This window comes from Salvia hispanica, chromosome 5 (genome assembly GCF_029641045.1).
Source record: "Salvia hispanica isolate PSC_SH4W2 chromosome 5, Shi_PSC_v1, whole genome shotgun sequence".
NCBI lineage: Eukaryota > Viridiplantae > Streptophyta > Magnoliopsida > Lamiales > Lamiaceae > Salvia > Salvia hispanica.
In genome coordinates, this window is record NC_142696.1 from 42,168,852 (window position 1) to 42,275,961 (window position 107,110).

Here is a 107,110-nt window from a genome sequence, read left to right on the forward strand (position 1 = left end):
AAAACATTGCTACATACCTTATATGGGCTCCTTATGTGAGCATCACTCTCGTTTGACACACTTTTAGCGTTGTTCGTTTCGATTTATCTATTTAGTTTAATTCTAATACATTAAAAAATGTTATTGCAAGTTTTAATTTCACAAAATTCATAAAAATCAATGCTTGATTTAATATTTTATTCATTTATTTGAAATTATAGAGAAAACGAGCAAATCGAGTTTTGATTTTTATGAATTTTGTGAAATTAAAAATTGCAATAACATATTTTAATATATTAGAATTAAACTAAATAGATAAATCGAAACGAACAATGCTAAAAGTATGTCAAACGAGAGTGATGCTCACATAAAAAGCCCACATAAGATATGTAGCATGTCATTCCTCACGCAGAACGTATGAATCAGCATAAATAGTGAGTAGTTATAAACTTGTCGGTACACAAACACGAGATACACATAGGGACTTTCAATTTTTTTGATACTTCTAGATGCTCCATTTTATACCTAGGTGGAGTAGAATGTACGTTAATTGAATAAATGCATGCTCATTATTTGGCCAATATTTGGCTGTCAGCATAGCTGTTGAAAATTTTCGGCTTTTGCTTTCTCTGGATTTGCTTGAATTAATTCCTATCACGAAAAAGCTAACAAGAATTCAACTTATACATATACACATGTATGCATAGATTTATGTTAAAATGACAATCTCTTTTAAAGTGACATCGTGACACCACTTATATAGCAATATTATAAACGCCACACAACAATCTATAGATTGTTGTATAGCGTGTTAGATATTGCTGGCCAAGAAAAATTGTTGTATAGTGTACAACATATTGCCGACCGTCTTTTTCAGATTTTTTTTTTGCCACATAGCAGCTTATTATTCGTCCACATATACAAATGATTGACTAGGAATGGTGGTATTGTGTTATTTTAAGAGGTGGTGGCACCCTAATACTCTCCTGCATGCATATACAAATACTTAATTGTTTAAAATAAGATTTTACAAGATCTTCAGAATTTTTAACTAATTTCACTAGTACAAAGAAGCTACACACTTTGTACTTTCCTGATCATCGAATTAATGTACCTTTTCTTGTGCTAAATGGAGATTTCATCTTCTCTAACTAAGAAAAGTGAAAAGGAGGGGAAAAGGGTGAAGGAAATTAGAAAAAAAGTTAAATTCCATTAGTTCTCCCAAACTACCCACTTCAATAAAGTGGCTGAGTATTTGATCAGAAGTAGAATATTTTGATGTCAACTTTCCTAATTTTCAATGAAACTACCACCCACTTTTGTTAAATTATTTATAGACTTCGAATAGTAGTTATAATTGTCAATTGTCATTCAATATACGGTATCCAATAAGTATTACTCCTATATGCTAAAATTAAATAATCATACGTTTCTCACCCTATAGTTCTCAGGTTTGTTACATCCTTTTTGTAACAACTGAACTCACTTTGTGAACTTGATTTACTTTTCTACTTTTGAAGAGGAAAACTACTATTAAAAGTTAAAAGCTAAAAGCTACAAGTCAAAGTTCTTGCGAAGAGCTCAGGGTGTGTGTAGGAGAAATTTCTAACCAATACACCATTTGTTTACCATTTTGGTGTCACACTAAATATGGTTATACATGTTTTATATTTATAATAAGAGGCATTGTTCACTTCATCATGCTGTTATTAGGTGACACTTAAACCAAATAACTGTTAATTACAAGCAATTTAAGTGTGATTTTGTTATTTGGTTGTGTTATACTATTACTTAGTATGAAAATGAGCTTGAATGATTTTAATTGGTCATCATGGTCAACTCAGAAGTAAGGATTGATGGCGATAGACATACAAGTAAGGAGTAAATAGCAGCATCCGGCATGAAGAGGAATAGAAGGGGCGGTTCTATTGCCTTACTAATTTGTAATTAAACGGACGTGTCTAATTTTATTTCTTGTTTGATTGTCTATTTCTCAAAACTCATGCCCACGGCAATACCTGAGCCGGTCTTCACAAGGCTAAAATTACATTGTATCTCATGATTATTCATCTTACCTTCACTCCTATTACTAAGTTAATCTCAGGTAAATCCTTTTTGGCTTATCTCATACTCCCTCCGTCCCAAGGAAGGGATCAACACAGGATTTTATGCAGTTTTATTTTGTGTGTTAGGTAGAGAAAATAAAGTAAAAGAGAGAAAATAAAGTAGAGACGAAGGGGTTTCTATTTTTAGTAATGAGTCATCTTCGCTGAGATAGAGTGGGTAGTATTAATTGTATCTTACGATTATCTTGTCCAACAAATTGAACCCCGCCGAAGTGAACCGTGACATAGAGGGGGAATGTTAAAATTGTACTCTCTCTGTCCTATAATGGATATCACATTTTCCTATTTAGTTTGTCCCATAAAAGATGTTAGAGTTCCTTTTTTAGAAAAGTTCTCTCTCAAGTTTATATATATATATTATTTTCTCTCACCACTTAACACACAAAATAATACTCCCTCCGTCCTAATAAATATAAAACATTTGGTTTCCGGCCTAGGATATTGTACAGTTTTGTTTTGTGAGTTACTAAAGAGAGAGTAAAGTAAGAGAGGGGGAAAAGAAGAGATGATGTAGTTTTCTTTTTATGAAATATTTAATTTTTAATGGGGCAACACAAAAAGAAAAATGTTTCATTTTTAACGTGATAAAGAGAGTATCTCCTAAAATCACGTGTCAGTGTCCAAGTGTGCCATCTATATTATAAGACGGGGGGAGTAGTAGCTAAGTTCATAAGTTCAAATTCCAGAGAGTCTACATTAGTAAAATTTAGGAGTGAGGTTAATTTGCAAAAAGAACCAAGGATTAGCCGACTAGGTATGAGTGGAGTGAACATGTAACAATCCCCCGAATTCGAACGTTAAATCCAATCCTAACTACTCATGTATTATACTCTCTATCCTATTAAAAATGAAATGTTTTCATTTTTAGTTTGTCACATTAAAAGTGAAATATTTCTTAAAACAAAAAAATTTATATCCCTACTTTTTCATCTCTCTTACTTTACTCTCTCTTCATTAATTCACAAAAGAACACTACATAAAAATCTGTGCCGAAAATCAAATGTTGCATATTTATTGGGACGGAGGGAGTATTACACTTAGACCAATTTCCGACATGCTTATAGTGTTATTTAAAATTTAACTTAAATAAATCATTCTATTTTATGTAAGTAGGAAGAATCGAAAATAACTAAAATGCTGTTGTAATTACTTCTGTTTAATGATGGGGAAAAAGAAGTAGAAGAAAGAAGCCTATTATAATTCATGATTGATTGTATAGGGAGGGACCATGATGTCAATTTCAAGTTGAGTTTGATGGGACAATTAGATAAGCACGTGCTTTGATTTTATCATTTGCTCACGTTTCGGTTTCCTCAACAAGCCTATCTATTCTTATATACCCTCGTGCTTCATTATACACGAAATTTGTAATCTGAGATTTTTCTAATTCATTTTATTGAAATTCAATATGTTTGGATCTGAATTTTAATTCATCTTATAGTTTTGATTCTTAAAACAGTCTCACCCAAATCCCAATTGTTATTAAATACTTTATCTATCTCATCATAAACGAGTCACTTTCTCTTTTGAAATGTCTTAGTATAAGTAACCAAATCTCAATTGTTATTAAATACTTCATCTATCTCATCATAAATGAGTTCATTTTTTAACAAAAACCAATATATTACCTCTCTTTTACTTTATTCAACCACCTATATTATTCTCTTTTTCCTTTACTTTATTTTTCTCTTTATACTTCACTCTCTCGTCATAAATGAAGTACTCCTATTATATAATCCATTCGCCCACAAAAATAAGCATTCTTTTATTTTATAGTTCATCCTACAAGAATATACACTTCCTAAATTTAAAAATATATCTAGTTCGGACCCCCAATATTAAATTTCTAGAGCTTCGCTTGTGGAGGGAGGAAGAAGTTACCAATCCGAACTTCATGTGATCTCTCATCTCACTTGCCCTCCAATTTCATTAAATTGATTTTTGTTCGCTCATTATGTCATACACTCTCTTCGTCCACGAAAAATAATCTCATTTTTGCTATCTTGGGAGGTCTATAAAAAATACTCCGTAGTCTCATTTATTAAAACAAAAAAATTTCTTTCTCACACTATACTTACCTTTTTCTCTTCTTTTATACTTTACCCACTTTTTCTTCTTTATTTCTCTTCATCAATTTCTCATTAACTCTCATGCCATCCACAAATGGAACCAATTTTTTATGGTCATGAATCTCGTGATACAATAAAGAATTGGTTTGTATAAAGAAATCTAGATAGCTTATAAGAAGATGAGGCCAAAACAATTCGAATATAATCAAACATGCATGATAACACCAAAAAGACATAACGTAAAATAAAAATCAAAGTTTCATTTAATATAAGAGGTCTAAGAAATTAAAATATATTGTACTCCATTAAATGAAAGTTTTCCTCGTATGTGGAGTATTTTGAAAATATTAACGTTAGGAAACTGTTTTTTATACATATTTCTTCTAACTAGAGCGTTGAATGATGTACTACCACTTATTATAACACTACTATTATTTATTTACTGTTACAATTTTAGTGGGACAAAAGGTTTCCATCACCCCTCCAATCAAACAATGTCCCTCTCTTGCCAAACTAAAGTGTAATATGAAAAAGTAAAAAATAAATTACCCAAAATCTATTCGTCACACCTTACGTTACGTCCTTAGTTATACTATTATTTAATCAATCCAAGACTATTAAAAATTCGTGTCGCCAATTTATGTCATGTTTCAATTGGACATAAATGTAGGCGTTTTTTTTTGGTAAAAGTAAGATAGTGTACTACTTAGATTGTGTTATTCATCATTTATTATTTTGAGCTGCCAAATCACTATTGAAACGTGTTAATTTTCTTCGCTATGAATTAAAGTTTGTGGATATTAATAACGTCAGAGTATAAGCCTCGTGAGAATAATTTAGCATACAATTTAATTAATTTAATGAACTCAAGTAATGGACACACTTAAATCTCAAGCATGGTCCCACCGCTCCGACCAACAAATTAACATAAAACTATTATGCATGTTAAAGTAAATATGTATTGTGATAACTACACTACTAATAATTATCTCAATAATGAAAAGACAAAAGAAATCTATATAAAGATACCCTTTTTCCGATTCTAGGACTAAATCCAAAATCAGAAGTCTTTATACATTGCGATTTGCGACTGATATTTAAGGATGGACGGAGTGATGGATGAGTTAGTTTGAAGCACGCGCGTTCAAAACTTTACTAAGTTAAATAAACAAAAAAAAATATTTCAACATCACAGAGTGATAAACAATCATTTAAATATATAGAACCCCTTTGTTTTGTACTTTTGCACATATTTTATTTTTAATTCGGCGCCGTTTCGATAAATAGTTTGGTCCAGCTGCAAAATTGAGTTTCAAAAGTGAGAATTTCGATATCATAATTTGTATTTATATCATAGAGTCCCATAAAAGAGGCTATACTTTGTCGACATCTTCGCATATTTTAAAACATAAAGCCTAAGTCAATTCAAATAGATAATGAAGTGTGTATTTTATTGTTATATTGTGTTTGATATACTCCTTGAGTTTATCTTTTAGGACAATGGCGTATTGTGTGTTTTTTGGCCTCAAAACTTTTACGTGGCCATAATTTTGGCCAACTATTTTTGATCGATTTGGATTTTTCATTTGCAGTCACCGATTAAATCTTCTTCAACTCTACAATCTTTTCTTTGAAAGCTATTTATCATCTACAACTCTTGACTTTCACTACTAAATCAGACAAAATTAACTAGATAATGATGCTTTAGTTGGATACGATATACTAATCCTCCTTGATATTTGGTTATATAGGCATATTTTTTAGGGGTAAATAATAATAAAACCATCAATGCAAGACGAAGAGACTTTTAAAGGAATAAGATTTAAGCACACTATATTGATAACATTTTATCCATCGCGAAATCATTATATGATTGAATCACAAACATGTGGTGTTGGTTGAATGGAAGAGGAGAGAGAAGATGGACGACTCCAGAAGCTAGTTAGTGCCCAGTTCAATGTCAATTGTCAACGTAGATAATGTATAATTAACTTTTATTTTGAAGTGGCTCATGGATTTTTTTAATATTTGATATCTTATAAATGTGATAGATATTTGAACACGTTCTTCAGTAATCATTACAAAAACAAAGCATGTTTTGACCGCTTATTTGATTAGTAGTATTATGTTCTTCCAAACAAATCATGTATTTATATGTTTACAACAATTCAAACCCAAATTTTAACAATACCACTATGATTATGTGAGCATAAGAGGATAGAATCAATATATACTATTTATACAATCATTTATGACTTCTTTGAAATATGCATCAATTTAATACTATTTTCTCCGTACTATAAAAGTAGGTTTTTTTGTTTTTTTTTTATCTTACCATAACAAAAGTAGATATGGTGCTTTACTAATAATACTATAATCATTTTTTTTATCTTCCTCATGCCTTTTTAGATTAGTATTAAAACTCATGCTGTTCTCAAAATTTTATATTTATATGACAAAGGGAGTAGCTAAGTTATGAATCTTCCACACTATACAAAAGAAAATATTGGATTCAGTTGTCCTCTTGTGGATAAATTACCATGACATAATGTGCATGTATATATTCTTAAACTTTGTTCATCCACCTCTAAAATATTGTGTTTTTAGATATATTTTTAAAAAAATACTTATACTACTCCCTTTGTTTTAAATAAGAGTTCAATTTTTTCATTTTAGTCTATTCTATAAAATTTGTCTAATTTTATTTTTAGAAAAAATAATTCTCACGTAAAGTGGACAACATTTTCTATTAATAGTAAAAATATTTATTTTATTTCTTTCTTAATTCATTAATTTCGCACTAAAACTTATGCCGCTTCTAAAGTTTTTTTTCTGAAAATGGGAGGACGGAGTAAATGTGTCGTGCTGGCCTTTTTTCAATTACTCCATCTAAACTACCTCATTTTGCTGTCTAAGCTAAATGGTGATGTCAAATGGTAATAGATGCTATGGCAAGTATATTCATTAAGTGGACCAGACTAAACCGATTTCTGACTTAATCAACGGTATGCATATAAATTTCTTAATCACTATTAATTAAATACTATTATTTTATCGGCATTATTATGAAGTTGTTCAAATGTGACCCCGGTCGATTTGAGAGGAATGACTTTTGTCAATAGGGTGTCGCCACGTGTTTGGTAAATTGAGTTTAAAATTATATTTACATATATAGATTATTATTTGTTGAAGTTGTATTCGAGCACGATTTTGGCAATATGGCAGATAAGATATAAAATACTACGGAGTAGTAGTATAATTTTTCGTTTGATGTATCTGAAGTTGTGTGGGGTTAAAACGTTCCTCACAACTAAAGTAAACACAAATACTACTTCTTAACATATTTATATATTTGACTTTCACAAAATATTCCCTCTCGAAAAGATTGAAAAATATGTACTCCTACATTCATAAAATATTTCTTTATTTGTTCTTATATACACGGTCAACATTAAGAAGATGTGGTCACATGTTTGTCGGTTGACTAGACCAAAACTAAATTCATCACTATTGTGGTGAGCAATAATCGACATGTTTTCTCTTCAAAAATTTAGTCGACATATTTATCGTAAGCTAATGTACCCAAAACTATTAAATGAACCAATTGTCGACATGCCCAATGGACCAAATCGAAAACTTACATAGTCACTAGGACAATATATTGTCAAAGACCGACTAGTGTGACCAGTTTTGTTATGTCGGTCAAATAGTAATCAATCAATAAATCAAAAAATGTATATTAAAATATTATGGAAAAAAAAAATGTATATTCGGCAATTGAGTTAAAATTTTATGCAAGTGATCTAAAGGAACACCAATAATTCAGGCTTTGAATCTCTGCATTAAACATATTTTCTTGATTCAATAATAGCGTTTTCAAAATAGAACGTTTACATTAAGAAAGCATTTATTTGGGATAATACTCTCTCTGTCCCGTGTTACTCGCACTTTTAAATTTAGACCGTAAATTTGGAATTAATTTTTTATTGTAATTAAATTAGAATTTTAAGTGTAATGAAATATCACCTAATAAAAGAGCTCTTAAATTAATCTAACATGTTAATTAAATATATTAATTCTAACTTAAACTATAAATAGTGTAATTAGTTTGTGACGAGCCGAAATGGAAGAGTGCAAGTAACATGAGACGGAGTGAGTAGTAGCATATAATTATAACAAATACGACCAAATATTTGAACGATTGTCAGCTCTTTGACCAAAAACAAAAAAAAAACATGTGCCAGCTATAAAGCACCAAGCGGAGGCAAAACACAAACACAGACAAGAAAACCAATTTTCACTTAAGGGCATCCGCAATGGGGCGGATGATGGGTTAACCATCGTCCGCGCCCGATACATCGTCCGCGGACGAAGCGCGGACGATGCTCATCGTCCGTCGCATCGTCCGCCACTGTGGCATCGCGGACGATGCTCACGAGTTTTCTTTTGTTTTTTTTTGTTTTTTTCCAAAAATCTTTTTTATTTAAACACTACAATTCTCTACCATTTCACACACTCCAATTTCACATCTCTTTAGTTTCTCTTCAATTATTCTCTCTCAATCGTCTCAAAAATGAATCCCGACGACTACGATTTGAGTACATCGGATGCCTGCAGACGGGCCTTGACTCAAGCCTTTTTCGATGCCGTTAATGAAGCCGCGGCGGAATGCTTGGCACAAATGCAGCGGGAGCAGGCAGTGGCGGAGGAGGTGGCGGCGGCGGTGGCGCGGGTCCCTTGCTCGATACGACGTCGGACGTATGTCCCGCGCGAGCAGGATGTAGCGCACGAACGTCTGTTCGCAGATTATTTTTCCGAGAATTCAAGGTGGGGCCCGAATGTTTTTCGCCGACGTTTTAGAATGAGCCGAAATCTTTTTCTCCGCATTGTGCACACGTTGGAAGGACGTGATGAGTACTTCCAGTATCGGGAAGACGGGATCGGCAGACCCGGTCTTACGCCATTGCAGAAGTGCACGGTTGCGATCCGCCAGTTGGCCTACGGCACAACAGCGGATATGTTCTACGAGTACCTTCACGTCGGGGAGACAAACTGGCCGCGAATGTCTCAAGACTTTTTGTAAGTTAGTTGTGGAGGCTTTTGGCGACACATATTTGCGACGCCCGACTATTGATGATTGCTAGAGTCTGATGCGGATTCACGAGACAGTGCACGTTTTCCTTGGGATGCTAGGGAACATCGACTGTATGCACCGGCAGTGGAAGAACTGCCCGACGGCGTGGAGAGGCCAATTTACTAGTGGCTACAAGGGCAGCCCCTACGATGATCCAGGAAGCCGTCGCTGACCACCGCCTCTGGATCTGGCATGCCTACTTCGGTGTAGCCGGGTCGAACAACGACATCAACGTCCTCAACTCGTCCACCCTATTCGCCGATCAGTGCAGGGGTCGCGGCCCGGCCATCGCTTTCACTACCAACGGCCGCAGACATCATATGGGGTACTACTTGGCCGATGGCATATACCCAAGATGGCCTGTTTTTTTGAAGACGATCAGCTGCCCAATTGGTGAGATGAGAGTCTTGTTTGCGGCAAAGCAGGAGTCCCCGCGAAAGGATGTGGAGCGGGCTTTTGGGGTGCTCCAATCGCGGTGGGCAATCGTGAAAGGTCCGACGCGTATCTGGTACAAGGAAGTCATCGCCGACGTCATGTATGCGTGCATCATCATGCATAACATGACAGTCGAACAAGAAGTTGGACATGTCACCGATTAGGTGGATGATGAAGCCGGATCTAGCTCCAGCACAGCGACCTCGCCTGTCACTCAAGGATTACCAATGGACTTCGGTCAGGTTCTACAACGACAAGCCTCAATGCGCAACCAACAAGACCATAATCAGCTCATGACCGACATGATTGAAGAAGTTTGAAACCACAACCGCCGTTGAGAATTTGTAGTTTTTTCACATTCGTAGTATAATGTTTTAATTTTAATGAAATGAAGTTTTTTTTTCCAAATTTTGAAGTATTTAAATATTCAAATAATAGATAAAATGCTTAGGGCGGGCTATAGTCCGCCCCACTGCAGGTGGAATGGAAGGAGGATAAAATGATGACATGGCAGTGCATAGGGCGTCGCTTAGGGCATCCCACTGTGGATGCTCTAAGACCTATGTTCGAGATTGTTCTCATCACCCAGTGGTATAGAGAAGAGAAGAGCAGAGGATCCAAATCCACTTGGCTACCATTCATGAAAAATTAAAGAGACATGGAAGATTTTGAAGTTTGGAGAAGTCTACTTATAATCCAAAGCCCCATCTTAGGGAGACAAGTTTCCTAGAATCAAACCACAACAGTACAAATTGCAGTCCAGAAGATAAGACTTGATATCCGTTTCAAAAACACAATGATATTGATGCAGTTCAAAATATTTCTACAGAGTTGAAAAGTAATTAATCTCTCAACTTAACAATGCTAGAGCCTAGCCATTCGCACCTCTTAAGCGAGCAATCAACTCGTCCTGCAATTAAGATAGTGTAAAGCATAGATCCATGAATCAAATTGAAGATAGTGTAAAGGTTATCCAAGAAAGGAAGTTCATTGACATCAGAAAACTTGCCTTTCTCCCTGTCGCTGAAAGGCCTTTATCTCTAAGTAGAGCACGAAGTTTATCTACTGTCAAGCTCTGCAGTTCTGTATGATCATCCAAAAATATAGTTAGTTTCATCGAGAAAAAATGATACAGTATGTAAGAAGAAAAAGTCACAGTAGTTTCTTATTTACTACTGCATATGCACAGAAAACATATTAAGGCACATCCAGAAAGAGAGCTATATTGCTTTTTTACTCTCATTACGTAGCTACTGCACAAACACAAAGACTTCAGAGATGAAAAGATAACTTCCAAGAAATAAGTCAAAAGGAGAGGACTCCTAAAATGTTCGATAACAGAACAATACAGTGTTTCGTTTCCTGACAAGACAGCATCAGAAACACTAACCATTAGACACTAATATCTTAGTTCTGTTCTCAAGAACAACTTGAGAGATAAATGATCCAGTTAATAGGAAATTCAAAGTGATTTCTCTTTAATTTAACCATTCCTATATTCCCTTAGTTTCTCACATAAAAGTTTTCAGAAAAATCATGACTAGAGGTTGTTAATGAGTAAAGTGACTTTACTGCAAATGAGGCCAACACAACTCTTATACAGTTACAACGTTAACTTCATTTGATGAAATACATACAAGAAGACAACATCATGCCACATTGCCACAAACATACAGCTTGTAGATAGTCTTTCCAACCGTAGTATGTGAAATTACAGTTCGTATAGTTCTTCATTTGTTCAATGATATTGTAAAACAACTTAAGATACACTCACCTTGAGAAGAACCATGCTGAGTGCTAGACATTGCTTTTTTTCCAGCAGCTTTACCATCCAAAGATTTCTCAGCAGCCCTGGAAAGTTGCAGTTCAATGGAGTATGAAGCCAAATAATTAAGCAAATATCAATATAACTGTGGACCCATTACCTTTTCCTTGAGCCCTGGCTTGAACCAGCTCCTTTCCCATCTCTTGAACCCGAATCACCCTTTTGTTTCATAAGCATAAGAGATCTGATAAGTATATTCGTCTGGTTTGTTCTTATAACCTGGTTATCTGGTTAAAAAACAGATGAGATAAGCATGATTATAGTGACAATAAGCAAAATAGATTACGAAAGAAGAGACAACATATAAAACTGAACAACAAGAACCAAGTTATGCAAGCTTCCTATTTAATGTTAGAAAAGGAAAACGAAATGGAGCTTAATCTGATGTCTGTGTTCTTCACTTTCCATCATTTCATACACTCAATGAGGTGGTAAGATATTAATAGCATGAATATCATAGAAAAGAATGCTAAAAAATTGTCTGAAGAAGAATAAGGCTGAAGATTAGTGACACTGAAACATACTTACAAAAAAAAAAAAAAAATCTTTGCATCGTAGATGAATTAGGTGTTAAAGGCAAGATTACTATTGCTTTTAATGTGCATATCAAGGTAATAACCAATCGTAATCACATAGGACTTTTTTCTTGTTTAAAGTTTAAAGGCTAATAGAGGGAACAAAAGTACCTGGAGGTGATGTATCACGATGACAAATGTAAACACGAGCGCCTCCCTGCATGTATTGTAAACAACTAAGCATGTAAAACCATGAACACAGATGAAAACTGAAAAATATACCAACATCTTCTGAGGAGATAAAAGTGACTTTAAGAAGATAGACAACATTTGTGGTGTTATTACATCCAGCAGATCACAAATGTGAGATCCAGTTATTCATTAGCTTTAATTGATCCATGGTTCTCCCAGAGAATGCTTTGAATTGCGATTCGCATATAAATCGCATTTCCATGATTACTCAAGAAACCTATAAAACAACCTTTACAAAACCTCCAAATAAGCATTGGCATCCTAGAAAATGAAGTTACAGCGAAGCTACACACTGAACCTAGAAATAACCTTTTACGTTCAGCACTACATTTCGGTCATCCCCCCAAATCACGCACTAACCAACCTCAAGACCACATTTTCACATCAAATGGAATCTAACCAATCTACTTAGCAACATGTTGCCTTCACCACACGAGAATTCTAAGCATTAATCTTCGAATATGCCCTAAACACCTTGCAGTTGTATCAATCAGGAAGAAATGAAGAGTCCAGGCCAATTAAGATAGCAATGCAGGAACTCTAAATTATGGTACCAGGGCAAAGGTCTAGTTATGATTAAGTGACTTCATCTTTCTAATATTATCCCAGAAATGAAGCATGCTCTGCATCAATTCCTTTCATTTCACTCCTGGTGAATTCCGACTAAATCGAGAATGTTGCAAACAGCATATTTACTAGATCTTCATGCATGTACTATAATTCGTGGAAAAAATGGGGAAAAATCACAGCCGAAAAAATGCCTTGATCGAATTGGGAAAGAGAAGAACCCTAGAAAAATTATCTTAACAAAAGCTATCAATTTTAACATTGTATAAGGAAATAAAGAATTCACATTGAAGTAGCAACATATATGCGGTTGTGTTATTATATGATAAAACAGAAACAATTATAAGAAAAGGAATAATCCGAGGGCTTAGGGGAAGAGAAACTTGCCAAGCAAGAGGAGAGAACGGTCGAGGAGAAGTTGCCGCGAGAGGGGAGGTTGGCAAGGAACTTGGAAGCGCCGCCATCGCCGCCGCCTCCACCGGAGGTAGCCGAAGCATTGGCCAATTCAGAGGGCGAGGACGCGGAGCAGCCACCATCCATGATGCCCTTATTGTAAAATTTTCTTGCACTTACATTTGTTTTATTTATAGGGCAAATTGCCTGCAATTTAAGAGCTCAGCCGAAAAATTTTCAATATACCTTTGATAATATTTTTAGCAATTTTAATTTAATGCAACCATGTCTTCTATGTATAAAGAAAATGAAATTTTTTTATGAAAAATATCAATAATACTCCCTCCGTTTCCTTATAGTTGAGTCATTTTTCTATTTCAAGAAGTTCCCTCATAGTTAAGTCATTTCCATTTATAGTAAGTTTTTTCTCTTTCTTACTTTACTTTCTCTTACTTTATTCTCTCTACTTTATTCACTTTTTACTTTATTCTCTCTACCTTTTTCTCTTTCTTACTTTTTTATCTATTTATTTAACACACTCAACATTTCTTTCTTAAACTCCGTGCCGAAAAGTTTCGCCTCAACTATGAGAGAACGGAGGGAGTAATATATAGTACTATCTCCGTTCCACGTTAAGTGTTATATTTAGCGTGAGTACGGATTTTAAGAAATGTTAAAAAAAATGGATTGAATAAGTTAGTGGATTATGAGCCCACTTATATATATATATATATATATATATATATATATATAGGGTAGTGATAAAATGCAAACTTATATATTGTACAAACTCAAAACTCCTCAACACAGCTTCAACACAATTTTAATACAATATCAACACAGTGTAAAATTTCAAGATTTTAATGTCAACACAGTATCAACACAATATCAACACAACATCAATCATTGACTACCGTTGAAATTCTGTTAACATTTTCCTGTTGATGTTTTTTTTTGATCTATTGACATTTTTCAATGGTCCAGATCATAGTTTTGAGTTTGTATAATATTTAGAGTTTTTATTTGATCACATCCCTATATATATATATATATATAGTTAGTTAGTTTTATAATAAAATGTAATTAGAATTGATTGGTTGATTCACTTGGATTTTACATGACTTTAGAGGGTAGTTTTACTTGGTTTTGATCATATATTGTGTACTTTGAGACATGGTTATAGCTACTTCTCTATTATGTTGGTATTTTGACCATTTTGTGAAGAATGTGTAGAAAAATGTACAAAATATGTGGATGTGCAGCTACTCAATGTTCGAGACAGCTTATTTGGAGATTTTGAAGTCCGATTCGCATATAATGCATACCATTCTCTTTGTCTTCGAAATAGCTTCACGTGGATATCTTAAACGTCTCAATCGGAGTTCGGTAGAAGAAGTTATGGCCGTTTTACCAAGACAGCGCAGAGCAGTGACATAGCTGGCGACCCGCCAGGTTCGCATGCAAACGAACCTGGCGACCCGCCAGCAAAAGACGAGAAAAATGCCGTAAGCAGCTGGCGACTCCCCAGCTTCAACGCACACCCAACCTGGCGACCCGCCAGCTTCGTTCGACAGTTTGTTTTGGGCCCAAAGTCAACCCTAGGTATATATATGCCTAGAAAACGCCTCCAAACACAACTTACACGCCTCCTACCCCAAAAATACTACTTTTTCACCTAGGAAGAAGAGAAGGACGAGCAGAGGACGAGTATTCATCGCAAGGTTGAAGACGAGACTTCCAATCCGCCCAATCCAATTCTAGGAGTTTCTACTTTTAGTTTTATTCTTGTTCAAACAATGTTTTTGAATATTTCTTTGAATATTTCTTTGACTTTTGTGATGAACATGAGTAGCTAAATCCTTCGTAGAGTTCTACGAGGGAGATACAATGATTCTTATATTTAATTGATTTCCTTTTTCTATGTCTTGGCTCATGTGGTTATTTTGACTTCTCCTGTGCTTATACATTTATTTGATTGATCACCTTATAAATGCATGTGGATTTTACTACAATACCTGGGAAGTGAGTAGTTTAATTTGAAAGAAGAGAAGTTGACGTCTTTGCCAATATAATTGACAGATTTGAGCCTTTGAATGAAGCTAAGTATCTTAGGAGCTTTTAGGAGTTGTTATTTTAGTTCTAGGAAGGACACTTCGGTTCTAGGTAGCAATCTACAAATTATATGCTTTGAGAAAAGATATAGTTTTATCTTAGTGATAGCTTAATAACCCTTGAGACCCTTTGTTGGCATAGTTAGGAAGTTAGTTGAGCATAGGATAGTTGTTATCGATCCCGTAGGATTCTACCTTCTCATCCTTGATCTACATCCGTTTCCTTATTTGCTTTTAGTTCTCTAGTTGTTTTTAATTGTTTTTACCTTGATTTTAAATAGATTTAGAAAAACCAAAATTCTGATTCATCTAGATAGTAGTTGAGGTTGGTTCGTGGTAATTAGGTTGACACTCATTGTCTCTGTGGATACGATACTCTTTGCTTACTATTTGCTACATTAGCCCCGTACACTTGCGGGTATAATTGTGTTAAAATAAGTTGAGTCATTGGTGGAATGTGGAGCCTACTTAACATTTATTGTAAAAGTTAAATATTGTGGGACAGACCGAAATGGCAAAATGTGACACTTATTGTGGGATGAAGGTAGTACCATATATGCAACCCGATTATTTTAGGATGATATAACTACAAACAAATTTAAACTTATTGTTTTTAGTTAAACTATCTCAATTCGATCCAATCGAACAAATATAAGTAACGTCATTATTGGTGAGTTAAACTATATCTATGCTTAAAGAAAATAACGTTGTTTAATTGAGAAACGCCAGCAATATATACCATACATGTGACCAGATTATTTTGTGGTGAAATAACTACAATTAAATTCAAACTCGATAATTTAGTTATATTGTCATGGTTTGATCCAACGGAAAAAAATATACGTAACGTTAGTATTGGTGAGTTAACTATGTCGTCCAGCATAAAGAATATACTATAGCTATTCATAAAGTGGTAACAACCACTTTATATCGTTTGAGAATCTTAATAAAGAATATACTACAATTAAATTCAAACTCAATAATTAAGTTATATTGCCATGGTTTGATCCAACGGAAAAAAATATACGTAACGTTAGTACTGGTGAGTTAACTATGTCGTCCATGCATAAAGAAAATGGCATTGTTTTATTGAAAAACGTAAATAATAACATACACACATCCGGATTATTTTGTGGTGATTCGATCCAACCAAAAAATATATGTAACGTCATTGCTTATGAGCTAAACTCTGTCGTCTATGCATAAAGAAAGTGGCGTTATTGATTAAAAAACGTCAACAATATATCATACACGCGACCAGATTATTTTGTTGTGAAATAACTACTGACAAATTCAATATCAATAATTTTAGTTAAAATGTTAAACTGCCTAGGTTCAATCCAGAGAGAACTGCTTTCATAGCTGTTCTCTTGTAACTTGAGAGTAATTTTGGGGTGATTTTAACATGTTTGTGTGGATCAATGCTCATATTTCTTTGAAATTCGGATTACATCGAAATAATATCTCATGATTCTTTCGTGTTCATTTTATCATAATTATGCGTGTCTAACTCTTAGCCTACGTGAGGTATAAAAGATCCAATAATGATGAAACTTCACCTATGCGGAGTATAAATTTTTTGTCATTTGCTGTCAACTCTTTACTTACGTAGGTGGTGTTCGGTTTCCTAAATAAAATAATATCAAAATATAATCTAGGATTGAGTCGTGAGATTATTTTAGTCATAAAGGGTTAGCTATGACTAATTATCCCATGATTATCCATCTAGGATTTAGTTGAGGGACTAAATCTCATGAACCAAATACACTACTAATTTAATCTGGGATACAATCTTGCAAACTGAACAATCCCATAGAATATAATTTTATTTTATTATAGGGTTCATATTAATATAAAAAGTTTCATCATTGTTGTATCTTTTATACCTCAGGTAGGCAAAACATTGGCAAGGCTTAATTTAGGATGGATAAAGATCAACTAGGAATAACTGGTTGGAGGTTGAACCTCTTCTGCTGAGAACAGAGTAAAACTACAAATGTTCTTGTTGTGCATTTGATTGTCAGGCTTTCTTAATATGAAGTGGAGACCTTCCATCAATAAAATTGAAGTGAGCTGACCTTAGAAAAGTGATTGAAAATTTGGGTGAAAGCACTACAAAAAAGGAGGTCTTTCCCGAGCACCAAAGTGGTCGGCAAAGAGGGAAATATGCTCGGCATATCCAACTTTACCGAGCACTTTGCGAGCACTTAAGATGCTCGCCTTTCTCTTCGTCGGCATTTTAATCCGAGCACATCTTGGTGCTCGGCTAACTGGTCAACTAACAACATTGGCGAGCACCTACGAGTGCTCGCAATGCAGCGAGCACCTAGTGGTGCTCGGCACTTTCGAAAGGTTAACACAAAACCTGCGAGCACAGGTCTACTTCGAGCAGGTCTGCGAGCACTTATGAGTGCTCGGAATGCAGCAAGCACCTAGTGGTGCTCGGCACTTTCGAGAGGTTACACAACCAGCGAGCACCGGCTACTTCGAGCAGGTGTGCGAGCACATACATGTGCTCGCAATGCAGCAAGCACCTAGTGGTGCTCGGCACTTTCAAGTGAGAACTAGGTGCACCGAGCATGTTAGCGAGTACGGCCATGTGCTCGGAAAATTGATTATTATGATTTTTTAAAATATATATTCTACAATTAATTATTCAATAAATTATTAATAAATAAAATAATAAACTGAAATAACATTAAAAAGATAAATTGTTTAACAAAAATATATAAAGATAAAGATGGTATTACAACCACTGAACTACACATTTTTCAATTGTCCCAATTTTTCATTTAAAAGGCGCATCATTCGTTCTTCCATTTGTTGCTCCCTCGTAGCCGCTTCCTCTCGCATTTTAGCCGCTTCCTCTCGCATTTGTTGCTCCCTCGTAGCCGCTTCCTCACGCACTAGTGCAATTTTCCGATCTGAATCGGCTTGCACCATTTCAATTTGTAGCTTCATTTGATCACGATGTTCTTTAACGCGTTGCTCGACTATTTCATCGATCTGGCTAGCATTGACGCGGTTAGAACCCACGGATGAGTAAGTAGCCAATGGGAAGAATATGCTTGTGGCTTGCCCCGCGCCAGAGATTTGTTTTCTTTTCTTCACCTTCCCAAAAAGCTCCAAGAAGATGGCTTCATGATCCGGGTTCTCTATTCCTTCATCCCGTAGTTCTTCAACCCGTGCCATAACGTCATCCTTCCATTAAACAAACATGAGAAACATTCAAAATATGTAACAACAAAGAGAGAACCTCACAAGCAACATGCTCATCATATCAGACAATTTTGTACATTATAGCTTACAAGCTGGACACTATTAATTTTGTACATAAATTATATAGCAACAAGCTCAGCAAATTTTGTACAACAATTTTGTACATAAGCTGGACACTCATTCAGTGAAGTGAATGCATAAACTCATTCAGTGAAGTGAATGCATAAATCATAAATTACAAAAAAATCCAAACACAAGTAATTTCTGAATCAATTTTCTCAAAGCCATATTATGAAATTCAAAACCATATCATAATCATATTTCTATCAATTTCAGAATTCCACGAATTCATACACGATCTCAGAGAAGGGCATAAGACACTGTCAATCATCTGTAACATCATAAAATTTAGACAAAAATTTAACTGACCATGCATGAAACAGATTAAAAACCTTCCCCTTGGAAAAAAAATATAAACTATCCTTGTGAAAAGACTTACTACAATTTGTTGAGCACGTTGCGAACACAAGTTGCCTTGTGAATCACCGTTTTTTCCATTCCTTAGCTTGTGGGTCTGTAGAAAGAAATCCATAAATGGAGGAAGCTTTCCATTGTTCTCTTTAGCCTGAAAACAATTTTCAACATAAGAAAGTGTAGAAGTAACAAACAAATCAAACTAATGAATATTATAAGTTTTACCATTTTTGCTGCTGTCTCGGCAAATGATGTACATCCATTACAATGTGTGCCAAGCGCGGTCTCAAGCCCTTGTCTACGGTTTTCAGAGCACCTCTCAGAAGCTGCAATACTCTCGGGTAAATTCCAGCCTTTCTGGTAATTCGCCCATTGGGCATCCGTGTAAAAAGAAGGTTTCTTTGTCTTCTTTTTATAATAGCTAATAAAATCTCCGTATCTGAGTTTACACTTGCTAACAAAAGCCTTCTTACACTCGTCTTGATCATATGCCTCACAATTAGCAAATTTCTACAAATTAACACAAAATGACAATCAAATTTAAACTACAAAATAAGATATTAAAGATTGTAAGTACTAAAAGAGGGAGAAAGAGAGATAAAGATAGAGTTTACCTTAAATTCAGCCCAATACAAGTTAATGTATTCCTCGGTTAGAGTTTTTTGGCTGTATCCAACCGGGTCAACAATCTGCTTGAAATTGTAAGTGCATATGCTTGCCACGACGCCGGAAGGTTCCAAGCTACACGTCAATATATGGTCAGTTAACTCACAAAAATAATGATATAAGTGAAATTATCAAATCACTTACTATTTCCCCCTAAGATGTATGAATGGGCGGCCGCGTGCATCATGTGTAGGCTCTGTAGGCTCTTCTTCGGCTGACTCGTTCAGGGAGTTACTTGTTGTATCATGCCCTTCTATATGATGTGTTGCCGATTCTCCTTCCTCATTATCCAGTGGTGGATGATCACCGGAGAGTGAAGGATCATTGGAGAGTGAAGGATCATTGGAGCGTCCACTAGATGCTCCTTGAGCCATTTCTACACAATAGACAAAGCATTATGCTATCAAAATAAAAAAAATGGAACAAAAAAGTGCATATCAAAAGTGGTAATGAGAATTGCAGTTCAAATTCATAAATGAACACAAGTGGTGGATGATCACCTGAGAGTGGTGGATGATCACCCGAGAGTGGTGGATGATCACCCGAGAGTGGTGGATGATCCCCTGAGAGTGAAGAATCATTTAAGCGCCGTCTAATAGATGCTCCTCGGGGCATTTCTACATAATAGACAAAGCATTATCTATCAAAATCGAAAAATGGAACAAAAAAGTGCACAATAGACATTATACTACACAATAGACACAAGTGGTAATGTGCACTTTAGGGGGAGTTTTTAATTTAATATGACTGCTGTTGTGTGTGTGTAAGCAATCATAGAAAAATTGGAAATGAAAAAGATGATAAAAATATGTGGCCTTTGATGGGTCAGAGTCTATTTCTGTCTTCCAAAAAAAATTAGTATTTCATTTTAGCAAACGATACAAATTTTATAGAGAATGAGAATCAATAACCAGATTATGCCTTTACCATGCCTACAAATCCATTATAATCCTCCCGAGATATATGGACTAATAATCTTCAAAAGAAGCCTACAATATAATAGTACATTATTCTAGGAAATATCTAGTCCTCCAAACTCCTTCAAAATCTAAATTAGAAAAGTAAATCAGTTTAAAGATAGTAATAAAGAAACAAAACCTCAAATGAGTAAATGGGTAGAAATCCACCATTAAACATGATTTTAACAAACAGAGCTTGAGATGTATTATTTTGCAACTCAGCTATAACTAAGTCAAACTAAACATACTATAAATTCAGTTAACTGCTTACAGTTAATGCCACATATTTTTATCACCCTTTTCAGTTACTGATCTAAGAAAGCAGTTTCTTTTCATTGATCTACAGTAAGCAGTTTCTTTTTACAGTAAGGCAGTAGTGGCATCATAAAACAGCTGTTACTGATCTAAGAAACCTAATAAATCAAGAGCAGTTTCTTTTCAGTTAATGCCAGCAACATTATTCAGAATCCCCAAATTTATCAAGCACTTGTATTATATCTTCAAAGCTAAAAAAAATCATATTTCCAGAAACTAGATAAAGCATTAGGAAGAGAATTCAAAATGATATCATTAGACAGTCCGAGAGAGAAATAAATCAGAAGATCCATGTAAACAAAAAAGAAAGATAATTAATCAGAAGATTTACCTGACGAGAAATGGAGAAGAAGGCGTTCCGAAATGACAACAGAATTGGATAAAGCTGACATTTTTGGTGAGATTTCAGTAACAAAATGTGCGTAAATTAATCACAGATTGAGAGTGTTGTGTGTGAATTTATTTACTCGAAGTTTCAGCTCTTTGTTTCTGAATGTCGATGATATCAAAGACTAACAAAAGAAAGCACTACTTTGTGATTAATTTAAAATAGGCAAACATACACCATTTCAAACAGACAAATTTACCTTTGCGAATGGACAAAGTGGAAGAGCACAAATATCTCCCTCGCTTTCAACCTTCAAGCAAGGCAAACCGAATGCTGAAATCACAAATGAAGAATCAGATTACAATAGTGATACATAAACAAGTCATCAAAAACTATGTCATTGCTAAATTGACTGATTATAAAATCAGAGCTAATCATAATTTGGTAATTCACTGGCGAATATTTAAGCTCTTATGCAACGAAAGTTTAGAAATTTATGGACAATATTCCTCAATATATCAATGAACAACTTCTCTTGCTAGATTTAATCAAGAATCATATCAGGCCTCTTATTACATTATTATTTGCTAATGCATATCAAGAATTTATCAAAATCATATCAAAATCATTCAGAACTCTAGTCAGAATTAACAGAATATGCCATTATTATTTGCTAATGCATGAAACTGCCTCTTAATGAAAATTAATCAAATGCTTCCCAGAAATGAAAAAATTCTGGGCAACTAGCTCAGATTACAATAGAATGCCTAAATTCACTAACTAGCTCAATTACAATAGAATTCACTAACCAATCAATACATATCATATAGAGCAAAAAATAAATCAACTGACAGACTACTGAGATCAGATCAAACCTCATCAAACCTTAAGAAAGGAAGACAAATTGGGGCATTGTTCAAGCACTCAACGGCTAATTTAATCAACTTATAGTTGAAACAAAACAAAGAAATAGAAAATAATTGGAATCGGTGGACAGAAATAGAAATAACCTGAGGTTTATAGTCATTAAAGGATTTGTGATTGCTTTTACGCTGCTCAAAAACCACTACCCCAATTAATCGGTGGACAGAAATCGAATTGACCTGAGGTACCAGAAAATACAAACAAGTAAACGAAATGCTAATCGATTGACCTGAGGTACCAGAAATGCTAATCGATTGAAGCATGTGCTCAATCTGCCTCGAGCATCAACTACTACTGCATGTGCTCAATCTGCATTTTTCTCAAGTTTACAAGCTACAATAGAACAACGATTGTAAGAGTGAAAGAGACAGACCTGCAACGGTTGTGCTTTGCAGCCTCCGCTTCTTCTCCGACGATCTTCTCCAAATGCCTAATCTCCGATGAAGAATTAGAGAGAGAATTAGAGAGAGATGATTTAGGTTTTTTTTTAAAGAGGCGGTGACTCTTTGAGAGATTAGGGAATGAATTTTTGACATAAAGAGAATTAGACAAAAATTAGGGAATGAATTTTTGACATAAATAATTCTAATAATTTGCTCCAAAATTTGAGAGAAATAATTTGAAGATTTGCATTTTGAAAAATGCCCCATTTTGAAAAATACTAACGAATATCACGCCACTTTTTAGTTTATGTAATCACATATATATATTGATAAAACAATACTACTAGTATTAATAGAAATTAATCATTTTAGATGTAAACCTGAATTGCAAATTTTATTCCTCCTCACCCTCCTCGTCCTCGTCCTCGTCCTCGTCCTCGTCCTCGTCATCATCATCGTCATCATCATCATCCTCTTCATCATCGTAATCATCATCATCCTCTTCATCAGTTGCAATCTCCTTCAAAATTGGAATCATTTCACCACTAGGATCATAACGTGAAGGTTCTACGAATTCCATATCATCAGAAATTTCATGAACTTCAACTTCATCTTCTTGGAAAGCTGTGTCTTCATCTGCCTCTTTTGTAATGGCATAACTGGCATCAAATTTCTTTGCTCGAACTTTCAACACTGCCCGCCAGTTTACCTTGTCTTTTTTCTTGCTCGGAAAAGATACAAAATAAATTTGAGAGGCTTGTTGAGCTAAGACGAATGGATCATATTTTGGATATTCCTTCTGAATATTCACTTCCACGATTTTGTACTTTGGATGAACCAATGTACCACCACGTGGGGGCGGAGACGGATTATACCATGCACAGTTGAACAATACAACTTTCTTTATTGGCGATGCACGATATTCCACCTCCACAACTTCTTTCAAAATTCCATAAAAGTCATCCTCGGCATAGCTATAATTCGACCCTCTGATGCATACTCCACTGTTGGCCGTAGATTTACTTTTCCCATAAGAGTCAGTGTGGAACTTATATCCATTGACAAAACAAATATTGTAACTCATAACCCCATTTAATGGACCTTGTGACAAATGGTACAAATGACTATCACGATGCAAGTTTTTTTGACCCTGTATACAAAATTCAATTAGTAAATATAATACACAATTTCAACAAAAAAATTGGATAGAAAACTTACATATTCTTTAAACCATGATGCATAGTGATCGTCTAATTGTTGCTCTATCTGCGATGGTGTTATTTCCGGAAACCAACCACGCACTTGCTCGATGAACATACTGCTTTATATATAAAAAAATCAATGACTAAATAAATAATCTAATTATTTCAATAAAATTAAGGAAAACAAACTTACAGCTCAAATTCCTTCACTTCTGGAGTATTAACTAATATGCAAGTTTGTGCTGATTTGTACTCCATTTCTGACAAGAATCGTCTTCGTCCTTTCCCAGCACATCGGATATCGTATGTGAAAATTGAAAGCATATCTTCAGGGTGAATTGATCCACCTCCATCATCATTACGAGGAACATCTCTACCTCGGCAACGGACATGTGACTCAAAGTAATGAGTGCAAAAATGTGATGCTTCTTCAGTCAAATATGCATTACATATAGATGCTTCCACAGCGGCCTTGTTCTTTACATTTAATTTCAACTTACGCATGTACCGTTCAAAGGGATACATCCATCGGAAATGCACCGGTCCTGCAATCAATGCCTCATATGCTAAGTGGACCGGAAGATGCTCCATGGAATCAAAGAAAGATGGGGAAATATCATCTCAAGCTTGCACAAGGTAAGTGCAATCGACTCATTGTATTTTCTCATATCAACCTCCCTTATAACTGTAGCAGTAAGATCTCTGAAGAAGTTGCTCAACTCGGTTAGAGGTTCCCATACAACGCGTGGAAGTAACTCACGAAGTCCAATTGGTAACAATCGTTGAATAAACACATGGCAATCATGGCTTTTCATACCGTACAACTTGTGCTTTTTCATATCAATGCATCTTGATAGATTGGAAACATAACCATCCGGAAATTTCAAACTGTTGAGCCACTTGAGCAATAATTCCCTACTTTCTTTTTCAAGAGTGAAAGTAGCCTTATGATATTTCCCACCGCGTGGCCAAAGCTCGGGTCGAATACCAAGTACTTCCAAATCTCGACGTGCATTAGCATTGTCCTTCGTCTTTCCGTCGACATCCATAATGGTATTGAAGATGTTGTCAAACACATTCTTTTCTATATGCATGACATCCAAATTGTGGCGAATCAAATTTGTCTTCCAATATGGAAGATCCCAAAATATGCTTCGTTTTCTCCATCCCAAAATCTTGCTCAACTCAGAATTTGCTGATTCGACATCTTCATCAAACACTCTCTTGAATCCAAATTGGTCAAGGTGATCAAGTATTTGTTCCCCATTTAAGATTGGAGGAGGACCTGAATGCTCCATTCTGTTTTTTCGAAAGTTCTTTTTGTCTCTGCGAAACCGATGATTCATGTGGAGAAACCTCCTGTGGCAATCAAACCAAGTGGTTTTTCTTCCATGCTTCAGGGAGAAGGCTTGTGAGTCTTCCATACAATATGGACATGCACGATGCCCAGATGTGCTCCATCCCGACAGCATTGAATATGCAGGGAAGTCACTGATAGTCCACATCAACGCTGCACGCAGTTGAAAGTTTTGTTTTTTAGATATATCATATACCTGAATTCCTTCAGCCCATAGATCATTGAGCTCTGCAATCAAAGGTTGTAGAAACACATCAATGTTTTGTTTTGGATTCTTCGGACCAGGCACAATCACAGTGAGAAACATGTACGGATCTTTCATGCACATCCACGGTGGCAAATTGTATGGAGTTAGAATCACTGGCCACAATGAGTATTGTGAACCAGTCTGACCAAATGGTTGAAATCCATCTGTGCTAAGTGCCAACCTGACATTTCTTGATTCGGAAGCAAAGAAGGGATGTGTTTGGTCGAAGGTTTTCCAAGCTACAGAATCCGCCGGATGAGACATCTCTCCTGGAGTCTGAGTGTGCTCTGCATGCCATCGCATGGATTGAGCGGTAACTTCAGATGCATACAACCGCCTCAGTCTTGGACCCAGAGGAAAATAGTACATCTTCTTGAATGGACTTCTACCATTATCCTTGAATCGAGCTTGACCACAAACTTTGCATTCAGTTCTGCTCTCGTCTTCTCTCCAGTAGATCATGCACCCATTCCTACAACAATGTATCTTTAGATGGGGCATATCTAATGTCTGCATTTGTTTCTTACACTGATAGAAACTGTTAGGCATGCGATTCGGCCTCGGCAGACGCTCTTCCATAAATTGGCACAATTCGTCAACAGCTCGTTGAGACATTCGGTGTTCAGACTTCAGAGTCATCAGTCGAGCATTTGTTGACAATTCAGAGTAATCACAACCCGCCCACAAATCAGTTTGCGCCGCTTCTAATGCATTGTAAAACTGTTGCGACTCGTCAGTGGGAGGTTCTGGCATGTAGGCAGGCGGAACATATTGTGCAGAGTGTTGCGTTTGGAAATGATACGACTCGTCAGTGGGAGGTTCTGGCATGTAGGCAGGCGGAACATATTGTGCAGAGTGTTGCGTTTGGAAATGATAAGACTCATGACCGGTTGTCTGTCCCCATGCAGCATGCAACATATGTTGGTATGGATTTGATGGTGGAGAGAAATCCATGGATGCATCAGGTATTGAACTGGACGATGCTTCCACATCACAATGTAATCTCCAATCATAATAATGTTTAGTAAACCCTTTTTTTACAAGATGCTCCTTCACCTTATCCGCAGAAAGATATTTCATATTATCACAACGTGCACATGGACATCTAATTTTTGAACCATCCATTCTAGAGGGATATTGCATAGCAAAAGCTATAAAGTTATCTACTCCATTAATGAAATCAAGATTGTACTCTCCAGTAGCAAATTTTCTCTTATACATCCACTCTCTTCCTGGAATTATATCCATTTCACTACCCTAATACACCAAATAATATAAATTAAAAAGAACACAATCATCACATTTTCAATTAATAATATAGAAAAAATAAATAATAATTATAATTATACCTTTAGATAATTTAGAAGATGGCGAAATATGGCAACCACGAGCAAAATAACACTTCTACCACAAAAAGATAATATAAATTAAAATGAGCACAAGCATAACATTTCCTTTAATATATCTAATAAATTAAGAGAGAATAACTAATGATTATAGTGATACCTTTATATAATTTAGAAGATGGGGTGACTACAAGCCATGGGAACACTCCGATTTAAAGAAATTGTTGAAAAAATTATTGAAATGTGAGTGAAGAAGAGGAAAATTCGAAGAAGATGAAAAATTCGTAGGTGGATAGAATGAGAAGAATAAAGGAATGGTAGGTGTAAAAGATCTGAATAATTCCGAGCACTAGTACGATGTGCTCGGAATTTTCCGAGCACATTACAAAGGCGCTCGCTAAAAACAGTTCAGAATTTATTATAGCTGAACAATGTGCGAATTTATTTTTTTCTGAAATGCCGAGCACCAAAGCAGTGGTCGGCATTTACCGAGCACAAAGAAAATGCTCGGCAATTACATAAAATTATAGTACAAATAATAATTATTCAACAACAATAAAAATTTCAAACATGCCAATATTTTTTAATTGTATAAAAAAATATTATAGAAAATTTTCATGTGTGAAAATTTTTCGATCATTCATCAAAAATATTAAAATCTATTTTGAACATAAAATAGAATTATTTTAAACATTCCGAGCACTGTCCAAGTGCTTGGGATATTCCGAGCACCGTAGAAGTGCTCGGAATTATGTAAAAGCATTACTAATATTTTTTTCTGAAATGCCGAGCACCGACGCAGTGGTCGGCATTTACCGAGCACAAAGAAAATGCTCGGCAATTACATAAAATTATAGTACAAATAATAATTATTCAACAACAATAAAAATTTCAAACATGCCAATATTTTTTAATTGTATAAAAAAATATTATAGAAAATTTTCATGTGTGAAAATTTTTCGATCATTCATCAAAAATATTAAAATCTATTTTGAACATAAAATAGAATTATTTTAAACATTCCGAGCACTATCCAAGTGCTTGGGATATTCCGAGCACCGTAGACGTGCTCGGAAGTTTGTAAAAGCATTACTAATATTTTTTTCTGAAATGCCGAGCACCGACGAAGTGGTCGGCATTTACCGAGCACAAAGAAAATGCTCGGCAATTACATAAAATTATAGTACAAATAATAATTATTCAACAACAATAAAAATTTCAAACATGCCAATATTTTTTAATTGTATAAAAAAATATTATAGAAAATTTTCATGTGTGAAAATTTTTCGATCATTCATCAAAAATATTAAAATCTATTTTGAACATAAAATAGAATTATTTTAAACATTCCGAGCACTATCCAAGTGCTTGGGATATTCCGAGCACCGTAGACGTGCTCGGAAGTTTGTAAAAGCATTACTAATATTTTTTTCTGAAATGCCGAGCACCAAAGCAGTGGTCGGCATTTACCGAGCACAAAGAAAATGCTCGGCAATTACATAAAATTATAGTACAAATAATAATTATTCAACAACAATAAAAATTTCAAACATGCCAATATTTTTTAATTGTATAAAAAATATCTAGAAAAATTTTCATGTGTGAAAATTTTTCGATCATTCATCAAAAATATTAAAATCTATTTTGAACATAAAATAGAATTATTTTAAACATTCCGAGCACTATCCAAGTGCTTGGGATATTCCGAGCACCGTAGACGTGCTCGGAAGTTTGTAAAAGCATTACTAATATTTTTTTCTGAAATGCCGAGCACCGACGAAGTGGTCGGCATTTACCGAGCACAAAGAAAATGCTCGGCAATTACATAAAATTATAGTACAAATAATAATTATTCAACAACAATAAAAATTTCAAACATGCCAATATTTTTTAATTGTATAAAAAAATATTATAGAAAATTTTCATGTGTGAAAATTTTTCGATCATTCATCAAAAATATTAAAATCTATTTTGAACATAAAATAGAATTATTTTAAACATTCCGAGCACTGTCCAAGTGCTTGGGATATTCCGAGCACCGTAGAAGTGCTCGGAATTATGTAAAAGCATTACTAATATTTTTTTCTGAAATGCCGAGCACCAAAGCAGTGGTCGGCATTTACCGAGCACAAAGAAAATGCTCGGCAATTACATAAAATTATAGTACAAATAATAATTATTCAACAACAATAAAAATTTCAAACATGCCAATATTTTTTAATTGTATAAAAAATATCTAGAAAAATTTTCATGTGTGAAAATTTTTCGATCATTCATCAAAAATATTAAAATCTATTTTGAACATAAAATAGAATTATTTTAAACATTCCGAGCACTATCCAAGTGCTTGGGATATTCCGAGCACCGTAGACGTGCTCGGAAGTTTGTAAAAGCATTACTAATATTTTTTTCTGAAATGCCGAGCACCGACGAAGTGGTCGGCATTTACCGAGCACAAAGAAAATGCTCGGCAATTACATAAAATTATAGTACAAATAATAATTATTCAACAACAATAAAAATTTCAAACATGCCAATATTTTTTAATTGTATAAAAAAATATTATAGAAAATTTTCATGTGTGAAAATTTTTCGATCATTCATCAAAAATATTAAAATCTATTTTGAACATAAAATAGAATTATTTTAAACATTCCGAGCACTGTCCAAGTGCTTGGGCCGAGCACCGTAGAAGTGCTCGGAATTATGTAAAAGCATTACTAATATTTTTTTCTGAAATGCCGAGCACCAAAGCAGTGGTCGGCATTTACCGAGCACAAAGAAAATGCTCGGCAATTACATAAAATTATAGTACAAATAATAATTATTCAACAACAATAAAAATTTCAAACATGCCAATATTTTTTAATTGTATAAAAAATATCTAGAAAAATTTTCATGTGTGAAAATTTTTCGATCATTCATCAAAAATATTAAAATCTATTTTGAACATAAAATAGAATTATTTTAAACATTCCGAGCACTATCCAAGTGCTTGGGATATTCCGAGCACCTTAGACGTGCTCGGAATTATGTAAAAGCAATACTAATATTTTTTTCTGAAATGCCGAGCACCAAAGCAGTGGTCGGCTTTTACCGAGCACAACGCTTCCCGGACTTAAATTACTAAACCGATCACGTTGACCGCGCTCGGTATTGCTCGCAAGTTAACTCCCCCGTTCGTGATATTGCCGAGCACCTTCATTTGTGCTTGGAATGTTGCCGAGCATAGTTTGAAGTGCTCGCTATTTTCCGAGCACTCTTTGATGTGCTCGCTAGTGGTGCTCGGTAAACAGCGTTTTTTTTGTAGTGAAGCAATAAGATGGTGACCAAAGCATTGGCATGTGCAATTAGGCATAGATCTATATTTTCTATATTCAGTTGGTTTCTCTTTCTTTAACACTTCACTTATCGTGTGGAATGTAAGATGTAACACGATATATAGTGCATTGGCGACCGATTGTATAACGCACGCGTTTGTCACGTACGTATGCTCATGAACCAGTGTTTGATATTTGCATCACACGAGTTTTTTCTAGGCTTGCAAAAACATACATAGGCAGAGGTAAAAAAAAAAACTTGCTTTGTAGCCATTAATGCAAGGGAAGAACATGCTGAAGTCTTAGATCCACCAATTTTATTAAAAATATTCACTAGTTCCATCAAAATATGTGGTAGATTAGCCTATATTTTTTTCATCGGTCAAAGCTACAAGCCAGAGTTACATATGCAATAGCCTATGATATATGACTAATGAACACAGGCTCACTACTTAAGGAAGGTTCATAACATGTTAAGGCTGCCCATTCAAGTTTTCATGTGTCTTTGTTTGTTTTTGTTACTAGTACTTACTAATATTTTAAAACAAGAAGGTAGAACTCTATCAAATTGGTATAAGTTGTATTGGTGTCCTTTTCGTTTGACATGGATTGTGCTATGAGAAAGTAACCTAATTTCTCATTGTCAAATTCTGTGTTTGGAGAAAATACGGAATGTGATCTAATTTTGAAATATTAAATTCGTATATTTCATTAAATAATAAAAATAAGGAAAGTAATTTGTTTCCTAATAAGGAAATATACGTAGATTTTAACGATTCATTTTCCCCTTCTAAGCCTAGGTATTCTTTTCATTAATTTTCAAATCGGATTCTTTTTTTCTTCTCAACATCTCTAGTTTCTCCTCTCTTTCTATGCAACCGCTATGTTGTATGTTTTCCCTGTCCTTTTACCTCTTTTCCTTGGAAATGCTATAAGAGCATCATCTTTAAAAGAGAAGGTAAATAGAGATAAAGAGAAATAACTATCATATTTTTTTTTTCAAAGAGAAATTGATTAGAGAATGTATTATAATTCTTCAATTTAAAAGAGGTATCTAGATCTTTAAATCTTCTCCACATAAAAGGTAATTATAGTACTCCTAGTAATAGTTATTTTCATATACATTTTTCAATTTATCTTTTTCTATTGAAATTCATTACTTTTTTAATAAAAATTGTACATATCTTTTTAAAAAGTTAAATAAGAATTATACCTTCAAAATTTACCTCTTTCTGTAAAGAACTCTAAGTGCAGAATTTTTTATTATTATTACTATATAACTAAATATTTACACGAAAAAATCAATTATAATGTTAAAAGTTGCCTAAACATTAAAATTTTAGTTGATGCTTCTAAATAAATATTACTTATATAATTTGGCTCCGTTTTAAACGAATCAATAAAACGAGCAAATCGAGCTTTGATTTTTTTTTTTTATAATTTTGGAAAATTAAAACTTTCAATTACATTTTTTTTTATATTACATAAATCGAAACGAACAACACAAAATATATGTCAAATAAAAATGGTGCTCACATGAGGTATGGAGCATGTCATTCATCTCTCCTTCCAAACATAATAATTACATTTATATTTCTAACAATCATTTCCATATGAATTATAAAATCCTAGAAATCATAATCTTTGGAATCAAATTCATTAAAAACCTTTATTTCCTATATCAAACAAACGGGATTGGGTTTTGGCGAGAGGAGCCTTGATTATGCCTGTCTCAACTCTCAAGGGGTCGATTTGTTAGGTGCCTAAAATCAACCCTATCGCCTTGGCTCGATTAAATTCGACAAGAGATGAGAGTTATACACGTTTTATCAAACGTTGGCCCGATGGGGACTTGAGGGAGGTGGTAGCAACATCTCACATGAAGCCGGCCGGCAAGAACCAGACAAGAGTAGTAATAATAATTGAAGATTTGGAGTGAATAATGAAGCACTTTATTGTTTGGACTTTTATTTATGGGCAATGATAAAAGCAACCTATTGCAATACATATTATTTTCCAGTGCAAAGCCATTTCCAAATTGTCAGTGTTTGAGTCCCACAAAAAGATGAAACTTTCATACACACCTTCAAAAGTAATCTCTGCCACCATGCTTTCTGCACATTTTCTAAAATGGCTCAAATTTATGAATCACCCTCTCTCTATACTCTTATTACTGCCTCTTTTCTTTTTTTTATTTATTTAAAATTGTTTGGGGAAATTTACTGTGTATAAGGTCATGTACACTATTCCATGATCAGAGATTCAGAGGCAGTAAAAATAATACTATTAGGAATACATCCAATTATGTAATCATCTGAAATCTTTGTCACAAGTTGAATTCCCAAGGCACCTGTTTTCATTGGAAGGGTGTGACCTTTTGTCTTGAGTGTGTGTGCATAGTAGTATTGCTTAGTAATGCAGAAACAAATTAGCATCAAAAAAATATGTACTATTTGTAATTATTTGATTCAAGTTGGATACTTACTAGATCGTGCAAAGAAGGTCTAAGTTAATTGGGTATTTTGTGAATTTGTTGGTTGACAAATGTCATCGAGCTCCCCTGAACTGATCTTTGAATTTAATGTTAGTACTAAAATGTGAAATGGGAGTTTGTTGGTATATATTGTGATTGTTTGATTCACACCTAAGACCAAATGATTTTCACATCAGAGCTCACCATTTTACATTTTTTTTAAATATTTAATTTGTTCATTTAAGAAAAATAAGATAGATGATTTAGAATTATTTGTTCATTCAGGATGGATGATCCCAAATGACTAATCAGCTATGAATATATTGAATGGTGACAATTTGAAAAGACAAAAAATGTTAAGGATTTGTCATAATAACTACTCAAAGAAAAGGGTCCTACGCCCATCTTTTTTTGCTGTGTTTGCTTTGTCAAAATAAATTGACTGGAATTATAAAAGCTGTCACATTTGACACACAATTTCCAGATGCATTATTGTTCTTATATGTCTTGCTCCATTAGATCTCATTATTCATCACAAGCTAGCTAAGTCATGATGTTTTTGGTAAGAATATGATAATACTTTGTCCTATGTTTTACCATTACTTTGAAAGGATTTCATCGTAAAATTAGTTTATTACCATATTTTTTAGTAGATTGAGCAAAATAGACGAGGGGGAAAATATATGATGAACAAATGAGATTGATTTGACTGGATATGAGTTAGAAGAACAGACGACGCATGATGTGAAAATGCGAGAAACAGGAGAAAGATATGTGAAAATGATAGAGATGCATGAATCTATTTGTACTCCCATTTTGACATTTTAGTAAGTTTGATTATAGCAAAAGAACATATTTTTTTTTCTTATTTTTGTTTCTCTTATTTTATTCTCTTTTCATCTCTCTATCTTTTTCATTTCATATTTTATTCTTCATCTACTTAACTCGCACTTAACACAATTTTTTTTAAATTGCGTGTAGAAAATAAAGTTCTCCACTACTGTGGAACGGAGGAAATAGTATGAACGAACATAATAGATCTTTGTGATTAAATGGTTGAAAATGAGTTTCACTTCTCACCGATACTTACAATTATCACTAAACCTTCTCATATTAGTTAGGAACCATTTCAGCCATTGGATCACAAAATTAACGCATCTTCTTATCGAATTTCAATGTAGATATTGGGTTTAAATCCCAGAGGCAACAGCATATACTCTTTTGAATATAGTTAAATTAATGGTTAATGCGGTAACTATATACTCTTTAGAACATTGTCGATACGTCTGATTTTGAAGATTGAATGTTCTTAATTGGACGATTCTTGATTCTCAGTGCCCTTTAACTCGAATTATATAGATGTGATATTATATTCGATTATCCTAGCTACAAGTATATTCCCCTTGTATAAAAGTATTTATCTTTTTCAAATTTTGTAATATACGTTGCTCAAATTAATTCATTCACCAACTTCATCATTCTAGGCAAGTTGAGTTCGAATTTGTACTAATTATATTATTGGCAAAAGTTTTAGTACGCATACTGTGACAAAAACAAAAATAAAAACAAAAACGTGACAAAGGTCAAATTCTGGTTTGAGTTATTACCCAGTGAAGTACCTGCCCCAATAGATATGGTGAATAAAATTTGATAATTTTTATGTTAGCTTTATTCTGTTGCCAATGCCATACTCCCCAGCTGCAATCCGCAGAAGCACTGTAGCTGTAAGTCAATTACCCAAAAATAGAATATAAAATACTGTTGGTTTTGAAAGATCATAGGCCAAAATTTCCAATGGAATTGAGATTTTTGTGTTGGTTTCGAATAGAATGTTTCGAATAAAATTCCAATAGAATTGATCATAGGAGTAGTTCTTAAGTAAGTAGAACTCTTGATAGCATAAATTCAATTGTTCTCTCTGTAATTATTTACATTACATTTCAAAATTAAGATCACACATGTTTCAAAATTCTTGAAGAAATAACAACCATTAAAAAATTATAATTATTGGTAATTATTTACACAATCAACAGAGGCCGATGAAAATTGAAAGTACTCATTAATTAGTTTGTAACTACTGGCTAGGTAGGAATATAGGATATGTTAGTATATAGAGAGAGATGGAAAGAAAATGAGACAGATATATAGTTGATGGTTTTAGTAAAATTTATCATCATATCCAAAGATGTCGTCTTCTCATTCAGTGCAGGATCACAGACATGAATAGTGGGTGTTTGGTTTTTGGGTGATATAAAAGTTACAAAAAGCTGAATGCATAGCAATTGTGTACAGCTCTACGTTGTCTTTTTGTTAATTGAATTGGTATTTACTTTTTGTTTTGATTCATTTGCCTTTTTCTTATAATCTAACAAATTATGACCATGACCATAACCATAACCCATGTTGTTATCATTAATTTTAAGACCACATTAATTTGGATACTACGTTATTATATTCTCTAATTTGTTTAATTATTTCCATACTTTCAAACCACATTTGATTTGTAAGTATGAGTTTAATTTATAAAAGTAACGATGTTAATAATAATGGTGAAATATTAAAATAAAAACGTATATAGTAGGAGTGAAATATTAAAATAAGAATAATTATGATGAGAATAGTTACCGCTTCTATATGTTGCGATTATCTTAACCTTTTTTTTTGGAAATTAAAACTTCATTTGATCAACTTAACCTTTTTTTTGGTAAAAAGAGGTTAACTTTTTAATACTAATTGATTTGGAACCAAAACTAGTTCATTCAGTTTACAAGAACGTACATAAGGTCATCATATCTTAATTAAGGTAAATTTTAGGATTAGTTTAAGTGAACGTTTACTTTTTGATGATTCACCTAGATAGAGGTTAATTCATTGTTTACCATGATCAATGAAACTTTGGATATCTTAATTAGCTTGATAATATCTACCATTTGAACTAATTTTGTTTAATTCATGTTCCATTCAAAAGGAGGAATTGGAGAAATTTAGTACTAAGAGTACAAATACTATCGTTATATTATGGGAGTAAATGCCCCTTAATAGATCAAAATAGTAGTATAAATTAATTCATTGTTGACTAAGATATAGAGCGGAACTTTACGTTTTTTTGTAATCTGAACACACATTTGCTTAATTCATAGTATATCTCATTAGAAGGAAAAGTAAGGTCAAAGAAATTCTGATAGTGATGATAAAAAAAATATATATATTCAATTATGTATACGGTTAATTATGAAAAATGAGCATTCAATTCCCAGCCTAAATGAAATCAACCAAAATTATATAGGGGTAGGACTTTCGGTACTCATGGATACCCCAAACACAAAAATCGTCTCAAGTAAACACTCAGTATCTAACACCATATGTTTTCGAACCCGACGAATCGAGTACTCAAATACCCGACTCTTTACGTATATTCATAACTAATAAATCATTGAGAACATATCAAATTCTTTTTATTTTGTACGTTAATTATGTCTTTTTATGAACTTGGAAATGTCTATTGTATTGCTAATTAAGGGAGGTCAGTGACTAATCGAGAGGCGACAAATGAAAGTATGTATTGGCAGCAACGCAATCGACACATAGACCTGAAGAAAGAAAGGGAAGGAATGAGAGTGGAGACTGAGAATTGGTTTATATATAGAAGTTTGATCGAGAAAGTTAACCTAATTAAATTTAATTACGTAATAACTTAGCTCAATCCCAGGATCCCTAAATGGCTAAACCTAATTAAAAAATACTCTAAACAATAAATCGTGTGTTCGGTTAATACCCGATACATGATCGGATTACCCGATAATTGACTTATCTTAAATTTCATAACCCGATCTCATAAGTCATACCCAATCCCATTAAATTGAATATATATCAAGTATCTAACTAATACCCGGGGATGTCAGGTCAGGTACGTAAACCAATACCCGATATCCTTATTTTCATCCCTAAATCAAATGGCTTTATACTTAACTATAATGAGGCGGACAATAAGATAAAAGTTAATTTGAACTAAGTATATTGTTAAACAAACCACTTGTACATAAATATAAGATTTAAAAATAAGCTATATCTGCAAGCTCCACATGCTCAAGTTATAAGGAGAAATGAGTATAATCAGATTCTTTATCATTTTCGAAGCGATAAAAGTAAGTACTAGCATGAATAAATTTGAGTATATTATCCTTTAGGGCATGATCCCATCATTCGCAAAGTTTTCAAGGATTAACTTTTGTACTTTTTAATTTTAAAGAATCAATAATAATGAGTTGAATTTCTAAATTTGTTAATTAAATTGCTGACTTCATCGTCTCTTCAGTGATTAACTTTATCCGTTTATCATAGTACTACTGTTATTTGGCCTTAAAATGATAACTCCACTCGGTGTGACATAAAACAGGTAAGATTCTTCATGAATTTATTAACTAAATGATAATTATAGTAATTACATTCAAATTGACTGCAGTCAACTTATCCTTCTTTCTTCTTCTTCTTCTCGGATGAGGCCCTAAAATTCTAGAACCACACAATTACTTTGAATTTTCAACCATTAAATCTTAGTGATATTGGCAAAGTTCTTTGCTGATATACTTAATTTAACACTCTGCCAAGTCTATATGGTATATATGTAATTATGTTAATTATACTACTATTATTTAATGAAATCGTGTATAGAAAATGTGGAAATTGATTATGCAAATTCCGAATATCTGGAATTTGAAGCAGCTTAACCGCAGCAGAAATCCAGAATCCATAGTAATTAAGCTAGCTAGGTTTTTTCATCAACAAGATTAATGACTGCCTAAATCATAGTACTAAATGAAATATACATAGAATTAAAAAAAAATATGAAATTGGAGTAATCCTACATAAAATCAAGCAAAAAGGCTAAAAGAAGAAAAGAAAAGCCCTTACCTTTTAAGAATTTCAAGAAAGACAGATGATGCTTCTGTAAGTAGCAGTACCTGCTGAAATTTGTAACACCCACCTTGAATCAAATCATCACACTACTAATTGTAAAAACAAACCATCTTAATCATTGCAGAGAAGAAGAAAAAAAAAGGCATCTCAATTAAAATCTCCAAATCCAACTTCATCAATTCATCATTATCACCCCCAATATATGATTACACCAATTCCCTATATAATACTCCAAGTATCTTGATCATACACTACATATAAAATAGCACGCAGAAATCAAGACAGATAGACATATGTCCATAAACAAAACACCAAATTTTTTTTATTAAAATTGAAAAAAGATTAGATTAATCAAGGCAAGGCCTAAACTTGTGGGTGCAGGAGAGACAAGTGATCTCCATGCAAGAAGCAGCTTTCTCTCTCATGTTCTCGGCCCGGTGGACCTCCTCCATCGCCCTCTCCCAGAGGCTCCTTGCCCTCAAAAACTCCGACTGCGCCGCCTCCATCTCCCTCCTCGTCAGCTCCATCATGTGCTCCGCATACGCCTTCTCCATCGCGGCCAGCCGAATCTGCTCCGCCGCCTCCCACTTGAGCGCCTCCACTCTGCTCCGGTACTCCCCCGCCGAGGGCCCCACGCTTATGGACAGCTGCAGGTCCAGCGAGGGGCTCTCGAACTGCTCCCGCCCCGCCCCGTATTGGTGTGGGGCGGTGGAGTAGGAGAGTAGTTGCATTTCTTGATCCATTTTGTTGGAGATGAGTGAGAGAGATATTACTAGTAATTAGGGTTAGAAAGAAAATGGGGAAATGAGGGTTGTAATATATAAGAAATTTGTGTACAAAAAGGGACTTGCCAATACAAGATGCCCCACTTTCTTTCCCCATGCAAAAAGGACTGGGGACCAACAATGTATCATCATGAGTAGTACCATGATTTTTTCTTTTCTATTTTTTAACTTTTTTTGCATGATCCCATGAATTTGTATGTGTATTTGGAATAGTCAATTAGTGAGTGTGTGTTAATTAGTGCTTTGGATGAGTTTAATTATGAGATGTATATATAAATTAGGATTTCATTTGATTATATTGGACTGAGGTGGTTTTGTTTCATTATAGAGGATCTTTTTTCTTTTGGGGGTTTGATAAGTATTGATCACGTGTATATTCACTTTTGGGGTGTAGGAAAAGTGTGGTATTTTTAATATTGGTTTGGGCTCATGATTTGCACTGCTAAAGTGAGGGCATCTTTGATTATGTGTTGACATATACGAAATTTTGTATTCATTAAGATCCTGATGGTAATATTATAATGGATGTATGATGGCTAGTCGTTTCAGTGATAATTATGAAAGAGTAAATGGGATCACGGTTGCTACAGTAATCTCATATATATCCCATTGTTGGTTGTTTTTAAGCATAGTGATTTATCTCTTGCTTGTGTTGTGGCTAGAAACATGAGAATTGTCAATTCTTTCATCATGATTTTTTTTTTATTATATCAGTTGTTTAATAATATTAGATGCCATTATACAAAACATATTAATTCGCTGATTTATATGAACTAACGAATTGATATGTCATGTGTTGTCAATTGATATGGTTATGCGTTTTGACTTTCATGAAATTATTTAAATGAATCATCTCTTATCTCTAACTTTATAAAATACTAATCTGTCAATAAAAAATAATTTTATTTTTCTTTTTAGATTGTCTAAAAAATTAGATTTTTATTTATAGTAAATATTTTTCACTCTAATGAAATAGATCTCATTATTCACTAATAATACATTAACTTTTTTTTACTTTATTAACTTTTGCATTGAAACTCGTACTCGTATCATCTATGTATAATGTTATTTATTGCTGAAGTTAGATTGATTTCTACTATTGCAGTTCAAATCAAATGAGTGAATAGAAGAAAAATGGCATCGGCAAAATGGAAGAAGATAATGCGTCACACCTCCCCCCCCCCCCCCCCCCCACCCCACACACACACACACATTTTATATAGCGTCCGCCCGTAATCTAAAACTTTATTTCTTATTTTAGTAAAACTTTATTTCTTATTTTAGTAAAACTCTATTTCTTATTTTAGTAAAACCATATCGGTTTTATACTTTGAAAAATTAAAAAAACAAATAAAATAGATCCATAAATCAAAAACAATTACTACATAAAATACAATAAATTTATGAAGGTTTCTTTCCAGAAAACTCAAAATTAGTTGAGGCATAGATTATAATTAAGCATTGTCTCAAAACTGATAACCAATATATATCATATGTGCAAGCTATCAGCTTATAGTTTATGTTTCCTTTTATTATTTGATCTTCAACACTAAGATAGAAAAATCTATACTCGTTAGTCGTTCCACAACCTAATTAAAAAGGCTAATTAACCGTTCTTATTGGGATTTGACTTGGTATCAAGTTTACCAAGAAGATATTAATAAGCATATATTGGAAAGGTCCACTATATGATTATAATTTACATTTAAAAATTAATTTCCTGACCAGCTTATTTTCCACAAAATCTTATAAGCAACAATCTTTTTACAAACGCTGTTATAATTTGTCATTTTCAATATATATACACGTTTAGAGTCATCTCTCTTATTTTATAAATTCTAGAATTCAAAATTTTCACATTTTCTTATAACTATTGCAGACTCTGAAGCAGCTATTAAACATGTTAATTTATGATAACGAAAACTCAACAAGTACTATTCAATCAAAATTGTAGAGGCCATTTATGTTCGAATCCCCTTTTATTTTAAGGAATTTTATAATTGCCAAACAACAAATATTAATCAAACAAAGAGAGTGAAGAGAAAATAAATTCCTTTTTAATTATATTTATCCATACATACATGGTAAAAGAAAATTTGAAGCTAACTTTGGGAAAGTAAGTAATTATTTGGAAATCACATGGTTCCTAAGATTTAATAATTGAAATGAAGATTTGCATGTAATAATTAGAAATCCACGTGCTGTGCGTGTTTTGGAATTGGGGCCTTAGCTTTAATGAGTAGTGGTGGGCCTAAGCGTGTCGGCCCTCTTGTCTTAACCTTTCACATAAAGCCCATCTTGGCACGTGAGAGCTTCCTTTAGGCCCATCATTATGCAATTTTTTCCTCTATTTTCTTTTTCTCATATACAATTCAAGATTGTCTGCCCACAAAATCTTGGCAGCACGTGCCAGCCAGTTAATTTTCCACTTTTTAAACTGGTTTATTTATGAAAAAGAAGTCCAAAAGGTGAAAAAAAGAGCTTTACCTTTGCCCCTTTTCCCTCTAGGGATTTAGGATGACTTGTGCATTTTTGGTTAAAGAGAAAAAAAGATTAATTGATTGAGATAGATAGTGATGATGTTTTTGTCCAGACTTGCAAAGTCGCAATAAGAATAACTGTTTATTTCGGTTTAGCTTATGGGCCGCGATATTGGGCCCAACCTGGGGTGCCCAACTCCGACTCAAGGTTCTATTCCCCTCCCATTCATAAAAATAGAAATTTTGGAGACGATATAGGTTTCGTGAGTTAATGAAGAGAAAGGAAAAACTAAAAAGAGTGTTATTTTCATATTTAGATACATTTCATTTTTAATGAAACAGAGGGAGTAGAAAAGATAGAAATTTTTATGCATCCCTTCAGAGAATCTAACACGCAGAAAAAAAACATAAGGCCCTACTTGATATGATGGAACGGAATGACAATCCTACCCTCATTCCATTCATTTGTTTGGTAAAATTTATTTCTTAGAAATCACCATTCCAAATGAAATAGTCATTTCATTCCATTTCATTTTCCTTATATAAATTTTAACAAAATTATATAAGTATTATTTTATATTATATTTAAATTTAATATCATCGCAATTTTATAATAAAGTTAAAATTTTAAAATTTTTAATAATTAAAAAAACACACACACACATATGCACACACATGCACGCGCACACACTACCACCACATATGCACACAGCACACACACAACACCACATATACACACACACCGCCACACGTATATACACAACACCACATGTACACAAGAAAAATGGAGTATTTGGCAAAAATATTTTTGAAATAAATTTTTTTTCGGTAGAATCAACATATTAATTATTCATATTTCATTACATTCAATTTCTATATTATTTGTAGTTATCAAATGTAGGAATGGAATCAATCAAGGAATAACAATTTCATTCTCACCTTCATTCCATTCTCATCTCCAGTGGCTTCTTAGTATGATGGAATGGAATAAGGAAGGAATAGAGTGAGAATGTGAATGGGATGAGGATTCCATTCCATTATTATGCTTGGTTAATGTAAGGAATACAAACGAAATGAAATTAAGTAGTGTGTGTAAATTTGTGTAGTGTGTGTGGTGTGTGCAGTGTGTGTGCAATGTGTGTAGCGTGGATTTTTAGTAATAATTAAAAATTCTAGAAGTTTTAGTTTAATTATAAATTTTTTAAATTATAAAATTGAGTGATTTTAAATTTAAATATAATATAATATTACTATGTTTTATAATTAAAATCTAAAATAAAAAGAAAAGAGAAAAATGGAATGGAATAGACATTCCTTAGCTAAATAGATGAAATGGCTATTATCACGTGGAATGGAATGGTGATACCTAAGAAACATTATATCAATGGTCGATAATACTAACAAGGAAAACAAAACCAACTATAATTTATTATTGTTCGTTATAGCAACACAATGAAGAATGGAAACAACTATACGCACAGGATCGACTAATTCTTCTCAAACCCTATAAAAGTAATGAGGGATAACAACATCGTCGTCGTTTCCAGCCGAGATGGGGGAGACTAAACAAGCCATTCATTTTAACTTATTACGAGGCTATTCTAACCTTTCACCATCTCAACAAAAACTATTGTAAAACTTCAAAATCTATACTCCCATTATACAATTGGTGTGGCTTGATTCCACACCACATTCAACATAAAAAAGAGCTCGGTTGAGAGAACGAACAGTCGGAGAAGAGAGCAGCGCGTTTCAAATGTCTGCCATCACATGAAGTAGCTCAGGGGTTTTTTCCTTCTGGACCCCCCTTCACCGTATAGCTCGTTCCACTGAAGAAGCTCGGTCATGTTTATTGACTCTGATGAGACACTTGCACAAACCTATTTTTGCCAAAATTATTAAATGTTAAAAGTTTAGTTCACAAAGCCAGCAAGACTGAGAGTAGTAAGGTTTTAATAATTCTTCACTCACCCGCTCATGAGCGAATTTGAAGTCTTCTGAATTTAGCGAACGAATATCAGTGCTCCCACTCAATGCTGGTGGAGGCCTACCTTCAGCAAGAGCAGCTTCTTGATCCTGTTATTGACGCCCATTATAAGTCAACAGTAGAATTTCCAGAAATGGGAATGGTTAAATATCCAACATATTGTCAAACAATCATGACAACATATATCAAGAAATTTTCGATCATGTCAAGTTACACCAAAATCAGGAATGGCTAGCATAGACAACTATGGAAACAGAATGTATCCAAAATATGATTAAAAAAAGGCGTACTTATTCCCGCAAATAACTTGTAGTATCATGAAAGTAACCCTTGAAGTAACCCTTGGTTATGCTAAACCCTTATGCGCCAATAACATTGCACATTCCCTCAGGATTAGTACTATATCATAACTGTTAGCATTAATTGTAGAAACATAGTACCTTTTTCTCCTTTTCCAAAATCTCTCTAATTGGGCGATGTGCAGCCGTTACACACAAATTCTGAAAGGAAAAACAGATATTATGGTGACCCAGTCCTATGAATAATTCTTCACAAAAAAAGACTCAGTCTAACCGACCTTAAGATCACTTCCTGAATAACCATCGGTCATACTTGCAACAGAAGCGAGATCCACATCTGGAGACAAGTCTTCTTTAGCTAGTATCACTCTTAGTATCTTTGCTCTGTTGGCAGCATCTGGCAAGTTCACCATCAATCTACAAAGAAGTGGTAGGAGATTAAAACATCAATCATAGATTAGAGTCACAATGTCATTAGACTATTTGTGTCCAATACTAGGTGTTCAGAAGATAACTGAACTTGCTTTACCTGCGGGGCAGTCGCCTAATCACAGCCTCATCAAGGTCAAAGGGCCTGTTTGTGGCAGCAAGTACCAAAACACGTTCTGTATCTTTTGTTCGCAACCCATCCCAGTTCACCATGAATTCATTTTTCATTTTGCGCATGGCCTCATGCTCTCCAGGATTTTCTCTTCTTCCCAGCATGCTGTCAACCTTGACAAGGAGAAGGGGGATAGAGAAGGCCACAAGAAAACTAAATCAAAGAACTGGTACTGAATGTGATGAGAATGATGAAACATAAGGTGGCGTGCCATACTTCATCAACAAATATAACACTAGGAGCAATTTTACTAGCCAGCGAAAAGACAGCCTTGACATACTTCTCGCCCTCACCGAACCACTGAAAGAGCAGAAAATAAGCAGTAGACGTTAAACAAGTTATATGAATGTTATGTGTGTATCTAGTACCATCCTATAAAGTTATACACATGTAGTCATTTTAAACACCTTAGATGTTATGCTGGACATTGATATGTTAATGAAGTTTGCGCCAGCTTCAGTTGCAACAGCCTTTGCAAGCATTGTCTTTCCTGTTCCAGGGGGACCGAATAAAAGTATACCCTTGCAGGGCTGCAAGAGAAAATTTTGAAGTTACTGTGATATCAAATAATTATGCAAATAAAAGCCTGGTAATGCATCTATCAGTAATCCATGAAGTAGTCTGACAGGGGAGAGAGACTGTATTTGAGAAGATCAGCAGTTTTAAAACATGGAGATTGGAGAGAATTCCAAACAGAATGCAGATTACATGCTTGTAACAAACATAAGTTAATGAGAAAATGTTAGACTGCCTTGTACATAAGTCTGTTGTTACATATCAAGAATACAGTAGAAATAGATCATATTGCCATTCACAGATAATTCAGAAATATTAAAACTATGGCCTCATGATTTAACAAAGAGCACTAGTTGGGGGAAAGAATCAATGATGAGGCATATGTGAAAATCAGTATAAATATAACATGAATCTACAAGTTGAAGTGAACCCAGTTCAATAACAAAAAGTTTTTGAGAGAAAAAAAAATGACACAAAATTATAGTCAGAAGTGGCAAAATCAAACTAGAAACTGATAACTAATTTTGTAACCCAAATCAATAGAGATGTTACCTTTGTCAGTTGGCCCTTGCAAAAAAGTTCAGGCCGCTGTAAAGGAAGCATCACTAACTCTTTCAATGTATCTTTGACATTTTCTAGTGCTCCAATATCATCAAACGTCACACCAATATCGCTGGGAGGGATTACATCAGCTAGAAGTCTCTTCTCAAATTCATTCTCAGTCACAACATCCTGGGAATTGGAAAAACATGACATTGTAATCAACAAAGATGTAATCGAGCAATCATAAAAATCAACCCAAAAAGATAGTTTTACTAAATCTATAATCTAATATCCATCAGCTTAGTAGGACCTTCAGGGATTTCTTTGAACTCTTGGAATCATTCTGGATTGCATGTAGAATTCTGATCCCATACTGGATGCTGATACAAAAGGTTTCATAAACAGTTTAGTTCCATGTTTATGCGCATTGAGGCACCCATCACACTTTTACGTGACAACTTGCTATTACCTCTCTATAGCCAAAGTAACCCTGGCATCTTTGAAATCTGTTTCAGCTTCAGGATTCGTCATCATATGGTGACTTAAAGCCCAACCAATCACCTTTTCGGCACCTTCAATATATTTCAGAAACTCTTCAATTATTGTCAACAAGTTTTTGTTCATTTGATATAGAGCCATAGCATGTCAACTGAAAAATTAGTAAAAATTTAACATGTTGATAAGGGGAAGTAAAAGATAATCTTACTCTCAATTGTGAGTGTTTGGTCTTTAATGTTCAAGGATTCAAGCTCATTACACTCCAGGCCACTACGATTGAGGACCTGCATGTTAAGAACATTAGCCATATTTTTAATAAAGCACTAGCAGCCTGAATTCATAGGATATTAATACTAGACAGTTCAAGGCCGACCTTCATCTCTTCTCAATGTATGGGGTTCCAGTCATTTTTTTATTTTCATTCTTTTACTGCAATTTTCCATTTTATGAGGTACTATGTCTATATAGTACTTTGATTTTGAGGATGGAGGAAGGCAACTGGCTAATGAGTAAAGTGCTTTCTTAGTAGTATAAGGAAGGAATAGGCAAAAATCTTGTTTTCCTATTACTAGGGAATACTTTACTAGTAGGAAAATCATAACGTATTTTCTCTTTTCATCAATAGAGCGCTTTATCCTTGCATTTGCGCTCTTTACTACCCTATAATGAGTTTTCTCAATATCGATAACGGCACAATTATGTCTTTTTTTAGAATGATATCTTTGTCTGTGTTATTCTACATTTAAATTAAGGGGACTGTTTGGGGTAAAACAAACAGTTTGCCTTTTGTTTGAGAATTTCCTTGCTTGATAATTTGGTTACCATCATTAGGTGCTACTTTTTTTTATATTTTTTGTTGGGAGGGGGGTGATGCAGCAACGCATCTTGTAATATGATATACTAAAGTTTAGAAAGAGAAATTTGAGTTTGAACGTTAGGTATGTCACTGTTTGCTTAGATTAGACATTGAGTTCAAAGAGGCAAGTTTCCGAGATAACATAAATTGGCTTAATACAAAGTTGATTTTATAGCACTATATCTAAATGTCCATAAATATTAATAATTGACATAAATATGTCCACGTAAGGAAGGTCCATCTCTTCAATGATAATTAAAAGCTGCGGTGGCAGATTTGATGGCGGCACCATGACATTTATGGCAGCATTTTTTACTGGCTTAGCCTTCTATTTGCCCATTAGCCCTAAACACGGGTCATTCGCCCAAAATCAGACTCATTTACTAAAATCCGACCTGATTTCACACTTGAAATAGGGTTTTAATATGTTTTCAGGTTTCCTCCACATTTAAACGCAAACACTACTACTTCCCTATCTATCCACCCCGGCCGCCCTAGTTCGCGCCGTCTGTTTAGCCTCATGTTTTATGTCTGTCTATTGGTTCAGTTTCTTTTCAAAATATATTTAGATTTTCAATTATAAAATAATACTACTATTATAATGGGTAATTTGCATGTACATTCCTACACTTTTACCAAATTCGGTTTGGCATACCAGCGTCAAAATCCCCCTATAAATACCAAACTAGTATTGATTTGTTATGATTTTGCAACCAAACTATTGATTTATTCTAATTTTGCTACCAATCAAATTTCGACACTAGCATAGCTAGATGACTTACTTACTTGGCACTATCGGATGTCAACCAAAACAATGTCACGTTTCCAGCAACAAAACAATATCATATTATACTAGATCAAATAATTTCATTTGTTTAATTCTGATTTACTATTAACCCATATTAGAGCCAAAAAAATTTATTGGTTGCAAAATCTAAATAAATCAATAGTTCAATAATTATAGAAAGATTATAAAGATGGTATGCAAAACCAGAATTTGAAGAAAGTTTAGGAATTTTCTAGCAAATACCCCTAATTATAATTAACAAACCTATAATTATATTAATGCGGTAGATTCATTCACAAAAAAGAGAAATGGGCTCAAGCAAGAAGATGCATGATTTGATTTATGAGATATTACCAAAAATTGCATGAGAGGTACAACCATAGAGATACAATTGATCAAATTTCGCTCAAAGACATTGATGAGTGTAACAAGTGGTTAGTTGGAGAGTTGGATGATGCTAATGTTGTTGGCAATTATTTGTTTATTAATGAAGATTCGCTTGATTGGAATATTGTCTACAAGACTTCAGGGGTTGGAGAGCCTTTAGACTAGGTCCAAGAAAAGAAAAGAGACTCCTACGTCAAGTTGTGATAGAGGTTTTAAGAGAGAGAAGTACTAAACCCACATCTACAAAAAAGGGAAAGGCAAATTGGAAGTGGTGGTTGAAGAGAGAAGGCTTGTAGATGAAGAATCCAAAGACGAAGAATTTGAGCGAGAACATGTTGGGAATATTAATGTATCCAAAGGTGAAGAGGAAGAAGGATTTGTTTCGTTGGATGTTGATGATAATGGCGCGGACAAGGATAACTATGTTGAGGTTGATAAGGATTTATGGGGATGTGAGTTTAGACTTGATATGTATTGATGTATGATGATTTTACATTTTAATTATTTAGCTAAGACTTCAAATATTAGACATGTTATGTCATGGTTCATGACATTATGTTTTAATTGTTATTCTAAGATTGAAATATTATGCTTTTACCATTTTCTAATGAGGTGGGCCTCATTATCCACTAACAATGCTCCAATTACTTTTTATTTCTATCTCTTATTTTACCAATTGTGCATTAAAACCTGTGCCGTTCCAAATTTCCATATTTTTATGGGACGGAGGGAGTATATATATTTTCATAATATTTTATTTATTTATTCATCGACCGCCATGCCGAGCGCCATAACTTTGTGGCAGTTTTTTGGTCAAAGTCGTAAAGATGCCATAAGACATTCATAGCATTGATTTCGTTATAGACTTAGCATGTTGGTCGATGCTCTTTATTAGGCAAAATAAGCATGTACAGGTAAGAAACAAAAATAGAGAGCAGGAATATAGTTCTATTGTGATCAAAAGAATTCCTCACAGTTCGTAAGTTATTCAGATTTGCGATCAATTTTAGGGTTTCAGCATCCCGTTCCAATTGCTGCTTCCAGCTAACCAGAAGTGCTTCATCCTGCAGCATTCATAAGCATTATCACACAATACGAATGGCACAAATCAGGTCTGTGGCTGTTAAGGAAACCAAGAACAGACCTGGGGCAGGTGAATTGTAACTTTATTAGGAAAAAGTTTAGATAGAAGCTTAGTGGCCTTGGTAACATCCTTTGTTCGATCATGCAACCTCCCAAAACTATCCTGAAGAGTCCATATATCATTATATTAGCAAATAAAACACTTACGAACCATGGTTTATGAGCTTGTGCTCTATGAAACCAAATTCTTAAAACGAGATTACTTAATCATTCAGAAAACATCGGCCTTTCAAACACAAAAGTCCATCAGAAATACTAGCATCCAAATTGATTGGATTAATTCTTAATCATCCAAATTCTCTAGGATTAATTCTTAATAAAGTGATTGGATAGCATCTTTTGGGGTTCTCCATGCTAATCATTCAACCATCGTATCTTCCATACTTCAATATGAAAAGGATAATCCACATGCTACTATAGACGAATTGCAACTTGGTAACACTCTTAAAATATGCCAAATACAAGGGGCTAGCACATTTTGCAGATAATACATGTTCAAGACTGTTCACTGCAAATCATAAATTGTTCAACACACAACCAACCAACTAATATAACTAACGGAACTGTATCAACAGATTCTTACAGGAAAAGCCAAGTCAAGCAAAGCAGTCTGGTTGCTGCCAAATTTTGTGAAAAGCAAACCACCAGGGTGAGACTGCAAAGGGAGCAACTAATTACTGAAATAATTCGGATACATAACAAGAAATTATAAGGTGTGAATGCCTTCAGAGATGGTTTGCAAGTATAATGGATATGGTCAATACTGAGTACCTTTTCTTTACGATTATCTGTCTGAGTCTGTGAGCCAATTATTACAATATTATTAGGAAGCTTTTCCAGCTTATTCTTATATGTACTATACGATTCCGAATTTCCTGCCATTGACTTCTCAGCATCTTTCATAAATAAAATAAAGGGCGAATATCTGCTTACTACAAACACCGTCTACAAATAAAGAGAGAAAACAAAGATTAGTATTAGAAAAACATGAGGCATACAAAAGCATCATTTTTAGCTCAACTATTTTAAAACATGCAACCCCACCTCAAACATAGTGTCTATGAGTAATTTGTCCAAATCCTCCACACCAGAGGTATCCAACCGAAGCTCATTGGCTGTAAAAGAGACAAATGTCTGAGATACGAGATCAACTAACTCACACAACACAGATAAGAGGAAAGCATTGAAGGTGAAATCACCATTGCAGAAGAATCCCTGACCCTTGTCACATAGACCTCCAAAATCAACTCCATCTTGCATAAGCTTGTCGAATCTCACACCAATTTTTGACAGGGGATTATCTTCAAATGGCAAGAGAACCTTGCCCCGCATTCCAGGAGTAGGACCTCTAAAAACCATGCTAAAAGAATGTAAGCTCACAATGTCTTGTAACAGAACAAGAGCCACCAATAAAAGCACATATGCGCCTTTGTATATCAATATATTAGACTAGTATGCATATGCAATATGGGTCAAATACAAAAATACAAAAATACAAAAGAGACCAAATAAGGTGTCTCTTCAGAGATATAGAAATAGTATATATTGCAAAATATATAGTATTTGTTTAATAACATGGTGATGTCTGGAAACAATGAACCCTTCATCTTGGTAAAAATATACCATCACTTAAAAGGCCTTTAACAGTGACTGCAATCCAACAAAAAATTCAAGTACCTAATCTGAAGCCAGCTATGATGTTGTGATTTAATAGCATTGAAACTCTGTAATCAATCAGTTCATATTTGACACCCTAGACCAATGGCCTCCAGAAAAGGAAATTTGGCTTCTAATGCTTCACCCATTTCTTTAATCAGTAATAGTAATTATTACCACATACAAAGAGTCAGAACTAGAACAGCACTTGTAGGAAGTCGTGAAATGAAAATAGAATACAAATATTCCAAGTGTTGGGGTGAAAATCAAAGCTAAGATTTCATGAATAAACTGAATAAGATAAACTTGAGGAAATAGTCGAATGAGAAGCAACATGGAAACTCATCTATTGGAAACTAGAAAAACTGTGACGCGCGATCAGTAGTAATATTGGTAACTTTTGTACAAAAAAAAGACCATAAGTTAGTGACTTAGTCAAGCATTAACTACGAGAAACGCAATCACAAGTATAACTGGTTACCATCAATTGGTTGGAAAAGGGTCATAAGAAGAGAAAACTCTATTGATATGTTTTATGCCAAATTGAAGGTAAACAATGTTGAGATCTCATGAGTCTGCGATTATATATAAATGCAAAATCACAACAAGGTCCAAGCCAATGTGCTTTGAGTACACTTGAAATTTCAGCAAGGTTATCCTTCATAAAAGAGTTTTTTAGTAAAATTCGAGCTATATTCTGCAAGAATAATTGCAAATGAATGACAAAAAATACCTGGCAGAACTAGAATATAAACCAGCAGAAGCTGGGCCAATAAACTTAACCCGATCACCTAAGATTTTCAAAAATCAGGTACATGTTAGAACTTAAATTTACAAACATTGTGTTATATATGCCGCCCTTTGTGTGGCTGTTAACACACATTCTGGCTAAGCAGACTAAACATTCGCCAAAAGGTCGTACTTACCAAATTTGATAGAAACATTCTTTGTCGTGTTTGCTGAAGATGGAACATTATCAGTTTCCATTTCTGTAGGCGACTCCAAGCAAGGCTGAGGAGTACTCAGCAAATTTTTGGTATCTGCTTCAACAGGTGAAAGTTCATTGTCCTTAACAAGCTCTGAGGATACAGGAACTTGTTTGCTGGTATTACTCACTTTCTCTGCATTATTTCCCACTTTGGGAAGCTCAACATCCTTTGAAGAACCCTAAGGCACGAGGATAACCAATAAATTGCAATGAAGTAATCAATGTTGATTTATTGTACAACAAAGACAGATGGTTTAAAGTATCAAACATTCGCACAGACCATCACTATCCTCGATTGACACTGGTGTTGCTTCATATTTTTCTTTAAAATTTAAAATAAAAGCATGGAATAACATTAATAAAAGAGTTTCATTAGTACTTAATCAAGTAAACCTAATAGCCCACAAGAACATAATTGAGTAAAAGAAGATAACTGCTTTTGTCCTGATTCCAAATATAACTATACAACGACATCATCAAATGCACAAATAATTAAGGATACAATAATGTCTCTAATCTTACTTTCAAGAATGAATGGCTGTCAAATATGAGCAATTTAGCCCCAAAGTAATGAGCCAGTGCCTTTGCCAACATCTCCTGATAAATATCAGACCCTGGAAAATAATTGTAACCACATTTTAAGAGTTCAGATGCTAAAAAGATCAGAGCCAAACCTGATAACATGAATTTGGATAGATATGGCCAAACGAGATACCTGCTGGACCAGAAAGCAAGATTCTTGGATTCAGAGTAGGAAGCTCAGATGTTAATTTAACTTGATCCTTGTGTTTTAGTTGTATATAAGAAGCTGCAATAAGCACACTTTTTGTGCTCTCACTGCAAGTTACATGAAAAGTGAAAAAGTATTAAGAATCCTTGACAAAGGTGGGTGCTTTATATATGTGATAATCAATTGCCACATCAATTGCAAAAAGCATGTAAAAGAACAATGCTTGCTTAATTTGTCTTGTTTTATAAATAAGATATTTGCTAATGTATGTAGTATATGCAATGGACTGATCTACCTCAAATAGTATGGAAAATTATCAAATGAAACATCTAGGTTTCGCCCATCCAAAATTGCAGCAATTAAGTCATCTCTAAATGCTGAACTCCGTGAACACATTACTGATTGAGATGCTGGTGCTGGATCCCTAACCCAGTCTCTGTCTTCCTGTTTAAACAATATCCACTCCTGAGTTATTTGAAAATAAACCATAAGATCAAATTTAAATTCTGTTATTCCACCAAAACTATGTGACTCGCCTCCAGTCCAGATTCTACATTGCCATCAAGAGGGAGATTCTTGTTTACGGCCCCATCAGCAGCAGCTACCTCATTTCCTAAATCGGTAGCTGAATTAACTTCTTGGCCATCAAGATCATCCTCATTAAGAATGGGCGAGGAAGGTGGTAGATCACTTCCTCGTAAATTTTTACCACTGGCCTGCGAAGTGGGCTTGACACGTGATAAATCAGGGCACATAGAGAGTGACGCCAAAATTGAAGCACCTGCTACAGCTGATGCATCTCCTCGTCTTTCCACAGGAATGAACTTTCCTATATTAGTCTGAACATCTGGAGGAAGGGTCTTGATTACACTATCATACGGTAGCTGTTGGAAAATCTACATGGATGAAATTAAGGAATCCCACAAGGAAGACTGGACATATGAAAGAAGGAGCATAGCAATGGCAAATAAATAAAAGGATACATAAGCATGACTTCCCAGAAAGCCAAACACCACTTCATCCCCTGAACTGAGATCACAACTTGTGTTTTTCTTGATTGTTTTTCCATTCACTAGCACACATCCTTTGCTTCCACGACTTTCAAGCACCGCAACAGGTTTATCATCACGCTGATCATTCCCAGTAAGCAAACAATGTCCATTAACACAAAATTAGCATTTCAGATCACAAGAGTTTACAAGATGTAGAGTACGTCAAGCAAAACATTAAGTGGCATATGTCTACAACTTATTCATCGTGTATTGATGAAAGGTTGCAGACTTGATAAGAACGGCTGCATGTACTTGACTTAACCAGCATATTATATACTCTCGTATTCACCATTACTACTCCAGATTACTATTATCCACCATTCATAACTGAAAAGCATAAAAAAAAATTGAAACCTCTACACGCGAGTATGCATGACTTGTCCCAACTCCTACTATATAAAAATCGCAGAAATGTGAGGTCAAATATAACAATACCTGGTCAAGACGTATGGAGCATAAAATCGCACTGATAGTCTGATCCCGAATCAAAAGATTAGCTTGTTTGCTTGAGCCTACCAAGAAGTTGGTTGTATACACAGAAACAGTAGGATTCTGCAAATATATAACATTAGCATTCACTTAGCACAACACTAAATTCGAAACTTCAAGAAGTTGAGCGGTCAAGTCAACTAAAAATACAAACAAGATAAGAATTCAATAAATACAAAACAAGAACACAGCTTTGCACCACAAACAGCAGACTAGAATCACCTGCGGAGATTCCGTAAGAAGTTTACACCAAGGTGAGGTCGTTTCATAACTTTGATGTTGCTTCCGCGATAGCAACGAACTCCTCGGCTTCTCCAATGCAGTAGCTGCAGCACCTAAATTTCAAAATTTTCACCGAATTCCAACCATTTTTCAGGCATGCACATTTCAGAGAGAAGCTAATTTGACAACATTTCAACAAATTCCAAACAGAAACAACTGAGAAGCAACCTTCGGGAACCACAGGTGTAGCAACAGAAACTGAGGCGGCGGCATCAGGAGCTGTGTCGGCGGCATCGGCGGCGGTGTTGGCGGGGAGCTCCGGCGGATCAGCCGAGCTTATTTCCTTTGGGTTCTCCGCCGGCGAGGACTCCGACGCCTTCGGATTATTGCTATTACTCGCGCCCTACACTCAAAAGGAGAGAAAACAAAAGCACTCAGAACCGATTGGTGCAATCCAGAAAGGAACAAAGCAAGAGCGGTGCATCTCGGTGCGTTTAGAGAGAGAGGGAAAGAGTGAGAGTGCCTTTGGACGCTTGGGGGAAGAAGGTTTATTGTGATTATCATCGGACGGCGAAGATGATCTCTTACTATTATTCGACGGCAGAGATCCACTTCGCCTCGTCGACACCATTTCAGCTTCCGCTTCTCTTTCTGGAATTCGTTTATCTTTTTAGAGAGAGGGAATATTTATTTATATGGACATCACTCTCTGATCTGTCATTTAAAGGAAAACTAGATGGCCAAAACTGAAAAATATAAGGGTTTAGGGGTTTCATTTTAAATAAAAGGATTTCTCGGGGGTATTATATAATAACTCCTCTCACGGGCAAATGGGATCGGGTCGGGTTTTTTTGTCAACTCGGGAGGTCTATTTTTTTGTCAACTCGGGAGGTACCAGACACCAATTTAGTTATTAGTCCATGAAGTAAAATGGTCAAATCACATTATATGTCGTACTATTTTATTTCATTTTATTTTTTAAGGACATTTATTGTCCCTGAAAATTTGATACAGTTTACTATTTCGGTCCGTCCTTGAAAATTTAATACACTTCACTTTTATCATTTTAGGTAGTGGATCCCGACCCCATATTCCACTAACTCATTCCTGCTCACATTTTATTATAAAACTAATACTTTAAAAATAGGATCCACATCCCACCAATTTTTTCAACTCACTTTCCATTACATTTCTTAAAACCCGTGTCGGGTCAAAGTATAGCAAATTTTGGGGAACGGGGGTAGTATTTTAGTATTCAGGCATTCGTCTCTTAGTCCATATGTACGATATGTATATAACTATTAATTTAATCGCTATATGAAATATAAAAAATGAACTTTTTTTAGAAGGTAATATAAATAGTGACCATCTTCTTAGCAATAAAATAGTGTAGCCATATAGTAAGAGTGTCATGTTAATTGTTTTTAAGAAGAATGTCATGTTAATTGTTTTTAAGAAGAATGTCATGTTAATTGCTAATTCTATTGTTGCAATACATAGCAGATAAAATAGTCATTATTTAAATAATTAAAATAAAAATTAGCCATTAATATAAGAGGTTAAAAATAGTTACACTGACTTTCTTTCACGGAGTACATGACAAGTGGATATAATAATTAAAAAATTAATATTTCAGTGTTTGAAGCGATTTGCGTATAAATAGATGGAGTGATTGCATCATTTGTTTATAACATAAATTTAATTTTATATGTAGAATTTTCATGGTACTAAAATATGTAGTTATTCTTATTAGGCCCAACTTTTTATTACATTCAATATTTATTTTTGATACTTTGAATATGGTAGGTTGATTAAAATAGTGTTTTTATTTATGAAATGTCCTTTTGGTCTTTAGGTACGGATGATTCACATGTAAAAATCTTGATTGTCAAAACATATTTATTTGTTGTTGTTCTCTAATTTAAAATTTAAAATACATCATTATTTCTCATACAATGAGAACAGATGAATTTTATCGTTACATTCCGCTCAAACAACATAGAATATAATGAAAATTGTGTGGTCTATATAGCATTGCTCGCATTTGAAAATTAAGCTTCAATGAAATATCATAGGAGCGTGATTGGCTCACAGATAAATTTTTCATGAGTTTACATATAGCAAGCTTTTCACATATTCGGGGATAATATTTTCCATATATTATGTTGTTTGATAGAATTTGGCAAAATTAAGAAACCATATCACCGTATGTTTGGTAGATGAAATTTGATTTTTTTCACACACGTAAATAAATAATGAAAATGACAATGATATCCCTGACTTTGGGCCTGAAATAACCATACACCCTTGGTCACGGTTCAGCAAACCCAAACCCATTTCTCTATCCCCAAAATCTCTCTCCCAACATCCCTCAAAGTCAAGCCCCAGCACCTCTTCGCCGCTACCACAGCCTTGTCCCTAAGCCACGCGCCGCTGTCGTTTGGACAAGTTGTACTACTCTCCGCTGGGAAAATTCATGGACGAGAGATGTAGCGATCAGGGAGAAATTGAGCAGCGTGAATGACACATCGGCATAGGTGAAGCAGCCGGAGGAATAGGGGCCGGCGATGATGAAGTCGGCCAGGGCGGAGATATCAGCGGGTCTGAACAAGATGAAGAAGGAGACGTAGGTGGAGATGTCGTAGTGTGCTTGTTGTTTAAGAAGTGTGAGGGGCAAATTAGGAAGAAATCGTTGTTTTCAAGTTTTCAGAGAAAGTGAGAAAACCTTATACCACCAAAAACCTCTGATAGTGTTTTCCGCAGAAGTCCTAAACTCATCTGACTTCACGTGAAACCCGATAATTTTATACCGGGTCTTCCGATAATTTTTGGAGCTACCAAACATGGGAGAAGGAAGAAATACAATGCATTTTTTGCCCTTTTCTTACTTTTTAACCCCTACCAATCAAGCCCTAGGTAAACACACCCACTTTTCACAATTAATTAATTTATTTCATCTATTGAATAAAGAAATCCAATCAGTATTTAGAATTAAGTGGACCTAGAATTCACATTTGAGGAATGTTTCCTTCATACACAACAATGATGAGATTATAGGATCTTAAAATATCCCGCTACAATGAGTATTATTGTTCAAACCACCTAAATGGATATGTACAGAGAAGGATGCGTAATACTCATGTTCAAGGATTTGGATGTGTTTTTGGTGTTGGCTGCTGCCACGCATTTTTTGGGTTGAGGAAAACAAATTAAACTTGACTTGGGAATCTTAAAAACTCCTAAGCTAACAGCTAGACCTAGGCGAAATACAAGAGAAAGTTGTGAGAAAATAACTGCTCAAGCACTAGATCTATGAAAACTACTCCAATTACCTAGACCTAGGAAACAAACTGACTGTGGGGACCATGACTGAAAAAGCAGAGTACGGACGAAAAGCTGGCAGAATAACTAACTCTCGTACTAACTAACAGCGACATCATCTTCTACAACCAAATTGCGTAAAACTCATGAGAAAATCAACATGAACGAAATCAAAACAGAGCAAACTAATTCTAGTCAAATTAATGCATAATCAACGAAGAACTGAACAGATCTGCAGACGCTAGACGAAGCAAAACAGAAAACAAGAAGAAAACTCAAATCCATCTAACAACTTCCTTTTCTCACTTCGAATCCAACCTCAGACGCTAAATCCACTCCGGATCCAAGCGTCCAACACGAACTCCAACCAACAGAAACACTTCATCACTTCAGATTCGAACAATAACCTCCAAACAGTCAATAAACCACAGATCTATCACCAAATTTCCATATCAAACACCACAATATCAAAATAAAACAGAGATCGACATAATACTTGTAAAAATAAACTTCCAGCAGCGAGATCTACGTAAATCAACTTGAAATTTAACAACTAAACGCAAATCAACCAAAGCGAAAAGGTAACGAGTAACATCAACAACCACGTCGACTCCCAAAAGTGAAGTTCGACAGCAAAAAGAGTAAAACAACTGAAATTAAATGAGATTGTATCTTCGTCCACACTCGGACGGTGTTGCAACTGCGAAACTTCTAAAGAAAAGTAACCCTTTGTACCCGACTACCCCAGATCTCCCATTCCCAAGTGTGTGTAATGTGTGTGAGCTAAGAAGAGAGTGAAAAAGTGATATGATGTGCGTTGCATGCTCTTCTATATATAGGCGTTGGAGTGGGGCCCAGCGAGGTATAGATAAGACTTTGTTGCCCTCAGCTATTGACTCCCTCTGTCACGCCTTCTTTTCTTTTAAATTCTGCTCACTTCATTCCTTTCCTTTGCTAGACCATCTCCTTCAGCATTTCCTCGATCTAGCGATTTTTCTTCACACACCTGGCTTAGGAAACGTGTTAGACCCAGCAAATTATAACATTTTTCACATATAACCGACGCATGAAATTAGCCTTATCAATTATTCACATGCTTCCACGTTGGAGAGTACATTTGCATTATATTGCATCAATCCATCATATGGTGATAAACCAAATATCATATGGTGATAAATCATTTGGTTTTTATAATTTTTTATGAAATACAATCAGAGGCGGACCTGCAAGTTATGATCGGGGGCCACTGAGACCCCCACCAACTTTCATATAATATACATATATTACATGGGAAATTTTGAATTGTAGTAGTAGTTCAAGTGACTGTGTAACTGGTTAAAAATATTGAGCTCCTGTTTACCTGAGTTCGAATCTTGCAAGTTCAATATTTTGTTATTTCCATTTTCCTTATTTAATTTCTTTTTATTACTCATTTTTCTTATGTTATGTGGTTTGCAACCCCCAGTGCAAAATTATTGCATTCGCCACTGCATACAATATATTATATCGGGGGATCAAAGCAAAGTTGTGTGTCACTAACATTTGTTTGTTCTCGTGTGTTTTAAATAACGTACATGTTATACTTTAACGTGCGAACAACCACAATATTTACAATTTTATAATTCATTATCATAATGCCAAAAAATAAACAATTATTTAGAGAACAATCAATTTTTTCAGCGAGAAATCTCATGTCACACAAAATTTTATGTGATATAATAGTTACTCTGTATTTGGTAATAAGTCCCCATCGGAAAACTACTATTTTTTCAATTCAATGAGTCGATCATATCACCACTCTTGCATGTGATACTCTCTGCCTTGGCACTCATTAGCTGAACTACAAATGACAATTGTGAATGCATCTTATAAACCAAGCCACAACTCATTATTAGCAACATTCTATATATTGTGAAATTGTTAGACATAAGGATCCAGTGGCTTTTGTGTCCTCGTTAAACTAAGGGTGTCTCTACCGGCGGACGCCCCGGTCGCCCCTCGCCGACGTCCGACCGAACATCCGCTGTAGTGAGCAGGACGTCCGCCCACGCCCGTCCCGAGTGCCCCTCCCATGGGCTCGCCCCTCGCGCGCACGTCCGACCGGACGTCCGCCACAGTGGCGAAGGTCGGACGTCCGAGATTTTTAATTATTATTTTATTTTATTTTAATAAACTCTATAAATAGGGCTCCCCCAACTTCATTTCATTCACACCACTTGTGTTGACAAGTTTCTCTCTAAATCTACAAATTTCATTTCTACTACAATGGAGTACAATAGAAACTCCCCCACCACGAGTGGAGGAAACACACCCTCGATTCCCATCGGATCGGAGGGAAATTTTGCAGGGATGAATCCCCAGATGGCGGGGATGGGCGGTATGCCGGCGATGACTCCCCAAATGTTCTACAATATGTACACTTGGATGAGTCAGATGGGTCAGATGATGCCAGGGGCAGCGGGTATGCCGGCAAATATGTCGGGGATGGGTGGGACGATGCCAGGGGCAGCGGGGATGGGCGGTATGCCGCCAAATATGGCGGGGGTGGGAGGGATGATGCCCGGGGCGGTGGGGATGGGCGGTACGCCGCCAAATATGTCAGTGGGTAGGTCGATGGAGAGGCGGAGCCCGAGGACGCCTAGGGAATCTGTCTATCGGCCATATATAGATTTGTTGGCCGATGATTCCCCTAGTACTGTTCCGGAGACTCAGTACGCCGACATCGAGACTTTCTCTTTTGAGGATCTGGGGCTATCGCCGATCCGTGAGACTCCCGATGAGGCGGAGCCAGCTGCAAGGGACAGGAGCAAAGGCAAGGGCAAGGTCAGGGGCGGGGGTAGGGGCAAGGGCAAGGGCAAAGTCCCGAGCTCTTCCTCGCACACGGGGGCAGAGGAGGAGGAGGGCGAGGATGAGACTGAGAGGAGGACGATCTGGTCCGTGTGGGAAAATGCCGCGCTTGCGAAGGCATGGATCGGTGTTGTAGAGGATCCCTATGTCGGGGCGAACCAGTATGTTGACCGAATGTGGCATCGCATTAGTGCCACCTACCGCAACGTCAAACCGTCTGGGGCGAAGCCTCGCACACCCGAGCAATGCCGGAAACAGTGGCTTCGGTTGAGGCCTAAGCTCAGTCGTTTTGCCGCCCTCTACCAAAACAACATGCGCATGGTAACCAGCGGCATGTCTAGGATGATGTGAAGAGACAAACCTTGGTTCAGTACCCCAACCGAGAGTTGAACATCAAACAGTTTGACCAGTGGGAGGCCTTTCTCGTGGTCAAGGATTCGCAAAAGTTTGCGATTGGTGTCGAATCGGGCTGGAAGCGGACGAAGATCAACTCTTCCGGTGAGTACAGCAGCAGTGCTGGTTCGCACGAGCTCCCCGAAGCCGAGGAAGTGGCCCCGCTACCACGAACAGACTCTCGCCGTCGTCGTCGCCCGATGGGGCAACAGGCTGCGCAGCGGATGGCGAGGGGAAGCGGCAGCGGCAGCGGGTCCTACGAGGTCAAATCGGAGTCCCCAGGAGGCCCAGAGAACGACTGCCTCACCCGCGCGCAGCAAACGAAGACCCTGGTGCAGAGCACTATGAAGTGGTATAACGCGCAGGATCCAGTGTTGAAAGGGCTGTGCAAGGAGGTGGTCGACCAATGTCGGCGCGATTTAAGGATGCCACCCATTGATGATTATGGCGTCGAGATCGGGGGCGGGGATATCGGAGGCGGCAGAGGCACGGGCGACGGGGACGAGGACGAGGAGGAGGAGTGAGAGCCGAGGGTATTATGTAATTTTATTTTTAAACTATGTTTTTTTTTAAATTATGTAATTTTTTTAATGTAATTTTTTTAATGAAGTTTTCGAATTTTCCCGTATTCCATTTCGACTTATTAATTCCGTAAATTTTTAGTCCGTAAATTGAATAATTGTGGGAATGGCTAGTGGAAGTCCTAGTGGGAAGTCCTAGTGCAGTGGGAAGAGCTAGTGCTGACGTGGCAGACAGTTTTTGTGGGAAGGGCTAGTGGAGGTCCTAGTGGGAGGGTGACAGGAACATTAGAGTGCAGTGCAGGTGTGATATGTGTCACTCGATCTAACAGGTCCAGAGGATTCGACTAGACTTCGGAGGCTAGAAGATCATGAAACTTATCAGAAAGGGGTCGTTGGGTGCACTCTGTTCCTTCAAAAACCTCAACCCACTATACTACAACTTAGCACAGGGAAGTAAAGGATCGATCCCACGAGGACGAAGGTGCTACGAAACTGCATTTGAGGATGTTTTGGGAAAAAAGGGGTTGGCTGCTACCACGCAATTTTGTGGGTCGAGAACTTAAAACTACTTGGTCTGAGAGATAAGCAAAACTTTACTCTACCTATTGGGTCTAATAGAACAGAAGAACTTTACTCTACCTACTGGGTCTAATAGAACATAAGAACTTTACTCTACCTACTGGGTCTAAGAACTGAGAGCGTACGGAGCATACATGACTTAGAGAAACTGAGATATTTTTAAGTTCTAAAACAGCTGGAGTAAACTTAACTAGAACGGCTTTCCTAATTTGGACAGACAAACATAAAGCAAAAAGCAAGACAAGTTTCCTTAAACTACCAGCGTCTGGAAAAGCATGCAGAAAAGTAAAAGAGACAAAGTGGATCGTACTAACAGGTCTAGGGAACATGCAGAAAAAGCAAAGTACATGCTGAAAAGTATTGACATAAAGCATATTTGGTTCTAACTACCAACAACTTCATCTTCTTCGGGAATCAAACGAGAATAGCAGAGAAAACAGAGTTTTAATCACCATGAAAACAGAGCAAACTTTAGATCTAGACTTAAAACGAGAAATTAAAGCCTAAACTAACAGATCTACGCTACTGGACCTAAAGGATGCAGAAACAGAAAGTAAATAGCCATAATCATGCACAACGTAAACATCAAGCACCAAATATGCGAAACTTCAACTCCAAAACACCACGATTCAACAAATTCAAACATCTCCATATGCAAATCCCCAACCTCCAACAACAAACCAATAGATCTCAGCTCCAAACATCCAACAACAAACAAAGAACGAAAGCTAAAAGCAAGAGATGATGATCATAAACTCAGAGATATCCAACCAAAGGCAAACATAAACTTCCATAATAACTAGAAATAAGTCTGAATCCATTAGATCAAAGAGAGAAACTAGAGTTGCGAAACTTAAAAACCACAAAGTACTAAACGAAAGCAATAAAATTGTTTCTTCGCCTTCACAAGGCGGTGTTATACAGCAAAATAACAACGATGACGATGAGAACCACGGTGGCCAGAATCCTCCATGTCCAAGTGCGCAGCAACACGAAATGAAAATTTTGAAGTATGGAACTAGAGCTAGGAGAGTGTAGAAGTGGCTGTTCACGGTCTGTCTTGTTCTTCAAGGTTGAACTTCTTATATATGCGAGGCTCTGATCCCTAGGGTCCCCTGGTGATTTGACGCTCTTGCCCTTGAGTAAGACTCTTCAAAATAATCTGCTCTCGCTCTATTCTGCTCCTGTCGCCAACTTTTGATTCTCCCAGGTCCGAACGACGACGTCTGATTTTCACTTCAATTCCATCTCTTTTGCATCTGCCAGGTCAGGTAACAGCAACTCCTGGGTCCGGCAGGTTTACTACACACCTGAACTCAATAATGCACATTAGCGCCCCAAATGCACAGAATTTTAACCCTAAACCAATGCATGAAACGAGCCTTATCAGAGGGACGCCACCGGAGACACCCTAAACTAGGTAGCAACTAATGAGGTTTGCAACAGAAAATTTGCAAAAATAATAAATTTGCATAATTGAATTCATAGATTGTATGCAAAGAACGAAAGTAATTTATGCAAGTAAAGTTTAAAATTCTAAATCATTAAGTTTATGATTTAGAATTAATTACCATTAATTGATTCTCTAAGACCTTGTGACTTTTTCATGTGACGATTCTTCTTACTCAATCGTAAATCCTCTGGTATATTCTCAAACTAAAAATATTTTTTTATGGACAAAATTGAGTATATTCATGAAAGACTTATGTGTGTGAATATGGGATTTTTTAAAATCTCATAATCTAGAACGTACTAATAACTTTATGGCCAATATAACAATTTGAAATTAGCTCGCGTTATAATAATTTGAAAGCAGTGTTTGTATAAAACATACTCCGTTGCTACTCACATTTCATTTTTAGAACATAACTCTAGTTTCCATTTTAAAATCCAACTTTATAAACACTAATTATTTACCAAAAAATCATCTTATTATAAAAAAATTCTAATCAACTGATACTTCTCAATTAACGGAGGGAGCAACAATTACTAAGTAATTAACAAAGCTTTTTTTTTTATTATTATAGTGGTGGAATAATATACTACTCCTAATATTTGTTTTTAACAAAGTGTTTTCATTACAGTGGTGGAACAATATACTACTCCCAATACTTATTTTTAAAATAAAAGATTAATATTGGAAATAAACGGATTTAAAATCAAATCTAAAATTTTAAAAATCAAAACCATGCATTACCAGTAATATCATTATTATATTCAAAATTAAACATTACAAATTTTACGTCGATTGGGATTTGGGAGGGTCAAAACTGTCATTTTGAAAAAAAAACCTCAGCATGCGACTGCCTCAGCTCGAATGCGGTGTTGAAAATCCCAAATTCCCGACTCCCCAAAACAAAGCAAAGAATTTGTGATTTGTGAAGGCAGGCATTGGCATTTGGCACCCAGTCCTCAATCCTCATCCGCTCTCCCACACAAGAGAGAGAAAGTAAGCAACAATGTCTGCTCCGGCGAATCTCGAGGACATGCCATCGGTGGATCTCATGACGGAGCTCCTCCGCCGTCTAAAATGCCAAACCAAGCCTGACAAACGTCTCATTTTAGTTGGTAATCTCTCTCTCTCCCGAACATACGTGCTTTTTCATTGCCATACCCTTTTTTATTGCTTTATTTTTCTTCTTTTTATCTTTATTTAATGGAATTTTTGTTTCTGAAATGTTGTTAAGATTCTATGTGGCTTAGATTTGACATAGACGAGTGCCTCGGCTCACAATTTGCCAATTTCGAAAAAGGAAATTGGATTTGAGGCTTGGAAGTAACTTGTGTATTGAATGTTGACCGGAGTGATGAATGACGATTCTTTTAATTTGGATTCTATTGACAAACTGATGCTCAATTCCTTAAGATTTGTTTCTATAAACTGCATCTATACAGCTTAGTGTGTTTATCTTGCCGATCCTGTTTTTGTGACGTCATTGTTTCTCAAGTTTCAGTTGGCATTGTGTTTTGAGGCTTGGTGCTAATTTTCAAAATTCAAGTCTACTTGTTTCAAAGTAAAACGTGGCATTGCCTCATTTCATGAACAGCCAAAATGCAGCTTCTTCGAGCGGTTTCCTATAGTGTCAGAGAGTTGTTTGGTTTTATATTTGAGGCTTGGTTTCCTAAAACCAAATGTCAACCTTGACTTTTTTTTCAGCTAAAAGCGTGTACTGAACAATTGAAGTGCATACTATTACCCAAAATAGTTGGAAGTTTATATCAAATGCACAGTCCTGAACTTTTTGGACTTATGGGACAGGAAGCTGTAATGGCCTTGCAAGATTACTTGGTGGCACTAAACGAATGACACAAATGATGATTGACAAAATCATTTCGTAAAATTGTCTCAAGTCTCAACGTATAGGAATCATTATCCTTATGTTCATAAAATTCAAGTTTGTGATGTCATATTTTCAAAAGGAGGATATCATATTCAAGTTTGCAATAAGATATGCCATATTTTCAAAAAGAGGATTATCGTATTCAAGTTTGCAATAGGATATGTCATATTTTCAAAAAGAGGACTATCATATTCTTTAATCACAGTTTGATAACTAATACCAGCAAGAGCATCTTGGTATACTAGTGTATCTCCGCTAGAATTCCTCAGCTTGTGAGATGGCATACAGTAAAATCCTGATGTTCTTAAATTAAATTAGTCCTATTGTCTCTGGTATGCAATCTTCAGGAAACAGTCTCCCAGGGAACTGTTTTTCTGAAACATGCTTTCTCCAAAGATACTTCAAGTCTTTAAGCAATAACGTAGTTCCGTGGTAACTTCAAACTGCAGGTCCACCAGGTTCTGGAAAAGGTACTCAATCACCAATTGTGAAGGATGAGTATTGTTTATGCCATCTGGCTACTGGGGATATGTTGAGAGCTGCTGTCACTGCAAAGACTCCCCTTGGAATCAAGGCGAAAGAGGCCATGGAAAAGGTACATGCAACACTCTATCTGCTTTAACTTCAGATGACAGAAAAACTCACCATGATTTTATTTACTCATGATTTTTCAGGGAGAACTTGTTACTGATGATTTGGTTATTGGGATAATAGATGATGCACTAAAGAAGCCTTCCTGTCAGAAAGGTTTTATTCTTGATGGATTCCCAAGGACAGTTGTCCAAGCAAAAAAGGTTGACACTGTCTGATTAAAATATTATTGAATTGGTAAGCTATAACATTTATCATCTGAACTGGGTCTTTCTCATATTCAGCTCGATGAGATGCTTGCCAAACGTGGAGTTAAGGTTGACAAGGTTTTGAACTTTGCAATTGATGATGCTATCTTGGAGGAGAGAATTACTGGTCGCTGGATCCACCCTTCCAGTGGCCGTTCCTACCACACCAAATTTGCACCTCCCAAAGTTCCTGGTGTAGATGATGTAATATAGTGTTTTCCACTTTTCCTTGGTCATCATTGCAAATGAGAGAGTCATTTTCATCCTTTTAATTCTGTTTTGCTAAATTCATGTTGTCACGTTTGATCTTTGAGTTTAAATTGCTATTCGAGTAGTCATTTAATTTTAATGCTAATGACTTTTTTCTTTCTCTTTGGGATAAACATGTTTGGCTGCTTCATCATTAATAATCTTTGAGGCTTAGACTCTGATTTAATGTAATTGTTTTGAAGGTAACTGGAGAGCCATTGATTCAACGTAAGGACGATACTGCAGCTGTTCTAAAGTCAAGGCTTGAAGCTTTCCACAAGCAAACTAAACCAGTATGGTTTTTTATTTTTTGCTCTTCCACTATTCTTCTCCCTCCCCAACCCCTCCCCACAAAGACTTCTTTAGACTCGTATTTCTGGGCATGCTATTTTAGCTGTTATTTCTTCTCTTGTATGCTAAACTTTTCGTTGCTACTGGGATCACATTTTTGGTGTTTTTGTCTCAAATATCTTTCCTACAAACACCATGTGTTTTTATCTACAGGCTAGAAATAAAAAAAAAGATAAGTTTCCAAAATTTTTATTAAACCTGAAATCTCTTTAATACCTAGTTAGTTTCCCTAATGAGTGATACTAGGAATTATATAGCACCACAGAATCAAACACCGATGGTGCCTTCACTGCACATACAGAATTGTTGACTATTCTGTACTCAGAATAACTCAACAAAATAAAATATTGGAATGCCATATGGTTCTTTAACTTAAAATATTATATATTAAAATAAGTAGTTTTAATTCTTTCTGTTCACTAGTTAAAATAAGCTTTATGGAGTATATAATTAAGATTAAAAATTTAGACTAGTTTGTTGGAGATGGCCTTATAAGAAGATTAAAATCTTAAAACTGGGCTCACTGGTTAGGTTTTGAACATTCTCATGTTCTTTTGCTCTATAGTTTTATCTGGCTTCATCATATGCATAAAGCGTTGTAATTTTGAGTAGAGCGGCACTGCATCAGAAGTCCAGCATCAGCAGATTTTGGTACTCTTCCATGATTCTGTTTGATCTCCAACTTCTCTATGCACTGATACTGTTGTAATGTTGGTTCGATTACTCCTCAACTCATTCTCGTTGCTTCTGAGAGATGCCACTTAAAAATATCTAATGGGAAAGTTGGGTAGATGGACCTCTTATAATTGGTCATATCATCTCTACCAAGATGCCTACTAACATTCTTTACGATCCTTCAGTACACTCATTTTATAGTAATCCCAGTTATATCAGAAGCATCTCACTTTTAATTGCAAAGAATGTGTGGATTATTGTGATACTTAAATTTTGACAAACTTATTTTAGGAAAAGGATATTGTTTGTTGAGATCTAGGATACCCGTTATGTTATTTAGAATATATTGTAAAACTTTCTTGATGTAATACAGATGGTTGGACAAACAAACAGCCACAAAGATATCTTCAGGGACATGCCTCATGTTACATTGCTTTTCATTTTTTCCAACAGAACGCCTAATGGATTCTCATTCTACACAAATTTCTACAAAAATTTGTGTAGAATGAGAATCCATTAGGCGTTCTGTTGGAAAAAATTGGTCATATCATCTCTACCAAGATGCCTACTAACATTCTTTACGATCCTTCAGTACACTCATTTTATAGTAATCCCAGTTATATCAGAAGCATCTCACTTTTAATTGCAAAGAATGTGTGGATTATTGTGATACTTAAATTTTGACAAACTTATTTTAGGAAAAGGATATTGTTTGTTGAGATCTAGGATACCCGTTATGTTATTTAGAATATATTGTAAAACTTTCTTGATGTAATACAGATGGTTGGACAAACAAACAGCCACAAAGATATCTTCAGGGACATGCCTCATGTTACATTGCTTTTCATTTTTTCCAACAGAACGCCTAATGGATTCTCATTCTACACAAATTTCTACAAAAATTTGTGTAGAATGAGAATCCATTAGGCGTTCTGTTGGAAAAAATTGGTCATATCATCTCTACCAAGATGCCTACTAACATTCTTTACGATCCTTCAGTACACTCATTTTATAGTAATCCCAGTTATATCAGAAGCATCTCACTTTTAATTGCAAAGAATGTGTGGATTATTGTGATACTTAAATTTTGACAAACTTATTTTAGGAAAAGGATATTGTTTGTTGAGATCTAGGATACCCGTTATGTTATTTAGAATATATTGTAAAACTTTCTTGATGTAATACAGATGGTTGGACAAACAAACAGCCACAAAGATATCTTCAGGGACATGCCTCATGTTACATTGCTTTTCATTTTTTCCAACAGAACGCCTAATGGATTCTCATTCTACACAAATTTCTACAAAAATTCATCCACCCCACATCTGTTCTCCATAATCAATAAACAACTTTTGCCATCGTCGTTAATGAACTCTAAACATTACCCTTAGATTTAGGCACCAGAAATAAAGAATGAACTTTATTTGAATGTGAGGGATGTGTCCATTTTGCTAGTATCTTTAGAACCCTCTGGAGACTCCCTGCTTGGGCTTGCTAAGTTCATCAAGCTGAACTATAATTCAGTAGTTGCTGGAAAAGTTTCAATTGGCATGGTAACAACTAACAACCTTTCTCCACACAATATTTCTCTGAAGTCCCTAGTGGACCTGAGTTATGCTGGCAATTCCACTATAACCCTGATTTTCTTGATTAGTTAATGTAAGGTATATCTTGATAGTTGATGCCTTTCCTTGCACAGAATGGAAGCTACACCATTTCATCCTAATTCGAACTCGAACTCTCGAAGTAGTTCTGTGCCAAATACCCTTGATATTATGATATTTGTTAGACCTATTCCTATGATGCTTTTCTTCTAACCTGTTCTATTTTACATTATTAACTGAGCAGTGTGTTTGCTACGTCATAATTTTTCAGGTCATTGATTACTATAGCAAATTGGGCGTGGTTGCAAACCTCCATGCGGAGAAAACTCCTCAAGAGGTGACGGTAGAGGTCAAGAAGGCACTCTCCTGATTAAAAGGGAGGGATTTTGTTTGTCAACTAATAAACTGTAAAACACATTGTTATCCTGAAACATTTTTTGACATCCTATTGGGAGGCTCTAGGATTATTTCCTTTTTGCTGAGTTGACACAATTTAACTGTCTCGATCTTTTGCAATAACATATGATATCAGGTTTTTGAAGGTAGACCATTTATTTGTAACTGAAATGTATTTGCTATTCTAAAACTACAGAAATTTATATCATAAGTATGTTAACATGTGAACTATTTAAAATTATCCCATTTTTTATTTTACCTTACGCAGTACTACTATTCATGAATGAATGGTTTCAAATGGAAAACTCAATACGAAAAGTGTAACCTCCTTGGAACAACAATTTTAGAATTGATAAAAAATCCAGAAAAGAAATTTGAACTACAATTGCTTGGGTTGTCGATAAGACAACCCTCCAAAAAATGGTGTATGCCGCTTGATAGTGACGAGCACACGGTATTCTTTAGTAAAAGGCGAAAGAATAGTTCGCTATGTACTCAACACACGGAGCATGATTTTAACTTTAGATTTTGGCTGTGATTTTATATCAAATCAGACGCTATATAAGCCTTCTCTCGCCGATGTGGGACTGACTTCTCAATCCATGTAATTCCAAGTCCGCTTTTATGTCTTTCTTTTAGTAGTACTACTATTTTCTAATCACAACTCCCAGTAAAAAAATTTATTCTGAAAATTTTGTTATCTCTCTCCTTTGGATGCAATTTTTAATTCTACCCTAGCGTTTACAAACCTCTATTAAAAATCATTTCAAAACTCAAATATCGTATACACACACTAACATATGGAAAACTAGCAGTTTCCATTAAATTACTTGTAAAATTATTACCGACATTTAAATTTTGATAAGTAGTAGTATTAGTTTTTAACTAATTGGAAGTATTATCCTGTAGATTACAATGGATACCAACTAGCAAAAAGTAATGAAAATTGAACTAAATTAGTTGGGTTGCCGTATTGGCAACCCTCCAAAAAATGGTGTATGCCGCTTAATAGCAAAAAATGGCGTATGCCGCTTAATAGCGACGAGCACACGGTATTCTTTAGTAAAAGGCGAAAGAATAGTTCGCTATGTGCTCAACGCGCGGCTCCATGATTCAGACTTTGATTTCTTTTTCTTTTTTATACATTTTCGTAGTTTTACTCCTTTTTATTTAATAAAATGAGGTTCTGATAACAACTTTTACTTTGAAAGATTGGCTTGCGATAATCCTTGATGCAATTTTCAGTTCTTTCCTAACGTTTAATATACTATATCAGTTTTACTTCGTTTTGTTCTATGTGTATGGATTCATCATTTGTTGCATTTTGCTAATTTTAAAATTAATACTAATCATATTTAAATTACTTCAGAAAATTTCGTATACACTTTCACAGTTCACACATTCTTGTAACATATTGGAAGCTAGCAGTTTCATGACATTTAATCTGCTTGATAGCTAAGCTAAATCTTATTGAACTTCAGAATTTAGTCATTTCGTCAATTCAGGTAAAAAAAAACCTAGTATTGGTAAGAGTGGAGTGGGAGAGTTGCTCAGTTGTTGACTTCATTCAAAACCCCATGCACGAGTATAAGTTTGTAGAACAAATTAGTAGTTCTGATATCTATGGAGTGAAAGTGTGAAACACCTTCCGTCTGTTATTACTGAAAAATAAAAAATGTCGAACGTTTTGGGAAACCAATCTAGCAGCAAACCTTAAAAAAACCTAGACATCGACGGCCAGTTTAGCATCAAGATGTGAGAACTCCTGAAAGAAGGCCACAAAGTGCTCGTAAGAGTGCTTGACGTCGTCCACTGCACACATTTCTCTGATGCTATGCATGGAAAGTTGTGGGGTTCCAACATCAACTGTTCGAATACCCACTCCACTCGCCAAAATTGGACCAATTGTTGAGCCGCACAGCATGTCACTGCGGATCACAAAATCCTGGACAATAAATTTGGCAAAACAAGTCATTAGATGGATGAAGAGGAAAATTCATATAAGGATTAAGGCCTGAGGGCATGCTCAACCACCACGGTCTTTATGATATAAGGGTGTAGAAATATCATAAGATAGTGAGAGTATCGAACCTGCACGGGGAGGTTGTGCTTGGCTGCTATTTCCCTGAATAAGAAGGCTGTTACAGCATTTGTTGCATATCTTTGGTTTGCGTTGTGCTTAATGACAAGTCCACCGTGCAGCTTTGGCTGATGGTTTTCTTCATGTTTATCCTGGTAAAGGATATATACACGTGTTATTAATTGATAAAAATAATTTGCATCTTCGACGTATAGTGCAAAGAGGAAATGTCGTACCATATAATTTGGGTGCAAGGCGTGAGCCATATCAGCTGATACGAGATAGCTGTTTTGGATTGCTTTTGGTAGCAACTGTGTGATAAACATATAATGGGTAGCAATTAGAAAATAATAAGGTAACAAAAAACAAAAATGGCAAGACAGGTACAAAATAGCCATATAACTTTCTGGAAACCTGAAAGTGAGGATCCATTTAAGGATTATACATCACAATTTCAACCAATAGTGGTACTAGTTGCATAGAAATCGCTAAGGGTTGATATATTGATTCTTAAAAGTTTCTGTTCGATTAGTTGCACCGTTGAATTATCAAATAGGCTTCAGGAATCCATGCTCTGTTATAAACATTCCAACAATGAACTCAAAATACTTAATATCCAAATAAGAGGGAATATCATTAAAATGCAGTTATGTTAAACCCATAAGAGAACAGGATGCGCTGGGGACATGTTTCTACCTTTGTATCTGAGCTGAAGGAACTGGTGATGCGTGATAAAGTATCCAACGTCACAGGGGATCCCGCTCCTTGTGCAGAATCAGACCCAACCTCCTCGTGATCAAACAAGGCAACCATTCTTACGCCAGTCTCCTCCTGGAGACTACTTTCTGAGGAAGTTGAATCTATCAGCGCCTGTATTGAATATCACCACCAGATAAATGTAAATAACAGCTCTTTGTTTGTTGAAATTGATAGTTGTTCCAGGTATGCATGAAAGCCAGAACTAGAGAAAAACGAATTGAAAGCAAAAGGTTTTAGAACCTGTAGATATTCTTATCTTTACAAGTTCTAAGCTACATAGTAGTATGAATCCATAGTATTTGACTGTTTCTAGCATTATTGAAACAAAAGCTTTAAAAGCTTTGTCTTCTTTAATAAGGTTTTGAAGCTCTTGTAAAGTGATAGTAATTACTACTACAAACCTTTAAAGAGCAAAATGACATGCACAGGTTATCCAGTCTTCCAGAGAAAATAAATTCCTTCAATGCACCAGCAACAATGCTTTTTTGAGTATCGCATGCTTGCAGTTCAAAATCACATATGTCATCCGGCTCACACCCTAGCTGGGCAGAAATTAGCTGCAATAAGAGGGCAAGAATAATATCAATAATCACGATATTATTTGCTATCTCAGATTATCTGACCGAGGAAATGCTTACTCAAAAGTAAAATATATGGATGAGGAGCTCCAAAAGGGAAGAGAAAGAAAGAGGAGCTCCTTACCTGCAATAGAAGGGGATGGTGCTTTTCGTTTGTCTTTGTGTTTCCATCGATCTTCTTCCCATCACCCAATCCAGTTCCAGTGGAACCATTCCCGGTAGTTAGTTTATCAAGCTCAGCCTGCACAAAACATAAATTGAATAAAAGAACAATAGATAGAGACAGAAAAGGAGATTTAATTCATGTAAATCCATTATGCCTTAGATGCATCCTCCAAGACACCTCGCCCAAGCACCTAAGGAGCAGAGATACATACGCAGGTCCTCTTATAATCTAATTTGGTAGCTATCCAATATGAGCACGAGCAGCTCATCTCTCTATGTTCTGTAATTAGCTCATTTTAACCGTCAAAACTACCAAGTATACTCTTTTTTAAAATTTACAATTTCATCAAGGGTAACATCAAAGAGATTCTTTCCATGTATAGTCGATAAATCCTTTTTCATGGTTGGCTGAGGGCATATCATGTAAGCCGTCAGAACGCAAAGTGTAATTTATTAAGATTATATTTCTCAATACCAAAAGAAACGTGATGATCATCTAGTTCACTTTACTTCTGATACCACACAGTTCTCAATATCTTATTTTATCATACAAGCTATGAAGTTAAATCGCCCAGTGTAGCTCAAGTTTGAAAGAAGAATGTTCTACACATCAGCCGGTTTCATTAAATCCTCGTGATATACTAACTGAGAAGTCTCAGAGATTGCTCCTAGAAAGCTAACTTTGATAAACACTACAGCAGATATCTACTCTTTGTAAAAAATCTGCAGGAAAAACACAAGAACATGTGCCTACTTTATGACTGACCTACTCTCTACTTACTTACCTGATAACAATTACATCTCGATTCTAAATTTCTAACAGATGATAGAAACGCCAAATGATTCCTTTACTTGCTTATAAAGAAAAGAGTTTATATCTGAATACTAATTTCTACATCTACTGAAACATTCCAAAAGTTGTATGTTTTCAGAGGAACCATTTCAATGTATGACGTTCATGCCCCACTATCCCAAATAATATGTGATGACGAGAGAGATAAGTCAAAGACTATCTATTAGGAGTAATCGATAGAATCATAATTGGCAACATACACATAGCAAAATAAATAGTACTGTAGTAAATAATTTACAAATTACCTTAACTGAAGTAGCCAACACAGGAGCAAGGTGAGTCTGTTTGTTAACCTTGAAGCCCTCATTCACTTCCCTGGCATAACAAATTAACAGAAGATACAAAATCAATGAAACAGTAATAGAGATCTAATAAGTGATGCAAGATACCCAACAGAAGCACCTGTCTAAGTGTATTGCCAGAGTTGGAATACGCATAATGGGCTCCTCAATCCTGATAAGCCTGTGCGAGTAGGAACCATCTTTCTTCTCTCTAATTATTACTCTTCCTGCAATAGTCAAGTCACGGTCGAACCATGTGTGCCACAGCCCACCTCCATAAGGTTGCACACCAACTTCCAGATACCCACCTTTTGTAACCTGAAGCAAGCCAATTAGATTCCTGCTGAACTCATGTAGTATTTCCTAACCATATAAGGCATCAAATGCAAGCACTGAACTACAATCATTACCTTAGTAATTGGTTTAAGTTTTAGACACGGGCTATCTGTATGAGCACCAATTATGAAAATGCCGTTCCCAGCTACATACCTACAAAAAAATTAAACAATAATCAATTAGGTACTCTATTCAAATAAAAAATTCTATACAGAGTTACTAGCTTATCCCATATAAATGCATCAGTAACCTAATAGCACAGCAAATTTTATTTCTTTTACAACTCCTTTTATTTATTAATTTACTTATTTACATAATGTGTAGTCATAAGCAGGAGTCCACTGAAATTAAATGGTACAGGGAAACCAGGAAGAAGCTTCAAATTACAAAAACCTACTTTTTACCAACAGCAAATGCAACGATGGTAGAGTGATTCCTGGTGAAGTAATATTTCTTGCCAGCTTCTAGTTTCCAGTCATCCCTCTCCGACAATTGGGTATATCCTGCGCTTCTCAGTCGCTTCTTCGCTTCGTCTAGCCACATAAACCATAACCATTAACAATAGTTTTTTGAAAAGGCACACTCCAGTGAACTTTGCAGCCACCCCAATTAAATCCTATTGTGATAAATCCTAATTGGAATAAGAGAACCCTGCTTGTAGTTAATAAGGGCGGATGCGGATGCAGACAAGTTTTTGCCTCTTCCGTAATATCAATAGATAACACCAACACGAGAAGAAAGTAATTCAGAATATGAAAAATTAGCCTTGATTTTCTACTAGTTAAAAACCCTACCGCTCAATGGATAAATCCTCAGATTCATCACATAGTTAGGAAACAAAATATACCCATTGCCAACAGAATCTAGCCTCTCCGTTTCACCCATCTTGATGAGAGCAGAAACATGGTCTTATTTCATCAGATTCAGAAAACACGCAAAGTCTCGATTGATTGGAAACTAAAGCAAATCAAGTTTAATCACAAAACTAGGAGACGGGAAAATGAATAGCAGAAGTGATTTAAGAAATTATTACCTACTGCATGGAAAGCTGTTGGTGAGGCATTCAAAAAATCCACAAGATCGATCGCTACTGGGTTTTCCATTGAGCTCGAGTTTCTCTTCGCTTTGCAGCTCTATAAAAAATGCTGATTTCGGCGTTTTGTCAAGCAAGCAGTGTGCTCGATACGTTAATAGGATGCCAAATATATTTGGATTATTTTATGAACAAAAGCCACTTACACAAAAGATTAGATAAAGAAATTAAAGCACTATATAAATCAAAATTGAAATAAAATAAGTATTATACTAAGTGAGGGTTGTCTTAAGTTGCTAACTTGCTAACTCATCAATGCAGTGTGTTAAAAATGTGAACACGAAGATATTAAAATGTCAACATATTATTTTGTTCAACTTCAATATAATGTGTTGATATTATGTGTTGACATTTTGATGTCACTGTATTGACATTTTTAATACACTATAGGGGTGTTTGGTTGACAAGACTAAATCTCATGATTAAATATGTATCATGTTTGGTTCATAAGATTGACACCCTCAATTTAATCCTATATGGATAATCTCATGATAATTAGTCATAGCATCCCCTTCAATTAAAATAATCTCACAACTTAATTCTAAATGGATAATCTCATAATTATTAGTCATGACAACCAAACGCCATCTATATTGATGAGTTAAAAAGAGTCAGCAACTTAACTAGAGTTAAATGAACTTTGTATATTAATATGCATTCAGTCTACATCCATTCATTATCACCCAAATTATGTGTGTATCAAGTCTATATGAATGTAAAGGTTATCGTGACATAATTACAAATCTTTAAAATTTAATAATTTGTCATTCAGAACTTTAAAAGTTGTTGGATAGGCCATAACCTAACAAGACTCTGATTTTAAGTATAATTAATCCAAAAATTTTTAATATATATACTCTTAAGTTAAAAATATATATTTAAACTATTGTTTCAGAACTGAGAATAAAAAACATTTATCTAATTTCTTTCCTTCTTTCATCGTTGAATAATTTTCTACCTATTCGAACACTTTGTGTGTTTGAGAGACTTTGATAATGACAAGTGTGCGAGCACAAATAGCTATGAGAGGGCATACGTGACATGTCTCATGAACATGCGCCATATGTGCCAGGACCTTGTGCAATTGAGAAAACTTAAGATTGGTTTTAGATGACTTGGCGCATCAGATAAATGACTTTTCAACTGCAACTCCTGAAACGCACAAATAAAAAAAATGTTTTCTTTATGAATCTATATATAAAGCTTTTCGGATCACTGTTCCAACTTGAACTTTGATATTTGTGACAACACTTCATCACTCTTGCGCATTTGTCGAGCGCTTAAACACCTTGCACTTCTATCATTCACCTTTGCATCGCGTTATGCACTTTATTTTAGTGTGTGGAAAGTATGACGTGTTATGTACTCCTAAGGGTAGACTCTATAAATATAAATGAAATTAGCAATTTTTTATAGATGGATTTTGTAAATAGGATTAATATTTTTGAATTATTAAAATAGCAGTAACATTTTATGAACCTTGGATGGAATCTATACATATATAAAAGGCGAGTTTTGGCCTTTTTTTTGAAATATTTATATGTTTTGTCCTTATTCTGAAATATTTATAAGTTATGGACCAATTTGAATATTTTAAGTAACTCATGAATATTTATTTAGATATTTTAATGAGCATTTGACTAATTCTTAAAGCACTACAATGACTCATTGGTGGTTACAAATATTTAAATAGAATAATGAGCATTTAACAAATTTTGTAACCTATATTGTCTTGATTTTAAAATTATGATGTTTTAATTCCATGATCTCTCATTTACTAATTTTGTACCTATAAAAGGCATAGAATTGTTGATGAAATACAATATACACACTAACAAAACATTCTTCATTCTCTCTCAAGCTCTCAACATTTTATTGCACATTTTAGGAACATTGTTTTGCTCGATTTTGGAGCCCCGTCAAGTTTATAGGTGCCTAGCAGGTTTGAGATGTTATATACGTTAGGAGGAAGTCGTTTTCATCTCTGGGGAAAATATGTCAATCCGAGAGCACTAACCGTGATGTAATATGTCTTGCGGAAAGATGGTTTTTCTTGACTAATTTTCATTGTAATTCTCATTTCATTTATTGTTGTTTTTTTTCCTTTGATTACAAAAGTTAGAGTACCGCGTGTATATGGTTCCAGAATTTTATCTCAATATTTCTTACAGTTCTTAGAGAGAGAAGAATTGTAACATCCTTAACTCAAACATACATAGTATTTATCTTCATCTTTACACAATTTATTATTTTTAGTAGAGAAATATGAAGGATTGTTTTAAACATATTTTTCAAAAATGTCAACACTTTATGTAGTCTCTTTATCATTGTCCAAATAATTGTGTTCGTCTCAATTCAATTTTAAATATGTTTAAGTTAATGTCTTTAGGTGTAAAATGAATTGAGGAGTATATATTTATTGAATTTTTATTACATAGTAGTATATTTTTCTATTTTAAATCGTATATAATTATATTATTTCTTATTTTAATTAATCGATTAACAATTTAAAATTGTATGACAAAAAAATATTCCGTCGTGCATCGCATGTGGATTAAGACTAGTAACTAATAATCTTTGACAATATTAATAGACATACAAAAATGAGTCTCATCTTTTAATATTAATATTTATACGGAGTATTTGATAAATTTTTTAATTCATGAAAGATTTGGAAAATAAAAAAGCAATTAAATACTACTTAAAAATTTGTCTCATTTTTCCATTTTCATCCGTTCCCTAAAATTTGTAACTTTTCATTTTTACTATTTTTAGTAGTGTACCTCATATTCCACTAACTCTTTCCTACTCACATTTTATTATTAAATTAATATATAAAAATAGAACCTACAACTCACTTTCCATTACATTTTTTAAAACTCGGGTCAAAGTGAGACAAATTTTGAGGAAGGGAGGGAGATAGTATATTTTATTGTACCTAGCATTCAAAACGATTAAAAGTATGGAAATGTATAAATTGAAAAATGGGATTTGATAATTGTGATATCTGAAATTATCAAGGTCTTAACAACTGCTACGAAACTCAATCCTACACCATGTGATTCAAATCCATTGAGTTTGACACCATTTCGGCTTTTCCTATGCAGTATTCATTGAACCATTACCATCCCAGCCTCTCAACTCCGCGAAAATGGCGAAAGTGCTTCCTACAATCCACCTGCAAACCACATGTTCGATGAAATGCCAACCGTCTTTCTCTATGCTTCCTTCAACACTTCACTTAGAGAAGAAGCCGCCGCTGTTCTACCACAGGAACCGCAGTTTTCAGCGCCTCTCGACCAGGTCGTTGGAGACGGAGAGCGACGGGAAATTATCCGATGTGGGGAGAGAGGAAGCTGAGTTGATGGGTGATGCAAGCTCTGATTCTAGTGCCCACGTTGATGATGAGTACCCTAGTGGTGAGTTTGTGTATAAGGAGAATGATGTTTGGAAAGATTTGGTCGTCAAGTCCAGAATGTTGATCGCTTGGCCATGGCAGCGTGTCAAGAAAGGCAGTGTGCTCACGATGAAGATACGTGGCGAGGTCTGCTTTTATTTATTTACTGTTATTGAGCTATCACGTTTGTTGCTGAAGGCTGGTCTGATCACCCTACTTAGTTTCTTATTCATCTGATTACTATAATAATGTCACAAAATTGAAAATTCCTCTCTTTTCTTCTCAGATATCTGATCAATTGAAAAGCCGTTTCTCCTCAGGATTATCTCTACCTCAAATTTGTGAGAATTTTATAAAAGCAGCTTATGATCCTCGTATTTCGGGTATTTATCTCCACATTGAACCGTTGAGTTGTGGGTGGGGGAAGGTTGAAGAAATTTACCGGCATGTTGTGGACTTCAAGAAATCAGGTATTGTGGTTAAACGTTTGGCGACTTAAGTTTTGTTTGAATGATGTTGTCTTGAGCTTCTCATGAGATGGGAATATATTTGAATCCGTGATCTTTTATAGGATATGGATATGGATGTACCTAGTTAATAGCAGTATATGCTTGAGAGTTTCACAAAACTCTTCATCAGTTTGTAGATGCATTTCATTTGGAGACTTGACACTGTATATGGTATCTAGAAGGCTAGAAGCTCTTTTTACAAAAGGCTGGAAAAATTGTAGATTGGTTGACCTAGTGCTCAGCTTGCTGCCATATATTTTTTGGCATGCATGAAGTTTATTTCTTTTTGAGCCTATTGGACCCTGAATAAAAATTTGGGAATTTTTTGGCTGACATGAAAGACCAATAAACAAATTTCTTGAAGCTAAACAGAGCCAGACTTTCAGCTGTTTCTCAATTCTGAGCTAGTTTGACATCGAAGAGTAGTACTAGTAGATACCAATTCTCAAATCAATTTTGTGCACTACCACAAAACTGGCATTTAATGGTATGCGTGATCAACGATATAATTGAGGATGCAGAGATTGGACCTTGAACTGATTAGTATTCATCTGGAATAAGATTCTTGATATATTGGCTGTTTTGACTTGGTTAAGTCCATTTTAAGTAAATGAATTAAACATGATCCACAGTTTAAAAAAGTAACAACTGCCAACTGGTCATAGAAATCATGGAGTGATCATTATACCATGATGTGTGTGGTACACATCTAATACCTCCAAAGCCCAACCTTGCATATTTCCACAATATCTTAGGCTAATCTTCTAAACAATTTTTAGCCTGATTTTTATTTAAAGAAATCTAATTGTTGATACAGGAGTTGGTCTTATAGTTGGTTATACCTGTGTTCGGACTTTATCCAAGTACTAGTAAGTAAGATTTTCTTTTGTTTAGATACTTGAATTGTTTAATCCTATTTTTTTTATAAATATTGTTAAACTTATTAATGAGTAATTATTCTCCGATATCCTCTTCATGTACATTGAGAATACAACACTATTTCTCAGAGATATCACTTAATTCTTTTACTTCAGTTCCTTTTCTAGAAGACATGCTAGTTTTTCTTTTCTATGTACTGTTCTGAATTCTGACGTTTTTTTTAAAAATTTATACAAAAGTATCATTTCCAGTCTATCATATATGACTGTGGTTAAGGACCAAAGTTTCTTATGATGTATTGTATTCTTTGAGTGCTTCTTAATTTGATGCCATGTACTTTGTCCAACATCTTTACCAGAAATGCTGAAAACTTCTTTACAACGATCCTTGATAAATCTGCCCCTAGAAAAGAGGATCCTGATAAAACTTGTTCAGAGCTTGTAAAAAGTTTCAATATGGATAGTTCTGTTCATGGAGCACAAATTAAGATAATGATGTTCATCAGGCATGAGTTATTGAATAACAGATTGTAAATTGAGGCTATAGGATGAAGATTGAATTAACTAATACTCCCGATGGCCTATTTTCTTGCACAATAAGTTCAACGATAAAATCTTCCATGCAATATGCAGGCAAGTTTGTTGTGGGCTATGTTCCAGTATGTGGAGAGAAGGAGTACTACATAGGCAGTGTTTGTGAAGAGCTTTATGCCCCACCAAGTGCTTACTTTCAGTTGTATGGGCTGACTGTTCAGGCATCATTCCTTGGAGGTCAGTTATTTAAAATTCAAGAGAGTATAATCCCTCAAAACTCCTTATTTAAACAAAGGGCCTGATAATACATAGTCTCTCAATATTTTAGCCAAAGAGGTCACACTGGCACACACTTCTCAGCTTTGACCAGATCTTTGGTCCTAGAATTATATATTTTCCAGATAAAACCCATTTGATATATAAATACGGTTATCTATTCCTAAAATAACAATAGATAATTAAGGAAAATCTACATACGAAATTATTCGACAACAGTATCTTAAATATCTTATTTAACTTTTGGTATCCTTAAGCTTAGTTGGTCCAACAGTTGGTTAGGGTTTGAGTCACCACAGGGGGAATTGAATTAGTTTTCATTCTCATCTAGTTTTAGATCCTTGCAAGAATCTAAGAGGGAGTTATTTCATATCTGAAATTGCGAATGGTACTTTATGCATCATTCAGTTTGTAAAAGCCTTAAACTAAATCTTAAGAGTTCAGTTATAAATATATAATGGTCTCGTTTTAACAGCAGTGGAGTGGCATAAAAAATGTTTTGTAGGTGTCCTGGAGAAAATTGGGATCGAGCCTCAAGTTCAACGGATTGGTAAATATAAGAGTGCTGGAGATCAACTTACACGTAAAAACATATCTGATGAAAACCGTGAGATGTTAACGGCTTTGCTCGACAATATTTATGGAAATTGGGTAGAAAAAATTTCTCTCGCTAAAGGTAATTTTGAATGTGTCCCCTGGTTAAACTCGAGGTTTTTATCATCTGATGTGGTGATTCTTTGTGCAGGAAAGAAAAAAGAAGACATTGTGAGCTTTATCAATGAAGGAGTATATGAAATTAATAGACTGAAGGAAGATGGCTGGATAACTGATATAAAATACGATGATGAGGTACGATGAGTTATGTTCCTCTTACAGATTGGAACATTGGTTGTATATGATATTCTGTTGTTAGGGCAGCCACTCATACTACTCGTCTCCCTCTCATATGATTATGGATCCATGTTCATATCCTTTTTGTTCAAGACTTATAGAAACATGTAACATACGTGTGAAACCTCAAAATGGAATTTGAGCAGAATTACAAAACCAGGTAGAGTTGTAGTCTCAGGAGTCAGGAATACACAACCTTATATTGCTACAACTTTTCAACCTTTTTAAAATTGACCTATGGATGTATATTAGATTTACAAGAAATAGGAAACATTTAATAAGAGAAACCAAGTTCAAAATACCATTGCAATTATATAACCTAGCAGCTTAACAAGCACGAACTCAAAATAGTTCTTCTTAATCCTGAGGCATGAAATTCTGTAATTCTTGATATAGTCAACTGTAAACGTGGATTTAGTGACTTAGTGCCCGGCTTACATTACTTTACTGTCTATATCATGTTTTTTTTTTGTATCGCCACCTCCGAAGAGGGTTTTTTCTTTGCAGAGGACCATCACAGCTACTTGCTGGACTCGAACTAATGCTCTGGACAGCCCCTCTAAAACCTTTTCCAGGGAACAATATATGTAGACTCAATTAAAAGACTCTTAAACCTAATCACAATATGCATGCTTACAAACAAAATACTTTATGCTTTCAAACAATTGAAGCATAAACCTGCATTCGTTAAAACATGAAATGTGGGTCTGTCATTTTCGAGTGTATCTCTCTTTCTATCATTCACACAAATCTCAATATGTCAAAATGATCATTCACATCTTATAGTAATTTCTCACATTTCAGGTCGAATCACTTCTAAAACAGCGTCTGGAAATTCCTAGTGATAAAAAACTTCCTACAGTTGACTATAGGTACTTCTTTTGTTGCACTTACTTTTTCACCTGATCCAATACTTGTGTACACTTTCCTGGATTCCATTAGAAATTTTGGAGGTTGGTCATTGAGTTTCCATTTCACCCTGTTATATGTATACATGGTTATCATCAGCCGAGAATGACCTTGAATCACGGTCTTGACAACTGCAGTTAGGAGCTTTCAGTATAGCTACTAAAGTTGACCAAAGTTATTCATCAGAAAATTTACGTCCAGCTAAAATCTCAGTGTTAAACCTGTTTACATATTTCAATAAGTTTCAAGGATAGTATTTGTAACTCAAACAGACCTGTATGGTTTAGCAGAATGAGTTCCTGAACCTACCATGTATGGCGGAAACAGCATATTAATTTTTAATTTTTATGAGACGTAACTTCTTTTGTATTCACTCGGATGCCATTTTGTGGGTACAATACATAACTTTCCCAGCACTTGTAGGAAATACTCCCGTGTCAAGAAATGGACTTTAGGATTGACTGGCTATAGAAATCAGATTGTCGTAATCAGGGCCTCTGGAAGCATTAGCCGTGTTCGTGGTGCATTCAGTACGTCCAACTCAGGGATTGTTGCTGAGCAATTCATTGAAAAGATTCGCACCGTAAGAGGTATGCATGTGCGGAATAAGTGTTATTATCTTCTATCTTGTAGAAAGCAAGCAGTTGGTGAGAACAGAAAACTGACACCTACTTTATTTGCTGCTTGAGCACTGTAGTGTAGTCTACATAATCTATATTTTCAAGTACAGTAACTAAATTTGTAGGATATATAGACATAAGCTTTCTTTCCTTTAGTACATTAGTATGCGTAAATGGCCAAACTATCTGATACACGGTTCTGTTATTTTCGAAATACTGAAAACTGGTTCCAGTTCCACATATTGTTAAGATTATTATTCTTAATTATTTACTCTACTATTAAGTCTTACAGGTTATTACTTATTAGGTTTTGAACCCTTGCCTGGGGTAGGAGTTAGGTAGTCTTTCGATGCTTTACTAAAGATTAGTATGGTTTGGATTCCATCGTTTGAATAGCATTAGGGCTGAGGTTTTCAGTGTTTTCCATTGAGTTTCCAGTAAAATTTCCAATTCTTATGTGTGTGCACACACTTTGTCTATCTAGTTACCCTACAGTTCATGATAGAGTCAAGGTGGAGTGGAAGACAAACAACGAATGGAATGATATATAAAATTATGGAAATCCTCACATGAGACCACAGCGAGAAGCTGAACTCAACAGTACTTTTCTGAATGAATTCTCAAACCTACGTTTGACTCTTTTTAAATATCTAAGGAATCCCTAACCCTAACAGAAGCCCAAGCACAAGTAGGGCCTGGCCCAAAATAAATAACTGAATAATAAACTCTAGGGGTGGGAATACGGATATCCGTGGATACCCGATCCCAAAAAACCGGGTACCCAAACCCGAAAATCATCTAAATGTCTATCCAAAACCCAACCCGATATATTTTCGGGTACTCCAATACCCGCCCCGGGTATCCATAACCGACGTATCGGGTACCCAAATACCCGACTCTTTACATGTATTAATAACTAATAAAAAATTCAAATTTTATATATTAATATAAATATAGAAATATTTAAATTGATTAATATCTTTAATGTTGCATTTATTTTGTAGTATAAAACTATAAAAAAAAATGGGTCACTTATTTTAAAGTATATGACTATATTTATAGAGATTGGTTATGCAATATGTAAGTAAAATAATAAAAGTTACGCATTAAATTAAACAGTAGAAACAACCAATAATATAATTCAAAAGTCAAAATAATTAATTAAAATATAAAAACCATATGAGTTGGATATGAAATACGTAAAACTTGAGAGTTTGGAGAAGCAGTGACCTAGAGTAAGAGAGATTGACTTATTTATATAAGTTTAGAGAAAGTTAACCTAGTAATTTTTAATTAGTATATAAATTAGCCTAGCTCTTGAAGCCCAAAATGGTTAAAAATTGCTTTAAATAATAAATTGGATATTCGGGTAATATCCGATACCTATTCGGGTTATCCAATACCCGATTTATCTTATATTTCAATATCCAATCCCACACTCAATCCCATAATGTTGGATATTGGGTATCCAATACCCGGCGGATATCGGGTCGGGTACGGGTAAACCCAATACCCGATATCCATATTCCCACCCCTCTATTAGTTTAAAATTACAAACTGGAAATGTGCTATTGGTTCACCATCACCAGGAGTAAAGCTGAGGCAGTGAGAAATTAGATGCTTCTGCCAGCCTCTTGACGGTTCGAGTTAGGCTGTTGCGGATGGTGGCCTAGTAGGTCTTTTGAGCACCCTCCAGTAATCTTGACTAGGGCACGTCCTTCAGCACTGAAATTATTCATGAACAAAAACCTATTACTATTCAATAATTGTAAACCAAAGAGAGAAAAACACGTCTTCCACGGCATTATGATTTAAAATTACCAGGATATAGAAATATCCTTAATTTTGCTACACCAACAACATTCTTGAATTAAAATGTATAGCCACCAATAATCACATTAACAGGGTAAACTGTTAAAAAACGACCAGGGATAAAGTAAATAAAAGAGATGAACTTGGTGTCCAGAAAAAAGATTGTCAAAGCTTGCAGAATTAATGGTAGAGACCTGTTCAAGCTGTATCATTAATTTTCAAAACCTAAGGAAGGCAAGAATACAAGCATACATTGTTTGTATTGGAAAACTATTTTGGAGGTAAATTACTATACTGTGGTTCATCAAGTTTCCAGGTGGTACTTTCAAGTTAATCCCTCTTTCTGTAAAGAGTTAGTGCCTGGTGGTGAGAGAATTCTTTGAGAGCTTCAAGGTAATATCATCTTGAATTATGATTGCTCATGTTAGTCAGGAGATTCTGCAGATCCAGCATTTGAACTATTATGATACGAATCAATACTGTGTTTGTCTTGTCGATTTAAAATACAAAACAAGGAAATGGCTCTATAAGGATTTCCTGTTGGTTTACGCGGGCATATCAGAACTTGCTGCCTTTAACAAAGAAGATGGAACTGGACATTTTCTTACCTCTACCACATCTAAGTGCTATGAATGAGAAACCATCATGAGTTCAATCTCTGGAATTCAAGCTTGATCAGATGAACTATATGGATGGAGAGAACTTGTTGGTAGAAAATATCGATGGCTTTATGTTATTGCAGAATAATTTGTCTATAGATAGTATCTGATGACATACTCTCTGTTCATCTGATTTATCTTCTTAAGATTTTTTCAGATTCCAAAAAGTACAAGGCAGTCGTCATTCGCATTGACAGTCCTGGAGGAGATGCCCTTGCATCTGATTTGTAAGTGTTACTTATTAGTTGTCTTTTATTTAATTCGCCTCTCACAGTTATTTACTACCACTCCTTGTTAACATAGGCTGAAAATGTTCAATATAATGTTCAATATAATTCCTCCTCTAACTTAAGGGTATATGCAGAAATTTTGTCCTCGCATTTTGTCTAGTAGATTTTATTTGCTAATTATTACCGTTCTATTGTTGTGCTGAAATATATGAGCTGAGGTCACCCTGAAAACATTAGTAATATATAACTAGGGAATATATCCTGTGCCAAGGAAACAACCAAAGAAGATTTTCTAGCATCTGCATGAAAAGAGTGTAGCAGAAACTGCATAAATACAGCTTTATCATTACAAGAGAAATTATTCTGGGAAAATGTAAGACTTTCTCTGTAACCAATTCTTTATCATGCTTGACATATTCTGGACTAATTGTCTATATGCACATTTAACAAACTATGTATAAAAAGCCGATGAAATGCTATAAATTTTACATTTGCTATATTGACTAGACTTCCTTAAAGAGGTAACATCTAATTAGAAATCTCACGTTTCTTGTGCAATAGCCATAGGTTGGTCATCCTTTCCTTGTAGAAAAGTTATTGATGTTGCAAGAAGAAATGAATTCAGTGTTAAAACATTGATACAAGCACTACATTAGTGAAACTTAGGCAGAAGCCACAGAACAATAATGTGTGGGATTGTAACATTTAAAAATTCGAGATGGCCTTCTTGTTCATGAGAAAACGAGTTGTGATGAAAGTAAAACTAGGTTAATCTTGCACTTTGTCCATTATTCTCTTTGGCTTGGTCAACTTCACTTCATTTATTGTACTACTATTTACCAAGGCCAATGTACAAAGTCACACTGACACACATAATACCCATATGTTGGATCTTTTATTGGTTTCTTATACTATGTCTGACAAAGACCTTTCCATGTTTGAAGTACCTAAACAGAATCTCTGAACACATATTACAAAACAAAGGAAGCGCGAGAGAAGCATTAATTTAGTCATTTCATTGATTATGTTTCTTGTGTATCAACAGAATGTGGAGAGAAATCAAACTTTTGGCTGCATCAAAGCCTGTAATTGCATCAATGGCTGATGTTGCTGCTAGTGGAGGATATTATATGGCCATGGCTGCGCAGACTATAGTTGCAGAAAATCTTACTTTAACTGGTTCAATTGGAGTTGTGACAGGTTAGCCTTGTACTCCCCTCCGTTTCGCCATAGTTGAGGCGAAACTTTTTGGCACAGAGTTTTAGAAATGAATATTGGATGTGTTAAATAAATAGATAAAAAAGTAAGAGAGAGGAAAAGGTAGAGAGAATAAAGTATAAAGTGAATAAAGTAGAGAGAATAAAGTATAAAGTGAATAAAGTAGAGAGAATAAAGTAAGAGAGAGTAAAGTAAGAAAGAGAAAAAAGTTACCATATATAAAAATGACTCAACTATGAAGAAACTTCTCGAAATGGAAAAATGACTCAACTATGAAGAAACGGAGGAAGTATTACTTTTGATTAACTTCTTGCCAGAAATAAGAATTGTTGCTAATAGACAAGGTCCTCAATTCAGTTTAACTAGTACCGTTTGATATCATCATGTGCAAATGGTTTGTTCGTACACTCAACCATTCAAACACACATATTAGGATCTACAACATACTCCCTCCGTTCCGCGGTAGTTGAGTCATTTTGCCATTTCGGTACGTTCCATAGTAGTTGGGTCATTTCCTTTTATAGCAAAAGTCAACACATTTCTTATCTCTTACTTTACTCTCTCTTAATATATTCTTTCTTCATCTCTCTACCTTTTTCACTTTTTACTTTATTCTTCCTTTATTTAACCCACTTAGTACAATTTTTCTTAAATCCCGTGCCGAAAAGAAACGCCTCTACTACCGCGGAACAGAGGGAGTATATGATATAATTTTCAGAGAATTTTAGTTTCCAAGGGAGGGGCACCACATCACAAATATTGTTAGTGTGCCTTGAATCTGAATATATCCTTCCATTCCTTTCAAGCTAAAGAGACATGTTACTAGCAGAGATCAAATGTATGATGCGAAGAGAAATTCGAGAATTAGGAAGAAGAAAAAAAAAAGGGAATTATGATAATCTCAGATCCAAAAACTGGTACAAATTTCACGTGAATTCCTTGTTTGTGCCAGGAAAATAAACTTTTACTTTTCTCAACAATGCTATCCAGCAGCGATGTAGATCCAAATTGTCAATTGCATATTCTCATGATTTTTTCATTCGTCGGACTGTTGGAGAAAGTCCTTCAGCTCAACAGTCTCACACAACTGCATAGTTCTCATTTACAGTGTATTTGTTTTCCACCAGTATCATTCTCAGTATATTTTCCTCTTTTTTTCTTTATTGGCCTTTTTAGTGTGTCTGCACATGCGCACATCTGTATATTTAATCCTTTGTATAGGGGTTTCATTTGCTTCAGTAGTAAGTGATTCAAAAAAATTCTAACTTCATTACTTTTCTCCTAGGAAAGTTTAATTTGGGGGGTCTCTATGAAAAAATTGGTTTCAACAAGGAGATCATATCTAGGGGAAGATATGCAGAGCTTACTGCAGCTGAACAGAGACCATTCAGGTATATTGGATTTTGTACTCCCTCCGTCCCCTAAAAATAGAAACTCTTTCCTTTTTGGCCTGTTCCCTAAAAATTGAAACTTTCTATTTAAGTAATTTTCTCTCTAATGAGGTGGGACTCATTTTCCACTAACACACTTTTCTTCTATCTCTCTCTTACGTTACCAATTTTGCATTAAAACCCGTGCCGTTTCTGAAGTTCCTATTTTTAGGGGATGGAGGGGGTATTAAACTTATGTATGCCCATTTTGTGTCTCCTATTAACTGAAAGTCTCTAACAAGAAGAAATTTTATACTGAGACAACTTATCCTCTTTTTCAATCTCTTACATTTCCATTACCATTTCTCTTTCTCTTTCTTCCCAACACCAATATCAACCTTTAACTGACCTTAATTTGCAATAAGTAGACTATATATACAAGGAAACATCTATTCAAATAAACTCTTCACTTTGTAACTTAAAGAAACATAAATACAGCAATTTGTGAAATAGAAAGAAACATTTAGAGATTTTTTTGCTACTTACCGACTTATTTTTTGTTTCTTATTGAACTTTGTGCATGTTTAAATATATATAACCTCAAAAGTAGTCTTGTAGCTGACCATTTGTTCAAATTAGACACGGAGAACCTTTTTCCAAAGTTTATTTGCCAGATCTCTTTAATTTATTGCAATTCTTCCTCATACACGGCTTTACTTAATATCACTGCCTCTACTGCATGGACTGAAAGTCTGCTGAATTCAAACATAAAACATGTAGCATAAACAAGGAGAACATGACCTAAGATGGTCCTTGTGTTACTGTAGTTTATGAACGTGATCTGTTTATGTTTCAAATAGTTCATGCTAGTGATGAGTTTTTATTTAGACAGGATACTCATGAACATTAGCATTTGTTATTTTCAGGGATGATGAAGCTGAACTCTTTGCAAAGTCAGCACAGAATGCATATAGAGGTTTCCGGGACAAGGCAGCCTCTTCAAGATCAATGACTGTATGGTATTCATTACCACATACACATAACTATCTGATGCCAATATTTTCTGAACAGAAACATAATCATAGGCTAAAGAATATTCTAGTACCTAGTTCCTTGATATTCAAATTATCTTGTTTTAGATAGACAAGATGGAGGAGGTTGCTCAAGGAAGAGTTTGGACAGGAAATGACGCGGCTTCACGAGGTCTTGTTGACGCAGTTGGTGGACTATCTCGAGCTGTGGCAATAGCAAAACAAAAGGCTAATTTACCAATGGATGAAGAGGTTACTTTGATTATCATTTGCATATTGATTTTCATGATGCAGACTATTAGAACTCAATATCAAACCAGTAAAGTTTTGATTTAAGCATGTCCCAAGTGTCTACTGTATAGTAATCTTCTTTACATGATTCCAGAAGATACTGTGAGAATTGTTTTTGGAAATATAATCGAACAATGATTTCTAGGATGCATATGATCGAAAAAAGTAAAAGTTGGTATAAAAATATGGTATGACCTCATTCAGTGTGGAGTGTGGACATAGTTGCTCTCATATGTAAAATTGATAATTCATCTTCATTGTGTCTCCATGGAAGCACTTCCTGGTTTGAGTTTGTTTGTATTTACCGAGACCTCTTGTCCATACTAATTTTCTTCAAGATTTAATTTTCTAACTATTCATGTCCTAGAGCATATCTGCACATGGATTACCAAGTGTAGCCATTGCACCATGACTGAAACATCTGCACAAATACCAAAACTTGGCCCCATGGACAAAAGAGTGCATGGCTATGAGAAAACCTGCTGTCATGGTCTTTTTTTTTTTTTTTAATTTAAATCTCAGCGAGTGGATTGGTGTCCATTCGTTCTCCAATTATGATTTCATTAAGAGTAGAGATGCTTTCAGGGGTGAGTCGGTAAAGTACATTAATTGATATTTGAGGTTGAAGACTCTGAAATGCTTAATTTTTCACTTCAAATTTGTGCATCGCAGATCTACATCCTTCACATGATCCAAACTTTCTTTAAATTACTAAACTTTTGGTGTTGTTGAGTTTATTACTGTATTTACTATGTAGCTTTTTCCTATGTCCATGGACAATTTTTAATTACAATAGTTATTCCCTTTTCCCCTTGAGTTGTGGCAATTCTGACACATGATAAATCTTAGGTCACGCTTGTGGAGCTGTCAAGACCTTCAACGTCTCTGCCTGAACTCTTGGGTGGATTAGGAGGCTCCATTGCCGAAGCTGACAAAGCAATCCGAGAGTTGCTTGAGGTCATGGCTTCATCCAGTGGAATTCAAGCCCGCATGGATGGGATCATGATGGAACAGCTTGGAGGTTCTTATGCCAACACCATTTTCACCGTGATAAAAGATTACTTGAGTTCTCTCTAGTATCTTCATAATTATTCATCATCAAGAAACATGCGTACTCGTTATTCAAAGATGTATAGGCAAGCCTATCCTTAATTGTGTTATATGCGATTTCTAGTAGAGCAGAATGTGGTGGTTTATGTGTTCCTAAGGATACTCTACCTTGTTTCAACCAATTGTAAATTGCTCTGTATACGAGATTATGGTTTTCCATCGTTTGGGATCCCCTCTCTCATGCTTTGGTGTTTTACAATATTAGTTTTTTTATGTTTAACTTCCTTTTTGTTTTCACTTTCAGTTTCGTGTATTTTACTTCGATTGTTAATTATGTATTTGTAAGAATTTAATTATATGTGATTTACTCAATAGAGACTATCTCATAACAGGGTTTAGAATTTTTATGCTTAATATTGCTAAGTGTAGGCGTGTGTAGCACATAAATATCAGGGTGTAATTAAATTGGAATCCACTGTGAATGAACATTAACTGTAAGTGTGATTGGACAAGTGAAGAGTGGTCGAAGAGTAAGCGAGATATGTTTGAAATAAAATCCCTCGATCCAAAGAATCCATCAGACACCGGGTCTAGGAACTCAGAGAATCCTTGGGTAACCTGTCGTTGGGCACACAATCACTTCCTTCGCCCTTCAAAACCCTCAACCCGCTATAGCTAAAAAGATTAGTACAGGGAAAAAGGGATCGAATCCACAGAGACGGATGTGTAAGAAAACATGTTCAAAGACCTAGAAGCTATTTTTGGCTGCTGGCACGCAATTTTTGGGGTTGAGCTTTAATTCCTAGACTGGGCAAATGAAATATTCTACTCTAACAGCTAGATCTAGGCAGGGATATGCATAATGACTAAGAGTGATTGAAATGACTACTTGACTGGGTAAACAGCTTCCTAAGCTAACCTAGACACGGGGAAAGAGAAACGTGGGGTCCATTTCCCAAAACGGCATAGTACGACTGAAAGAGCTGCAAATTAACTAATCTAAGGACTAACTAACAGCGACTTCGTCTTCTCTAATTTTTATCACGAAACAACCGGTGGAAAACAGAGCAGACGAAGATCGAAACAGGGCTGACGAAATTAAACCGATGGGCACAAAGAACAACTAAAACTAACACAGATCCATGACTACTAGACGAGGCAAACAAGTAAATAGAATTTAAAACATAATAACCATGCAAATGCGAACAGATCTATACGTCGGATGCTTCATCCACTCCGGATCCAAGCCATCCACAACAATCAAACACCATTTCCATCTCCGATCTTCACAGATTCAACTAGATTCAACCGATCAACCACAATCTCCAAGCAATTTAAAACCCAAACTCAAATCAAACAACAATATCCACCAAAGCAAACGAATAAAAAGACAATATCATAACTGAAACCAAAATAGAAATATCCATAGCAAAATACGAAGTATCCAACGGAACAATAACTAGCACAACCAAGCTTCGAACAGCGAAGACTTGGAGAAATACAGAATGTAAAGCGAAAAGCAGTAAAGGATTGTATCTTCGCCTCCGTAGAGACGGTGTTACACCACAGCTAGATCCAAAAGTGAACTCCCCAAAATGATTCCCCTCAAGTGTGTGTAGAAAAGTGAAAAACTAAGCTCAGAGCTGAAAATGAAAAAGAAAAAAGTTAAAAGTTATATCATGTTGATCGCATGGTCTTATTTATAGTGGATAGAGCTTCTAGACCGTTCTTGTGATTCCCATTTTGCCCTCCAATCGGATGCTCCTCAGTCTAGTAACTCTTCCTTCTTCCGTTCACTTTTCCCGCCAGCTTCTTCCTCCAGGCAATCATCGTCTTCTTCCTAGGGCTGGCAATAGTGGACGCTTTATTTGGCCACATTTCACTTTATTTTATTTTTTGCTTATTTTTACAATGAATATTAAAATTATTGGTAAAAAAAAATTAGAAAAAAAAAATTATTAAAAAAGAATTAAAATTAATGGCCAAAAACCAAATCATTTTGATTGGACTCATTTTCCCAAAGTAATCAAAAACCATTTTAAAAAGCCCAAAATTAACCTATATTCTTCCTCATTTAAAAAAGCCCAAAATCGACCTATTCAAAACCCTACTTTTAATCTTTTTCCTCATTCTTCTCCCCTTTCTCTCTTTCTTTCGAAAATGAAAAAAAAAGAAAAAAATCAAAATTCAAAATCGGCGCCGCTGCGGCTCACCTACCGCACAATAGACCGCCGCGGGCACCGCCGTGGCTAGCCGACTCTCGGCGCGTCCTCGGCGAGTAAGTGGCGGAGGGCCTTCCGCCCCATCCCAGATGTCTACGCCGCGCCGGAAGCTTCCTCCACTATAGTTCGCCGCGGCTAAGGCGATTCCGGCGCGCCGCCCCTACTGTGGATGCTCTTATGACTTTCAGAGTAGAATCGTATTACTCCCTCCGTTTCACTATAGTTGAGGCAGAATTTTTGGGCACGAAGTCTAGGAAAGGATGTTGAGTGTGTTAAATAAATAGATAAAAGAAATAAGAGAGAGGAAAAGGTAAAGAGAATAAAGTATAAAGTGAATAAAGTAGAGAGAATAAAGTAAGAGAGAACAAAGTAAGAGAGAACAAAGTAAGAAAGAGAAAAAGTTACCATATATGAAAATGATTCAACTATGAAAAAACTTTCCGAAATAGAAAAATGACTCAACTATAGTGAAATGGAGGGAGTAGTATATACGGAGTTCTACTGCTTACCTTTGTCCATGAAAATAATTTTATTAGTTGATAATAAGAGTTTTAATAAAATTGGTAAATTATGAGAGATTTTTGAGAGAAGAGATTCAAGTATTATTAATGAAATTGAAATGCACCTCACTATAAAAAAACATATATAATTAATTTTAGTAGGCAATCAAAAAAAAATTTATTTTTCGTAAACATAATATAATCTCCTAATATAATATATTAGCAAAAAAGTACTTACTGTAAGAAGCCCAAATTAAAACCCATAAAAGCCCAAGCCTGAAATTCACGATAGAAGTCAACGTACGTTTTTAGCAGTCTGAGATCGACACGTGTAAGTAATTGACACGACGTCGCACAGTGACTCAATTGCTGCCGAGTCGTGCCCCTAATTACTGAACTCGATTCATATTTTAGGCCATTAGATTAAACGGCACGAAATCGGCGGTCAAAATTCGTTGCAGCTCTCGTCTTTAAAATGCCGTGATTCCTCGCAGCCCGAGCGCCTCTGCGATTCTCAAACTAGTAAGTACTCTCTCTCTTTTACGTATGTGCATTTATATCCTTTTCTAGGATTATGGAATTTTTCAAACAAAAAATCTCAGCCTTTTTTTTTTTTTTTTTTCTGGCTTTTAGGGTTCTTGCTGAAGGGCTCGGGTAACCCGGTTCTTACCCTCTCACTATGCTTTTCTAATTTCTTTTCTGGATCCAAATGATTGCAATCGTATGTTTTCTTTCTACGTAGATTAGGTTTTGTTTCTTTTTTTGGCTTTGCCCTCGAATTGTCCAATTATTTCAAAGATGTGAAATTTCTTTCAGTGGGATTTGGGTTTGGTGTTGCATAACCGTTCTAGATTGGGGTTTCCTGAGATTTCAGCTTTTGTTTATGGCATCTTTTTTATTTCGATCGAATTTGAGCTGTTTTCAGAGGAAATGAGATTGTGAATTGAAGTTGTGTGGAGGTGGAAATATTCGCAAAGAATGCTTTTTGAACAACAAATTGTTATACGTGGTAGGGATTCAGGTGTTTCATACAGTTGAAATCTCAGATGAGGAAGATTTGATATGTGTACTCGTTCAGCTTTAAATTTATGGCACCAGCCATCCCGATAGATTACACAGGGCACAAGGAGTCGAAGAAGTTTTCGAAGAAGGTGGGGTTAGGGGATATGATGGGGAAAACTCGAAAAGTATCTACGGGTTATTCCAGTGGTTTTGTGCCCGACTATCGACATGCGGTTGAGACAGTTGCTGAATCAGAAGGTTTTGGGAATGCGGGCCGCCCTGATGCGGGGTTAAATTCTCTGCAGGATGCTTGTGTTCCGAGTGGGAAGTGCATTGGCTTCAATGTTGATGATTTTGGTAGGTCAGTTGTGCCAATTCGAACACTGTCACTTTTGAAGATGTCTTCTTCAGAGAGAAGGGATTTAGAAATTAAGCTGAAGAGTGAGCTTGAACAAGTACGTAAGTTTAACAGGAAGATAGCTTCTTTTAGCTTGGATAGAGTGGTGCATCCACACACTACTGGTGTCCATAACCATCAAACTGGAGCAAAGAGACTTGCTACGGCAGAAAGCTTGCCCATGTCCACCATGAATGATGAGGCCGTGACACCAGGAAAGAAAAAAGGTCATTCTGGAAGAAATGGACCTCGCACTAAAGGTGGACCTTTGGCAGCTAGGAAAACAGAGTCGGTGAAGCATGGTCTTCCACAAAATACTAGTTTTGTTATATTGATGAAACAATGTGAGACTCTGTTAAATCGTTTGATGGTGCAACCTCATGCCTGGATTTTCAACAAGCCAGTTGACGTTGTAGCTCATAAAGTCCCAGAATATTTTGATATCATCAAGCATCCAATGGATTTAGGGACAGTAAAAAGTAAATTACTGTCGAATCAGTATTCCACTCCCATGGAGTTTGCTGCAGATGTGAGACTCACCTTCAAAAATGCAATGACATTCAACCCACCCAAACATGATGTTCATATCATGGCTGAGATTATGAATAAATACTTTGAAGTGAGATGGAAATCAATTGAGAAGAAACTTCCACCTACAGCTGATGATTCCACGGCTTCCAAGTCGAGTGTCATTATAGAACCTGAAAGTGCTTATATGCCTCGTGCTAAGAAGCAGAAAATTGCTTCTAAGGAACCGAGAGCCAGGCATGAAAGAGATAAGCCTGCAATGAGTGATGTTGAAAAACAAAAACTGGGGACCGAGTTGGAGGAACTAATGGCTGAGCTGCCAGACAACATAATTAATTTTTTGAAAGAGAGCACTTTGCACGGTAGTGAAGTAACTGAGGATGAGATTGAAATCGACATTGACGCGCTTACTGATGATACACTGTTTACTTTACGTAAACTTTTAGATGATTATCTATTGGAGAAGAAGAAACGTCAATCAACATCAGAGAACCATGATACTGAGGTAACCTGCAAGTGCTTGTGTATCTGCGTTATTCTCAGATTGTGATAATTATTCTCAATGGGTACTTATTTATGAATAATTTTAACAGATGCAAAGGGAATCTGGGTTTAGAGATTCATCTTACCTGCCTTGCGAAGGTATTTTATTTTCCAGATGAAGTTGCACCTAGACATTAATCGCAGCATTGTCATGTTTGACTTTGTCTTACCCCTGAAAAATCATCAGACCATGCACGAGCTGACGAGGATGTGGATATTGGTGGAAATGATCCACCTCCTATGTCCAGTTCACCTCCAATTCGGATTGATAAGGATGTTGCTGAAAGGAATAGTAACTGCAGTGGCTCAAGAAGTTCCAGTAGCGAATCAGGCTCCTCATCTACTGGTCTGTGTTATTATGTACTGTTTTTTATGCACTGTTTTTGTGTTTCTTGCGTCCTTATCCTGCTCTTCATCTACTATATTTTATGCACTGTTTTTGTGTTTCTTGCCTTCTTATCCTGATCATCATGTAGAAGTTCAATGCATGGCTCTTTTGTGAACCCTAAAACCACGCTTGATGCTAATATCTTTCCATAACCTAGGCTTTTGGTTTCAGATCTACACCATATTCTTAGAGTTCAGAACTTATCTGATGGCCCCATGTGGGTAAACTTGTTCTCTCTTGGATCTTTATTGATGTGGAAACATGAACTTCCTTGTTAAGTTGTGTCTAATTTCAAGATTTTAATTGGATTGAAATTGGAATCGTGCAGAACTGTGGATTAATTTTAATTACCTATAAGGTTCACTAAAATTATTCCCTGATGTGAACAACTTGAAGTTATCACAATTAGTTCTTAGTATTTGCTACTCCCTCCGTCCATAGTAATAGAGTCATTTTGCCATTTTGGTACGTTCCATAGTAATAGAGTCATTTACCTTTTTAGTAAAAGTCAACACATTTTTCCACACCTACTTTACTCTCTCTTACTTTTTTCTCTCTCCATCTCTCTACCTTTTCCATTTTCCACTTTATTCTCCCTTTACTTAACTCACCTAACATAATTTTTTTTAATCTCCGTGCCGAAAAGAAACGCCTCCGTTACTATGGAACGGAGGGAGTATTATGATTTGAGGCCTTAAGTTTGAAACTGGATGCATAATAGTAAGACATTGTATCTTCAAGATGCAGAAAGGAAAGGAAAGGAATTTGGTGGATTTATTTGGAAGTGATTGCAGTAAAAGGTTGATTACCCAATGTGCAAGATCACAGATGTATTGTTGTTTGACTTTGTGTGAAATGGTATATATTCTTTAAAGAAAGATGGAGTTCTTTGGAAGTGAATGCAGTAAAAGGTTTATTGCTAGGTTGTACGAGTACCAGCAATATAAAATGCACTGTTGTTTGTGTGAAAAGGTGAAATAGTTGTTCTTTTAAATCATTGATAGGGCTGAGCTCCCATTCTACATTGGCTTCATGGTGTATACATTTGCATAACTGTGTTTTTTATCTGTTTTAGAAATGAAAATGAGTATTTAAAGAACTATTGTATATTGTACCTTGAGCTTGTTGATGTGGATCTTAGGAAAATGATTAATACTAGTTTCTATACTATCATAGTTAAATAGTTTTGTGAATTACGTGCACAATATGTTATATTCCAAAATTGTTACATGCTTGGTGTCAGTTTGGACCTGAGAACACCAGCATTGTATGTTATGCAGTTTTAGTTTCAATGGTGGCTGTTGTACAATTCTTTGTTGTGCTTTGATATGTCTCATTGTATGTCTTGTGTAGTTGGATACTCGTCTTTATGCGAGACACCAAATTCTGTTATCATATGAACTTCCGCTTGCAAAACCTGATTTAATGTCAGGAAGTGTTTAATGTCAGGAATTTCACCTTTTTGAGAATTTAATGGCTGGATAGTAAGAGCTGTTCTGAGATGAAGTGTTTTAACTGTAGATAGGTTGATCACTGATTACGTGGTCCAGTGTGGTGCTTTCTCATCAGGATAGATTCGGAAAAGTGCTGTAGTTTGTAAATTCCATTGACACAGCCAAGACTGCTAGCACATTTTGTCGGTGAACAGTGAACAATAGGAAGAACCATGCTAAATTATGGATTACATTTGTTTATGCTAATGGAGAGGGTACTATTCAGAAATGTAGATACCTGTCAAGGATGTTCTAGTACTAATCAGAAGTTTTTAGTTTTTTCTTCATTCTGCAGTCTTCACTGAGAGTTGTCAACTTATTTCAGTTGGATTCTCTTTTGCATCTTGTTAATCATATTCATCCTTGGCAATGCTTCTGCGTTTTTGTCATTTCATTTTTGCGTTCAACAAGTATACCTTTTTTTCTGCTTCACAGGAGCACATGCAATCTGTATTGAAATTTTGTATTTATGTTGACCATAACCTTTTCCCCTCATTCCGGGGAAGTTCCGACAAGACTCTTTAGTTGGCCATGGTGGTTTTTCTTATCTGTCTTGTTGACGAATAGATGGTGTGCTGGATTTTCCGCCACAGACACCTAACTCTCCAAAGGAAAACATATTTTACTCAAGCATACATGTGCAGCAGAAGGGCCCCTTTAGCTGCCCATTAAGCTTAATTGTCATTCTATTACATGTCTTTTGTTGTTTAATAATTGCTGCCACCATTTTACTTTGAGCAGATTGTTTTACAGTTACCTTTCCCTGTTTGCTTCTCTCTGACCTGTCTTCTGTATTGGTTTTCTTTGTTGTCTTTTGGGTGGAAAACATGACTTATAGGTGCTCTAAACTGCTATCTTAGGCACATGCTTAGCAATCATGCAACTAGACTACTAGAGGGCTTTGTACTATTTGCTATAGCACCTGAATTAATCATTACTCCCTCCGTTCCCTCTTAGTTGAGGCGAAACTTTTTGGCACTGAGTTTAAGTAAGGGTTGTTGAGTGTGTTAAATAAATAGATAAAAAAAGTAAGAGACTGAAAAAAGTAGAGAGAATAAAGTAAGAGAGAGTAAGATAAGAAAGAGAAATTTTTTTCTATATATAGAAATGACTCAACTATGAGGGAACTTCCCGAAATGGAAAAATGACTCAACTATGAAGGAACGGAGTGAGTATAAAACAAAATAAAATAAAGACATATATTGGAGAAAAGATGCCTATGTATTATACAAGTACAATGACTCACGTGTGTAGAAGGACTACGATGAGGTTACAACCTAAACCTAGGAATAATAAGATCTATCTACTTGCAAAGTCCATTTAAATAATTAGAGATATATACAATTAACCCAATACGTCATCTGCAAGCTTATGCTGAAATATAAACATAGAGAAGGTTAATTTGTATGTACTTTACTGCTTTACGCCAGCAGATAGTACTCCTATTTGATATTTTTTCTCTCTAGCTCTAGATTCTTGCATTGTGCTATTATATGCTGGATAATTTCTGGTCATAAGATGATGAGCATATAAGATAGGAAGCCCTATCTTATATCCTGTGAAACCGATGTGGGATCGTATCAATCCATCCCTCTTTTAAACCGGACGTCCAGGGATGGCACACGCCGAGTGGCAAACCCAAAGCGATGGGCCCACCATCCCCTTTGCTGCCCTTTTCCTCCGAGCCAACATTTTTCGGGGGCACCCCTTTGGTCACACCTACGGGTAGCCCCTTCTGTAGGACAACCGGATCCACGTTCTCCGCACCAAATTGATAATCATATAAGATAGGAAGCCTTATAACTTAACCCAAAACCATGGTCAAAGGTAAAGGGTTGACTCCCCTCTTATATGCTATTCCACACTTTCGTGTGAAACTGATGTGGGATCGTATCATAAAAACAGTATTACTCATTACTTTCCTGCATCTGCATTTACATCTACATCTACATCATCTGTACTCATGCTTTTGCTAGTCTTGTTTGATTTAATCCACAGCCTATAGTTTTTTTAGCTTCTAGTATCTGTATATATATTTATAATTTTTTTTTATCATAATCAGTAGGTGGAACTAGCTTTATAAGTTATAAATTTTATCCTTTCCATTTTGCAGATTCGGAAAATTCTTCAGCCTGTGAAGCTGATGGTACCAATATCTCAGTTACTGCAGGAGTGAGTATATGCCCATTTTGTAGTTCTTCTCTATACTATCTCTCTTAATATATATATGTATATACTATCTCTCTTTATATATATATGTATATATATTATTTTTTTATTTTTAATTAAGTTTCTCTGTGGCTTTGATTCAGCACTATTTGGATTTTGATCCACTGTATGTGATTCTAAGTAGTATGCGATTCTATGTGTATCTTACCTTCTTCGTTAACTTTCAGAAAGCTACAAATGATCAAGAAGATCTCAGGGAAAAGGACTTGCGCGATCAAAATGATGGAGGTCAGAATTGTTAGAAGTGCAAGATGAATTTTCTGTAAATGCACTTTGAATTCTGATGTTAGAATATATTCTTAAATGTATGCAGATATCTTGGATGGGAATGCTGATCAATATCCAATGTCATCCATTGAACCTAATTGTCCTCAAGAGGGTAAGCAGTGATAACTAATGAAGAGTGCGAGCTATTAAATGTGCAGCGTAATCTCACCAACAAGCTGTAACATTTTAGGGGAGAGTGCTCCACCAGATAGGCAAGTCTCCCCTGACAAGCTATACCGTGCAGCTATATTGAGGAGCCGGTTTGCTGATATTATAATTAAAGCTCAAGAGAATACAACCGAGAAAGTATGCACCTTTGACATGGCTAGTCAAATTCTATCTTTCTTGATTGTTATTTATCCTTGCAATGCGTGCTCCAATATTAATCAATTTCCATTAATGCATGGAATTTAGGATAATTTTAGGATAATTCATTATTAATTATATATCTAAATAATAGTTATCTGAATTCATGTTCTTGGGTTTACACGTCGTCACATACTCATGTTTGTTATAAACTTGAAACTTTCGTCTGTGTTAGAAATGAAAATAATATTTGAAGAACTATTGTGTTATTGTATATTGTACCTTTGGCTTGTTGATGTGGATCTTAGGAAATCTTGAAATGAAAAATCTTTGATTTGTGTGTTTGTCATTAGGAAAACACGACTTAAATCTTTAGTTGAAAATCAATACTGATTAGTTCTGTTTCAGTTTGCATTTTGTCATTAGGAAAACACAATTTGAAATTCATATCCCGGAATCATTCGTGATGTCTGAAAATGCAGGGAACAGATTCCGAAAGACTGAAGCTGGAGAAGGAGGAGCTTGAAAGACGAAGAAGAGAAGGTTTTAGTTGAATGAAATTGTTCCAAATTATTATACTGTCAAGATGTTTCTTAGATTTGTCTAAAAAGTCTCCCATGGTTGTGGTATGGACTCATATTTTGATCAGAGAAAGCAAGACTCCAAGCTGAGGCCAAAGCTGCCGAAGAGGCTAGAAGAAAGGCTGAAGCAGAAGCTGCAGCAGAAGCCAGAAGGCAAAGAGAACTTGAGAGAGAAGCTGCACGTCAAGCTCTGCAGCAGGTCTCCCCTTGTAATGGCTAAGAATATACTGACATTAGTCGCCCTATTGCCCACTTCAATATAATTTAGCTTTGCTTTCCTGACAGATGGAGAAGACGGTCGATATTAATGAAAATAGCCAGTTCATGGAAGACCTTGAGATGTTTAGAGCTGGTCCAGATGAGCATTTACAGAGCTTTATTGACGAAGCAAGCCCAGAAAATTCTCAAAATGGTCTTGGTAGTTTCAAATTCCCAGCAAATAGTAATCCACTAGAGAAACTTGGGCTGTACATGAAGAATGATGAGGAGGAGGAAGATGAAGCTCAACCTCAAAGCATCGAGCACGAACCATATGATACAGAGGAAGGAGAGATTGATTGATGGACTATTTACAAGTAATATGGAATTTATCCCGATATGTTGATGCGAGGACTTTAAAGGTACGAAACTTCATTGTTTAATGAAAACATTTATGGTCTCTGATGAAAAGAACCGGAATGTGGATTGGGTTGCATGGGTACAAGATTTGATATCCACATTTTTTCTATGTTTCTGATGTCGAATGCAAGGCATTGTCTTTTGTCTTTTTTTTTTTTTTTTTTTTCACTTTCTTCTAAAATGGTGGGTGGATGTTTTTGCCGGACCCATAGAGTTTTAGGGGCTAGTTTAGTGGCATGTCACGCATCCGATTTGAGCAAGAATGTATGTAAATACCATTTTCCAGTTTCTTTTTTTCTTGGCCTTATTATCTTTTCTATTGCTGTGTACTATTAAAAAGTAAGTATGGGCAAGGCAAGCATATAAACTTTTGAGTTGTACTAATACACAGTGCAAAAAGAAAATATAGGAAATTATTAATCCCAAAATGATTGGCCCAAGAATAAGGCATACATTTCCTTAGGGTTTCAAAGAAATTAATCTAACAAGATCTTATTCTTGCAATCTTCTTTACTAAGTTCAAATGCACAAAACTACTTCTCATTCTTCACACATTAGAATAAGTATCACAAGTAATGGGGCATGAGTATATTTTGCCACGTAGCTGTGAATTGAATTCGCATTTTTTGATGCGTGAGATGCTGCTAGCTCGCACAATAACGGTGGCTGGGACAAGCATAATATATTGAATTTATTTTTCATGGGGTCGGGGTGTAGTATATTTTGCGTATCTACTTCTGATCTAATGTCGTCGAATAAAATTAATTTGATGTGATACAATTTTATGGCATTTGTTGATACAATTTTGTGGCATTAATAATCGTTTTCTAATATGTATTGAAACTTTGGAATATCTCAAGACCCTTCATAATTGCTAATATACTTTCATTTCATTGAAAAAAGATCCTAATAATGAGACATGATAGTGAAATTTGGGAATGAATTAAAGTTAATGTATTGACACCATCATTTTTTTATTTTAAAACATCTGAAATTCATAAATACTTCATACATTTATAGCTAGCTAGTGAAACATTATAAATATCGACACTTTCACATTAGATTCTCTTTTTACATTTTAATTTATGCTTTTATCGTTAATTTCCAGTCAAATTTAGGAAATTTCCACCATTTTATCTTTTTTGGCTATATCCTATGTTCCGTTAATAAACACTAGTACCACTTTAATACAAAAGACATCCAATTTAAATTTATCCTAAGTTTGTTGAATTTCAAGGCAAGCAAAGTATTTTATCAAGACATCCAATTTAAATTTATTTAAGTTGTTACGAAGCCACTTGGCACTTGCTAATATGGGATGATATTTTTCTCCTAACCTTTTAAGTAAGTGTAAGCCTAAAGCGAAGCACATAAGAGTAATCAATGGAAAGCATATCATGAATCATCAACTAGGGTTAAGGTTACTAATTCAGGATTATAAAATTCAAAGAAATCTAATTATAGGTATAAGACAGCCAATAAAATAATTCAAAGTTGGTAGTTCTAAATCTCCCTAAAAAGCAGCAATTATTGTGGCTGTTTTTAAGGACTTTGGAAATTTCGACTCATTGGAACAGCTAACCTAAAATAGTCCAAGCTTTCAACTGCCAAGATGGACACGTGGCACGAACCCAGATGCCGTTTTCTATCTTTAGCTAAACACTCATTATTACAAGCATTGAGACAAAAAAGAAGATTATTTTATTGGCTCTCTTTTAATATTAAATCCATGCCGATATTAAAGAATGTGATTATTCAGTGATGTGTTCGAATTCAACTGGATCTTTTTATAATGAGTTAGATTTTGCTTATCTATATTTAGAAAGCAAAAGTCACACTAATCAAGATAGAATCGTATTTATCAATATTTTTAATGTTGCTTATTACTATGTGGAGCACTATTCTATTATAGGAGTTTTAAGGGCATAATCTGTGTCTGCCACAGAGATAAGCGTAATCAATAGTTGATTATAATAATTGAGTTTGATTAATTCAAGTAATACAAACGAAACGACAAGGGTCAGAAAACCTAAACTAAATCCACGTAGAAGAAACTATAAAGATATTTTCTCTACATACCAATCAATAAAACAATTTATTTAAAATCCAAGTGATAGGTAAATTCATAGAGAACGTGACCCAAAAAAAAGAAATAGTAATATATATTGTGAATGGTGACAATATGGTGCTAATTAGCCATGTATATATTTCGTGGAAAATAAGTCGGTTGTTTTATTTTAAGGAGTTTGTATATAAAATCTACACATATGGAGTGTTTGTTTCTTAATACAGATTATATACTAGCTAGTACATACCTAAATCTAGGAATAAATGGTTGATTTTTGTAAAAAAAAAAGTAGAGCCTCAAATACCAAAAACAATTATGTTTACGCCCCTGGTTTCAATTGATGGTATCTAGATTCGATGTATTAGTATTAGTAGGTATAATGGCGACAGATGATATCTATATTATAGCGACTTAATCTATTGTTTAATAAGTTTAATAATCTACAATTAGTAGATGACCCAAGTCTCGTGATCTCATATTGAGAAGGACATGTGGACGATGGATATTAGATGACGAATGACTTCAACTTAATTTTTGTAAAATTTTATCAGATATTTTTGCTACTTAATTAATTTAAGTTTGCTTTAAAGCGGCCCATACCAATCAACTTGAAATCTTCTACATAAAGCTGATGAAGTCAATCTAGTTTCTCTACTAAATTTGGTATATATATTATATTTAATGTTTTAGTGAAAATATCAATCAATGCTCCCTAACAATTTAACACATTTGTTTATGTTGACGATTATGACGTAGTGTATGAACATGAGATGACACCCCAAGGGAGATAATGTATTTTATCCCGAATCTAAACTCAATTACTTAAGTTTTACGTAGACCCAAAACTTGAATTCTGAATTTATTAGTTGTTATCCTTTTTCTTTTTTTCTTTTTTCTAACAATTAATTGATAATTTATAGGCAAATTTAGGAAGCAAATCAAATAAAAAACACAATAAAAGTAAAAGAAATAGAATCAGTTTTGATTATGTTTAGGGAAGATCAAACATTTTTACTTTTAAATTTGAAATTTAGAAGTACCATAACCCTTCCTTAATCACCGTTAAGGTACCATGGGGTAACTATGTAAAATACAAAAAGAAATGTACTAGTATTAATTAATTCCCGATTTTAAGAACGTGAGCTCATCTACATTGTTATCTCTCTTACTTTATTTTCTCACCATTTTAACTATTTAATATTATTTTCCTTTTCATTATTCTTTCTTTTATTTTATTTTCTCTCCACTTTAATTGATTATTATCATTATCCCAAAACACGTGCTGAAAACAACACAATCACATGAGTTGGGACGGAAGTATTATAATAAAATGTGAGTAATATTAGTTGGTAGAATATGAGATCACTACCTAAAGTAGTAAAAATGAAGTGAAACTATTAATAAGAAACATACCAAAATGGAAACTTGAACACATAATGGAGAATAGAGGAAATATTTTCTTTTATTGTTTTGATTTGTGGTCATATAATACATAAAAAGGTTCTAACCATCTCGATGAGCAACGGTCAAAAGCACACCAAACTCCAAATTCAAATAGTAGAATCGAAGCAACTTATAAGCCAAATCAGACAAAAAAAAAACAAAAACCAAACTACACAACAAACACTACAAGGCTAACAGAGCAGGACCTCCAACGGCACACGACCTCCAAGAATGATGTGGTAGCAAGAAATAGAGACAAAGGACCAACTAAAAAACTCATCAATGGTCTTCGACTCTAGGCTTTGTTTTGCAATTCCATCTCAACCCTAGTCTAAATTTTTGCTCATTTGTCTTGGTAAATAAGGAAATTTTGAGAACCAGCCTTAATCCACGACCCCAGTCTCCATAGAATTAGCTCATTCTTTACATTCAATCTAGGTTCCATCATTTTGAAAATGACTTTATTTCCGAGGCACTTGATACACCATCAGATCACTTAGAAGAGAAAACTCGGTATATTCTTGTCAAACTATTGAGAAAGTGTGCCCATCCACAATAATCAACAAGTGAACAAATCCCTGGTCTTGCAGTAGGTGAGATTCCAACTGCATGGTAGAGAACTGGAAAACTTGCATACAAACATGCTATGATGGACCGTCTCTGGCTTCGATCCTTGCATAAGGCACACATATTATCTTCCAAACACGGGAGCCCAAATTTGTAGAGTTGCTCCTTAGTATTTAACCTGCCCTACAAGATAAACAAAAGAAGGAGTTGTGCACGTGGTAGGGCTACTTTTTGTCTACGCCATCTTCCCGTGGATGAAGTGGTTGCTATCATCATTCAATCTACAATCTACGAGTCACCTGCAAATAAAAAAATTTGTTATATAAGATGAATTGTCAATTTAATTATCTATAAAAAGTTTTATATTTTGTATTTTAAAATGAAATTGATTAGTATTTTAAATATACTCCCTTTGTGTACCGATAAATTTTTCATTTTGTCTTTTTCGTTTGTCCACCAATAAATTATATATTTTTTAATTATTTTTTTGGTAATAGATACCATGTTCCACTAACTTAATCTAACTTATATTTTATTTTATTATAAAACTAATAATATAAAAATAGGATTCAGGACCTTTAATCAACTTTCTACTATATTTCTTTTAATATGCTGAATCAAAATTCTCCTTTGAATTAGAGGATGGAGGGAATAGTAGTACTACTATAACGAAATTCACAACTACTGTATTATTGCATTTCACCTAATCATGTCTCGCGAGAAAAATTCTCACATTGGAGTATCTACAAATCATATCTCATGAGAAAATGAAACTAAAGTGGATCGAACATATTGGGACTTGGGTCACTTCAGAAGTTGAATGACACATGTTTGATCAACGTCGTTTCCTTCTTGTATCTTCCTCTCTCTCGCTCTTTTTTTATTCTCTTTTTTAAATGTGAAAAAGAGAGACATGTACGCAACGTTGTTGGCCTATTACATTTTGAACACCAGCAAATACATCAATAGATGAGCCGCAGCGATGATCGTCAATTTTAATAGGACTACTAATTTTGTAAGTTAGACTATACCAATTTAATACTTAGCCATTTTAAATTTATTTTTATTTAAATTGAATAAATACAAATAATGTGGTAGAAGCATTTGATTACAAGAAGACGACATTTGACATCAAATCCACTAGAAAAATGACATTTAATGGGATAAGTTTCAAAAGAAAAAGAAATAAAATTGTGCGTGTCAAAGGAGGTAGGGTACATGGAACACAATCCTACTTACACATTGGTTTACATTAGGAGCATAACAAAGAATTTAGAAATTGACTGACAAATTATATTTTGTATAAAAAAACGAGTAGCCGTTTTTTGGTTAGCATTATGATTTATGACTTTATGAGTATGAACGCCCAAAAGTTTTATGGGTTGCTTACAAAAACGAAATTAAATGATCTAATCAATCATGACTTTAAATATTTTTATAATTCTATTCTAAATTTAAAAAAAATTC

The 107,110-nt window shown here is 35.2% G+C and overlaps 8 protein-coding genes, 1 non-coding gene and 2 pseudogenes across 20 annotated transcripts; 3 read left to right on the forward strand and 8 right to left on the reverse strand.

The window, feature by feature from the left end:
- Window positions 1-10,432: 10,432 nt before the first annotated feature.
- LOC125199657 (SAP domain-containing protein) lies at window positions 10,433-13,476 on the reverse strand. 2 transcript variants are annotated; one of them, XM_089058383.1, is made up of 6 exons: window positions 13,286-13,476; window positions 12,255-12,296; window positions 11,669-11,795; window positions 11,518-11,594; window positions 10,753-10,826; window positions 10,433-10,653 (listed from the first exon to the last, which is right to left on the reverse strand). In XM_089058383.1, exons 1-6 carry the CDS (start codon window positions 13,440-13,442, stop codon window positions 10,615-10,617), a joined length of 516 nt encoding a protein of 171 aa, XP_088914509.1. In that variant the 5' UTR covers window positions 13,443-13,476; the 3' UTR covers window positions 10,433-10,614. The 2 variants fall into 2 exon arrangements, with proteins under 2 accessions (XP_088914509.1, XP_088914510.1); XM_089058384.1 differs by having other exon boundaries at window positions 12,255-12,300; window positions 13,290-13,471.
- A 4,690-nt stretch (window positions 13,477-18,166) lies between these two features.
- Window positions 18,167-21,592, reverse strand: LOC125199658 (uncharacterized). The gene is made up of 7 exons (XM_048097603.2): window positions 21,371-21,592; window positions 20,266-20,382; window positions 19,910-20,141; window positions 19,714-19,840; window positions 19,325-19,609; window positions 19,125-19,250; window positions 18,167-18,607 (listed from the first exon to the last, which is right to left on the reverse strand). Exons 1-7 carry the CDS (start codon window positions 21,429-21,431, stop codon window positions 18,167-18,169), a joined length of 1,389 nt encoding a protein of 462 aa, XP_047953560.1. The 5' UTR covers window positions 21,432-21,592.
- LOC148926871 (uncharacterized) lies at window positions 21,499-26,728 on the reverse strand (annotated as a pseudogene).
- A 10,959-nt stretch (window positions 26,729-37,687) lies between these two features.
- Window positions 37,688-38,316, reverse strand: LOC125191113 (uncharacterized). The gene has a single exon (XM_048088577.2). The coding sequence runs from the start codon at window positions 38,277-38,279 to the stop codon at window positions 37,884-37,886; it is 396 nt and encodes a 131-aa protein (XP_047944534.1). The 5' UTR covers window positions 38,280-38,316; the 3' UTR covers window positions 37,688-37,883.
- A 3,883-nt stretch (window positions 38,317-42,199) lies between these two features.
- On the reverse strand, window positions 42,200-54,243 carry LOC125188062 (uncharacterized). 3 transcript variants are annotated; one of them, XM_089058412.1, is made up of 28 exons: window positions 54,079-54,243; window positions 53,784-53,958; window positions 53,556-53,659; window positions 53,280-53,396; window positions 52,776-52,922; window positions 52,329-52,688; window positions 52,088-52,236; window positions 51,778-51,899; window positions 51,585-51,676; window positions 51,001-51,241; window positions 50,808-50,865; window positions 49,618-49,778; window positions 49,463-49,533; window positions 49,190-49,363; window positions 49,002-49,073; window positions 48,420-48,521; window positions 48,250-48,339; window positions 45,454-45,529; window positions 45,217-45,319; window positions 45,058-45,127; window positions 44,757-44,936; window positions 44,096-44,218; window positions 43,905-43,988; window positions 43,617-43,801; window positions 43,366-43,504; window positions 43,229-43,288; window positions 42,773-42,877; window positions 42,200-42,681 (listed from the first exon to the last, which is right to left on the reverse strand). In XM_089058412.1, exons 1-28 carry the CDS (start codon window positions 54,184-54,186, stop codon window positions 42,568-42,570), a joined length of 3,582 nt encoding a protein of 1,193 aa, XP_088914538.1. In that variant the 5' UTR covers window positions 54,187-54,243; the 3' UTR covers window positions 42,200-42,567. The 3 variants fall into 3 exon arrangements, with proteins under 3 accessions (XP_088914538.1, XP_047940759.1, XP_088914537.1); XM_048084802.2 differs by having other exon boundaries at window positions 53,556-53,668; XM_089058411.1 differs by lacking the exons at window positions 52,329-52,688; window positions 52,776-52,922; window positions 53,280-53,396; ... (1 more) ...; window positions 53,784-53,958; window positions 54,079-54,243 and having other exon boundaries at window positions 49,618-49,766; window positions 52,088-52,252.
- Window positions 54,244-63,495: 9,252 nt separating this feature from the next.
- LOC125186074 (adenylate kinase 4-like) lies at window positions 63,496-68,767 on the forward strand. Its single transcript, XM_048082390.2, has 6 exons — window positions 63,496-63,784; window positions 65,007-65,152; window positions 65,232-65,351; window positions 65,433-65,600; window positions 65,849-65,938; window positions 68,547-68,767. Exons 1-6 carry the CDS (start codon window positions 63,676-63,678, stop codon window positions 68,643-68,645), a joined length of 732 nt encoding a protein of 243 aa, XP_047938347.1. The 5' UTR covers window positions 63,496-63,675; the 3' UTR covers window positions 68,646-68,767.
- Window positions 68,768-69,062: 295 nt separating this feature from the next.
- LOC125191480 (U5 spliceosomal RNA) lies at window positions 69,063-69,179 on the reverse strand. The gene has a single exon (XR_007171159.1). It is a non-coding gene; the product is annotated as a U5 spliceosomal RNA (small nuclear RNA).
- Window positions 69,180-69,666: 487 nt separating this feature from the next.
- LOC125191481 (U5 spliceosomal RNA) lies at window positions 69,667-69,777 on the reverse strand (annotated as a pseudogene).
- Window positions 69,778-70,204: 427 nt separating this feature from the next.
- Window positions 70,205-74,916, reverse strand: LOC125190526 (Zn-dependent exopeptidases superfamily protein). The gene is made up of 11 exons (XM_048087846.2): window positions 74,757-74,916; window positions 74,121-74,256; window positions 73,798-73,876; window positions 73,509-73,705; window positions 73,352-73,421; window positions 72,213-72,329; window positions 71,912-72,067; window positions 71,448-71,621; window positions 70,988-71,062; window positions 70,763-70,903; window positions 70,205-70,616 (listed from the first exon to the last, which is right to left on the reverse strand). Exons 1-11 carry the CDS (start codon window positions 74,824-74,826, stop codon window positions 70,395-70,397), a joined length of 1,437 nt encoding a protein of 478 aa, XP_047943803.1. The 5' UTR covers window positions 74,827-74,916; the 3' UTR covers window positions 70,205-70,394.
- A 2,908-nt stretch (window positions 74,917-77,824) lies between these two features.
- LOC125188249 (serine protease SPPA, chloroplastic-like) lies at window positions 77,825-90,771 on the forward strand. 3 transcript variants are annotated; one of them, XM_048085016.2, is made up of 13 exons: window positions 77,826-78,360; window positions 78,500-78,683; window positions 80,234-80,371; window positions 80,916-81,086; window positions 81,156-81,259; window positions 82,106-82,173; window positions 82,634-82,800; window positions 85,459-85,528; window positions 86,577-86,731; window positions 88,035-88,140; window positions 89,046-89,133; window positions 89,259-89,402; window positions 90,291-90,771. In XM_048085016.2, the coding sequence occupies exons 1-13, from the start codon at window positions 77,968-77,970 to the stop codon at window positions 90,516-90,518; spliced, it is 2,016 nt and encodes a 671-aa protein (XP_047940973.1). In that variant the 5' UTR covers window positions 77,826-77,967; the 3' UTR covers window positions 90,519-90,771. The 3 variants fall into 3 exon arrangements, with proteins under 3 accessions (XP_047940972.1, XP_047940974.1, XP_047940973.1); XM_048085015.2 differs by having other exon boundaries at window positions 77,825-78,360; window positions 80,916-81,259; XM_048085017.2 differs by lacking the exon at window positions 90,291-90,771 and having other exon boundaries at window positions 77,825-78,360; window positions 89,046-89,138; window positions 89,259-89,397.
- A 2,821-nt stretch (window positions 90,772-93,592) lies between these two features.
- Window positions 93,593-101,872, forward strand: LOC125187925 (transcription factor GTE10-like). 7 transcript variants are annotated; one of them, XM_089058627.1, is made up of 12 exons: window positions 93,617-93,735; window positions 93,847-93,934; window positions 94,030-95,645; window positions 95,734-95,782; window positions 95,871-96,029; window positions 99,678-99,736; window positions 99,961-100,021; window positions 100,107-100,172; window positions 100,251-100,366; window positions 100,849-100,909; window positions 101,016-101,146; window positions 101,233-101,872. In XM_089058627.1, the coding sequence occupies exons 3-12, from the start codon at window positions 94,302-94,304 to the stop codon at window positions 101,506-101,508; spliced, it is 2,322 nt and encodes a 773-aa protein (XP_088914753.1). In that variant the 5' UTR covers window positions 93,617-93,735; window positions 93,847-93,934; window positions 94,030-94,301; the 3' UTR covers window positions 101,509-101,872. The 7 variants fall into 7 exon arrangements, with proteins under 7 accessions (XP_047940550.1, XP_088914753.1, XP_088914754.1 ...); XM_089058628.1 differs by having other exon boundaries at window positions 94,227-95,645; XM_089058629.1 differs by having other exon boundaries at window positions 94,235-95,645.
- Window positions 101,873-107,110: the final 5,238 nt, after the last annotated feature.

Coding starts and splice junctions, on each gene's coding strand:
- LOC125199657 (XM_089058383.1), bottom strand. CDS start 13,442: ATGGATGGTGGCTGCTCCGCGTCCTCGCCCTCTGAATTGGCCAATGCT. Junction 12,297..13,285: donor TCTCTCCTCTTGCTTGGCAA/GTTTCTCTTCCC, acceptor ACATGCAGGGAG/GCGCTCGTGTTTACATTTGT. Junction 11,796..12,254: donor TCGTGATACATCACCTCCAG/GTACTTTTGTTC, acceptor TTTTTTAACCAG/ATAACCAGGTTATAAGAACA.
- LOC125199658 (XM_048097603.2), bottom strand. CDS start 21,431: ATGTCAGCTTTATCCAATTCTGTTGTCATTTCGGAACGCCTTCTTCTC. Junction 20,383..21,370: donor TCTTCTCCATTTCTCGTCAG/GTAAATCTTCTG, acceptor TCTATTATGTAG/AAATGCCCCGAGGAGCATCT. Junction 19,610..19,713: donor TGTATTGGGCTGAATTTAAG/GTAAACTCTATC, acceptor GTTAATTTGTAG/AAATTTGCTAATTGTGAGGC.
- LOC125191113 (XM_048088577.2), bottom strand. CDS start 38,279: ATGGATCAAGAAATGCAACTACTCTCCTACTCCACCGCCCCACACCAA.
- LOC125188062 (XM_048084802.2), bottom strand. CDS start 54,186: ATGGTGTCGACGAGGCGAAGTGGATCTCTGCCGTCGAATAATAGTAAG. Junction 50,866..51,000: donor GAATGTTTCTATCAAATTTG/GTAAGTACGACC, acceptor TGAAAATCTTAG/GTGATCGGGTTAAGTTTATT. Junction 42,682..42,772: donor TCAAATTCGCTCATGAGCGG/GTGAGTGAAGAA, acceptor TGGCAAAAATAG/GTTTGTGCAAGTGTCTCATC.
- LOC125186074 (XM_048082390.2), top strand. CDS start 63,676: ATGTCTGCTCCGGCGAATCTCGAGGACATGCCATCGGTGGATCTCATG. Junction 65,153..65,231: donor CGAAAGAGGCCATGGAAAAG/GTACATGCAACA, acceptor ATGATTTTTCAG/GGAGAACTTGTTACTGATGA. Junction 65,352..65,432: donor CAGTTGTCCAAGCAAAAAAG/GTTGACACTGTC, acceptor TCTCATATTCAG/CTCGATGAGATGCTTGCCAA.
- LOC125188249 (XM_048085015.2), top strand. CDS start 77,968: ATGGCGAAAGTGCTTCCTACAATCCACCTGCAAACCACATGTTCGATG. Junction 78,361..78,499: donor CGATGAAGATACGTGGCGAG/GTCTGCTTTTAT, acceptor TTTTCTTCTCAG/ATATCTGATCAATTGAAAAG. Junction 86,732..88,034: donor TTCAATTGGAGTTGTGACAG/GTTAGCCTTGTA, acceptor CTTTTCTCCTAG/GAAAGTTTAATTTGGGGGGT.
- LOC125187925 (XM_048084593.2), top strand. CDS start 94,302: ATGGCACCAGCCATCCCGATAGATTACACAGGGCACAAGGAGTCGAAG. Junction 100,173..100,250: donor ACCTAATTGTCCTCAAGAGG/GTAAGCAGTGAT, acceptor GTAACATTTTAG/GGGAGAGTGCTCCACCAGAT. Junction 101,147..101,232: donor CACGTCAAGCTCTGCAGCAG/GTCTCCCCTTGT, acceptor CTTTCCTGACAG/ATGGAGAAGACGGTCGATAT.
- LOC125190526 (XM_048087846.2), bottom strand. CDS start 74,826: ATGGAAAACCCAGTAGCGATCGATCTTGTGGATTTTTTGAATGCCTCA. Junction 74,257..74,756: donor AACAGCTTTCCATGCAGTAG/GTAATAATTTCT, acceptor TTATGTGGCTAG/ACGAAGCGAAGAAGCGACTG. Junction 73,706..73,797: donor AACTTAAACCAATTACTAAG/GTAATGATTGTA, acceptor GGCTTGCTTCAG/GTTACAAAAGGTGGGTATCT.